At 38.6% G+C, this 139,055-nt stretch overlaps 1 protein-coding gene across 17 annotated transcripts; it reads right to left on the reverse strand.

Annotated features, from left to right (window-relative positions):
* Window positions 1–8,473: 8,473 nt before the first annotated feature.
* Mllt4 (myeloid/lymphoid or mixed-lineage leukemia; translocated to, 4) lies at window positions 8,474–112,410 on the reverse strand. Of its 17 annotated transcripts, none has more exons than XM_013517345.1 (33): window positions 112,219–112,410; window positions 106,197–106,309; window positions 103,380–103,543; window positions 100,667–100,827; window positions 95,111–95,268; window positions 81,426–81,537; window positions 79,969–80,136; window positions 77,450–77,494; window positions 73,760–73,854; window positions 71,786–72,048; window positions 68,088–68,157; window positions 63,969–64,087; window positions 59,725–59,786; window positions 59,411–59,616; window positions 57,446–57,466; window positions 56,568–56,713; window positions 56,076–56,170; window positions 55,399–55,664; window positions 53,782–53,925; window positions 52,064–52,262; window positions 48,285–48,388; window positions 46,800–46,886; window positions 33,208–33,273; window positions 32,970–33,043; window positions 32,358–32,476; window positions 30,518–30,712; window positions 29,812–29,903; window positions 29,277–29,462; window positions 26,298–27,296; window positions 17,851–17,985; window positions 14,655–14,937; window positions 11,275–11,377; window positions 8,474–10,510 (listed from the first exon to the last, which is right to left on the reverse strand). In XM_013517345.1, the coding sequence occupies exons 1-33, from the start codon at window positions 112,391–112,393 to the stop codon at window positions 10,357–10,359; spliced, it is 5,379 nt and encodes a 1,792-aa protein (XP_013372799.1). In that variant the 5' UTR covers window positions 112,394–112,410; the 3' UTR covers window positions 8,474–10,356. The 17 variants fall into 17 exon arrangements, with proteins under 17 accessions (XP_013372799.1, XP_013372788.1, XP_013372789.1 ...); XM_013517334.1 differs by having other exon boundaries at window positions 14,430–14,937; window positions 26,274–27,296; XM_013517335.1 differs by having other exon boundaries at window positions 14,430–14,937; window positions 26,274–27,296; window positions 103,380–103,540; window positions 106,197–106,312.
* Window positions 112,411–139,055: the final 26,645 nt, after the last annotated feature.

Here is a 139,055-nt window from a genome sequence, read left to right on the forward strand (position 1 = left end):
ATTCTCTTCACTTCAGGTGTGGATCTCTTCTGACAGATAGAAAATAAATACTTCACATTATTTTTCCCCTATACTAAAGATTGAACCCAGAGCCTTTACACAGGGTTTTATCCCCAACACTTTTCCAGACAGGGTCTTGCTAAGTCACCCAGGCTGTGGTCAAACTTGTGATCCTCTTGCTCCTGCCTCACAGACTATGGGGAACGCAGGTGTGTGCCAACATGCCTGGCTAGCTGCGCATAACCACGAGCTCACTAGTGAAAAACAATCTGGTGTGCAGCATGGTCGCATTTACCTGAATCAGGTGGCAGAGTTGCACCAGGGCTGGGAGAGCGCTGCTAGGCCAATGCTGCTGTCCACGGAGGAGAGCATAAAACCACGTGGCCTCACGGCAACTCCTCCCAACTCTTTCCTGGTACTGTTGTATAGAAAAAGAAAAGATAATTTAAAGTTTTAAACCCATGGAAGCACAGCAGGGAACTTTCTGCTGAGAATGAGGCTGCTGAAGGTTCACGAAGCTCTGCAGAGAAGGCACCAGGTGGAACTTAAACCACAGTGGGTAAAGTCAGGTGAGTAACTCTAGGCAGAATGAGCATGTGAAGAAGAGGCTGGCCCAGGGCTGCACATGGCTGGTACTAGCCAGGTGAGAGGAGACTCCAGGATGAAAGGAGCAGGGCTAGGGGCAAAGCCAAGGTTCAACTCCAGAAGGGAAAAGGACAGAGGATGGGAAGGCACAGGAGCATGGCACAGAGGCCCCCAGCCTGGGAACTGGGATCTTGATGGACACAAGGCCAAGCCTTATTGGATCTTCAGCAGCAGGACTTTGAAGACAGACACGCGTGAAAGCTTTCCTCTGGAATTTCATGGAGAATGGGGAGGTGAACAGAAAGAACCCGTGTGGCATGGGGTGACTGTCCAAGACTCAGAGCAGCAGAGTAAGGGTACAGATCCCAAAAACACTGAGGAGATAGATAGCTGGGACAGGACAGTGGGGTGCAGGCAGGGGGTGACGGAGCCCAGAGCAATCCTGGGTTCTAACATGAGTGACCACCACAGCTGAAAATGCCATCACTCAAGCAGCAAAGGAGCAGGAGCAAAGCAGAGCACTGCAGTAAGAGCCTCGTGCTGTCTGCTCCCTGCAGCGCTTGTCTGGGCATTTGCACGCTCCCACTGGCTTTACAAGCAGATCTGTGAACCTCAGTGGGTAGGACCTGGCCATGGAGCGGAGCTCATGTGCTGCGGAGCTCATGACTCCTGTGGCGAGGTTGTTCAGTAAACACAGAACCCTGGGCTCCTGAGGGATGTCTGTGCCCAACAGACTTCCAAGTCACTGGTGCAAAGACAGCAGCACTTCAAAGCAGGTTGGGGCAGCCCAGCACGAGAGAGATTGTCCCATAATCTGTTTCAAAGTTAATGGTTCAAAGAGGGAAGAGCCACTGGAGCAGCAGGATACCACTGAAGCTGGAGTAAAATACTGGAAGTGTACAGGAGCCAGAAGAAAACAGGAAGGGAGGCTCTGGAGGAGACTGGCCACAGCTGGTTTGCATAGTCTACTGTATCCTTAGACACCACCAATGCACCTCTGTGGGCTCCAGGCAAATGACAGATGTAGAAACTATTGGAGATTAACCACACCTCCCCATCTGACTAAAGAAACTGAAGCAAAACAAAGTCTCTAAACTATCAGGGCTCAGACTCGCTCTGAGGGCTAAGAAGGAGTAATAGATGAATAAGCCTTAAGAATTATATTCTAAAATGGGCATGGTGGTGTACGCCTGTAATCTCAGCATTATGGGAGGCTGAGGCAGCAAGATCACAAGTTTGAGCTGAGTCTGGGCAACTTAGTGACTTAGCAAGACTGTCTCAAATTAAAAAAGGGTTGGATATCTAGCTCAGTGTGAAGGTTTTGAGTTCAATTCCCAGTATCACTCACTCACACCCTGCCCCCACACAGAGTTGTATTCTAAAGTCTCCAACATTGATTATAAGTGAAATATTATTCCTTTTTATCCCTCAGAGAGAGCCTGAGCCTTGTTAGTCCAAGGCCTTTGTTTTGCTTCAGTTTTTAGCAAATGAGGCAGAAGAATGGTTAATCTTGCAATGTTCCTAAATCTCTAATGTGTCAGGTGGGGAGACATGGAAAACAGGAGGGCTCTTCATGGGTGGATAGTCTCTCTCGGAGAGAGAGGATAAACCAGCTGCAGCTACCAATAGCTTCATCTTCATCTGTGTAATACCTAGTACAGCAGCATGAAGAGGTGGGGCTGGGATGTCTACACTGCACAGCCTGTGACTGACAAGTATACTGCACTAATGAACACAGTCCATTTCCATCCACTTCTGAGGGACTGGGTGGGCCAGGCTGCGGGCAATGTTGAGACCCTGCTGCTGCGTGTCATGAGACAGTACTCAACTTTCTGTTTTGTAATTATCAAAAAGACGATCAGGAGCTTATAATACAAATGCCAGAAAACCGGTCTGAGCTGTCAGAGAGGGACTGGTTACGTATGTGATGAACAGATACGAGAAATAGGTGGATTCACTCAGAAGAATATCAGTCAACTTCCCACAAAAGTGGCCTCAGGGGACGCAGGGGTGCTAAAGGGTCTCACTGCAAAGGGACATGAGGTATTCTCTGGGAACTGCGGCTAGGCGTGCCAAGGGTGCCCACCATGGTTTGAATGGCCCCTCCAAAATTCATGCCCACTGTGGTGGCATTAAAAAGTGGAGCTCATGGGTGGGTAATGAAGACACCCAGAACTCATGCTTGACAAGAGAAGGGCTAGAGAGAGCCGGCTTCGATCTTTTGAGCTCTTCTCCTCTCCCATCATGCAAGGACACCAGAATAGGGCCATGTGGACGAACGAGCCTTGATGGTGGGCTCCCAGCCTTGAGAACAAGTGATAAATGTTCTTTACGCAGTACTCAGTCTCAGGTGCTTTGTAACAGCAACACAGAAGACTAAGACTTCCGCGCAACTATAAATTTACTAAACTTAGAACTGTACAATTTAAAATGGATGAATTTGTGGTACATAGGTTACACCTCAATAAAACTGCTACAAAAAGAAACAGCTTTGAGGTCCCTCCTTAATTTGTTACTCATTAAAGATGAGAGCGAACAGAAATGAAATAGGAACTTATTTCAGTAAGAAAAGACACTTTAAGACAGTTGAAGAGTTTTTATCACGATACTGCCTGGAAAAAAGGAAAGATCAATGGAGAGTCACCCTTGATTTACTTTTTTTACAAAGGGTAAAAACTGACTTCAATAGTAAATCATTGGGTAAAATTCACCAAATCTGAGAAATTTAAAAATGTTACCTCTACCACTTTCAGATGAAGAAGAGCATTTTCTGTTTCCAGCTCAACTATTCTTTCTTCTTTGACCTACAATGAAGAATCCAAAAAGGAAAACAATCATCACAGCACTTACTTGGCTGTACTGAAACAATGAGAACTGACAGAGTACACACAAAGATAGAAACACACCAGCAAAGGACACAGGGAATTCCACTGCTGGGTCCCAGCACTCACTGTGTGGCTTCATGGGACAAGGACTGTCTCAGCTGGCAGACCTGCTTGGCTTCACTGACACCTGCACCCATTGCCCATGAACCTTCCCTACCGAAGGGCACCCCAGACTAGGAGTGACCCTCACTCTGGTCCTGTACGAAATACAGGCCCCAGGCCCCTCCCACCCTCTAGTGGGAAAGGTGCTCAGACAGGCTTGCTGGGAGGGATGGTTTTTGATGAACCAGCCACAGAAACATAGAGAGAGCACTTCTAGGAGCTGGAGCTAAGGAATGACCCAGAGCTGGTGTGGTGCAGTCTGTAAGCCAAGGCAAAGAGGGAGTATGTGTGCAGGCCACATGGGCAGGAGGACACATTGGGTTGTAAATAGGGTTGTGAAGCTATAAACAGGTTGTAAATGCTGAATGACTAAGCCACTGGAGAACACAGGGCACAGGGAACTACAGTTTCTTAGGACGACAGATTTGGGGTCAGTCCCTCCTGCTGGGCACTCTTGCTCTGCAAGGCTCCTGACAGGCAGGTCATCATAAAGAACCTGTGATCATTTTAGGACACTCTCCCTTTCAACTCCAAACTTTTTCTGATTCACTATACAAACCTGGTACCCAGGAGCCATTTATCTTGCTATATGCATTCACTTTTGCCCACTATAAAAATCTCCAGAGTATTTCCACTCAATATTTAATTCCAGGATCCCAACACTTCTTACAATGCCATGGGATCTAAAGTTTTAAGTCTGTTATATCTTTGGTTAAATGTATTACAATATATTTTGATTTTTTGATGGTACTATACATCTGTTTCTTTCACTGATACAGTACAGAAATACAACACATTTCTACATATAGCTCTTGCATTCTTCAATCTTGCTGAATTCATTTTTTTAGTGCAAAACTTTTTTTGGTGGATTCCTTTGGACTCTCTGTCTACAATCTTATGTTATCTGCAAGTGGAGACTGGTTTACTTCTTACTTTCTGATATAGATGCCCTGTCCTATTAATTTGCTTGCCTAAAAGTCCTGAGTAGCTTCTCTAGGAAAATACTGGATAGCAGTGCTGAGAATGGATGTTTTTCTTATTCCTGATCTCAAAGAAGTTTCACTGTTAAGTGTGATACTAGCTGTAGGTTTCTCATAAATGTCCTGCCTCAACTGAGGAATTTCCCTTCTATTTCCACTTGGTTGAGTTTATAATGAAGGGGTGTTGAATTCTGGTGACTGCTTTATCTGGGCCTACTGAGATAATCAGGGATGCTTTGTCCTTTATTCTAGTGATAACGTATGTTACATTAACTGATTTTTAAATATTAAGCCAATCTTGCATTCTTGGGGTTAAACTCATTTGGTCACAACATAAAATCCTTTCTACAAATTTTTGAAATTAATTTACTAGTATTTTGTCAAAGGTTTTTGCATTTTTGCAGATTTCTGTATTCATTAGAGGTGCTACTCTAAAAGCCCCTCCCTGCTTATGCTGTTTTTGTGTGGTTTTGACATCAGGACAATACAGTACTGGCTTCATGAAATGGAAAATATTCTCTCCTATTCTTCAGACAAGTGTGGGGAAGACTGGTGTTAATTCTTTCTTGGCTTCAATCCAGTGAAGGGTTCTGGGCCCGGGCTTTTCCATGTCTTTGACTACTAATTGAACTTATTACAGTTTTTTTCAGATCTGTATACTTCTTCTTGAATCCGTTTTGGTAATACGTGTCTTTATAGAAATTTGACATTTTCTTTATTTAATGTTTTGGCAATGTTTATAGTACTTTCTTTTAATCTTTTTTTTATAGTAACAACCCCATCTGTTTGTCTTGATTTTAGTAATTTGAGTCTTTTCTTTTTAGTCAGCCACTCTAAAGATTTGTCAATTTTGTTATCTTTTCAAAGAGCCAATTTTTGGTTTTGATTTTTCTCTGTAGCTTTTGTGTCCTGTATTTCTGCCTGAACCTTCTTTCTTTGGTCTAAATTGCCATTTTATCTTGTCATAAGGTAGAAGGTTGTTGATATGAACCCAATATTCTTCTAAATATGTTTTTAAAGTTGTAAATTTCCCTCCAGGCACTGTTCTAGTTATATGCCATAAAGGTTTTATATAATATCCTCTTTATTCACCTCAAATTATCTCATTTCCTTTGTGATTTCCTTGTCACCCTGCCTTGGAGCCAGCCAATTATGAACTGAAACCTCTAAAAACTATGAACTACAATAAACCTTTCCTACTTTAATTTTGGTTGTTGGGTATTTTGTCTCAGTAAGAAAAGTAACTAAAACATAGGTTAACAAAAAGTGTGCCACTTTTTTGTTTTCTGTATGTCTTGTGTCTTTTCTGCTCTTTCATTACTTTGCATTGAATGGATATTTTCTGGTATTATATCAATTAGTAGTGATCCTTTTCACTAATTTTTGAGTTACTCTCTTAGTGTGTGTCCTAGGGTTGATGGTATACAGAATCTACTTCATATTCATAGGAATAACTCCAGTGAGATATAGGAACATTATTTCCAAATAGCTGTATTTTTCCTTCTCATTTTCATGTTGTATATAATAATCTGTTACAAATGCAACACTATACTGTTACAATTATCACTTCATATAATTTTTTTTTTTTTTTTTTTTTTTGGGTTTTCTCCGGTACCGGGAACCGAACTCACGACCTTGCGCTTACCAGGCAGGCGCTTTTGCCGCTGAGCTAAATCCCCAGCCCCAACACTTCATATAATTGAGGAAGCTGAGAAAAGAAAGAACAGCAAGTATGTATTTATAGGATTTGTTTACTTCTTCATTCACTATTTCCATTTTCCTTCATTTCATCCTGTGAATTCAAATTACCAAGGGGTTTCATCCTCTGACCTCATGAAAACTTTGCTCCCATCATTTCCTTTGTGTTCCTCTTTTACTCAAAGATACCTTTCTGTTTTGTACTGGTCCAACAATGTAATTATATACATACTGTGGTATACAATTGCTTTTAAACTTGAGAGGAAAGATGAAGAAATACACATTTATGCTGTCTTTTACAAATGCATAATTACCTTCATTCCTGTAAGATATGTACATTTCCATGTGAGGGTCTCTTGCTTTTGGCTGAGGTATTTCTTTTACTGTGTATTTTCTTGGAAGGTGTAAAAAAAAAAAAATTGTGTTTCTGAGAATGGTTTCATTTTTCTTAAATTTTGAGTTTTGCTGGATGCAACATTCTTTGAAGAAGCTTTTTATTCAGTACAATCTTAAGTGTAGTATACCCTTTGGGGTTACACATGAAGTAATGGAATTAAAAAAAAGAACTACCACTTTTTGGGCCTATTTCCCTTCTGCAAGTCATTCAATTTCACTTTTGCTTAATGCTATTTTAAATGTATAACTAAATCTTTGGAATCAGTTTTCCATCCAGCAAAGCACAGGGTAAATTTCTGTCCAATGGTACACCAGAAAATCACCAAGGGTTTTACTGCTATTTTATGTGGTCCAGACGCCAGGGCACCACTAGGTCAGAATCATTATGTCTGTAAACAGCCACAGAAACACAGGCTTTGAGATGGAGCTGAATCAGTATGAATTCTCAGAGTCTAAATTTCTCCCTCCTCAAACTGTGAAGTACATTTCTAGGCACTAAAACACAGTAAAAGTAAATGCCATAATTCCAATATATACACATCTGGTTCTACCAGACAGAACTCCCTAAGTTCCTCCAGCCCTCAGATAATTTCCTTCATGAAAATTTCTTTTCCATTTTTTACTTTACAGTGATTATTGACTATGATCACCTTGCTGTACAAGAGACCTCAAAACTTATTCTATCTGAAACTTTAATCTTCTAACCAACTCCCCATTCCTCCGTGCCCCCAGAAAAGTCCTCTAAGTTCTACAATACTGTCGCATCCTGGTACCCCTTGGATGACGATCACTAGGAAGCAGCACTGAGCAGGATTTATATTAACCAATTGGCTTCTCATGTTTACTCGCAAGTCTGCCCAAGACCTAGGCCCCTTGTCTGGAGATGGCAGCCTGCAATGGTGGGTGAAGCCTTGGCACATCAAAGGACAAAACAAGGCCATGGCTAAGAACGTGGCTCCAACCTCATTTAGCTAAAGACTGTAACTGCAGGCCTCTCATTCCTGGGGTGAAGGCCTTCCTGGAGATAACACAGTTCTCCTAAATTAACATCATGTATTACTTGGCAAAGTCCTTATAGGGATTCCCAAGGCTCTGCCCAGATTCCTGAATTTTCTTCAGTATTCTCCTCCTTTGCTTAGTAACAATAAATATGGGCTACCTAGAGAAGCTCTTCTTGGTCTTAGCCCCCAGAATCTAAAATACTGTGAGAAGGCTTGGAATTTCCCAGAGCCCTGAAATCATTTAATTTCTCTCATTTATTTAAGCCTTCGCTGTCCACTCATTTGGGAGATTGTGGGCCTGATCAATCTGCAGTAACTTGGGGATAACACTAACATAGTACTAGGAAGCACACACCCTAAGAAAAGCAGATTAGAGATAGGCAGTTTAGATGGAGCACCCCTCAGAGGCTGCACTGACCTGAGAGTGGGGCTGTCCTTTTTGGTCCATCTCCACAGGCCTGGCCTGGCCCTGGTGCTTGTTCTTGGCCAGTAAAAGTCCATTTCCTCATCATTGCACTTGTATTTTTACAATTAAACACACCCCTTTACACCAGCTATCCTGAGTGGGTACTGCTAAAAATACACCTTACCAGGACATCTAATTGGTACCGTTTACTTATTACTATGTATATTCAGGAATTTTAAAGTGGCCATGACAGGCAGCATAATGGGCTACTGGATACTAAGGTGTAACGTAGAAATCCTGAAGGCTTAGGTGGCCAACCTTCTGTGTGGCTCCAATGTGAAAGCCACTCTTGAGCATCAGTCAGCTATCACTGGGCAAATAATACATCCTCACAAATGGAAAACACTGCTTGACACGGAGTGATACTCAGCATTGTTTAATGAATGGGTGGAGAGATGGAAACAAGGGAGAGGAAGGCTGATATTACAAATATAAACTTTGTCAGCACTTTTAAAACAATAGCAAATACACTTAAATACACATACAAAGTTTATTAAAAATAGGTTGCAACCGAAATACAGTAGAAATGGCAAACTACAGCAGTTTGGAAGTTTTTCCCATAGTAATTAATGCACATTATGAAAAGCACTTTTACACATATTCACATTTGACTTCATTGTCCAGGGATGGCCAGATCCACTTCCTCATGGGTTTTATAACCACACAGAAATTACATGTACCTGTGTGTCTGCTCTTCTACATATAAACACAATGATCACGTGTGTCTCCTTCTCTAGGGAAAGCGTGAACTCGCCACCCTAAGGCCACCAGTGCTCTTGAGAAACCAGGAGGAGCTTGCTTTTCCTGAGGCAAGCGTGCAAATCCTTCATCAACTTTCAGGACCATTCGGTTCTCTTACAGAGGGAACAGTAAAAGCACACTTTCAAATAAGAACTGTGACAGACATAAAAAATATTTACACTTGCAATTTCAACGATTTATCATACAACTCATATTAAAAGTGGTTTCTAGGGCAGCAAATGCCTCTGTTCTTCATTTGAAAGTGTACGCATTTTCCTGACAACATACTTGTAAGAGAACAATAGGTACAGAAAGATCATCTGGACACTATCAGGCTTCGTCCAACAGGAGATGTGCTTGAAATCACAAAGTAATATACCATTTAACATCACACAATATAAGCAAATTGAGGTTCATCTCCCTAACATCTGCCACATACCCCCAGAAATGACAGGGGCAACTCATAATTCACAAATTAAAATTAAAATTAAATAACTCTAATATATTGTAAAAAAATAGCTTACACTGTCATGAGTTATTCTTGCAATACTTAAATTACAGATGGCATAACTGAATTCCTTGCTTTCCTGACAGAGTATCGATGTAAATTGTTTTTGTAAATTAAAAAATTCTGACTGACAGTAGTGTTTGAGTGTCACCTATGAATCTCCCATTCTTCGCTGATATTGTTGATGCTGGTCACGTGAACACTTCAGCTAAACAGATCTCCTTATAGAGCCCTTGATGTATCTGAAGTATTAGTAAACTTTCTAAAATAATTGTCTTCTTCAATTTCACCAATGATTTATTAGTCTAACAATAACTTGATACATATAAAAAATGAAATACCCTAATATTAAATACCTTAGATTTTCTTCTTTGAGAATTTATAAAATCAAATAGCTAATGTAATCACACATTTAAAATTGATCAGGAGGGCTCACTGTCAGGGAGAGATGGGCTGTGTATACCACGGCCAGCACCTTGGGGCAGGAATGCTCGGTAGTGCAGGAAGAGCAGCCTCCCATGCGCTCTACCACAAACAAGGCTGTGGCTACAAGTGAGCACAGTGGCCTACGTGGTTCAACTGCTCTGTCTGGTAGCCAAAGTGAAACTTTTGAGAAAGAACAGAAATAGAATTACTTAGTCTGCAGTCCTTACAAGGATTACAGGGGAAAAGAGGGGACAGAAAGCACGCTATTATCTCTACTGTCCTCCGCTCTGCCCTCTGTGCCTAAGACTCCAAAAAGAAACTAAACAAATGATATGTCAAATGAGTCAGGTCACTTAACAACCAGACGGCATTCATATTGTACAAATGCCAGTTTCATGGTAAAGTAAAATAAAAATTATTGGAACCACAACATCTCTAAATGGCAACAATTTTAGAAACAGGAATTAGAAATCACTTAGAAATACAACCTCCCCTCTCCTCTTCAGGCTTACATCTGTGCACCCATGCTGAGGGAACCCAGGCAACACAAAGTGGCCTTGGACTGTCCTCACTTTGTGTTTAGCTCATTCTCCAGTTCTGTTAATTTACGAGAAGCTTTCACTTTATCAGATACATCTTGACCTTGTGAAAAGAGGCGTTGGCGCTCTTTGAATGTCAGGTTTTCAGGGGCTCCAGAACTTCCAGGCACATCTGCATCTTGGCTGGGCAAGAGGGAAATGCAAAACATCACTCATCAATATAGAATTAATTTCCTCATAACTAGGTAGATTTGCGTAATGTGCAAGTGACTAAAATTTTCAGTGAGAAAGATTTATTCTTCATTAAATATTGCTATCATGTTTCCTATAATTAAATTAGGACTGTATAGAAATGGGCAAAATGTTCTCCTTACTAAAATGTGAACTTTCCCTAGTCATATCCAATTTTCAAAAACAAGTCAAATTTCAGTAACTATTTTTCACCAATTAAACAAGTTTAACTAAAGGGGTATCTTTTAAAAATATGGCATTGTAATGAATCTTTTAAGTATGTGAGAGGCATCTACAAATATACCTACTATTTACAGAATGGTATTGCTTAGTTCAACTTCTGTTTTAATAGCTGGTGCAATATCACTTCTATTTATTTTTTGTGCACCATCAAGGTTGGCTTTACATGGTTGAGCAAGGATCCTTGGCTATTACCCTTGAATTTTTAACCTTCTCTGTTGGAAATAAACAGCAATATGGCTACTACTAATGTCCTGGCCAGTAAGTCCAGTATCTGTATCACTGTCTAAAACAGAACTATATTAGCAACACAGACTTTAAAAAGCCTATATGCTCACATGACTTTGTATAATGGGAAACATCTGAGCTATGAATGAAGTCTCTGAAATTTCAACTAGCTTCACATGATTTAAAAATGCTGCAAGGTATGAGGACAGCCATCAATCACAGATGTAGCCCAGCACAACCTCAAGTACCTTCTAGCACGAGAGATCTTCTCTGAGATCTTCTCTCTCAGATCTCGAGCAGCATCATGGGAGCCAGTAACTGTCCCAGCAGACCCAGAGTAAGAGTGTGGTCCTTTTCCAAAAGAGAAAAAATACGAGTTAAAGTACTTGATTACCTTCAAAATTGTACTCACTGATAAAGATGCAGTGCCCAAGGAAACATAAGACACCTTCAATTATTGAGTGAATAAGCAAAAAGTTCTTCATATGAAAGATCCACCAATTTGAAAATTTGAATCTCTTAGTGGCCAAAGCAATTTACTCACTATATTCCATAGATGCTAGATCATTGAGCTTTTGCCTTCTATTAAAGTGGCAATGGTAATGGACATATATAAGGCAGCCAAAGTCAGACAAAATAGGCAAACCCACAGAAGATGTACTTAAATGGGGTCAGAAAATTTTTCTGACACTAAGAGAATTTTCTTACAAAATCACTCGGAGCAAATGAAGCTTCAAAGACTATGAAGCAAGCACGTGAATGAAGTTACTCTTTTCAGGATAACTAGTAAGTTTCTTTTTCAAGATAAACGACTACAATTATTAACAATAAAATAAATCTTTTTAAACAAATGAGCTACCAAAACACAAACCAAAACAACCCTTCTCCCCCAAAAACTCCACGTAGGACTCCACACTAGTGCTGCAGACATAAAATTGCTGACAAAATAAGAAACAAAGCTCTCTTAGCAGCAAGGAGGAAGAGTCTGGTGGGTGCCTGGCCGGGCCCAGCTCTGCGGTAGACTGGCTGAACAACCATAGCTGAGTGCAGCCTCTTCTTGTTCTATGTGGTTGTTGAAAATCAAGAGATGATGCAGAGAAAAATTTTCAATGTACCCAAGTATTTGATAATACTATACTAACACTAATATTATTAAAAGTTTAAGATATTAAATCAAAATTCATGTATTTCTATTAAGCTAATATTTAAAAAAAGAAAAAAGTGAAGTCATACTTGAAAAAATCTTTTGCTTATAATATAAACTGGATCAGTAAATGCTCAAAATATTCAGCAAACACTGACAACATTCAATATTGGATTAAACAGGCCACAAAATCATTATGGTACTTTCACACTAAAAACTATTTTTTTAGACAAGTTGCATGAAAATGAATTTTCAAGAAAAATGAATTTTCTTCCATATGAAAAAGCCTGTCCTGCAGAACCCAGGGGATGTAACACAGCACACTGCCTTTGCAGAGCACCCTGCTGGCCATGTGCTCAGGTGTCCAGGTTGCCACAGGGGGAGCCACCTTCAGCAAAGACTCAAAAGACACAGCAGAAAGACTTTCTATGTTAGGGCAATCCACAAGGAGCCTCTATGAAGTTCTTTGCATGGTAGGTTCTTTACAATTTGAATTCCAAACATTTTCTTCATTTCATCTGTTTTTAAAAAACACTGTGTTGTATCTTTTGAGCTTTGTTGAGAATGGTACTTGTTTCTTCCACTGGTAAACATCAATTTTTCAAAATTTCTAGAACTTTTACTCTTCAGTAGAACATCAGAAATTCTCAGCTGACTATACATGAATACTACCAATTGCAAATAATTTCCAAAGAACTTTGGTGATGCATCTTTTTAAAAAAATATGGTGCTATGTTGAAATCTGTATTCATTCCAATTATCTGAATTCTGTTCCTCACACAGGCAGTGGAAGAGATTAAGCACCACATGTAGTAGCTACCAGAGAGCTCAGAAGGGAAAAAGGGCTGAAACGGAGGTGTGGCATAGGGGTGAGATGAGAAGACAAGGCAAAATGCACTGTGTATGTGCTATAGACGTCACAGGAGAGCTTTGAAGAGGCTGGGCAACAGACAAAGGATATAACCTGCTCCTAAGTGGTACTTTAGGTGTGAAAGTAAGCATTAGTGGAATGACCGTGACACTTGTAAAACATATATAATTCAGCCTGTAAAGCTGATACATGACTAACAGCATCTTATTTCAAAATTGTTCTTCCATAATGTCTTTATAATGATCCAAATTCTAGATAACTATAGTAGTTATAGAGAAAACTTATAAAAAGATTTAATTTTGGCTTCAAGAGTGATTTAACTTAAATACTGTATACAGAGTCTTCAAGGCAGATTAAAGCTCTGATTCAGGTGGAAAAATGACAGGATCCTGGAAAGCTCATTTTCCTGTAAGAGGCAACCCTGAACCTGAGAATGGCCACATATTATCTGTATGGAATCATACAGAATTTAGAAGATTCACTTACTCATTAAAACACTACTGTTATAGGATGCTTGGTACCAGAATTCCAATTTCTTTGATGGCAAGGTTAATGGAAATATGGATCTGGATATAACTTAGCTGTATCCTGACAGTGATGTTCAGTGCTGTTGAAAGCTGGCTTGATAAATCTACATGGCAGCAGCTCTACCCTGGAAACAGGTAGGAGGACTCTAGCACTGGGCAGTTTGTGGAGAGGGATTTGCTTCACAGCAGTGGTAGGCCTTTAAGGTGTGGCTGCAGAGCTATGTGTCACTCAGAGTATGAGGTAAGAGGAAGCAGTGAATCCAGTTACGGGGGAGCGGGAGTGGGAGGTGCTTCAGGACCACAAGGGTCTCTGGCCCTCGAAGCCAAACTGTGCTTTTAGCTAGTTCAGCAGACACTTAATTGCCCCACCAAGCCACCATAATAGACATCAATCACTGCAAAGTCCACCTGATGCAGAACCCAAACTTCTACTCATATGCAATAACAGAAACATAAAATATAGTTCTAAAGCTGTGTGTTTAGAGACATTAAAATGTTTGAAAAGTAAGAATTAACCAAAAGTAAGAATTATTTGAAGAGGTAGAAAATGAAAGCCAAGACCAACAGTACTTCAAGTGATTTGGGGATTAATGAAGAGCTGATTGTTGTCAGCTGATCAACAAAATGTAACTTCTGAAAGTATCCAAGAAATCAGAACACTAAGACATCAAGAAAGCACTAGCACACACATCACCATTGGAGGTAGAGAGAGATCACCATGCTGAGAGTGATCAAGGAAGATTTAAATTCCAAAGCAGGTATGATCGCGTTGGACCATATCAGCGGCAAGTGCACAGATTCCAAAGTTTCAATCATCAAGGTAAGATAGGGTTTGATTTGAATTCTATGTTTTACCTCTACCTTTATAGTGGCCAGGATGGTAGAAGCTTGGTTTTTTTGGAGGGGGTGGGGGCTGGCCTGTTTTGTGAGCTGTACTGTTGGCTTTGGTGGTGGGTGGCTGGAATGAGTTGGAGAGAAAGATGCCATCGGAGGCTGGGCGTGGCTGGCAGGGGGGTTGCTGTGGCTTAAGGTTGGCAGGAAGAAGGTCCCCCTGAGACTTTCTTGTGCTAGCATACTTATCCTGACCTGCTAGGCTGCAGTCCTCCTCCTCCTCATTGTATGCAACAAACTTGGCCGTGAACAGCGAGTCTGGGGAGAGGACCTGAGTTTTGAGGTAGGAGGCGTTTCGCTGAGGTGGGGGAGGAGGGGCACTGGACACAGGGGACGGGACTGGGGGCTCGTAGTCCCGTGGAAGTGGAGGTCGGCATAGCCCAGGCTCCTCAGGTTCCAACAACCTGCGCGCAACCTCGTCGTGTTGTCTGCGCCTCTCAGCTTCCAGGCGGTTGTAATACCCTTCTTCCTGTCGCCTCTGCAGGCGGAATAGACAAAAGTGCAAAGGTCAGAGGTTAGAAGGGGAGTGATGGGCCCACCGGGCCTTTATAGGGAATGAAAGGTACACTGATCATCAGGCCCCATCATCACACTGACAACAGTTCCACAGTATGCCACATTTAACTGCCAAAATTAACTGTAACAGAAGTAGGTGAATTCAGAAATATTCTTCTCCTGAGACTTGTAAGTGCACTCATACTATTCCGGATTAATTTCATATGAAACTGCTCAAAAGCATGGAAGAAATCGATTCTGGAGCCCCTTTTGAATTATGCAACTAGACTTGCATTAAGAATCCTCTGAATTCTTTCCTGTCTTCTTCCTCTTTCTCTCTTCTTCTGTTTTGGTAGTATATTAACTTACCTGACACTGCTGTGTTTTATTAGGAAACCATACACTGTAAGTAAAATCACTCGTTTTTCCAAAGGAACAATCTACCAATGTGCTTTCCGTAATTCTTAATTTATATTTCAAATCTTAATAAACTCCCTGATGAACAGAAAACTAGAAAGCCAAGCATTAATAGCAACAGCAACAAGATACTGTATTCAAATATATTTTGACACATACTGTACATTTTTTCTGACATACATCTGCACAAACTACAGTTGACAGTGTTAAAATTCTTTTAACATTAGAAAAGATAACAGCACAGTTTTGTTAAAGATTGACAAGAGTTTCAGAGCGCAAGAAAAAAGCAAATATGAAAAGGGATGAAAGATCACACAGAATAAACTGCCTTGAGTAAATGTTTAACGCTACAAAATGGAGTACGGTAAATTTTAAACTCATTTAACCAAAGGGGACTAATTTTAGGACCTTGCTGTTACTAAGATCAGTTTTTTTAGGCCCTATTTTGGCTTTAATGCTGCATTTTTTTCCTATGCCTTCTACAGCCACACACATGCACAGTGAACGCATAATGGTCCCCCTTCGCCTTCTCAGACAGAAAATGAGAAGAGTAAGTGCCAGCCCAATCTGTACCCCAGACCCCATTTCTTTCTTTATCTTCTTGCTCTGTGTTGGGAAATCCTGAAGGAAAGACATTTTTAAAAAATCTTGTTTGTCTGCACAAAATATTCTTTTGATTTAGGCAATCAAACTAGAATGACTTCTGTGGCTTTAAACAGCACAGTCAAGAGTCTTGCAATCACACAAGGAACAGTTGCTTGGTAACACTGTAAGAAGAGACCGAAGTCCTCTCCAGTAAGCCAAGAGCAGATACAATTACATGACCAAGGAGACTTTACCCAGAAAATGAACACATATTTTTCCATAACAATGCAAATCCATGAATTCTGGACATTTTGTATTAAAAATAGACCTTTCAGCTTCTTTTTACAGTGACCATTTAGTTATAGAAGCAGTTACTAAAACACAAGTATATTTGACAACATGAGTTTTAAGAATGTATGTTGAAAAATGAACCCAAGAGTTTCTTACACAGAAAACACAGCCTGGTCTGTCTTTCAATGTGCATGGCTCTGAGATGATGCCCAGGCTGTCCCACCAAGGCTTGAGCAAGGCCAGGAGTGGCCCTAACTATAGCCATGAGCACCAGGCAGGATTGGGGCAGCCAGGCAGGCACTGACCCGGAGAAGGCATCCTTCCCACACTCAGAGGGGCTTTCAGGGAACAGTGAAACACCACCACCAACCACCATAAACTTCAAGACCAAGTGGCTTAAATCCTGGAAATTGATTTCCTGGAAAGATCATCACTTCTTACATTACACAAGTAAAAGACTCAGGGTAAGCTACCCTCAAAGCACAAACTCAATGGGTGACCTTCTTAAAACTGCTCAGTTATAGCAGGAGCAGCAGGACACACCTGCAGGAGGACTAAGGTGCACAGCACACCAAAATCAGCTTCTGGTGCAAGTATGCGTCCTCACAGTATCCATTCTGCTTTCCTGTAAGGAGCCACACCACATCTACCAATCTTACTCTGAGATTGTCCTGTAGCCGAATCAATTCCATCACTACAAAGTTTCTTAAGTTTTGGGCTTTTATTTTGTGGGGGCGGGTTCTATTAACAGAGTTCACTAGACTATCAAGGAAAGAATTATTAATAACTAAACTTCTCCCTGTCAGATATTTTGACAGTCAAAGCTTCTACCTTCATGGAAGGGAAGTAACCAAGAATAGCTTCTCTCAAGCCACATCACAACAAGCACCTGCTGGAGACAAGTGGAGTCTGCCCAGGCTCACAACACAGTCTCCTACCCAGGGAGAAGCCCCAGCCAGAACACACAGACTCAGAAGAGTTTCCAGCTCTCAGAATGTCAAAATCAGCTGTCGTTTTAAAATTCAACTAAAGAATCCTTGAATTAAATAAAATATACATGGAAATAAGTAACTTAAAATACTTATCAGAGTACGTACTGACTTGTCCTTGTATACTGTTTATATAAGCCACCTGTGCTCTTAACCACTGATCAGAATCCAGTAAATTTTTAGTGAATGACCTATTTGAAATGGTTATAAAGTTAACAGACTGTCTTACTATGTTATTACCTCTCACAGTTCACACTCAATCCAAATGATAACTGAACAAGTGTCAGCTTCACAAAATGAGCTGGACCCTGTCCAGTAAGGATCAGAGCCCCACGCAAATGGACCTTTTGTCCAGAGGCTGCTATGCAGACCTAGGAGTTCAGGAGTTTGAGGGAGACCAGCTCAGAAGGCAAGGGAGTCTGGAGACAGTCCAGAAGAGAGGTAGGCGGGCCAGACAGGGTTAGAGTTTTTGGTCCAGTAACAAAAGCTGGGGGTCCGGCCCTGCTCTGTTTTGTGCATCTTAGATACACATTTTCTAGCCCCCTTTGCCCCAGCCAATCAATAATGTTCAGGCTAATTTGGTAAAATTCTAGTTGCCCTTAGAGGACCATAACCTTTTCTTCAGCATCTCGCTTCACTCTCTCGTCCTCCTGACGCCGACGCTCTTCCTCTTGTCTTGCTCGATCTTCTGTTTCCCGCTTGCGCATCTCTTCCAACTGCTGCTGGCGCCTGCGCTCCTCATCCTGCAACTAACAATAAGTGGACTTTAACTTTCAGTCAGCAAGCCCACCGGCACAAGACATCAAAAGCATCTACAAAGACGACTAGACACACACAGACACACACACACACACACACACACACACACACAACACACAACACACAGAGAAAGTTAAATAGAAAATGCCAGGTTAAATCACTGTTGGAAAATGATACAATTTACATATTTAATAGTTCTATAACTTCAAAATAAATTACCTAAAACTTCATCTCCATAGTCCCAGATTTATTTTCCATTAATCGTGGCTCAAAGAAGCAAGTTATCATGTATGTTCATGCACTGAACATAATTTTTTCATTAGAATAAATGTTAGCCACCTCCTATAAATTCACAGACTTGTGTAACAGATTGCCCTCACTTTATCAAACTTCAGAAGGCTCAACCACTGTAGAGATCAGGAAGGTCCCCCACTCATAGGATATAGGTAAGACCTAATTTCTGCTGAGAGTCACTCCAAGCACTGCACCTTCTCCTGGAGAATGAGGATTTAGTGCTCATTCTCCTCTTTAACGTTAACTATATCCAGACTGCATCACGGACTTCAAGAATTCCTTCCCTTCCTGGGACAGCCCTAAATTTGCAGTCAGAGTCTAAACCTGAGGTTTGGAAGAACATCATTCTGGCTCACTTCTGTCTACTACTTCAAGTGCATGGCAACTACTGCCATCCCTTCTGCTCCCTTAGAGTATACTCTGTTTTAGGTGATGACTAATTAAAAAGTTATGCTGGTTCAAAATTCAGCTGACTGTTTTTCTACATCTAGTCATTGAATTCTTTTTAACAACACAGAAAATACCTTTCCTTCATACTATTTAAATACTTTAGGTTATCTTCAAATACCCCCATGTACAGACGAACCTTACTTGTTTTTTTAACTCCTTTCTTTTCCTGGTCACATTTCTTTAGGCACTGCAAGTTAAAAATACCTTGTCTAAGACTTCTGGATTATTAAACAGGACAGAAGTAAGACCCTCCCCCCCTTTTTATCATGGTGTATGGCTATTTCTGCGTGGTAGCCTGAGACAGCAGCAACTGACATCTCTGCATCCTTAGATATTTTTCACCAGGTATCTACCTGGACTATCGAATACCCACAGCTACACTACGACACCATTAAGAGGTAATGACTCAAAATCTCCAAACTTAAAATGGCAATCAAAGCCATCTGGTTCCTTCTCTAACCACTTCAAAGATTCCTTACGTAAAACTCCTATAAGATGCATTTCAATTTTAATAGAACCCAAAATGCCCACTTCTAGATTTAATGTGTTTGTTTTTTGTTGTTGAAACAACTCTCTTCCTTGATGTTTGTGGAATAAAATGCTGAACACAAAATGGGATCACAGTGAGGATTATCTTTTACTTTTTGAAATTTTTACAGAACACCCAACTCAAAGTCTGTTAAACCCTTTAACAATCCTTTTCCTCTATAAACGTTTTGGCTTATGCTCCTTCCCATGAAAAATGTACCCCTCAGCCCAAACTTAAGGCTAAAAAATGAAGAAATCCTTTACCCTACAACATTTATTACTATAGGCCATTGGTACCCTAAGACTTGGGCTTAGAGCCCAGCCTGCAAGGGACCAGCTGTTTATCCAAGAGAAAGATGCCCAAATTTAGAGTCAGATTTCATTAGAAAGCAAAGTCTTCTCTCACAGTGAATGTACTGAGTGATGGGGAGCATGAGCAATGCTTGGTCTTTCCCTTAGAATAGCCCACATAATTTTTTTTTTAAACTTAAGGACAACGACAGTTTTCTCAGAACTTACAAGATCTAGAGCTCAGCTGCTGAAATAGCCCAGTGGCAGATAAACAGAGTAACTCTCAAATAGTATAGAAGGCTTGAGGAAGTCCAGGACATACACAAAGCTGCTTTAGGGCAACTCTGATCTTGCAGCAGTGGGGGACTTTATATTCTACTCCACAATGTATACCTATGGGTCCTAACTCCTTCAGCAGTACTGCCCTCTGGGGAGAGATGTGTCCACCCTGGGCAGATTCATCTCCTTCCAGGGGTGCGTTGCTTGGTCCCAAAAGGCCACACAGAGTACTTCGTACCAATGCACTCTGGAGGTCAGATTTCCAATTTGGCTTCCTATCAATTCTTGATTGCAATGTCTATACAGTTTTTTTTGTTTTGTTTTGTTTTTTTTCCCTTCTAGTACCAGGAATTGAACTCACGACCTTGTTCTTGCCAGGCAGGCACTGTGCCGCTGAACTAAATCCCCAGCCTCACAGCTTTTGATTCAAACCTTTCTCTACTTGGAACACTCAAGATGGTTATACCTGATACCTACCACCCTACCTAAAGTCCAGGCAAAAGCACGACATACGAGGGGAGCTCCAGTTTGAGTTTTCAAGTAAGCAGGCAGGACTGCAATTTGAAAACCTCTTATTGGCATTACCCTAAGATGGAAGAACCTCTCCGTGAATTCTCATGTTATCCTAGTCAGCAGATGACCCACTGAAATGTGGAAGAAGGCAAAGTTGAAAGAGCCACTGAGATTGCCAGGCCCTATAACTATCTAGTTGACTGATGGGTTCCAGCAATACCACTTTATAAAAAGGAGGTACTTTTGCATAAAAGCAAAAGTACTTAATATGAGGCAGGAAACTGGTTGGAACACTGACTTATAACCAGTCCAATCCTTGTGATAAGAGAGTAAGACCCAAGTATTAGGTTTGGCACTTACATTCACCCACATAACAGTTCTGCTATGGAGAAATGAGAGCAATGTGAGTAATTATTTGGCATCTTAGAGTACTAAAGTGACCCAGAGTGTCAACTTAGAATGACATCCTATAATTTGGTAGAAGGACCTGGGGCCGCCCTTGAAACCTTAAGCCAAGTAAAAATTTAGCTTGGGTCAGCAGCTACCTGCCCCAGGGCCTAACTGAATAGGCTATAAAAGCTAGAGACAGGGGTTCTGGGGTGCAGCTCATTGGTAGAACACTTGCCTAACATGTGCCTGGCTCTGGGTTTGAACCTTAGCATGGTGGGGAAAAGTAAGAGATAAGCTCTAGGGACAAGAGTACCATGACTATAGAACATATGGGTCCACACACACTCCAGAGATTTCCTGGAGACAGATCTGCCCATGAAATCTAAGAAAAAGGACAATTAAAACTAGACTAGGGGCTGGGGATTTAGCTTAGCAGCATAGTGCGTGCCTGGCAAGTGCAAAGTCGTGAGTTCCATTCCCGGTACCAGAAGAAAAACAAAAAAACAAAACAAACAAAAGACTAGACTAATGTGCTGGCCTTGTGGATGCTTCCCCCAGCAGGAGATATTTGGATGAATAGGCTCATGTATCATCTTAGTAATTAAAAACAGAAGACTCTAATGACAGTTTTATTCTTGGACAACCATGAAGTCGACACACTTTCAGGAGCTTATGGGCTAGTTCAGGACCGTATTCCACTCCCTCAGTACTAGTGACTTTCAACATACCAGAACTGCTCCAGAAACATAGATAAAGGTCACTGCTCCCATGGAGGTGTGTGCTATCCAGAAGAGACAAATACACATCACGACAAGTCACATATGGGAGGGAATAAGAGGACAGTAAACGCTCAGGAAACAACCAGAGTATGAGAAGGATAATCAGGAGCTGAGGGAGGAGGGACATAAGTTACAGTGTCAAGCAGCACAAAAAGGGTACCCTCTCATTCAGATGGTGGCATCTCAGTAAGACTGGATGGTGCTGACGGAGGAAGCACTGCCAATTTCAGGGAAGGGCAATGACTTACAGGTAGGAGCTGGCCTGGCATGCTGGAGAGTAGCACAGACAGGGCCTGTATACACCAATAGTATCCGTAGGCCTGGGAAAACTTGGAATATCTACGTAGGTGAAGGAGCCTAACTCAGGAGGGCTATAGAGAGCTTCCTCCTGGGGTCACTGTAGTTGCTATGTCACAAATGCCTGTCAAGGAATCAGGGTTAGAACTGAGGGATCTAGCCACACTCCTGTAGTGACCAGGCAGGAAAGGATAGCAGGAGACTAGGGGAATGTAGGAGTATCCGATTCTGAGAAAGAGAAGGCAGTGGTTTTTGAATAGAGAGAAAAGGTATTATGGAAGACTGTCAGGTTTTTTGATGAAGCAATGGAAGTGTCCATTGGAACAGGAAGGTGAGGGCAGAGGGCTGCAGTCTGAGGACATGGGGAAGAAAAAGTATTCCATTCTGAACAGGCTGAACTTGAAAAGTTGTACCTGACCCCACAAGATGGTATACAGGTCAGTGGGTCTTCTGAATATTTAGGGCGCAAGAAGTTAGACTAGACGTATGAATGAGTCTCATTAGCATCATTATAATTCTGAAGTTGCAAGTTTGAGATGAGCAACCAAAGACAAGAGTCAGCCCTGGACTGACTGGGGTGGCAGGCTACATAGAGAGAAGAGCAAGAAAAGAGCAGGAACTGGCCTAGGCAGCCTTCCAGTCCTACGGATCTTGGCTGCTCCCAACAGGAACATGACCTGCCTCACTGACACGAGTCACCCCAAATCAGTGACAGCAAACCTTTTAGAGATTTCAGTGATACAAACAGCCTGCTGCAGTATGTGTGCGACAGCTTTGCCACCACTGCCCTAAATCCTGAGACATGCTGAGAATCTTCAGGTTGCAGGATAGCACCGCTCCCCACAGAACCACAGACTTGCCATTACAACTGATCCTTCAGGAAGGAGGCTCCCAGGGCAACCTTCTGATCCTGACATGGTAAGAATTCTATAGATAATGGTATGGTTATTAATAATATTAACACTTACTGAGGAATTGGGCTAAGAAATGCTCTTAGGTGTGGTATTTAAGATTGGTGTGTAATACTCAAAATACTCATTCTCTGAAATAAAAATCAGGCCTCTTTCTATAAAATGAAAAATCTCAGTGTGACTGTTATTCTTAAATACTGTTGTACCTATGTTATACATGTCTTCATGGAATAAAAAATTCGGACAAAAGTCAGTTCGTATCTTAGTGCACTGGGTCAGAGTGCTTGTCACAGAGTGGATTCTGACACATAGTGGATTGTTAAATGAGTATCTTATACTAGAAACAGTTCTGATCAGTGTTTTCCACTTACATCTTTTGATACCTTCATATACAAAGTGGGGAGAAAAATCTACAATTTTTACTATCTTTCTTTCATGTAAAACAAAACAAAGAAATGTGGAGCGCAGGATATATGCCTTTTGATCACCAAGAAGGGAGATGTTTATAAGAAAAGTTTCTCTTTGGACGCCATTGTCCTCATGCTATTTAAATTGAAACTATTACCTAGTAAAAAGGCCATTAAAGCAAACCTTGATTCTGAGATATTTTTACTGATACTGGCTTTCTATCACTGAGAAGCTGATCCAAAATAGGTACTTACTTAATATAAATATATTCGAATACAACTGTCCAGCAGGTGACATAGACATAAGGAAAAAGAGCACTAAATGAGCAACCAAAAATTTCCCCAAAGTTGATAATAAACACATTGAACTCATAACAGAGTTTGACCTCAACTACTTTTTAGCAGACTATAAACTGGGATGGCTGATAAACCACACAAAAATCTAACATGATATTAATAATGGAAACACAGAACACATGTTCACTGGAAAGCTTACTCTACCAATAGCTTTAAAACTGGCAACAATGTTAACATTTCACTTGGGTTTATAACCATTGAATATTTAAGATCGATTTCTAATATAAAAGAATGAAACATTACTTATGGCAAGTTATTTCATTTGCTTATGTACTTATGACTACATAAGAATACACAGAATTAAATTATGACTAAAACTGAGAAAAGTTTGAAACCATAAACAAACAGTAACACTTAAAATTAACAGAGAAAAGTAAAGAGAAACTAAATCTAGTAACATTCAAGGCATGCTTGTAGATAGTGACAGGGCTAGTCTCCTGATCTAGGAGACCCTAGGAGAACTGATCTACTGAGAACATAAAACAGCCACCACCAAAAGAGAAAAGAAAATCAAGACAGGAAAAGTACCAAAGGGAAAGAAACAAGAACATACCAAATCTAGAACAGAGATTGCTGGCATAGCAGTCTGCTGCAGGTAATAGAGAAGAAAAAAAAAAGAAAGAAAGAAAGATGAAGCGTGAAAAAAAAAAGTTAGGTTTAGACCTGTATTCTGCCATCAGCATACTCTGTTTCTATCTTGTTTTGGACAACTCTCTGAAAAACCTAAAGAACTACAGGTTAACTTCTAGTATTCAGAAATACAAAAATTTTCACATGGTATTAAATACTTGGATTTTGTCTTTAAGATTCATAGAAACTAAAACCCTAAGTTTAGATAAGGATAATCTCTTTAGGCTAAGATATTAACCTTAACATACTTTATCAACATAGAAGGCTTTGAAATCCTGTGTTTTAATTATTTAGAAAAACTGACAGCCCTTCAATATAAATTTCATCTTGTAAGTATAGTTATAGAAATATATACAACACAGTTGCTAATTTCTTCCTTTTACTGGAATATAGCTGTACCAGTAAGAACTGCTATTATTTACCCATTTGCTAATAAAACTATTGGATACTCAGAGTATGATCTATAGTAAATATAAAGCCATAGTTTCATTGTGTCTGGGGTATGGACAATACAGGATCATGAATATACTTTGCTGTGGGGTGAGTCCAGGTCACAGTATCTATTGGTGACTCTGGTCAGAGTAGAGTAGAAGGCATCAGCACCAGCAAGGCCAGACAACCACATACATAACAGTGCCACTGAATTCTGGTCATGCAGTAAATGAAGGCTAGCCAAAGAATCCTCATAGTAATACTTGCTGCTTATAAAATAGTTCCTCTTTAAAAAATAACAACAAAAAGAACAACAAAAAAGGTTAAAAAAAAAAACCCTAAAGAAACCCAAAAAACAACCCAACCCCCTCAAAAAACAAAACAAAACAAAACAAAACTCCAAAACCAGAACACTTCTTCTGGTAAATAAATATAGTCATTATTAAATAAGTCTTATTACCGATGACTTACAAATATACTAATAAAACAATGTAACAGTTAAAATTACAAGTTAGATTCTGGTTTCACTTAACAAAAAGGATATCGAGCTGAATTTTGAGGAAAATCATGAACATAGATCGGGGACAAATACTTATATATTCAGAAGTAGATGTAACAGAACTTTTCAGGAAAAATTCACAGAGCAAACTGAAAATGGATCCCACTACTAGGCTCCGTGTACTCACTAAAAATTACCTAAACCTGAATTTTATCTTGAGGAAGATGAATTAAAATATCAGACCTAGCAGCTATTGTTTTAGTTAAAACACAGTATTAAAAAGCAGCTGAAACTAGAAGCAAAACTCAAATAACAAAAAAGAACATACTTGGCTATCTTTTCTTGGAATACTGCATTGTACAGATTAAGAAAAAAAGTGTAACTAAAATGCATTAACATGTCATGGTCAACAACCTTTCTAATGCCCAAATTAATAACAATAATGCCCTTCTGATACCAATTCCCTTGAAAAGGTATCAAAGAATCAAACTTTCATCTAAAATTTGGCATTTTAATAATTGATTGCAATAAACTAAATTTTAGTTTAAGTAATTTGAAACAAAACAAGTTATTTTTATAACATGGAGATATATGAACAAGGCAGTTTTTAGTTGAAACTTTTTACTCTGTAAGTAAGTATCTAATTCATCAACAATATAATCCCTAATAATATTTTATTTCTGGTAATGACTTTAAATTTGATGTCCTGAATGGCTTCATTTGTTCACAATCAAGATCAGGGCCATGAGCCACCTGTCATGTGTTTTGGTGTAGCTTTGTGGGCACCAGCCAGTTACTGTTTGCATGACATCTGCGGGTGCTTTGCATCCTCATAGCAGAGCTGAGTGGCTGTCAGTCTACATATAACTAAACCTCTGGAGTTTACCATTTGACCCTATATGAAAAGACATCAATTCCTGATGGGGATTAGTGGTCATTAACAAGTACCCTTTTTCTCAACTAAATGGTTAATAAGGAGGATACTTTTGATACTAATTAAAAATAAAGCTTCATTTGAATTGTATCTAATTCTGGCAAAGGACGCATCTCAAAGAATTCCAGCCCTATAACCCTGGCTCATTTCTATAGGACATCAGCCAACAGTAGTACCTATAGTAAACAGGATATGCCTAGGGGCCTTTTTAGTCCTTCCTCAAGATCACAGGTTTAGCTGTCTCCGTAACAAACACACAAGTTAAAATAGAGAGCACAGATACGCACAACCAAGTCATTTTTCCCCTTTACCCTGGCTCTTCGCTCAGCCTCGAGACGCTGCATGATTAGCATGGTGTCCATGTCATCATCCTCCTCTTCCTCATCATCCTCATCCTTCTGCTTGGATTCCTGAAGTCTCTTCTGGAACTGCCACTCCAGCATGAGTTTCCGCAGGCGGTCGTTCTCCTCTGCGGTGCGGTCGGACTTGCTTTGCAGCTCATGGATCTCCTTGCTTAGCATGTCCACGATGTGCATCTGCTGCTGCTTCTCCAGCTTTTCCCTGGCATCTCGCTTCCATGGGTCTGGAGACAGGCTGTCACCTGAGGAGAGCTCCTCTTTGCTAATTGTGATGTACTGCAAATCTCTGCGTTCGATAGTGCGGGGCTGCTGTTGGGGTTGCAGCTCCCGAATGACCGTTTCCTGGGGCCTCTGGAGTGTGGAAGGCTTTTCGGGCTTTGCCTGCTGTGCAGCCAGGGGTGAGTAGGGAGCCGGGTTCAGGGACTGTGTGCGCATCTGCCCCAGCTTCCTCTCCTGTTCCCTGCGCTTCCTCTCCCGCTCCTCCTCTAGGCGGGCCTTCTCCTTCTCATACCACCGCTGATGCTCTTCTCTCTTCTTCCGCTCTGCAGCAGCCGCCTGAATAGACTGGGGTCCCACCTGGTTGGCAGGAGCGGGTGGAAGAGGCAAATCCATGGGAATCCCATCAAAATCACTGGCATAGTGGACAGGAGGTGGAGGTGGTGGCGGAGGCAGGTCTGTTCGAATGGGTTGGGAGATGGCCACTGGTGTGGGTGGTACCACAGCAGGGGTTTTCCAGCGGCCAGGACCACTTTTGGTCAGAGTAGAGGCAGGGGTGACTGACTTGGAGGAATGGTTCAGGTGCTCTTGGCTAGAGGTGCTAGATTCTACTGAGGAGCTCTGATTTATCCACATATCGCTGTCAGACTTCCGATCCATGACTGGCTCCATTCGAGGCCGCTCAAGTTGGTAAGCTTTGTCTTCCCGGAGCTCTTCTTGGGAACGGGTAACACGCTGGGTAACAAAAAAAGAACTGTTAAAACTTTAGTCCTACACACACAAAAAAAAAGACAGCATAAAAAAATTCACATACTCCTTTTCAGAGTGAATGGACCACAACAACTGTTGGATGTTTACTGACTAAAAATGCAGACTGCCCTATGAATCACTGGCAAAGTGTGACTGCAGTGAACTCAGCTGTGAAAAAAGAAGGAAAAGCCAGGCTTTCTCTCTGCAGCACTGGAAAAAACAGACCACAGGGCTGCTCAGGCACATCAACGCCACCTCCTCCCCTGGTTCCAAGGGCAGATGTGAGGGCCCCAGGAAGGACCCGCCACACAGCTGACTGCTGAGAATGGATGAAGCACATGTAGGGCAACCACAACTACTTTCCTGCAATGAAATTCTATTTATTACTAAGACTAATTATTCAGTCTTAGCCATTTCATCTATCCATGGATCCATTTCTGAGTGAGTCCTAAAGCTTAGGACTGGCTTTTTTAGCTCTTTGATGGAGTCATGCTCCAAGGACAAGTCCTATTCATCCAAGATGCATCTGCTCCAATTGTAAAGATGTAAAAAAGACAGGTATAAAATTCAATGGGTAGAATGTGTGCATGAAACAGAGTGAAATAAATAAGCTTTTTGCAGACAACACAAAAGATGAAATATCACTTTAGAAAACAATAGCCTAACAGAAAAATAGAACATTTTGGAACATTTACTCCCAAAATTTAGTGGCAACTTTACAAACAGAAAAATAGCTTCTTCATTATTGGCTACATAATTTACAGATTACCAAAAAAAGTATTAAATGACATGAAATCTGTAGAGCAAAGCCTCTGCATTTGCCCTGGCCCAGGTGCAAAATGTCTAACTCTGTACCTGTGGCCTGGCATCTTCCCCTACTTTCTACCAGAGTGTGTATGGTACCCTGACAGGGTGGAGAAGGTACCAGCACTCACAGGACCAGGATGCTACAGATCATCAGGCCCACCTAGCAAAGGCATGACGGACCAACTACAGGACCACTGTCTGTCTTCAGAACATACTCTTCTCACCTCAGTGCACACTGCTCCCTGGAATTACGACCTTCTCTCTCCTCTCTGCCTATCTGCTCTTCTCTCCCTTTGCGGCTTAGCTCAATTCCAAAGTCTTTTTTGGCACTCTACTGGGAGAATAATTATCTTCCAAATTCCCACATGTACTATCCAGGGTACACATTATTTACTCTAGACCAGAGGTGGTGAATCTATGGCATACATGCCATAGCAGGCTGCCTGTATCATTGAAAGCTCTAAAGATCTGCCATCATTTGTAAGTATACATTTAATTTCTTTTTTTTTCAGTCAAGTATGATAAGCTTAAGTACTGGGACTTACAGCACCTTCTCCACAGCCCTTCCAGCTAGTTCCACTTGCCTTGAGAGCCTCAGTCCTGCCACCTCCCTCACCCCACCTGGGTTCTTGATCAACTGTATGTCTCCATGCCTTTTCTCTCTGTCCTGAATGCTCATCCATGCAGGTGGCTGTGATGGAATTGAGACCTTTCAGGTTCTACTGAGACCAGGGCCTTGGAAGTCCATGCCTGACAGGACATGCATGATAGCTCTTCAGTAGCACAGACCACATCATATGTATTTGACCCACTTCTCCAGGCCCACTTAGCAAGGACAGAAGCAAAATATACACTGTATCATAGGTCCTTATTTCTCAATCCTGGAAGCAGTGAGACTTGCACTGAGAGTTGTAATTGAGACATTACACCACTAACATTTCATTAATCAAATATTAAACACATCCCTGTCCACTGCATCTTGCATTCTATCCTACTCCCTTCTCTCAGAGTTAACCATAAAGCCATGAAAAAAGACAACTCGCTCTTCCACAGAAAATATCAATTGTAACTAAAATCTTTCAAACTTCATCATGCCAAAGTGATCTACTCTATTGCTTTAAAGAATGAGGGAAATTTGTGAAACCCCTTATGTCTAACCTGAATTGTAATATTGGAATGATTACTATCTGTGTGCATATGTGGCTTATCCTCATAATTTGGCCACTGGTTCTGGGGAGGAGCCATCCGATCCTGGGATTTGGAAGCTGGGAAGGTAAAATACTCTCTGGTGTATGTCTGAGTGGGGATGGGGTAGGCTTCAGGTCTGGGTGGAGGGGTCTGCTCCTGTAAAATGTAAAGAACAAAGAAAAGTAAGTTGTTTACAATTATATAGTAGATTAATTTCTGGTATGTTTTAAAATCCAAAAATCAGCATAAATGCTAAATACTGAGTTAAAATGAAGTGCTTGATTCTACACTATGAATAATGAACATTTTATTTTGCCTATATTTATTAATTTAAAACTAATTTACCAAATTAGTATATTAAAAAATCAAAATAGTAAATACTGTAAAAATACAGGAATTATCAGTGATAACTTGTTCAGTAAGAATCATGTTAGACAACTCAGACATTCCAAGGGAAATCTCAGTATAATAGTGTGGTAAAAGCCCCACAGCTTATCGCTCAGACCTCAGTGCAGAGATTCCCAGTGGAGACAGATGTTATCTTCGCTGTTGTTCCAGAGGCATACGTGCTTTTCCCTCCAGGACTAGGAGGCTGATCTGTTGTAAACAAGGGGAAAAAAGTTTCGTATTAAACAAACAAGCTAGTATAGCATAAAATGTCTTTAAAGGCAGCCATTACGTCTTGTGCATCATCACACGGTGTTAATGGTGCCCAGCACTGACACAACACAAAACTGTAAGAAGTTGGGTCCCGTCACATCATCACTCTCCCTCATGCCATCAGAACCCAGAGCCAGAGCTTTTCTCAAGACCAGGTACTGGCCAATGCTTTTGTTAAGGGCCTAGAAAAATAAATTCTTCAGGCTTGGCAAGTCTTGTGTCTCTGTTGCACATCCTTCCATTATTTCTCTTTTTGTTGACCCCTTTAAATAAGTGTAAAAACCACTTTAGCTTCTTTGGTAATTTGCCAATCTTTCCAAAGACATTAACAATGTATTTTTGTCTATAGCAGCAATTGAATCAAAGGATTTTTAACTTTGTTTTCCTGTTAGAAGAATGCTAATTACTGTATCCATCATGAAAACTCTCTTCTAGTTAGCCAGTATGTGCAGACAGTAACTTTCCTTTAGTCACTAACAAAGCATAATGTGACCCTTCACTTCTCACTGTGGCCACACAAGCACTTAAAAAGAGGAACAGCTGCATCTTACTTGCCACATTGGGGCTGGAACGGTGGTCAGCCCGGTTCTTCATCAGTCTGTCATCACCAGGCAATTTCTTTGGTTCACTATACTCTGCCCAAGGCAGCTGAGGACTCTCTGGAGAGCCATTTTGAGCTGAATTATTATACAGTTCAAAGCCTTCGCTCTTTGGTCGGGGTTTACCTGAGCCACGACGATCTGAAACTGAAAACAAAGCATATTTAATACCTCTTCTTTTCACTGGTCTGAAGATATTATTTATTTAAGCACCTTGATTAGGTTTAAAAGGAAAATGAATCATTACGTTTAAAAGGAAAATGAATCTAAAAATTTTCATTTCATAAAACATTTCTTAGCATATGAAATAAATTTTCACATAAGGCAGATTTTTTGTTATAGAATCTTTAAAAAGCTATCAATTATCTTAATATACAAAACACTTATCTGGTTATTTACAAGAAAAATACACTTTCAAAGCTTATTTTTCTCATCAACTGGTTTACCTATTTTAATAATAATGATGTTTAAAGTCACCTCTAAAAATGTTACCTAAAAGATAAAGCTACTCTCATTTCTTAATATATATTAACATTTTCATCATTCAGAATTGTCATAATGACAGCCGCTAGTTGATGTGACCACCAGCTTCTGACTACTTTCAGTCCTCTTGCTGACTCTAATTTATTACGCACGCTGGGTGGTATGTGTGCTGGAGCTGGAACCCAGATGCTATGTACTTGAGGGGAGTATGCCACCACCAAGCTACACACACCAAGCTACACACTGTTATATACTCGTAATAGCTTTCCTCTTTAGTTTCTAACTCATGTTCTAGTTTGCCTATGTTAACTTTTACGTTATTAAAAAGTAAAAAACATGCTGAATCAAAGACTCTAATACAACAAAAGGTTTTGCCAAGATTCCTTTTCTGTTTGCTTTAGAGTAAGCAGATGGTCCAGGCTAGCAGAAACCTTTGATATTGCTGCTGCTTGTTACTATCAGCTACAGACTTAAGATTCTCAGCTGTGAAGTCCTCAGAATTTTCTTGCATGGAGAAGAGGGCTCTATCAACTATTTATCAAGGTACTTCACAGGCTATGTACACAATAAAGAAAGTGCATCATTAAGACTGACCAAGAAGGTATATGGTGACTTAAGAATATGAGTCATTATAAAAATAAAAGAATATGAGTCATAACAGTTTTCTCCTGTGGTTTTAAAAATCTTTGAAGTGCCCTAAATTTATATTTAGTTTATTCTGATTTTTTTGATATAGTACAAAAAACAATTCCCACAAATAATCAGGTTAAATAACTGAGTTAAATTACTTCAATAACCGAGTTTTAAATTTAAAGTAAATTAAATATACTCAAATAGTCCTGCCTCATTTCAGCACATGCAGGACTAAAATACTACTCACATACAAATGCAAGTATATTCTTTCAGTAGAGAGAAGGTGTCCTAAAGGGTTTATAGGTCCAGCACTTACTCTGTACCAACCTATGGAACCTCACCAGTAGCCAACCAGCCACACTGGTGGGGGTGGTGGGGTGTCACAGGGGTCTTGGGGACAAGGAGGGGAAATCTGCTGCATTACAGTGTGGGCTCCAAGGTCAGATGGCACCATCCAAATCCTGGCTCCCAGATGCCCGGTATCCCTAGGCATCTTGTTTTAAGTGGTCTCATTCTCAATTTCTTTATTTTTAGAACCAGTAGTAACACCTGCATTTATACCACAGGGTTTTTAGTGACTATGCAAGGGGTCATGACTGTTGAACTTGCAGCACCCTGTATGAGGCCAGTTAGACTTGGCCACCTTGGCAGAAGTGAGCACATCTTGGGTCCTTACCCCTCTGCATCATGGGGGATGGCTGGTTGAGGAGGGTGGCCAGGCCGTGATAGATAGCGCCTTGCTTTGCTACTTCGAGGGTGACCACAGAACTCGTTCTTGTCATGAGTTCTGCTGCCCTAGGAAGAGAACACCACAAGTGTGAGAAAAACAAAACCATGTTCAGGGTCCTATAGGAGGCTATGATCAGAACAACTGAGAATCATAATCCCCAGCCTCATCTGCCATTCTGGGCAATGGATGACTTTCGTCATCCATTTTGTGTAGTGTGCAGATTACCTTCTGCCCATTTCCTTCTTCTGAAAATTAACCACAAGAGCATGCAAACACACCCCCTTATCTTACTAATAGATATTAAAAAACTGCAAGAAGTACTAGGAGTATATATATATATTCTTTTAGTTTAAAAGAAACTACTCTATACTAAAATATAATATTGTAACAAATGAAATACCATGTACACTGAGTTTTACCCCTAAAAAGATAAAAAAAAATAATAATAAAAGCACAGAGGTTTTGTAGCATTCATTTTCCATCTCCCAATTTCAAAACTCAATGGAAAACATCATCCAGATATTTTAACACTATACTTTCAAAGTCAGTCCGTCATACCTTTCCTGAGAGAGTCCAACCAGACTTCGTCCATCCACACTGAGAAGCTGATCACCAGCAGCTAGTCGTCCATCCTGAGCCCATCCACAAGGTGTGTGCACGCATTAGGGTAAGAAGAAAAGGTGGTTAAGTATAGGCTTCTTCTAATAAAAATTGCACAGTACTGCATAGCTTGGGGCCTCAGTGAGACATCACACATTACTTGTTAAATATATGATACTTTAAATGTGATACTGACCACATCTGCAGCACCTCCTTTCACAACAGACTTGACGTAGATTCCTAGTTTATCCTGACCGGCACCCTACACAAAAACAAGGTAAAAACACCATACTGAGAAGAGATAGTCAAAGAAGACACCATGCAGGAAAGGGAAGCTAAAACAAAATCACCTCACATGTGCAGAGGTAACTGTGACAAAGCCCTGGATCTCATTTTTATATGAAAACTGAAAGGATAAAAAACATATCAAAGCAATTAACAGTCTATTTTGTAAAAAGTTAAAAAAAAAAAAAAAAAAAAAGAAATGCCTCTATTTTATGGTCCTAAAATTAGGAGAAAAAACACTGAAAAATCAGCTGTTTATTTGTAACTCAGCTGATTAGAAGACTGTAATAGATTTGGAATCCTGAAGTTATTTTCAGAATAGCTGGAATGGCCACAAGTGAAGTAAATTAAAAACTACTTGGATGATACATATAAAAATGTGTAAAAACTGCAATCTACTACAGTATTTTTACATTTCATTATGTACCCTTATACCCTTGTTCTTTTACTATAGTTTAAAATTTAAAACAAGGACAGAAATTCTTGTGGTAAGTAGTAAGATGGACTTACATGGTAGGGGAAAATTAGGCAGAAAATATTCTTTTCCAATTCATATATTTAACTCTTAAGTAAATATTAAAGTAATGTACACAGAATTGTTCTATCATGAAAGAATAATATGAGATTTAAGTGCCATATAATTACAAATATTCTAGTTAGCCTTCATAACTATAACTAAAAAAAAAAAAAATCAACATTGGATAATTTATTGTAACTATCAAAAAAAGTGCTCATACTCATGCAATCTTACTTAGGTGTTACAATATCCCACAATTGAGTATATATATTTTTAGGTCACAACAAAGAAAAATCCACAGTCATTCTAATAGTTATGAAGTTCTGGGTCATACAAGAAAAAAAATAGGTGTTGTAGAGAGAGATGAAGACAATAATTTCAACAAATGAGTTAATTAAAATAATTTTTTTACAGTATCTTGGAACTATGTAGTTTTCACTTGAAAATTACTAGTTAGCAATTCAATTCACAGATGTCAGTGCTTTTTCTGTTTGGTGGAAGTGAGGTGGGGATGTCATGCAGGCGGCATGCCAGTTTTGTGAATAAAACCAGTTTTGTGAATAAAACCAGTTTTGTGCATAAAACCATCTCCTGCATACCTTATTTTGAAGACTATGAAATTTCTTAATTAAAAAAACAACTCAGTTTTGGGAGGTAGTATGCTTAACATGGCTACATTATCTAGGAAATAAACTTGTAGAGTTCTATACAAGGTAAAATAAAGTATTTTCTCTTTCTCACAGCCTGGATCTTTTAACCAATGTTTTCCAGTCTGTTCACTGTATGCTCTTCCTGTACACATCTACACTCCCTCTGTGCCCACTACCAACCACTACCCCTGAGCTGCACCACCTTGAAGCCACTCAGCACTACTAACATTACATGACAGCCATAAAACTATCACTCAGATACTTGGCAAAGTCTGTACTTTTCAAGTAAATAAAATATGCATTAGGCATTCAATAAATGGTAACTTTTAAAAGAATACTGAGAATGTCTTTCATCTGAGTTCACTCATGTCAATACTAGCTTTCTTGAAGACCTAAAACGTACCTAAACACAGCCCTCTACAACCGCCGTATGTCAAAATCAGAGCTGTCACATTTCAAAATATTCCACAATCTATGAATAACTCTGCAATTTCACAACTCAGTTGCTCCAATGAGCATATAATTCATAGCCACTGTGTCCCTATGCTGCCCTAAGCCATGTTCTGTGGATGATGCAGCACAGCCTTGTCCCTGTGGAGTGGGTACCCCAGAGCAGAGCTGAGCTCGCAGCCAATAGAGCCCTGAAAAGCCCTGCACTTCTTCTCCGGCAGCCCTGCAAATCTATTCCCTTCCATTTAGTACCCTCAGCCTGATGTTTTTTTTTAAGTTCCCAAATCAAGAGTCATGTGTTGTTCTGCTTCTCACCGAACTACTGACAGGAAAGCAGGACTTAATGAGTGAAAGTCATAGTGGCACTGCTGGTGTGAGTGGGCACTTGCCCTTGTTTTCACAAGGTGCTGTCTTTTGGTTAAGGCGATGCTGACCTTGTAATTTAAAAAATGGAAAGCATCCTCTTAATAAGATAACCAATTATTATCATCTCTGGTAAGTAAAATGTTTAGCAGAAATACTAGTAATACAACATTTTCAGTAATACTGATATAAACAAGAAAACACCAAATATATATTTTAAAACAATAAATTAAGTCCCCTCCCCCTACTTGTGGTATGTTTTAGAAGATTACCATTAATGAAGAACAAAATAATTTTCAATTATGTATTTCAGCAAAATGTAAGAACACTTTTCAAAATTACAAAATGAGTTGGTCTAAAATATGGAGTGTAGTCCTGCCCTGCCCCTCCCAGACACTCATTTCTGGCACTTCCTGTGGGGGCTGTTGTAGGAAGGAACACTCAAATCCACTACTACCAGGAGTGGATGACGAGAAGAGATAGTACCTAAGAAGTGGTAAGAGTTGTTTTCTTGCACATCAGGAATTTATCCTATTTCTAGGTTATAATCACATCTTTTTAACTCTTAAGTAAACTGAATTTATATCTGCTTGTCACAAAGATATTTTCATTTGAGTAAATAAGCATTCATGACTAATTACTAGATACCTATATTCAAGTGTCTAGGTTGATTATAAATACCAATTTTGACTAAAGTCAGTGAAATATGTTTTTTGATTAAACAGTTTTACAGAGAGAAAGAGACAAGAAGACAAATATGAGATACCAGGAAAGGATCTAGAGTATTTTAAGAGGTATCCAAATGTTGGTTAGCATTTGGGTCCTCCAAATGTATCCCAAATCCATCTTACTTACCTGTTGAGTATTCTCTGTAAGGCAGAAAGCCCTTCCCGAACTTCTGTGAGCATGCTACCATCCATCAGTACCACAACTCCCTGTACATACGTGCCCTTCTCTCTAGAGGGCTCTATCCAGGCCCTTCCTCCCTTCCCCCACTGCTAATGTGAATTCTAGACACATTTCACCTGCAGCTCACTGTCATACAAAGGCAGTACAAATTGTAAATACAATGGCTATAAGAAATTATACGTCTACTGGTACTGTAATTATTTTAGAAAAAATGACAGGTGAGTACCTGGAGATGAAAGAACATTTATGGAATTTCTAGCCATACACATCAAATCTATACAGGTTGTTTCTTTAAACCTTAATCACTACAAGCTTTGCTTAACCATAAGGTGGCCACTTTATCAATCTGGCCATGGCAATCTTGAACTGACCAGGTGGACAGCAGAGTAAAGGCGCTCTGTCTCACCCCTAGCTGCCAGACATGCAGGTAGGTACCAGTAGGGGGACAGGTACCTAGGAAAATGTTTACCTGCTGATCTATAAAAGTCCTCAACATTATGGAGCTCTTTCACTACCTGCCCACTTTGGCAGGAAAAAAAAAAAAGCTAGCCTAGGATATAAAATTAATTTTAGAGGCATTATATCACTTAATTTATGTTCTCATTTCTAAACAATGCACAAGACAATCTAGCCTGGTAAGACTGAATTCAAAATCATTAACCACCTACTAGCTCCTATGTTACAAACATACACACAAAACTAAAACTCATTTCATGGCTGCTCCATTCCTTTCCCAGTTAAGAATGGAAAATAAGGCCTATAAGGTATATGTTGCATGTACATACTGATCACTAAATGTTGGACATATAAACTGAGCAAGAACTGATCAAACCCATCCACAGGAGCAGGCTGTGGGTGAAAGGGTGTGAGATGGCCTGCAACCATGTAGTCTGATAGAGCAGCCACTAGGCCATATGTGTACAAAGCACTAGAAATGTGGCTAGTCAAGATGAAATGTCTAGGTGTAAATCACCCAGATTTCAAACACACATTAGAGAAAGAGGGTATAAAACATCTTAGTAATTATTATATTTGCTACATGTTAAAGTAGCATTTGAGTATAGCAGGTGAAATACAGAATTAGTTGAAGTTTTAAAATGTAGCTAAAAAAAACTTTTAAATTACCTATGTGGCTCACATTACATTTCTACTGAACAGCACTGCTCGAAACAGAAGCATGTATAATATGTACTTTATTGGTAACCATAAGTACTAATAATAAATGTATGCAGATAACTGGGCCCAAACAAGATCTTACCATAATACCATATATATGCTAACACTACACAGGAAAAACAACAAAAGCTATTAAAACTAAGAACAAGTAAGTGACAAATACATAAGTCTAAACAAGTTTAAGAATTACTTGTCTAAAGGGACCTAACATGGTAATGGAAAATGTACTATATTGCATTTCGGTCTACTTACTAGTTGCAAAATTAAAAGCATACTTATAATCATTCAGGATTACTTATTCCTCATGTAACAAATCAGCTCTTGGAAACCGGCTACACATACCATTAAATATAGTTTTGGAAAAAACTTCAATACCAGAAATAAAATTTTCACTATCCTAATGCACATGTCCCCCTGAAGGCACCGAGAGCAATGTCCTAGCGCAGCACAGCAACCACATGGCTGTGCTCCGCCTTGTGCACCAGCATGACTCGGTACATGTACAAGGAGGCAGTGCCCAGCAAGGGCCAGAGACATGGACGATCTCAAAAATGTACCTCTTGCTCGGCAGAGGAGTAGGAGTATCATGAGGAATGAGAGAAGGCAGGGCAGAGTGAGATGAGGTAGAACAAAACTACACTTCAACTTCATCTATAGAAAATTATATGAAAGCATGAGAAAACAACTATAAAAGACAGAAACAGAAATAATTCTGCCAGTATACCTTATAATCCCTTAGACCTGAGACACACACACACCTCTGAGCTGCCCAGGCACTGGATGAGGGAAAGGTTGCTCCTCACGTCTTGGTATCTCTCTCTCTCCCTCCACAAGTCAGTAAAGGCACAGGTGTCTCCAACATGCACAGGCAGGCACAGGCACAATGAGCCTGTGCTCCGGACAGTCCCACAGCAAACTGAGTATGTGGGAGTATGTATGAGTAACAGTATAAAAACATTCAACACAGTCCAAAAGGAAAAAAAAACTAGGAGGAACAGGAAGAAAACAGCCTGCCAAGCAGCAGGGACCCAGGCCTATTGTTCTCAGGTACAGAGGCCCTGGACTGGAGCTAGAAACAGTGGGTGGGCTGGAGACTGTAAGTGCCAGGAACAGCTGAAACTCACCAGTAGGCAGGCACTGCTCTGTCCCCAGTGCTTTTTCTCATGTTTTCCATCTTTATCTCCAGACAAACTACAAAATCCAAAGTAGGTTTTCAAAATATTCTGAGGATGTCTCTTTTGGTAGGAATTATACCTTCATTTTTAAATAATCAGCTCTAAAATTTATTTTTTACATAAACTCTACCCATGGTAACTCTGAAAGTAAATAAACTACCCTAACAGACATGGCCTTGTAAACAAAGTAAGCTTGATTTCCAGGAGATAAACTCTATCCCAGTTCCGTTCTTTGTTTACCCTTTGTACTACATACAAAACAAAATTAAAAATCCACAACGTCACTTCCCTCTCCATGAAAGGACAGAAATGAGCTAAATACGAGATTCTGAAACTGGGTCTCACAGATATGCCACAGGAGGATCATGGCCCCACTAAACCACCGGCAACATTTGGGAGGAGGGTGTGGATTATATCAGGAGGAAGCATGTACCGCTCTTCCTACACTCTCAAAGTTGTGGGAGACCCCACAAGAGAATTCCACTTTCAGAAGAAGCTCACCAAGGTTGTGCTTGCCCCAGGAATGTAAAAGACAGAACAAGCCAGCTAGTCTCCACTTCACCCAGTATCATCATTACCCAAGTGTGCCACAACGCAGAAAGATGGTTCTTATAACATTAACAATTTATGTTCTTACTGTATTATTCTAATGTTGTAATAAGGGATGGGGATATAGCACAGTGGCACAAGCACCTGCCTGGCAAGCATGAGGTCCTGAGTTTGATTCCCAGTACCCACACAGATACAAAGTAATACTGTAATAGAAGTCAGTATTTTAGTTAGTCCAAGAAATAAGCCTTTATGTCATAATCATAAAATGAAAGATTTATTCTTTTACAAAATTTACAGTTTTGCTTTTGGCATAAAAATATTTTAAAACACTGTTTCCAAATTCATAAGCAAACCCACAAGGGATACTGTATCATTTCATAAAACTTAGAGAGCTTTCTGGTATTGTCATGGAAGATACTTTGCAATCACACTGGATGCTTTACAACTGATTTAAAAAGAAACCCAGAGCATCCTTCAGTCCTTTGAAGAGGTCTTTCCCACGCAGTGTAACGCCATTAAAGAACACAAGAGGGAAGGTCTCAAATCCTTCAAAGGACTAAATTATAGTTTATGTAAGGAACTTGCTCTTCAGTGAGAAGATAGCATATTAATAAACACTGTCTTTATTCTCATTTTTAAGACATGGGAACCTTGTGTTTTAAGATTTAAAAACGTAAAATATCAGTATTTCACCTAAAGTACAAACTATATGAACTTTAATTCACTAACCAGTCATTTTTAGATAAAATAGTAAAATATCCTAAGTACTTTTAAAATTGTCATTTTTATGATCACTTAAAAAAAAAAAACAGGCTTTAGAGAAAGCCTACAGCAAAACCATCTAATATAGCCAAAGAAGCTCTCGGCAAGTTATGCAGCAAGTTATTTAAAGCATTTTTCACCATACTGTAATCAGCGGCTTACTCTAACAGTTTTCTTGAATATAAGGCACAGAAGGGGTTTATGTTTTTATGAACCTTAAGAATCTGTAGAATAAAGAGAGCAACAACCATCTGGGTATGTGATTACAAGTTACTTTACATAATCCTTCACGAACAAATTAATGATTAGCAAGTTTAAACATGCTATGGTGGAAGGAGAAGCAGTCTTTAAAGATCATAGTTTGCACAAGCACATCAACGACACCACCCTAAAGAAACTCACCACTGATTCTGTCCTTCCAACAACAGAGAACCACATTTTCATCTATAGGATTACAGCATCAGAGTCTTGAGCTGAAAAAAATAACCGTCTACTTCTGAGTTTTCAACAGCAACCAACACTGCTGCCTTTTCAAACTGGGATCACCACAACAGCTGGATGCTGTGACACTACCGCATTTACCAATACGGGCTAAGACCTATGCAATACTCAGCCTCTTACGCAACCAGCCCGCTCTGATTCCCACTCACTCCATACTTTACTGAACTTTAAAAGGAGCTAGAAAAATAGAGGGAATTGTTTGTATTTTAAAAATCCAAATTAAACAGGAAGCATCATGTTCCTTGTCCCACAGATGAATAAAAATGTAGCATGCTGAACTACCCAAAAGCAGTGTCTCAAAAAAGTATGCTCAACTGCTTCCAAATCATTTGGATTTTATAAAACTTAACCACCATGTGGAAGACAAGGCAAAAGAACTTAACATTAAACATAGTTCAGGGTTATGGCAATTGAGACATCCACCAATTAAAAGGGAAAAAGGCCTGTGCAGAGCACAAATCCAGTTGGAGCAAGCAGTAGAAGCACTGAAACATGAAAGCATTTAAGGTCAAAAAGCTCTTCTACAATAAAAAATACAGAGCTGGACAGTGAGGAGACCCACATGAGTACAGAAGGTAGATGCTACTGTTGACCACGACCCAGGATCAAGCAGGAGTGCTCTGCAGGGCTTGGTACTCCAGCCAGGAGCTAACTACCACCAGGACCACTGTCATAAAGCAAGGAAATGGGCCTCTAGCTCTCACGCACACTGCCCTGCCCTGAACATAAAATATAGACCCTGAAGCCTGGAAAGTCAACTGAAGGCTCTAACCTACACAGACCCACACATCTGTCAACTACACCTGGTCACAATGTGCATACCCAAGATGACACTGGGCCTGCCTTTGAAGTGCCACAGACTCACAACTAACCTGGAGGAAAAGGGGTTGCAGGACGTAACTGAGTACACAGACAACTGCTATTCATGTTTTGCTTCAAGACAAGTTTCATTTCTGAAAATGGCAAGCTGTCTAGTTAACAGATGATTTTCCATGTGGACTCCAAAATTTTTTCTCTCCCTCCATTGGCTAGCAGGTTCTCATGTTCTCAGGCTCCCCAAACCTCAAGTGTTCAAAGCCAAGCTTTCACTCCCTGCCCCGCTTCCAGTCCCTAGCCCTCTGTAGGTTCCCTGCTTCAGCAAATGACATATTCGAGACGGAACTAGAATCTATCTCGCTATTTCCCTCTTTCAGCCGTTTCACCCACTCACTAATTTATCTGAACAGTGTCATCCAACAAGAATATATCAGCGCTCACTAAGACCCAGAAACTGCTAGCCCTTCAACAGGGGACAAGAGGAAACACCTGCCCTCACAGGGCCGCCTTCTGCTGCCTGGACTGCTAGACCTCTCAAGAGGGAAAGGAGTGTCAAAGGTCTCTATACCATGGCCCAAAGTAGTTAAGAATCAACTTTTACAAAGCACTCTGGGCCTATTATGTCTTCATTTAAACATTTCCAGAGACCCCTGTTTTATCTGCAATAAAACCCACAGCTCTGTTGAGACCCAGCTTCACAAGACTGCACCTGAAGGGGCAGTCAGCAACTCATACCTGTTCCTGCAGTTTCCTGGCACACAACTACACTCAGGTTTTCAGGAGCAGTCCCAGGCAGCTGCTCAGTATGACAGCACAACCATTCAGTGTGGCAGAGCCATGAGGGGCCTGTGACTTGGCCCTGGCTGAGGAAAGCTGGCCCACACTGCAGGACTCTGCTCAGCCTGGCCTCACAGTTTCCCCTACCCCTGAAGTGACATGGCCCTACTTCTGAAACTTCCCACCTGCCCTGCACTCTGGCAACCCTTACTGATCCTCCGAGTTTCTGTTTAAAAGCCATCTCTTCAGCTTCCTTCCCACAGCTCTCTCCATCACAGCCCAGACCCTCTCAGCAGGCACTCCGTATAAATAGCAATCTGTCGTGCTACTCCTCAGCTGTCATCTTCTCCTTGTCCCTCAAGTGTCAAAGGGTATGTGAAAACCGCTGCCTGTGATTCGGATGGGGGTGGCAGGAGAAGAAACTTGTACCAGGTAAAACAATCACTTTCATGAGAGTAAAACTGATATGTATTTTCACTAAATTTATTTTACAAGGTGTAGCCATCTTAGGACTAACTCTGGACTCTCTTTTTCAGAACTCTTTACTATTACTTTTCTTCCAGTTTTAAATTCATGTTCACTATTCACACTGGAAAGCATCTGCAAAGATCAGAAAGGAGACCAAAGTAAATACCATACCCGTGTTGGGGAGAAACCAGCTGGTCCCCAAACAGATGGAAGGAGATGGTGAGAAACAGGCAAAGCTGAGCCCTAGGGCTCTCTGCTTACAGGGTGCCCTGCTCAGAGTGGCAGCCGTCCTAGCCGCCTCAAAGGGGCGGGTGGCAGGGAGCAGGTGTCAATCCAGGGGCAGGGCTCAGTGGGTCCAGAGAAGACAGCCTCATTTGGTTGGCAGGAACTCTTCTCATGGATGTGTGTCCTTCTAGCCTGTGTTGTCACTAAGCTCCACAAAGCCCTATGTCTGTAATCCTGTATCACAAGTCAACACACATGATATTCCCAAGTCTTCTAAACAAAATCTTTTAAAATATCTTTCTTAGTATAGGAAATAAAAAAAAAAAATAGAAATTTAAAAGTCATACTGTGAAGAACTACACTCTATTTTTCACAAATAGGTATTCAATATTCTGGAATAAGTATTATCTGAACAATTAGTCACTGTTTTCTTATTAAGTTTATTCCAGTATTACTAAAATTAACACAGAACTTAATCTGAAAACTGCGTGGTTTCCCAGTCAAACCTTGCAGGTCCCTCAGTCATGTTAGTCTCCTGCAAGTCAGTAATGAGGCTACACAGCTGTTGTCTCCTCCTATCACAAAAGAGAAAGCTTTCTGCAATGGTAAGGATTCATTTCATTTCTATCTGAACACTGTCATCCAACAAGAATATATCAGTACTCACCAAGAAGACCCAGAAACTGCTAGCCCTTCAACAGGGGATGAGAGGAAACACCTGCCCTCACAGGGCCACCTTCTGCTGCCCTGGCTGCAGAAGGACAAAACTGTGATCTGCCACAAATGTAGAAGGAAGCCTGGGTTTTCCTCCGAGGCTTCTTTGCATGTGGGAAAATGGCCAAAGGATATAGCGGCTCAGAAGCTTTTGCCTCACAGGAGAGGAGTGGCCAACAAAGGCCAGGATGGAGGACCAGGTGCAGAACGATGAACTGGACACGAGTGCAGCTGTGCTGGCAGCATGGGTAAGGCAGGACAGAGGCTATGTGCAGCAATTCAAGCAGTACAACACCCCCGGGCCTTGTGCGACCAGCCCTTTCAGCCACAGGTCTGCCCCTCTGCCCACTGCTGGTCCACAGATAGGCAGAGACTTCCTCAGGGCTCCTCACACTGCCAGGCCTCCTGTCTGCCCATCACCTGACTCTGGCTGACCCATCTTGGAGAAAACACAACATGGGGCGGTGTCCTTTTCTTTGGCCTCTCGCCTGCACAACTGAACAAAGACTCAACTGTGACTTTCAGCTTGGCTCGTTGTTCTAACTCTCCACCTAACACCTGACAGTCCAAGACAGAGGCGAACCTCTAGACAAACAAACCAGAGGAGTGCCAGGTGGAGCCTAAGCCCTAATCCTCCCATCCTGCTAAAGGAAAGGCTGGCTCTTCTATGCCGGGACAGCAGACCAAAGAGCAGAAACCCTGAAATACTGCATGGCACATAAATCAGACTTGAGTAGTTTTAGATTAGAAAACCAGTAGTTTTAAACTGAGAGACTTTTTAAACTGGAAGAGACAGAGACTTTGATATAGGTAACTCATCTCACAACCTTCCCATCTCCAGGAAGTGACAGTACCTGAAATAAGAGTATGCACGTAACAGGCAGCGGGACTAGAATCCAGGCCTCACAAAGGTTTGATGAACATTCTACTACTAAGCTCATGTCCAGCCTAGCAATCTTCCCAGTGTAGTATCTGAGTGTGGGAGAGTAATTTTTGATTCTAATTTTTTATTTCCCTGAAAATGGACCCTGACTCAGCTGGTAAGCAAAGGGGAAAAGTAATTCTATGGCTGCTTCTTCCTTTTTCACATCTCCAAATACTGTAGACCTAGTCTGGAAATGTGGCTCATAAGCATGACTGCATTAGGAATGAGAGGAACTCTGGATGGTGAGATAGGCTCAGAGGCTCCAGATCCACCTTCTGCATGTCACAGGTGACCTCTGTGACTCAGCTGCACCTGAAAGAATACTGCCTGCAGCCTGGCCCTCACAGCACCCTGTACACCAAGCCCAGAAAAGTTCCTGAGGCATCAGTGCAGCAAGTCCTCCTCTGTCGAAACCTTCCTTTCTCTGTAATGGTGACAATAGACTATAGGCACCTCACCTATGCACACCAAGTTTCAACAATGTCTATACATGACCCTCTCCCACCTATTTCCTGGCCTACCAGCCTGAGGCTGTCAAAGCGCACACGCACCACACCTGTGTATGCTTTGAGGCTTCCATCAACACTCACACCCAGAAGACACATTTCTCCTAGTTATGACATTCCCAAGCCTGGATGTGACCCCACTTCTCCCATGATCCTCATGCTGTGTTAGCAGCCAGTAGCGACCTATCTCACTTCTCTTAAGATCTCATACATGAAGATTCATGGTATTCATAGTGGATTTTGGTATGATTAAGATTATGGATAACATTCTCCTCATATCTAACTCAGTGACTATTATTTGATACAGTTGGGAGTTTATTATAGTAAATTAATTTTCAGGATTAAAGATAGATGGCAGCAAATCAAATACTCACTCTTTAAAATAAAAAGAAAAGTTGTTCCTACTTACTCACCTTTTTAGAGAAATAGTTTTTGCCTACCAAATGTCAAGGACTGTGTTAGGGAGTGAGTACACTAGCGAGAAAATGCTCCAGAGTCAGCTAATCATGAGAAAGAGCAAAACCCTAAAGGATCTAATTCCAGTTGTGCAAAGTGCTTGAAGGAAAAGCACAGTGGGACATGTCCTGATACAGGGGACAGTGACAACAGGCAAGTTGCAAGGGCAATCCTATGAAAGTAGGACATGTGAGCCTTATTTTGAAAAGCAGCTGCAAGAGCAAAGATTCCTAGAAGAGGGAACAGTACAGGGTGTGTTAGTACACTCATCAGCTTACTACTTCCAGTTAAGAGCCAGGACCGCAAGATGTGCTTCATTCCTTTGCATGTCTTTGGTACAGTACTGATCACATGGCCTGCTCCACACCCTGTATGAATGGGGTTGGAATGTCTCCACTGAAAGGTTTCAGTGCAGCCTTTGAAACAGCTTAGGTTCCTGGGCAGTAGGAATTGCAGGTTTTAAATTAAATGACTCTATCTAATCTGTTTTTTTGAAACAGGGTTTCACTATGCAGTTCAGGCTGGCCTTGAACTCACTTTGTAGCCCAGGTTGGCCTTGAATAATCAGCTATCCTGACTCAGCCTCCCAAAGTGCTGAGATTATAGGCCTGTGCCACCATGCCAGCTCTTTATTTCTAATTAATACTAAGATGTTAAAATCCTGGTATAGAGAAAATAAATTGCAACCAAAAATTTTTTACTGTCATTACTAATACTAATTTTAAAACACTTTTCAGAATACACTAACAGCATGCAATTTAGACAGCTTTGTTATCATACTGCTACACAGTATCTGAAAGCTTCACATATTCCCTAGAGATAGGAACAGAGGCAACAATTTTAGTGTTAACATTTTATTTTAAGCAAAATATTGGCATAGATGACTCTAGCATTAGTTAAAACATTACAAGCTAAGGAATCTGACTGGCTTGTTTCACTGAAAATACCTGGTCATAACTCCAAAATGCAGTTCAGTATAAGCAAGTAAGAGGCTCATGAGATCCTGTTACTCCTAGAGTTCCAATGTTAACTCCCTATACCTCAGAGTAAAGATCTGTGTGGCTTGGAACATCCTGCCACAGATAAGAGGTGAAAGGACTCCAATCCCAAAGTTCTAGGAGCATGACTGGCAGTCAACACTCCTAGAAACAATCTAGGGCCACCTCCTAAGCTCCAGTTGACACTATGGGAAGAACAACTGAGATAAGAACCAGAACCCTTCCTGTGTCATGAGGTTTCCTGGACTCTCAGATCACTAAAAGCTGAGAAAAAGCTGGAGACCTGTTGTCCATTCTCCTGTAGCAACACTTTTTCCCCCTGCAGTGCTGATCAAGTGATACCTGTGCTTTTAAACTGCTTGTTCCCCAGGTACCACTTCCCCTGACACCTTCTCAGAGTTCATCTTTCTATTAACCCAGAAAGACAGTGGCTTCACCATCTAGCACATTTCTTGCCCCAGAAGCAGTGCTCCCCATTCCCCCACTGCAGCAGCCTTGATGGCAGCCAACTCAGTGCCCAAGGAACAGAAAGCCCAGGAGTCACTCCGCACACGCTACCCTACCTTTGCTGCAACAATGCTAAGGCCCATTCCATTCTGCTTTTTCAGGGTCACAGTGATGATTTCAGGTTCTTTCCTCAGAGGCTGGGCCTAAAGAATGAGAACAATGGCTTACTTTGCAGCTGGAATGAGAGTGCTTCCACAGGATTAGAAGTCCAGTCAATCAAGTATACTATCAAAAGCAAAGGGGAAGCATTAAAAAGACCTACTAACTCAGGGACACTTCACATAGCTGGAAAGCTCAGTATGAATACTCTTGATTAGTCTGGAAGACAAATCTGGCCATAAAAGCTGGCTTTTTAAACATTAAGAACTTGAGTTACAAAACAATATTAAACCTTTACAGGCTAGAAAAGCCATCATTAATTCAAAAATCCAATTTTTACCTTATTACTTTTCAAAATAAATTACCAGAATCCTTTGTTTCCCAAGAAGAAATTTAACACATTCATGACAGGGCCTTAACTTATATGTCTTGCTGCTGGGTAACTTGAACCAGCTGGTGGTACATGCATGCCTGTCTCACTGGCCAGTTTTTAAAAATAATTTTATTAATAAAAAAGACCAATAAAAGTGATCAGATCCATTTGCAGCATCAGTGGTACAAGTTTCCCATTTGGAGAGTCATGCGTGTACCACTGGTGCTTCAGGCTAGCAGAACCATGTTACAATGATTTCATACTGTCTCTGGGGAAGCTAACAAAAAAGGGGAAAAAGTAGCAAAGCAAGCTGTAACACAAGTGATCCGACATCTATGTCTTTTGGAAAAATGCAACAGTTATTTAAATGACAAAAACATAGCAGCTACAGGACACACACAGCTGAGCTCAAAGTATTCTGCCAAGGAAAACCTCCCTGGCTGGGTAACCAATGGGAGGACTAAGTTACAGTCCCCAGAGGCAGGTCAGATGTAAAGAAAGAAACAGTATACGGAAGTTACATGTTACACTATGTCATACCTCATTCCAACAGTCAAAGAAAATTATAAAATAAAACCAACAATACATACACACTAAAGGGAACTTAACAAAATACATGAACATGAAGGCATAAGTAGTGGAAATTACATACATGGTGTTTTAATTTAGAAAAAAAATAACCAAAGCCTGTGACAGAATATTCTGGGAGAAAATAAAATTAGATGATATCAGAATTTTAAAAAAATCAAAGTCTGAAATCAGAATAAATTAGAAAAAGGAAAAATCAGTGATTGTTCTAGGAAGGTACTTCCTTTCCTTCAAAATCTAGCTATTACAAGTTGCTGCTGTTTATAGACAGAACTGTAGACAGTGCCCAGAAGGGAAGTATGTATCTGTGCAAATCACAGTGTAAGATGTTTGCATCAAACTGGTACTAAAAATGATTTTAAAAAATATTCACAAAAACATTCAGTGTAAGCAAAGAACAAGTTTGTATTAAATCCTCATGTCACCAGGAATATATTTTGAATATATGTCACAGCTCATCTAACAATCTCAGAATACTTGCCAGTTCTGTGTTCTCACGCATAAGGTGACTTTCATAATCTGCACCTTCAAAATATATCGTCCAGGTACCTGGTGAACGTGTGTGAGGAATTAATCTGCAAAATCCTAAGGAGGAAATAAGCAAATTATAAAATGGAAAAAGCACACCACTCAAGACACATCTTCACCAAGAGAAGCAAGACAAATTATTAAGTGCTTACTATCTAATGATATTTTTCTTATACATATTCACTCTAAAAATTGAATTACCACTTAAAATCACGTATTTGTTTTGATTCAATAGAACTTCAGCACCCAAGTGAAAAATAAAATCTGGTCTCTTCCTCCTATGTCCGAAAAGAATTTTTTTCTTACTTCTCTAAAAAATTATTGAACTGCTCTGTAATTACATCTTTCCAGAACTGTTTACCCCAATGGACTATGAAGGGCCCTCACGACACCCTGAATGTCTATTTAGCCATAAAAAGGCACGCTGAGGGAAATCAGAAAATGACACAGATAGAAATGTCTGCCTGCCTCATCTGACACTGTGTTAAGGAGCTTACATTCAAGACATTACTTAACTTGTACAATTCTGTGGTCAGACATGTCTCTTCTCACTACTCTTTGTCCAAATTTCTTGTGAGTTCACAAATAATTTATGCTCTTTACAATAAAGTTTAGTATCATTTTATGCTTTAAATAATATTTTTGTTATTTTAATTAGGAACAAATGACATTTTAATTCAAAACACATTACCCTTCATTTAATCAAACCTTATTTTGTATGTCTCAGTAACTTTCTAAGAAGTTACAGCACACAGACCCTGAGTGAACCTAAAGCTGCCTCCAAAGCTGCTCTCATCCTCTTGCAGAGGGCAGCCTATGCTGATGGGGAAATGTCTGTGCTGTGTGTGACACTGCCTCCACCTCACCTACACTACTAGAGAGGCCCCGTCAACCCTAGTATTTCATCAGTCGGGTATGTGGACAGCTACTTTTGGTTACTTATGGCAAGTTTGTGGTAGAGGAAAAAGGAGACAGCAAAAATATATTTAGTTAAAATAAGGATATAAAGTAATGTTTACTCTTTTTTTGAAACAAAATTCACTGTTTCAATCCAATTTCATTAAACTATAACTATAATTTGCTTTCCCTACATTTTAGGATACCATGAATTTATCAAGATTTTGAAATATCAACTATTAAAAATTATGTTCTTAATTTTTCAAATGTCAGGGTCCTTACAAGTTCTGGACCATGGTGCCAATGGAGACTTGATTTTATGAAAGCTTAAGGAATGCCTCTCAGCCCAGGTGCAAGTCCAAGCTGGTTCTATAGTCTTCTCTCACAGCACTTCATTGTATAAAGACACAAAAGGAACTGTGGAGTACATAGTAGTTCTTTAATCAGCTTACAAAGAACAGAGAGCGAAGAATTAAGAACACTGATGTCATAAAACACCCAACTCTTTATAAGTCTTTTAAAGGCATCTGTGCACTAGGCTGTGTGTATTATAATCATCTAACACATATGAAGTCATGTAGTGATGCCAAGATCATGATGAAATTACCACCTCTGTCCTAAAATTATTCATGCAAGACAACCTGAGGGGAAGTTATGAAGAAAACTTAATCAAGACCTCATTATTTCCACATTTGCAAGTTTTGCTCCATAGTACATATGACAAAAGTGGCACTTGGTGCACATTATAAATGATATACATTTGCAAAGTATTAGTAAAGTAAGTCTCCCTGCTTGCTTACTGAAAGGCCTTAAAGAGTTACTGAGCATTTAGCAACACAGATGTGGAGAGGGTGAGGAGGTCCAACCAAGCACACTCTGGAAGCACACCCTCAACTACGAGAAGGGAGAGCTCAGCCTACCTGCACACCAGCAGCCTGAGGACTACCTTCATGCTTAGTTCTGCAGGGAGAGACTCTGGAAGCTTGACCCCTTTCAAGTGCAGGCCAACAGTTCAACAACAGAGGTAAACAACACCGAGAACACCTCACAGGAAAAGCATGCCATGCATCAGGATTGGGACTAAAGTTTTCCAGATGAGTGGTGGGGGGGTCTGGTCAGAATTTAAGAAAACACTAATGGGGAGGGGGCAGCTCCATAGCAGCAGCTAAGAGCGGACATGGGTGCAGCAGAGATACAGAATCACAGCTCCTCACTGACAAACAGCACCTTCATTCTAGGTTGGGGAAGGGGTGGCAGCATGCTCAACAGTTTATTTCCATACTACAAGTCACAGAAAGAGTTCTTAGCAGGGCACAGAGCCATAAATAACCCTAATGAGCCGATGGCAGTAGAGGCACAAAGCAGTCGGGTGAGGGGACTGTCAGGAGATGGTGGCGGGGCTGAGTGGGGTAAATCTGGGAAGTAGAAGAGCTGGATGTGGTATCTGCAGTGCTGCTATGTGGGACACATAGAAAGGTACCTCTAAGCAGTCTATGGCAGCTGAGTACCTGCCACTGAAGAACCAGTGTTCACAGGCTGCTGGCAGTACACTCCAGCAAGGTCACACTGCAGTCTACCCCACCTTCCTTTCTACCTGGGTGCAGTCTCCTTTACTGGTATCTACTTCCCTTTCTTAATCCTTCATATCCTAAAGGGCATCACCTCTGCTGCTCCCACCCTTTTTTCTCTGAGGATGGTCCAGAAAGCTGAGCAACATGTTTCAAGAGAAGTCACCTCTCTAAGATGAATTTTTAAAAAACTGTCAAAAACCTTGAGATACTTTTGAAGATATAAAAATGTATTTATTGTGGTAAGTGAAATACTGACTGAAGATGAAAATCATACTCATTAAATTCAACTGCCTATGGACAGAACAACTTAACTTCACTCTTATTTAAACAGAACCCTACATTTTGAATCTATTCTTCTATTCAGTTGAGATAGCCCCGCAGTATAAAAAAATACCAAAGCAGAATTAAAATGTGGTCTAATTCAAGAGCTTATACATTAGGAATAATGGTGGTATTTTCAATCCAGATACACCAGGAAGACTATGCAGCAAAAGTCACAGTGGTAGATAAATGTCTGAGGTGCATGCTACCTTAGTTGCGCTGTTAGCCCTTCCATAAAAAAGGGCAGTGCATGAGAGCACGCCAGCCAGGCAGCTCAGCAATAGCAGCAGCAGCAGCAGCAGCACCAGCAGCACACTGGATACTCAGAGCTCCTGTCCCATGGGCAGCCCTTCCAATCCTCAGCAATCTCTTGGCCCATTTCAAAGATGAGAAATTGAGGCAAGAAGTAATCTGCTCATGCAGCTTATCTAGCAGGGCTGGTTGGAAACTCAGTCTATGCCATTTTCCATTGGTCTGCTGGCTTGCCACATGCACACAAAGGTCCCAGCTTGGTCTTAGGGGGTAATAAGATTTACTAGGCTCATGGAATGCCAGGAAAGAGGAGTAGCAGTTAAAAGCCGAGGTAGGGCCGGGGATAAAGCTCAGCGGCACAGTGCCCTGCTTGGCAAGGGTAAGGTCCTGAGTTTGATTCCTGGTACCAGAAAAGAAAAAAAAGCCTAAAAAAAGAGTCCAGGCAGAAGATTCCACCAGGACACCCAGTAGGCAAAGCAGGTACTTACCACAGGGCCCCAACACACCCAAAGGCTGTGTCTAGACCTGTCTGAACCTACGTAATAGGGAAATGCTTCTCAAGTCATGGGAACAGACTATCGAAAAGACACATGTGCACTCCCATTGAGTGGGCTGCTAGAGAGACAGCAATTGAAAGGCTGACTTCAACCTGGGCCACAGCTTAGATTCAGGTGTGGTCAAAAGCACTTACCTCTCTGGCACAGAGGGTCTAAAAACTCTTGTAAACCATTTGGAATGTTTCTGACGACATCACAGGAATAGCCATCTTCTGGCAAAAGGAAAGGCAGCTGCAGGTCAGGATCTTCCTCCAGCTGCACATCCCTCCCATCACTGCGGGCTAGCTCATCAGCTGTGTTTTCAGCAACAGCCACCACATTTTCTATAAGATCCTGTTGAAACATAAGCACTAAGTCATGAAGATGCGCTTGACTGGAGCATGTATTCAGCACTATTCAAACTATTCTACATCACTATAGCATACCTAAGACTTGCAAAGATGCAGACTTGCCTCCACTGTGGTGGAGGCAAACTGATCAAGACACTCAGAACACACATGCAAGGTGAACATGTTTTAAATATGAACCAAGACAGTAATTATTAATTCCCAATTACTTATAGCTTCACATAAAAACTGTTTAATCATGAGCAATGTGGAAATTTTTCCCTTTTCCAAAATAGTCATTTCTTTGTATAATTCTTTAACATTTTTATGGTTCAGTTATTAATCATTATATTTTTGTTTTAGTTGACAAAGGGAAAAATATAAAAAACTATGACAAAATATCTGCAGAATGTTTCTTCCACTTTGGAAACATATTAACAGGCAGAAGGTATTTCTGATTATGGGCTTATGGGTGATTTCTACTTGAAAACACATTACTGATATGTGCTACCTATATAGAAAAGTTCAAAATCCTAACTCAGTGAAATGAAGATACCAGCTCAACCCACACGTCCACCTCAGTCCATGAATGGAACACACTGGCCACCAGAAGCATCCCCCATTCCACACTACCACTCTTACTTTCCATGAAGAGAGCAGTATCTGGGATTCTAACACCACAGCCTATTCTATCTGATCTTAAAATTCATACAGACATACATACTTTGGATATGGCTTCTCTTGTGCTAATTATGTCATAATACTCATCAAACTATATAACTACAATCCATTCTTTTTGACTGTAGTTTAGTATTCCTTTATATGACTGACATGATTTATGGACCTACTGTACTGCTGACAAGATGACTTCCAGTTGAGGAAATCTGTGCCTGTCAGCTTATGTAGACCTCAGGACGTATGCCTGGCTCTTATGGTAGATACCTGCAGCATGTCTCACAGCACAAACGGCCAATGGCAGCAGATACTACGGAATCAGTTTCTCACCCTCCATTCCTGTCAGTGTGCAGGAGACACACTCAAACTCTAGGCTCTCTTCTGGCTAAGACTGGATTTTAACTATCAGATACCTCTGTACAACATTTGTGGCCATACAGTGGAGGCTCACGTGTTGCTGCTTTGGATGGTAAAGTGCAGACAGGGCAGTGCTGTAGGAAAAGCTTTGTGGCTGTGGCAGCAGCTTTGATCCTGTGGTACTTACAGGTGGCAGACACCTGAACTCAATAGTTCACGGACAACCTCCTAATCTCCTGCCCTCTGGTTCTTTCACTGATTTCTCGAAAAGCAACTACTTAGTTTAAATCATTTGCTAATTAAAATTGTTTGTGTAGTTTCTGTCCCTCTCACTGAACTCCATCTCAGATATTAACAGCAAAATGATCTCATGATTTTAAATAAGTTAACCTACTAAAACAAGTTGTTAAATAAGTTTTCCTTTTTTTAATAAATCAACATGTTCCTGTCCAAACACGCCTGCACTCTGTCGTAATATAGTAACATCCACTTACTGTTGGGATAAAAGGCTCATCAGGTGCACAGTGATAATTTTGCAATAAGGCTTGAAGTTGCAAAGAATTTAACTTGAAACAGGTGCTGTTTATATTTGGAATGTCTTCAGGTGCATACTTATCCATGGTAAGCAGAGTGGTTGCCTTTTAAAATAATAAACGATACAAAATATTTAAAAGTACAGTACTGCACAAATATCCTTTGGGCTAGGGTTGTAACTCAGTGGTACAGCACATGCTTAGCATGCACAATGCCAAAAAAGTCCTTTATATAATATGTTTAAAGCTAACAACTTGCTAATTGTATGTGGACATGAAGGATATTTATAAAGACACACACTTCCGGCCAGGGATACAGCTCAGTGGCACAGTGCCTGCCTGGCAAGCTCAAGGCCCTGAGTTCAATTCCCGGTGCACACACACTTCTATTAGTATTAACATTAAACTAAATATTGATCTACAAAAGCTTTTACATATCTTTTAATTTCACTACTTAATTAGATTAACTATTAATGTTCATAATGCATTTTAAAAATTCCCTTTGAAAGTTTACACACTTACATATCATGATAACCAATTACAGGAATATAATAACTTCTTTATAATGACATTTTCTAACTACCGATCCAGCCTATGTACCAAATCTCTTCAAAAGAAATAAAGAAATCAAAAACAGGGGATGGGGATTTAGCCTAGCAGCACAGCGCCTGCCTGGCAAGCACAACCTCGAGTTTGATCCCTGGTACCAAAAAAAAACCAAAAAAAAAAAAGCAATCAAGAACAAATTTTAAATAAATTAAAATAACAAAAAAAATTGTCCTAGGGTTTGAAGCTACAAATAACTCATTTCCTGAATTCAGAACATAATCTCCTAGTCTTGGTTATCTCAAAAATTCTCTCAGAACTGGTTAAGACATCAGGATATGATTTGGCTTGTATTCATTGTTCATCTTTAAACTGGTATTTACCTTTTAGTATGGAGCTTTCTGAAATATGCCTTACTGATCGCAATAAAAAAAAGGACCCTTTAAGGATATTTATACGCTACTGGTTACCTACCTATTAAGGTTGAACTGTGTCCTTCAAAATTCATATGTTGGAGGATTAACTGCCAGGACCTCAGAAAGTACCTCATTTAGATGTGGTCTTTACAGAGGTAGTCAGGTTGAGATGAGCTTAGTCAAGTATTGCGAGTATGCTTACACAAGGTGGACACTGGGATAGACATGACAAAGAGACTGACATGGAAAGATGAAGGCAGAGACCAGGATAATGTGTCTACAGGCCAAGAAATGCAGAAGTCTATCTGTGAGCTCCCAGAAGCTGGGGGTAGAGACTTGGAACAAATTTTCCTTCATGGTCCTCAGAAAGAACCAGCTCTTCCAACACCTTGATTTCAACGGCTGGCCTCCAGAACTGGGAGAATAAGCCACTGAGTTTGCAGTGCTATTATGGTGGCCCGGGTACTAACACATCATGCTTTCACTATCTGCACATGGGAAAATCCCTAAAAGAGGATCCTGAGGCTTTGTTGTATCAAAATTCATGTCCGTCATAAAATCTGATACATTCACCATAAAGTACATTACCAGTAGAGTACGAATCATGTACACAAACCTGTACGATTCTGCTCAGGTGACAATCAGCTGCCAGCTCTAGCCCTTGCTTCTCTGCCCAAGCTTCAATATGTCCCAACTGCTGGCGGATAATTGCTCCCCAGTAGTGGGAACACAGCCCCGAATCTGGGTCAGTCACCAATCTGTTGAACAGCCACATATTGATAAAGTGGAACAGCTGTGAGAAAAGCTGGATGGTCAAAGCAGCATTGACTCTGCAGCGCCGCAGCAAAGACATGGCTCCCGTGAGTGTGTGCAGCACATCATCTGTCAGGACACAGACGGAAAGACAGGGGCCACATATCATCCAAGAACCTTCTGTGTTATATCAAATTTGATAATGGAAATTATGGTAATAACTGCTATGCAATCACTTCAAAATGTCAATGTCTTTCAGACAGGAATCAGTGACATGGTCTTAAACTATAAAGAGTCATTAACTAGCCACATTTTCATAAGTTCATCCAAAAGACTTTTTTAAAAGTATGATATGTATGACATACCAAAACTGAGAACTGTTTATAAACAGATAGAAGGCAGCTAAAAATTACTATTTTTAAGACTACCAAATCCAACAAGACTTATTTCTTTAAAAAATACATACCTTATATATATTAAACATTAAGATGAAGTTAAATATGAAGGAAAAGAAGGGAGGGGAACAAAGAATATCCTAACCTATTTTCGGTCTTTGCAGACTGTTCTCTTCAGGGTCATCCAGAAAGGCTGGCATATAATTATTAAGCTCTGATTGAAGACAATGAACCAAGTATCTGAAAAAAATGTAAACAATTTTAACAATTTCGGCACAACACATTGCTATTATAGACATGTTATCATGTCAAACAATCTGTATTCTTTAGAAATATTTCTTATTTGTAAAAAAGTTGTCATCTCAGGATCTTTAAAACATAGCTCACTGAATTCAATACTCTTAAAACACATTTTACTTATGGTTCTTGGTATATCTTCAGTTAAGGTAAGTAAAAGTTTAGGGCTGGGGATATAGTTCAGCGGCACAAGCGCCTGCCTGGCAAGTGCAAGGTCCTGAGTTTGATTCCTGGTACCAAAAATACATAAATAAATACTTAATTAGTTTTGAAAACTATCCAAGAAAATGTATGATTTAACTCTACAGAACAGTGTCATCTTTAAACATGTGTTCCTTACTTAAACGCCATCTGAACTAAATGAGCTAAGACATCTTGGGCATCTAAAGTGATCCGACTTAGGTCTCGATCTTGCTTGATGAAGTTGAGAAGTTCAGATGCATTTGCCATCCAGAAGGCCAGGGCCCCTGCAATATTCTTTTGTTTCTGTGGACAGAACACATTTCCATAAGCAACAAAAGATGAATTAAAATAATAAAAACAAACAGGAATGCTCCTGAAAAGCTGCCAAAGATAAACCAGTACATTCCCATCTTCACCCAGGTATTTACCACAGATACCAGATACTTGCAAAGGAATTTGAGCAAGCACAGCGCAGTGGGAAGCAACAACCACTGCAGCTGCTTTGGAGGTTTTACAGACAGGTGGATCTAATTTGCTCCAATTAATGGAATGAGTGGGAAAATGGAGAGTTCAAATAATACCGAATTGCAGATTATGCATTATCTGGTAATCTGTGCAGTATACACACATGTATTCATGGTTACCCACAGCCACCCTGATACTTGTAGTCACTGGCTAGGACACCATGCAACTCAGTATCAAATACTGATCTATTGTGTCCTCTCCCGACCACATGTGCAGGCCAGGCAACCTCAGATGAGATCCAAAGAATAGGAACCAAGGATAAATAATAAAGAGAAGAAACAGAACTTTTGTCATTTCATATCCACACTGAAGTGCATTAAGCAGAAATTATGAAATGCTGATAAAAGTTGCACAGTCAAAAAGGATTTTAGTACTGCATGTTTCAGTTGCTGAATGAGTGTTATGAACTGTTCAGTCCAGTTGTTGTAGTACCGTATTTGACATGAAAGCAGCATGAGAAACTCAGCTAAGCCAACACAGCTAGGATCAGCTCCCAGCAGTATGTCCTACCTGATCAACCTGGTCTACTTCCTGGAGAAAAACAGACGAGGGGAAATCAAGCAGAACGAGAGAAAGAAACTTGTAAACAATCATGATAGTTTAAAAAAAATCAAAACACTAATATGAAGGTACGACATGAAGGTACAACACTTAGTTATGCTATTCCTATATTATATTTTCATTTACTGGTTCTGAAGCAGCTTTGGAAGTACATGACATAAAGGTTTATTTTTACGCTCTTAACATTGGCACAAGTGAATTTTATAGAATTTATAAAGATGTCACAATAAAACACACATGAACATACTGATCTTAAAGTATATGCAAAGGAAGGACTTCTAAATGTCTTTTTAATGATACCAAGTGCTTACTACTTAAAGGTACGCAAGGTAGGAGTCCATTCCCCTGAGTTAATTAGAATGAGAAAGAAGACCAGTAAAAACCTCAAAATAAAAGCTGAAAATTTACAAATATATAAGGAACTCACACCTAAAGAGAATAACTTAGTTTTTTGAAACTAGAATTTAAATTATTTGCTGCCACAGTTTTTTGAGACTTCTCTAGTTACATAAAAACCCTAAATTTCAAGTTTAAAGGACTTGTCCTAGTGGTGGTGACTGCCCTGATCAGCAGACACCAGCAAGGAAAGTCTCAAGGCAGTGTGGTGGTGGGAATTTCCCAGTCTGAAGATGGGCTTACAAGTGCAAATGTGATGGGAGACAGACAATGGCTGTGGAGTGACAACTGAAAGGAAATTCATGCTTGTTCATAAAACAATGATACCAGACTAACAAAAAGGTATTCAAATAAAATGCCTTGGGGCTGGGGATCTAGCTCAGCGGCACAGCGCCTGACTGGCAAGCAAGAGGTCGTGAGTTCGATTCCCGGTACCAGAAAAAAAAACATCAAATAAAATGCCTTTCCTTTTCTTACTTTGAGTAAAGCAGTCATAACCCCACCAAACTCTTATAATGTGACTCACTCAAATGTGAAAATAAGCATGTTTTGAAAATGTTGACTTTTTAAACAATTGTGAGGGAATTAAAAAAAAACTTTAGCTTCCCTCAAATGATCCTGGAAGGTGAAACACAACCAAGCCATTTAATCGTATTATAACATTACTAGAGTTTTATAGATGAGTAAGAGCACTCGCAAAAGTACTAGGAAAACTTTAAAACACTTGTAAATTTAGTTTTAAGGACGTTAAAGACTTATCTTCATATACAAAAAACTGCTATGTCAACTTTATCAAATGTAGATCAACAGAGTACTTAAAGGAATGAAATCACTCCACCAAAACAATACTATTTCCCCAAATTTTCAAAATAGGCTTAGAAAAGATTTATTCCTAAGTGAGAAATTCATCATGATGTCCATCATTCCTATAGACAGACAGACAGATACTGTCAAGAGAAAAACAATTACTACTGACATCACAGTGGGCTCATTAGAAAGGAGCAAGTGTTTTCTACAACTATGAAAAAATTCTAAGAGAGTGGTTTATCAGGAACTGAGTGAAGGGAAGATGAGTTTTACTTCAGAGCAATGAAAATGTTTTTGGAGGTAGTGGTTGTGCAACATTGTGAATGCACTGAACCCTGTTCACATCAAAAATCCAGAATGTTACATGAATTTAACTTCAATAAGTTATTATGTAAATTCTAAGAAAATTCACAACAGTCTCAACACTTTCTCAAAACTACTACTATATTTTCTTCTCATGATCATTATGCCAGCAAATATAGTTTATTTTTACTTACTCTAAAGTTTATAACAAAGAAAAAGATTAACTTCCAACTTCACAGCTATATATTTTTAAAAAATTCTTTATATATACAACTTTTTACTTTAGGGGAAAAAAAAAATCTTAAAACAGTCAAACATGTAACCAGGTCAGCTGTGCTGCAGCATCCCCTTCACCGCTCTAAACTAATGATAAACATAGGCCTGATGGGATTCTAGGCTGGAGCTTACCTGAATGACCCCTTCCATCATGCTCACCATCTTGTTGACAACAGCAATGACCTTGTGTGTGCGCTCTGTAGGACTGAGGTCAGGTCTGTGCTGGCTGGACAATACATACCGACATGCCATGTATAACACATATGTAGGGGACAACTTAAAATGAACTGTAGAGCTATTTGTGTAATTGATAATGGCAGATAAAAATGAATCTTCAGCTGTAAAAAGATTTTAGAAAAGAAAAAAAAAAAAAACCACATTGAAGTCATACGGAGAAAAATGGAACAAGAAATAATTCAGTTACAACAGATTCTGAAATTACTTACAACTTTCCCTGAATTCAATGCTTGCAGGCAGTATCAGCTCAGGCCCGGCAGCATCCTGAGTTCTAAAGAAAGAAAGTTGACATTGCGTATAATAAGGTCATGCAGCTAACAATATCACTGCCAAGCTGTGTAGAGCTCTGCAACAATTTTTTAATTTCTCCACACAGAGTTTTCAAATATAAACAGTAAGTACCAAATCCCTTGCCTCATATGTTACCCAGTGAAACATCTAGATGAATGAACCGGGATTACTCTTTTCATAACTCCCACAGAAGGTTAGATCCTTAAAGTACAGGCCTCCATCCTGAGAGCAGAACTGATGCACAATTCTGGATACTAATGAGTATCTTGTGTCTAGGACAGGTATCAAGCTGTCCTGCAGCTGCTACAGCCATGGCTCAGGTAACAGTGAAAGACACACCACTGATACACACCAAGAAAAGCTAAGCCATGGTGCATTGGAAACTGAGTCCTTATACTGAGAAAAAAAGCATTTTTCAAGGAGCTGGACAGCATCTCTCTTTGTCTACTGACACAAAGTTGGACAAGATGCCCCCTAAGATTTCCTTCAGTCATTTAGTATTATCCTTTTCCAATGCTCAGTGATGCATGTCTTAAAAAAGAGATTCTACTCACTTGTTTATTGGCCTGGTCATATCAATTCCAAGTATCTTTCATCATTTATCCTAACACTACAAAAATAAGAAAGTGGCAAAAAGTACAAATCAAAAGGAACTATAATTTGGGTCATTTCTAAGAACTAGCATTGTGCTAATGTTTATATATATCTAGGTACTCAGCATCAAATGAGTTCAAAAGTTAGGGATATTTCTGTTTCTCAAGAAAGTTCTTAAAATAGTGGATCCTCACCCAATGGCAAGGTATAAGGATGAGCACTGTTTTGTGAAGTTTCTCTTCCAGTTATAAAAGTGTACATTTGTACATGTGTGTCCACCCAGATGAAAACAATCTTGTGTTGTAACAATAGTCAAAAATTTAAAAGCCACTGCTAAACACCAACCTTTTAAAAACATGTAAGATAAAGAATTAAAAATCCAGTTTAGATTGCCTTAATGGATTTATACTTTTCTCAATGGATACTGTTCTGTTTAAATACCTTTCCACTTAGAGAAGATGAGAGCCATTGAAGAATTACTCTACATTAGTTTGCTACTAGCTATATTTTATGTATAATGTTTACCAAAAGCAAAGCAATTAGCTTCATTAATATTTCAATATCTTTATCATTTTAAACTTTAAAACAAGATGATCAGAAAAAATTCTCAAAAACTGTTTTTCAAAAAATAAAAACAAAAGAAACGTGTTCTGCCCTTTTGCAAACTTGACTGAACACTTAGTGGAGATTACAACAACTTACACTGAAATGAAAATATCCACTAAGTTAAATACTGATCTAAAAACCAAACTCAGGTTAGTAGGTGTTCAAACATCATTTGTATCTGTTGAGATGGAAGGTCAACAGACTTGTCAGAAGCAAAATTACTAGTGATTGAAAGCCAGTCAATCGTTACAGTGATGCTTCAGTTGAGAAACTGTAAAAAGGTGGAAATGATCTGCCAGATATAAATACCTGCAATCACTGGTTCACTCACTGAACATGGTACTAGAACTAATGAGAGACTTTCTCCATAAGCGAGAAAGAATGATTCAGGGTAGACTGTTAGTAGTTTACAGACTGGCTAGTTGACATAATTCTTGTCCAATAGCAAACAATATTCCTCCCTCCATCCTCATATTCTCCAAGCATCAAAAGATGAGTAAAGAAAAAGAATATAATCTGAGTTCATACAAATTATTATGATCATCAAAACAAAACAAAAATATTCCTTTTGTCAAATTACGGCCTTCAAAATTTATTTTTCATTTACGATTTAATGATTTGTATTTAATTCGTTTACAAAAATAAAGATGCTCTTATAAATGATAGTTTAAATGTTCAATTATTTTAATATATCTCTTATTGTTATATTTTTAGATACCTAAAGTAACAGCTAAGAAGTTATCTTCAATTAAATGTCCTATAAAGTGAATCTGGATAACTTTAACCAATTATTTGCTTAATTGTTTTAATAAGTCTGGCAAAAATAAGGGACTTAAACTGTAATTGGTAAAAGAAAAAAAACACAATGACCATTTATAGTCACTCCAATCATTCAAAAAGAATTTTTCATATATAATTAGTATCTTGTATTTACTAAAGTGGCTCAAATTTTATGACTATTCAATTACAGCACTGTTTGGTCCACATCCCACATGTGAAAATGGGAAGAAAAGTTCATATACTTCATCCTGTCTTAACAACAATGTCGCATATTTATAGCTCAAGCAAAACCTGTGCCAAGTCTTTGTAAAACAAACTATTCTTACTTTACAAAACATTTAACTAAAATGTTTTGTATAGAAAAAAAATCACTTTCTGGCATAAGTATATTACAACCCTTTTCCCTTTCCCATTTGGATTCATGCACTCCTTTAAATATCTGAGCTGAGAACTATGACAGTATTTCTCAATCACTTTATAAACAGGGGTACTTGTTATAACAGTGATTTTCCATTCTGGAAATCTCACGCTATACCACCAAAACCAAGTACAAAGTAAACTGCTTTTTATGACACCTAATAAAATTCACATAGCCAACAAAATATTGCATAACAGCCAAAAATTTGTAATAAAAATTAAAACCTGGCATTCCCTGATGAATCTATGTATTTAGTAACAGTGAGAAGATAGTAAAAGCTTGCAGTATACAGTGCCCTCTGCTGGATGAGGAGAAATTACAACTGCCTCTCCATGGCCTGTAGCTGAACAAACAGGTAACACTAGGCATGTCACCTGCATCCCCAGTTATGGGATGTCTCACAGGTAACAGCCTGAAAGGCATCTTCCAACACCTGAAGTGGACATACAGGGTAATATTCCCAGTTCCACACTAATTACATTTTTTAAGTCTCCCCTTACTCCACTGCACTCCCTTCTTCCTTTTTAAATACTAAGGACTGAACCTGGAACTTTATACTGAGCTACATCCCCAGCCCTTTTTTTATTTTGAGACAGGGTTTCATTTAGCTGTGAACTTGTGATCCTCTTGCTTCAGCCTCCCAGAGTGCTGACATTATAGAACAGCAACTATAGGTCCGGCTGTGACATAGTGCTTCTCTACTTCTGTCTGAGTCCATTTAGGGCTCCAGAACAGAAGCACCTGGAACCCATCACCTGCTGCTGAACTACCATGTTTAAAGCACTAAACTACTTTTTAACACTGAAACAATCTGAGGTCTCAAGAACATACAAAATGCTAATTTATTATGGTAATACATATTAACGAAATAAAAAGGGAACTATTTTGCCCTAAAAAACTATCCAAGAACAATGCCAGAAGACAAAAACAGATGTTCAGCCTTCACTTGTCTTAAAAGAGAGACAGGAGATACTACATCAGGGCATGATGTCAAAATGCAGCCCACCAAAATGCTGAGAAACTCCAGTGCGGAGTCATTTTGGCTGTATTTTTAAATATGTAAGAATTTCTTCTAAAAACTGGTGAAGTAACTTCTTTTTTTGTAAATATAAATCAAATATTAAGATTCCATAAAAACCCCCTTTTTCAGGTGTTGTTACAAAGTAGCCAGTTTGGAAGGACAATATTGTAACTCCGTGTGTCACTTTCATCAACCTGGTAACAAACACTGTGACAAACAAGTGAGGGGCATAATTACTTTTTTTTTTTTTTTTAAATTTTAGAAATAAAAGGAGGAAAATACTAACAGACAGACAACATTTTACAAAATAGCAAAGGATAAGTACAGACATTACAGAGTTACAAACAGAGTGGTAGGGAATTAACAATGCTTGTTGTATTACATATTGATATCTTCAAAGTAGTTTCTCATGAAAACAGATACAGACATACAAAGCTGATCAACCAAGGACTCATTGACAGTTTTTTTCAGCAAGGAAATACACGACAGTAGAACAGCCGTGTTAACTATCCTGCATATACATACATACAAACTTTCTCCTTCTTTCCCTTCTCTTTTGAGGGGCATAATTACTGATAAAGCATTTGTTTTTTATTTAACTCAGTCACATGGAAAGGAAATACTCTTAAAGATATTATTATGAACATTCCAAAAATGCCAGCTAAACCTCTACAAATTTAGTAATCTTGGCAACAAAGCCCTCTTTGGAATCCTCTCACATTTACATCTGAAACATTCTCTACCTGCTTTCTTGCCTGCGATAGTCCTGCTGCTGATCCACACGGATCATTGGCTTCACCATCCCTCGCTCAGCCGTGCTGGAGGCAGATGACACCCTATCGCTGTCCAGTCTAGTGGTACTCTGTGTGGGGGAAACAATACATTAGGATGCCAAACAAACTTATACTGGTGCGGCAGACAGACATCTGACGCGGGCCGCCACACAGGGAAGGTGAGAGCAAGACCAGACACAGCTGCAGCCCTACTGAAGATGCTGTGTCCATAGCAACATGTGCAAAACCACATGGCATTAACAAAAATAACATAAAATACAGTCACTCTTATTCTCAAAAAACTACGAGTTGGCTATAAAACACAGGCAAACAAAAATAATACAAGCACAATGATTTTTCAAAAAGTAGAATACAATAGCGATTTTACTCCCAAAAGTTGTTCTAAAGTCAAGTGTCTTGAAGTCAGAAGTCAGGAGAGTATGTACAATGAAGATTTGGGGGTCTTTTATTTAATCAGTCTTAGGAATCCCACTTTTGATAGTTTATTAACCTAATAAATTCAGTCCACAAACTGGTTTACTGGCTGGCCATTATCAACAAAAACGAAAAACAAATACATAGTGACCCAACAGAATATATTTAGTACTTCTAAAGTACACATTCTAAATAATTTATTATACAGGCAAAAAGGATATTACCTATATTAAGAAAACCATTAAAACATATTAAAATTTTCTATGTATTAAAATTCTCCTAGCAAAATTTTGTCTAAGAAACTAAATAAAAGCCATCTATATTGCTTACCCAAAAATTAACAATGAGTTTTATGTGTTTTTTTCTCATACATTCCATACATGAGGTTATACAACTAATTTTCAATGAATATTCTTTTGCATGTTATAAGTATCATACGTTACTTATTATATTATAGAATTTTAGAAGGCATTACATTTTATTGATTATTCATGACAGTTCATCAAGCCAATGCTTTATTATGCTATTTAAAATGTTATCGGCGTAGAGTGCTGTGACGTCAATTCTTAACATATACATATATATACACACGTATATATTCATGTGCAACAATTAGATAAAATACACTCAGACATATAAAACTGTATGGTCAATGGGCAGCATTACTATTTAGACTACTAGAAACACTTATGGCTAGACAGTGCAATGAATAAATCAGGTATGTTTATATGCTTGTATATTATAAAATATTTCACTTTTAAGTGACTTTTAAAAAGTGAGAAAATGCTCACAAAATAACAATTAAAAGAAGGAGGACAGACATGTAAAGAGATCTGTCCAGCTACATGGACAAACTGAATGTCAATGAATACGAGTCCAAACGTGTGTGCAGCAACACAGCTGTGTGAACATATGTCAGTGAACAGCATGATAGAAAGTTGTATATGGACCGAGAGACTGATCCAGTTGTGTGGGTAAGTGTAAGTGATCAAAAGCCTGACAGAAACAAGTCGACAGAAAATAAAGAGATCTAGGCAGCTATGTGACGTGCCAGTGAAGAGAATCAGGACAGAAATGGTGCACAAAGAGAGATCTATCTAGGATGTGGACATCTTGTGCACAGGATCAGAAGAGATGGGTGGCAGACGGTCTATCTAGTTGTGTGGACATGTGTAAGAGCAGGAGCAGGACAGAAAATTGTGTATGGAGAGAAAGCTATCCAGCTCTATGGGCATTTGTCAGGGATCAGAAGCAAGACAGAAAAGTGTTTGCAGAGATATCTATCCAGCTGTGTAGACAAGTGTGAATGAACAAGAGCAGGACAAAAAGGTGTGCACACAGAGATCTATCCCGCCATGCAAACATATGTCAGTGAACAAACACAAGACATGGCTCAAGGAAGGGTTTAACAAATGTTAACAGAGGTTAACTATTGCTTATCATAAATGACTTTCAGTTTATATTTTTACTTCTATTTAACAAGCCTTTTATGTTGGCTTTTTTTTCTGAGAAACGGCTGCTGAGATTAAGAGCCAGGTACTTTTCTAAATGCCAGGGGCAAAGCAATTATCTGCAAAATAAGATCCTTGAGTCTAGAGCTCACATTCCGGTCAGTCAATAAATAGGACAGACATCAGATGGTAGTGAATGCTACACCAAGAGCTTAACACAGTAGTGTGACTGGACACTTGAAGATGACTTCTTCAGAAGGGCTGGCTTGGATAAGGATCGGTTGTGTGAAAACAAAGGGCAAAAGGAAGCACACAATACAAAAGGGGCTGCAGGGAGAAGTGGGTGTGGGCAGGGACAGAAGGCCCTGAGGTCTGAGTCCAACAGAGGTGGTGCTGGGTGTAACACACCAGGTAGGAAAACCTGTGAACCTAGGAGGAAAACTGCTATCTGTGGTACAAGGCACTAAAGGATTCAAACACACATTTTTAAAATGTAAGAAAACAGAGCAAAGCATCACGGTGTACACCTCTAATCCTAGCTAATTTGGGAGGTTGAGGATATAGCTCAGCCGAGAGTACTTGCTAAGCACACACATGGTTGATTCATTCCCCAGCACCACATGGGGGGAAGGGTAAACGTTAGAGGACAAAGAGCAGGAAGAGGGGCTACTGTTCAGGAGGCTGTGTGTCACCCATGACACAAAAGCTGTGCTGAACCCAGCAAGGCATTCATGTATGGACCTTCAGAGGCAGAGAAACTAAAATTGAGGCTGAGCAAAGAAAAGGAATTAAGGGAAACTCCAGACAGGTTCGTGTGGAGCAAGGCTGTGGAGGAAGCATCCTTCTAAAAAGGAGAGAGATCAGGGAAGAAGTTAGTTTTAGAAAGAAAATCTATTCTTGCCTTAGCCTGTTAAATATGAAGTATGTATCAGACACCCAAGTGGTTTGATGCTGATGAAAATCCTTAAGATTTTGCCGCCTCATAGATTCCAATGAACTACATCTTCAGTGGTCCTCTTCCCCTTGAATCTGGGTGAGCTGAGATTGCTTCAACCAAGGCAAGGCAAAGGAACTGATGCTACACTAGCCCAAACCTTAGGAAGCCCAGAGGCTCAAGGTTCTTGTGAGATATCACACAACTAAGGCTTCTGGCTGACTATGGTGTGGAAGGGCCGTGGAGGGAACCTGAGATGACAAGAGGCAGCTGTATTATGCCAGTACAGTCTGGACACTGAGGGACTGTCTAGCTGAATGCAGCCACAAAAGTGACCACCAGAGACAAGCAAATCAACTGCCCCAGGAAGCTCAAACCAGACCACACTCTTGTATACAAATAAGATGGCTGTTGTTTTAGTCCACTATGTTTTGGAGGCAGCAGTAGAAATCCAAGTGAGAAAAGAAATGAATTGGTTACCCCAGAACTAAGGATAACTGCGACAGCGTCTGAGGCCACCCAGCAGGCAAGTTAGCACTGATGCTGAGGACAACAGCACACCTGTTTTATCTTTAGGTGAAATCTGGCCCAGCAGGGCTGTTATGGCGTTATCTAGATGTGCCCCCAAAGCCTCATGTGGTCATAGGTGGGGCTTTACAGAGATGGCTGGATCTAGGGTGTGTGATGCTGAGATTAAGGGTGTGATGCTGGTATTACGGGAGCCCCACACTGGGGGCACCACCAATCAATAAATTTACAGCCTGGATAGAATATAAAGGGAAAAGGGAATGGTGCTTCTGCTGTTTCCCTGATGCTGCTGATTGCGGCTTGTTGCTTTCTGCCTGCCACGCCATGAACTGTTTCTCTTCTGTGGTGCTCCTCTGTTATGCTGTGAGCCAGAAGGACTACAGCCTAAGAGCCAGGTGACTATGGATTGAGCCCTCTACAAATATGAGCTAAAATAAACCTTTTCTCCTTTTAACTTTGGTTGTTGGGCATTTTGTCTCAGTAATGACAAAAGTAACTAAGACAAGGACTAACTTCACACCAGTGAAGTCTAGGAAACATGTGCTTCATGTGGAGGAGAAAGCACAGTGTTCTGGTTGCAGGAAAAAAGAGCGAACAGCCTCAAACCTCTCCTTCACACATCTCCATGAGGTACACAACATATATAAGAGAGTCATGAGTATTTTACCAATGTATCTGTCCATGATGTTCTACAATATTAAACACACGGGTCAATCAGTTCATAAATACATAATTGCTTACCCTGCTTGTTGGCAATGCTGTTCCACTGTGAACATCTCCTCCCAAGTCAAAGGTTGTCTCCTGAACAGTTCTGTAAAGATTAAAAACAACAACAACAAAAACACCAGATAATTAACTTTCAACAAACAGGACAAAGTCTCTTCTGCATAAAACACAGGAAACAGTTTAGCTAAATACACCAGTGTTCAAAGATCATCCAGAAATTGTTTTACAACTGGGTACACTGGCACATGCCTATAGTCCTAACTACCAGGGACAGGAGGATCACAAGTTTGAGGCCAGCCTGGAAAATTTAGCAAGACCCTGTCTCAATACAAAAAAAGCTGGTCATATAGCTCAATAGTAGAGGTGCTTGCCTGCCTAGCATGCGCATGCCTAGCAGTTTTGGGTTCAATCTCCAGCATCACATTAAAAAATTTTTCAAACTTTAAAACAATTGCTTTATTTTCACCACAGAAACTTACAGCATTAAAAATCAAAGCAACTGTAAATTTAAGAAAGTTTCTTATTGGTGTACATGGAACACTTTAAGAATTGTATTTTTTTAAAACCATCTGTGGACAGGGTAAAGGTAAAGGGGACCACAGAGATGAAGAATCACCTTTCTGCTGATGGTATATCACTATTTAGACTACAATAAGGAAAAGGGAAGCTTTTGACAATGTTAATAGTCAAATCCAGAGCTATCTTAGTTTGAACAATTTTTTAAAGTATCTCAAAAACTTCTAAATGAAATAAAACTACATCATTAGAAAAACAACTCGGAATATAAACAAAATCTCATTTTGAAGAGTAAAAAAGCTGAGGCAAGTTACATTCTTTAGCACAAATGAAGGCTGAATGCAAACCACTCATCTCAAAGAAGGGAGAAAAAAGACAACTAAAGCCACCTAGAAACCAACCAAGATGAATCACTGGTTAAATTTCCTGGACCACTATGCAGGACAGTAAAAAAGAATGACGTATCTTTTGTTCTGATATTTCAAAAATACATGGTCTAATTTTTTTTCATGGTCTAATTTTTAAAACACCCTGGTACTTTCTTAACCTCAGTCTACAGAATGAAACAAGGAATGATACAGAAGTTCAATTTGTCACATCAGAAAAGCAGATACAAATTCTTCTTACCCCATCACTAAGCAAATAAAACTATCTTACAATGAAAAACAATACTATGCTTAAATAGTAACCTCTGCAAAGTAAAAGCTTTCATTAAAGACTAATCAACTTTCTGCACACAATTTTATGCATTATATGAAGTTTTAATAATTAAAATACTTGTCAAGATATTCACAAAAATATGGAAATACCCTGCCAGCTCCTATTAATTTAAATGAGAGATTCAGTTCAGCTGTCTGCTCTCAGACAGTGGACATAAAAAAATGCGACAGCTCACCTTCTGTCAAAGACACACATAGGTTACCATCCCTAACTTTTTCTTAGGGATAGTACACAAGTATAACCAAAGCCTTCTCAATTCTTTTTTGTAATTAACATGCTAGAGTAAAAAATTTACACCACTGCACAAAGCTCCTTAAGTTTTCTTTACCCAGTGCTGCCTCTTTTATGCTTTAATATGGGCTTACTTGTACTGTACTCTGGCTGTGTGAACAGGTCTAAAGTGACTCTGTATATTGCTTCAGTGTTACTGAATCAGGACCTTTGACTATAAGAAGCATCTCCCTTTCTTCAGCATTCAGAGCATGGTAATACCACATGGTATGGGTGTTCAACGGACACAGAAGAGATGCACAAATATGAGTCTCAGGGTATCATCTGAGGTCCCTAAAATTCCCAAATTAAAAATTAGCATTAAACATAGCTACCTATTGGTAACCAAGCCCAGGAGCTTAAGGTAGATTTTGAAATCTGCACTTTAGAGTATGCAGAATTTACCCAGAAATTGTTTGAGGATCTGACAGTAGACAAAATGGTTGTTAGAAAAGATTTTTTTCTAATTTATGGATGATACATTCAAGCATTACATTGTGTTCAGCAGCTCTGCCAGAAAAACATGTGAACAGTACAGTTTCACAACATTCTCCTGACTGAAATCTAAGCCATAATCTTATATTCTGGCTAGGAATATGGTAAGAAGAAACAACACTTGATTTCCAAACAGGAACCATGTGGCAAAAGTACAGTGAGAGACTAACAACTCAGATACAGAAAAACGTCACAAAGTAAAGATGAAAGGCTGATCACGTATGGAACAAATTGTGCCTACAATTCCATATATACCCAGTAGCAGACATAGTCAGAAATATGGTAAAGTACAAAGATGAAAACAGATTTAAGTGCAGAAATAAAATGCAACTGTAACCATGAAGCCATAACTGCAAAGATCAAAACAGACTTAAGTGCAGAAATAAAATGCAACTGTAACCATGAAGCCATAACTGCAGGCATTGCTGAGAAACAACACACAATACACCAGAAGGAAACATTCCACACAAGAGGTTCTTTGGTCAGACCTGAGCAGCACAGGGGCAAGCAGGAGGGAAGGCTGTGATGTGGGTATGCTTTATCCTACCCAGGTGTCAGGTGTAAAGGGAAGACAGGTGTAAGAAAGGCTGACAATTCAAACAGAACATTTGAACCTGACTCCATGTGAAAACAGAGCTAATTAAACTAATGGCAGGGACAGCAAATAGAAGAATAAAAAACAAAACTTTAAGAAAGGAATACTTTAAAACTGGCTGTCCCACACATGTACTGCAAGAATGAATGTACAGTCAGTTTAAAGATGAAACAAAGAGAAATGAATGGGTTTTCCAATGTAGACAGTAAAGATGCTTGCTGGTTTTCTTTGGGAAGTTATGAGGTAGGATCATGTCCTGTAGCTCAAGGTGACAGGCTTAGCCCATGAACACTGCAAACACCCCTTTGCCTAAAGGACTATATATGATACACCAACTGTTTATCCTAGAGAAACATGTTAGTTCTAAATAGTAACTAACACCTGGCTCAAAGTGTAAGCTCTGGGTAACAAAGGTTAAGTCATAGAAAAAATAACAGGAAAAGTCATGTGGAAAAGTCCAGTAACATACTGATTTGTGACAGAAAGCTTATACTTCAGTGGAGTTATTAGGTCATTTTAAATACCATGAAGAAGGGCTGGGGATTTAGCTCAGTGGCACAGCGCCTGCCTGGCAAGCACAAGGTCCTGAGTTCAATTCCTGGTACCAGAAAAAAACAAAAAATGCCATGAAGAAAGAGTACTGCAGCTATCTTTTCAAGATCATTGCCCTATCAACCTGTGAAACAGATAATAAAGTGGCTAATAACCCTTGTTTTTAAAATTATCATTATCAAAAGAGAAGTCATTCCTCCCCACAAACGTCCCAGGAAGTGGCCACACTGCAAGTCCTCACCAGAGCACTAGGTGGAGCTAAGTTATTCTAAAGTCCTCGAGACTGGTGTATTTTGTGATCGGTTATAAGAAAAAAACCAAAAAACTTCAATAAAACTTCAATAAAATTAGTATTTAAACTTTCAATTTCAAGATGAAAATAGGATCCTTCTTTTTCCCTATAAAAGTCATACAAATAAACAAGGATAAAAGTCAGTCATGAACACTACTTTGACTTTTAAAGAACTGAAACAAAAAGAGCCAAGACATCTACAGCTAATTCAAACTACTCTAAGTATACTCAACACACTCTAAAATCGTTAAGGCTGCTCTACATCATATTCACCCAGGTTTGTGTCGTGGGCCCTTGACCATCAGTCCTCCATCCACAGATCTCTTTGTGAGGCTGTGGTCCTGGCTGGGGTCCACAAACTTGAACACATGCGATGCCCCAAACTGCACTTTCATGCCACTCTGCAGCATGGTTGTTTCCGAGATGCGCTGGCCATCCACATAGGTCTCTGCATCCATACTTCTTGGCGTCACAGTGACCACTCCATCCATATTGGTGAGGTCACAGTGATGGGGCTGAATTCCTGGGCCAAACAACTGAAAACAGAAGGAAATTAAAGACATTCCCATTATGCAGTGCATAGTATTTAAAAACAGAAATTAAAAATTCTGAGTCTCCCTTTTGTAATAAATATAATTTAACAAACTCTGGATTTTTGGAGCTTTAAGTGGACCGCCCCCATCCAACAGGATACAAAAAAAATACAATGAATATTTAAATTTTAAAAAAACTTATTGCAGGAAAAGATACATTGCTACGAATGATGGGGTAAGAGTGTTTGAAACAAGGTGGAATATTTTGAGGGAAATTAACATGCTCACAATGGGGACATAATTTATGTGTCTTACTGCCAGGTGGCTTGAACTACTAATGGCACATGCATGACTGTCCTATTCAGCTGGTTTTTAAAATTAATTTTATTACTAAAAAGACCAATAAAAGTGATGAGATCCGTATGTACCACAGTGGTATAAGATGCCTGATGGGACAGTCATGCATATATCACCATTGGTTCAAGCAGGCAGAAATGTGTTAATAGCAGTATGCCTTTTCCTACAAAATGTTTTCTTAAAAGTTTAAACATTCAGTGTATTTTTGTCACACCTTAAAAAATAATTAAGCACTATCAAAATAATGTTAAAATATTTAGACATTGTTTCTAGCATCCAGTAATAACTTGATTTAAGGCATATTCCAACTTTATTAAAAAGCATATGATTATGCCTGCACACACTTCTCATCCCAGCACTTGGGAGGGTAAGGCAGGAAAACTGCCAGGGATACAGACCAGCCTAGGGTACACATTGAGTTCAAGGCTGGCCTGAATTACATAGCAAGACTCTGTCGAAGGAAGGGAGGAGGAAAGGATGGGGTGGAGGGAGAGTTGGAGAGGGGAGGGGAGGAGAGCTGGGGAAGGGAAGGGGAATGGAAGAGAGGGGAGGGGAGGGGAGGGGAGGGAAAGGGAGAAAAAGGGCGAGCAGGCAAGCAATAGAGCAAGCAAACAAGAGAAAAGCACATAATCAAGGTAAGAAGAACAAGAACAAGAAAAAGGCATATGATCAAAGTAGGTGTGTAGTGTAGTAGTAAAGCACTTGTCCACCATGAATGAGGCCCTGAGTTCATCCCCAGCACCTAAATGTAAAAAGTACATGTTCATGATGATCTTAAACATTTACTACATAATTACTAAAACAATCTACACAGATCTTTGATTAAAACATCTCTATTTAATCTGTTCTATTGCTGTGCTAGCAATTAAGGAATCAGAGAATTAAAAACCCTATAGTTTTACAACTGAGAAACAAGTAAAGAGCAAAGATGATTTACCTGAGTTCAAACTGACAAATACTGATTTCACATATTCAAAACAAGTGTCAAGCTCTGTTTCAAACACTTGAGAATTTTATTTAGCTAGTTCTTATCAAAGACCTACTGCTGTGTGTCAGACTCACCAAAAGAACTTCCCCATGTTAAAGCAGACCTATGAGCTGCTATCACCTTCTTGGAGAGAAAAGGTAGAGCCTGAAGGAGTGTCACAGCCAACCCAAGCTTCTGGAGGGTGAGCTCACCCTGTTCTTTTCACACTAAAGCAAAGTGATCCAGAGTAAATGAACTATTTAAAGTTAAATGCAAGGCCTGTAATTTTGATTTATTAATTTGTCCCTTGTGGCAGGTCCTCTACTTTGTGCTGCCTACTGAACATGTAGAACTACAGCAAGAGGTTCACACGGCAGCCTGATAACGCACCTGGATAGAGTTGTCATCAAACTTTTCTGTCCCAACTTCAGTCACACTCAACTGAAGGCGGTAAAGCTTTGGTTTGTCTCTGGAGTCAGAGCCATCTGCGAGGAGAGAAGGAAGAGAGCTCCATTTGCAGTCTAATATCCCTGTCACGTTACTCAAAATAAACAAAACTTTATTAAAAATGATGCTACCAGTCTCACTTCTCAAGATTTCTTTTAGGGAACATGCCAACTTACATCATACAGTTCAACAAACTGCATACACAGTCTTCAAAGAGATATATATATCAGCTTCTGTTTAATAAGGTGCTGAGACTGTTACTAATTCCAACATTTTCTTACTACATAAAAGTACACTTTCTCTACATGCTGCTCTGGATCTTTGTTGATGATTCTGAGGTGCAAACATATTAGTAATATGAGCACCATGAAGGACACGTTCACCTTCACAGCACAAAACAGCTGGTGGGACATGGTGAAATCAAAAGTGGAAGTTCCTAACTGTGGAGTTCTCACAGCACCCTGGACCTCCTGGATCACCATTCAAAGAGGACTAGGCAGATTTTTTCTGAACGCTTCCCCCAATGACTGACGGTTGAAGAAAAAACTGCTGTCCAAGTCCTCAGCTCCCTGGGATAGCAGCGGGATTAAAAAAAGGAAGACTGTGTTTGTTGGGGTGTCTGGCACTTTAAACCTTTCTGAACTGTTGGAACTTTTCATTTTCAGGAGAATGACTTTCTATGAAGGAGAAGAGGCAGGAGGAAAAGAAGAGGAAACATCACTGCCTGGCCTCTGACTATAATGATACTGAACATGCTCACTGACTTCTCAGCCACAGTACCCACGTAGTACAACAGGGTGTCCAGTAATGACTTCTCTGATTTTGGACTTGATCTCGCCTGACAGAACCCAAGAATTCTGATACAATTTCAGACTTTAACTGTACCACAGTAAATACAGTTTCCTTAAAAGGCAATTGAAAGTCTCCCTAACCTATTTCACGAGTGCCCACGTAACTTTCAGAGTCACTTATCGAAATCAGTAGTCAATGGCATTAGGTACGTAAGCTATGAGAACCTCAGAGGTTAAACATTTTGAGAGCCTTAAGCATGTGCACAGAGTCTGCCAAGTTCTCTCAGTCCTGGTGTGTCTGAACTCTAAAGACAAAACACACCATAACTCACAATTTGTTACAACTGATGTTAGTTTTTAGAGTAATACAATGTAGTATTCTAATGACAAAGATTTCTATTTCTGAATTATTTCAGGAATCTGTGACATCTGGGGAAAGGAAGAGATGACACTGAAGTATTTCAGACACCAACGGCTACCATCACCAAAAAACTGATTCACTGTCCATGTTGCTTCTGTTGGAACATTCATTTTCCATGCTGTTATAAAGTCCTGATACAAATGAGACATCAGAATCATCTGGGGCTTTTTGTGAACATGGGCAGTTCCCCCCTCCTCTTGGAATGTCCACTATTTTATTTGTTTTACATACCATGGCAGTTCTAATCAACTACCCTCTTCTATCTCTCAGAGTGCCATATTTACTGTATCACAGCAACATGGACTACATTTTTCGAAGACTATACATTCTCTCCCTCACCTTGGAGCTCCACGTGACTAGGCTTTCCCTGATCACAGCTTTCAATGTGTGGTCCACACAATAAAAACTTAATATGCTAATAGGGACTAATTACAGTGAAAATGAAGAAAATCAAGTAATACAATAGAGTTACACAGAAACTACACAAGTTATAAAGAAACAAAAGGAGCAAATAAGTAACCATGTCTGTAACAAGATAAAATTATTTCAATGTAAAGTTAAAAATATAAGAACATGAAGGAAAGATATGTTTGTTTGTGGGTGAAAGAAAATTTCACATTAGTATTTCTCTGATATCTGAATGCCACTGAAAAATCTGCCGGGAACTAGTACAGGGCTGTTAAAACAGAGAAATATGAGAAAAACGAGGGTCACATGCCACTTTCCCAGTCTCCCTCCCTCACCACTACACTGTGATAGAAAATCTGAGATAAAGTGCGTAGACTGCAGACCTAGCGGGGAAGTGCCAGCATCAGCAGGAAAAAAGTATTTGGTCTGTTAAGAGTGGGAGAGGCAGCAGTGCCTGGTGCCTCCTGCCCCTTCTTGTGGCAGGCCAGCCCCTCACCCCAACTAACAGCAGTTGATCATCCACAGGCACAAGCAGTAAAACCCCCTAAACACACTTTCCCAGTGTTTTCCTTTCCTCAACAAGGCTTCTGCCCAAGTACCTAAGCATTTTTCTTCCAATACAGAACTACAACACATCTGGAGCAACTTTACAAGAGACAGTTTAGAGTAACCCTACCACTGACACAGTGCTTCTGCCAAAGTGGTGCCTTTAACAGAGTCTCCTGCCTGAGAAGTTTGGAACCAGAACTAGGTAAGACTTCAAATTTTTAATTTCTTACAGCTATAGACACATTGCCATTATTTCCCCCTCAAAATAAGAATCCCCTCTTTGAACATATCCTATCATGCCTGCCACTTTCTGAAGCAGTTCTGGAAATCCTCACTAGTGGGTGGTTTTAGTTACACTGTTGTGGTCGCCTTGATGTACTCAATTCAAAATGTTTACCTTTCACAGTCATTTTGACTTCAGGGATGAGCCAGAATGGTGCTCGATCCAGTGAAAAGGTGGATAAAAGCACACTGTAATGTTCTTTTATGTCTGCTTTTCACTACTTGAGGGTAGTGCTTGGCAGCAGCATTCACTATATTTTTAATCACACCTCATAAAGACACTTACAAAAGGGGATTCCAGAACTGCTTCAGAAAGTGGCAAGAGGGCTGGGGATGCAGCTCAGTGGTACAATGCTTGCCTAGCATGCACAAGGGCCTGAGTTCAATCCCCAGTGGCAACGAAACAAAACAAAACAAAATAGAACAACCCCAGAAAGTGGCAAGAACAATGCAATAGGTGTGCTTAAACTGAGGGAGAGTACTCTGAGGGGGATTAATGGCAATGTATCTTTTAATATAATGAATTTTAAAATGTGAAGGCTGAGGCAGGAGGATCGCTGCAAGTTTGAGGCCAGCCTAGGCTACATAGTGAGTTCAAGGCCAGCCTGAACTACATAGTGACACCTTGTCTCAAAAAAAAACAAAACAAATAATTAAATAAAAATGTAGACATTCATCTATGTACCTTGATCTTATCTCACACACCTTACACACACAGCCTTCAGGCAGTTTCCTACATACATGAACTGTGCCTGTGTTCCAACCACAATCTATTACATGGGGTCAGGTGTGGAACTTTCCACTTCTGCTGTCTTGTTAGTGCTCAAAGGTTTCAGATTTTCAGATGAGCGATGCTCTGCCTGTATTCTCAGGAGGAAAGGGAAATACAAAGCTTCAACAAAGGTAGGACACCTTTAAGGCACTTTGTTCTCACTCTACAACAATTTTGTCACCCACTCTTTTCTGTGTACAGCTGCTTCCCAGGGTAAACAGAAAGTCAGAGCAGCAAAATAAGCCTACAGTAACTGAAATGAATACTGGACATGAAACTCTTCATAGATACGTATAAAGTAACAGTACACTGAATTTTTCATAAATCCATTATCTGGTCAATCAACATCCTTTTTCTCAGGAGGTCTGCTAGCACCCCAGTTACAAAAGTAGTATTAAGCATAGCATTACCTTCATAAGTGTGATAGCTGTAGTAGGCAAAGTGACTCCTTCTCCCTGGGGTTAAGACACATGCCAGGACCCAGGTGAAGGCAGCATCAGCAGGACAGAGACCATGCAGAACACGTGGGACAGGGAAGGAGGAGAAGAGACGCAGAGGGTGAGCTTCAGTGAGACATGTCTCAAAGGAAGAAAAGGTACATTTTACCCGTCAGCTTTCAGAGCTGTGCGGACAAGGCTACAGTAGTGCCCCAGTCAGTGTTTTAGAAACCAGTGCAGACTGTTAAGGAAAACAGCAGGACAATAGGTGAGTTGCCAAGCAATAGGACAGCAAGAGGGAGTTAACCATATAGAAGGTTACCAACCCACCTGGCTGACTTCTGCTTAAAGAACACATTCAGATCCAATGCAAAGAACAAAGCAGCATCCTGCTCCCATTCCTCTAAAAGACAGTGTAAGCACACACTCACGTCTCAGAAACCTCCTATCCCACCTGGGCAGGACCTCAACACTAAGAAAAGGTACCTGGCTGACAATGTGTCCAATGAAAATACTGCACAATTAGATTCACAATACATCAAATGCAGAAATATTTTCTCATAAATGGAAAATAGATGGATTTCATTCAGCACGCTTATTCTGCGTGGTTAATAAAAACATCTTAGTGAAAGGACAAGGCTTTGGTGCTAGAAAGCGTGCTGCTGCCATCTAGCATCTTCCCACACCTACCTAGAAGTCTACGTACTGATTATCTGAGAGACTACAATTACAGAATGAAGAGCCAAAACAGAAATTCTCAATACAGTGTGAGATCAGAGGGTTAATCTGCTTTGTCAGTGCTCCATCTGTAAGGCCTAGAACAATGTCTGACACAAAGTAAATACTAAGTATGTGCTGAATGAATGAATGTTCAGCCTGTTTCTACTAGCCATCAAAATCAACTTTCAATTATTCATTTCAAGATCAAATGCTGCTATTTATCAATCTGCTTAAGAACTATACCCTTTAATCTTAAAAATTTGGATTTGAAGAAAACAATCATTAGTTTCCAGCATTTAATACAAAATTTTAAACGACAGATCCAATGTCCAAAAAAGCTCCTAAATTTAAGTTCAAAAACAATGGCTGTATTACTGTTGCAGTTCTTTTCCTCAAACAAAACCCCTTTCCACACTGTACAGATACACCACACTACTGAGACATGCTTTCCAACTGCAGTCAGAAACTGAAACTTCACATGAACTCCCAGTCAGAGGACTGAGGGGCAACACAGGACTCCTATCACTCAGAGCTACTACCCAGGGCTACTCTGGCAGCACTGTTCATCACAGTAGCATTAAACGTAACTATGCCATTCTATATTAATGTAACCCAACTGTGTCATAAGACTGTTGGAAACTATCGAATTCTTAATTCTAATACTCAGCTGTAAGAAACTAAATCAATCTTGGAAACAGAAAAACAACACTGAGGAGTCAAAGAAGAGAAAAATAGCTCCTGTTCAAGGAACAACATATCCATACAACTGGCTTATCTTTAGACTAGTTTTTCTGTAATTACAAATTGGGCCTTATTTTAAATGTAGTTTGGAGTGGGAAAGATGGCATATTATTTTCGTATCAGGTCACATAAATATTTTAAAAAAGAAATAATGTGATTTTGCTGAATGATAAAGAAATATGCAATAGATAACAAAATGTAAATATACATTATCCAAGGATATATGTGTGTATAAAGACACTTCTCTAAGAATATCAATGTATTTCTCTACCTGATTGCCAACTTATGATATCAACTTAAAAGAGTTCTCCAAAAGATATATGTACAGGCCTAATACAAAAATAAATTTAGTCTTATTATTTAAAAGATCAAATCGCCTTCCACTTACTGTGAGGGATTTCTTAGATGTATTGTTAAATTTAAAGGCATTTCTTCTGGACATTTTCATCAATTATAAACAATAATACAACCCTTCCCACACATGCATGCTTCTATTAAATCTGCCTTAGAAGAATAAATTTTAGTTTTTTGTTTTTAGTAGGTTGATTATTTTGCTGAAGTTATTTTATTTTGCTTTTTTTGAGACAGGGTCTCGCTATGCAGTTCAGGCTGTCCTTGAACTCACTATGTAGCCCAGGCTGGCCTCGAACTCATGGTGATCCTCCTGCCTCAGCCTCCCAAGTGGTGGGATTACAGACGTGTGCTACCATGCCTGTTGTTACAGTTATTTTGGAAATGTTTTCTTAAAAGGAAATAGATCACTTAAATCTCTCTTAAAACACTCTATACATCATCTTAATTTTTTTCAATGCAATTTTGCCCTTGAGAATCTTATTCTTAAGCATGAATACACGTATTACATGACCATAAGTTTTTTTAAGTACATGTCATCTTATGAAAGTTCCTTTAAAAAATAGTCTAAAACTATTAAGTCAGCCAACAGGACAATTCTAAGATGTATTTAACAAGAGAAACATTAAAAGCTAAAAGTGTACTCTAATAATATTTGCTGGTATGACTAGCTTTCTCACCTGGGCTTAACTCTACTAAGTAGGGCAGTTTCTCAGGAGGAAGAGCAGAGCCGTAGCCAGACCCATCAGCTCTCTCCTTCCCCTTCAGTGGCTTTCCTTCACTGTGTTTCTTCGTTTTCTTTGGGATGTAGTCCAGCGGCCTCCTCTTCAACTGAAAGACTAAAATCCCTAGAACGGTAACATTGGGAATCATCAACCAGATAGGCAGGTATGGATGGCAATCCATCCTGACTGGCAATCAACTGCTCACACATAACCAACATGGAATTTATTAGCATCTGCTGAGAAATAAATGAGTAAAAGCTCACCCAATTTATACTTTCACTCAATGAAGGAGTGCTCTAAAAACTTCAGCAAAGTATTTGCAAATATTATTTTTAATTAACAGTGAGCTACCAAAGGACATCATGTGCTTGAAAACAACATCAGGTTAGGAACAAATGAATCTTACCTTTCTAGATAACCCTATGATCAATGCACATATTTACACACATATATATAATGCACTCTCACAAATATATATATATAATATATATAATATATATTATATATTATATATTATATATATTATATATATTTTTTATATAATATATATATATACATAAACACATCTTATTTGACCTGATTTTTATTTAATTCAATTAACTCAGAATTCAAGGCAACACAAACTGAAAATTAAAAAACTATTTCATCAGTTTTAAACCTCTACTGCTTTGAAATAGAGGAAATTGTTTGAATAGTGCCAAGTATGACTTCATTGTAAGTTTAGCATCCTTAATCCACAAATATGCAATGTGATATGCCATAAATTCCAAAACTTTTGAATGGCAACATGTTACAGATGGAAAAATGACCTCATGTGATAGATATCAGGCATAATATTGGCACAGTACAAGTAAACTACGAGCTAAATGCATAAGGTGTGCATGAAACATAAATGAATTTCATTTTTGGACTTAGATTTCATCTCCAAGATATCTTACTATGTATATGCAAATATTCCAAAATCTAAATCCAGAATCTGAAACACTTCTATTACAGATAAAGAACACTCAACCTGTATCTGAAATGCCTAAATTACTGGAAATCTTTAGGGTATTACTTCCCCACCATAACAAATCTGTCCAAATTTTACAACAGTTCTGGCCAGCATCACTGCTGAGAGACAATAACCTTTCACTGTTGGTGTGGCTCCTTTGTGAGATGTGATTTCTACCTCCAGTGTTATTATCTGAGCAAAGTCTGTGCACAAGAGTCAGGGAGCTGAGTGTGGCCCTACAGAGAGTCACTGAAGAGACACCCCAGCAAGTCTACGTAGGGGGAAACAGTACAGCAAAGAGCTATCAGGAAATATCAATGCTCAACATCTCTTACACGATCTGATAAAAACTGGCATATCATATAGAAATTAGACATACTACCTATGTAATCCTTTAACAAGTACATGTACTCTTTACCTTTGTCACTTGGCCATTCCCTAAAGATTTGTAAAGGACACTCATCATCATCCAGAATAATTTCTTTAGCACCTCTTTCATCAGAGTGTTGGGCTCCAGGAGGAAGCATAACCTAAATGAAAAATAGTCAACAGTGAGTAAACCTAAAAATTAAATTAGCAAGTATCTAAAGAACTTATGGTTTTTGAATGAATAAATAAGACTCTGTAGAATTAAAATGATGAATCACTATAAAAAATTCCCACTAGTCATCAAAACAAAAATCAGTAAAATTGAGGCAACAGTTTCAAACAAAAAGCTCAGCTAGCTCTTTTCAAAGGTTTTATTCATTTGACCCTTAAGAAGAACTAGTCTATTTTTATTTACTTACAACCAATTTGTACATGGAATGACTATAATGATCAACTCTTAAGTAATTTCTTAAGGATACGTCTTTATTGTTAATGTTAATTTCTCTAAAGTGCTTTCATATTTTATTTCAGCAAAATAAAATAACTTCAGCTTTTCAGGTCTTAATACACTTACTACAAAACAAAGAGCATGGTTCTCCTTGTAGATAATCTATCTTTATGATTAAATTTTAAGTAGACCTTTTATATGCACTATATGACCATTCAAAAACTTTTTAAGCAACTGCTTTAACAATTTTCACTGCACTTTTAATTAATGACACTACGCTGCTTTTCTCTGTGTTTTTATTGTAGCCAAACATTTTGCGCAATCACTTAAAAAAGCCAGAAAAAGACTGCATTAGAGAAGTGGACAAAAACACGTGCACTCTGCAGAGTGTGCACTATCCCCTCCTCATTCTAATCCAGTGCCAGCACAAACCGCAGCACGGTTACAGAAAACATGAGAAACCAAGTCATTGTTTCCAGCCTGCAGTGAACATAAAAGTGTTATCTTAATAGACCTTGCAAGCAAAACCTGTTGTCAGGCACAAAGGCCAAACGGACTGGATGGTTCTGTAGAACCCAGCTATTCCTCTTGACAGTGTATTAAATACTCTAAAAAGACCAAGTTGGGGCTGGGGATTTAGCTCAGCGGCAAAGAGCTTGCCTGGCAAGCGCAAGGTCGTGAGTTTGGTTCCTGGTACCGGAAAAAAAAAAACCAAAAACCAAAACAAAACAAACAAAAAAAAAAAATAAAAAGACCAAGTTATTATACCACACTTTGTGCTAACTTAATCTTTCTTCATTAATGCTTTGTATTAAATTCAATCTTCTTGCTTAGAACACATATTACATCAGGATCTGACCTCAGTTCATCTCTTTCATCTCAATCTTTGTCATATATCTTCAGAGCCATAACATATGGAAGTACTCAGGATCCACAGAGCAGGCACACAACTTTCTACTTCCAAGATCCTTCTGGCTACCTCTCGCGCCAAACTAGTGTCCATGCGTTCTGCAGCTCAAAAACAACTTCTCCATCAGCCTTCATTGACCTCTCTTCCAGTTTACACGTCCTTGTTTGTGTTCTACTTCTTAGTTTTTATGTCTCCCTTTATCATAAGCTCTTTTCAAGGCAACTCTTATTTTTGTATTTCAGCACAGTAACTTACAAATGGGAAGACTTTGAGTATTTATGGAATAATTAACTGAACATATAAAATAAAAAGTGAGTGAAGAATGTGAAGCAGCCTCATTTCACGAGGCAGCAAACTAAGAAAATACAGCATTTCTAACGCAGGGTAAATGTACCAAATAGCTCTCAATCTCCACTGTCTAGGCTTGTCGAGGCTTGCAAAAAAAATTGCTCACAAAATAACAACAGCAGAGAATCAAAATTCCTAAAAGTGTTTTAAGGAGACTCCTAAAAGAAATCAGTACATATTGTAGCCTCAAAACAGACTGTTAGTAAAAGCCCCAGGTAGGTTTTTATAACTTCAAAATCCTGATCAAGGCCCTTTACTTTTTTATTTTCATTAATAAAAATCAGCTACAAATTACTGAAAAGAAAAAAAAATTGTTAGAAAGTTCATTATCACATACCAAAAGATATGCAATCTTAGCAAACTGATTGTTATCTGATAGCTTTATACACTGAAACAGAAACATTCCTCTGGCAAACACTTAAAACTGCAGATATTGTCAAAGATTCCCCTCCAGGTTCATAACTCAATGTAGAACACAACTGGGAGAGGATTGGGCCTCTGTCTGTGGACCTAATTATTCTATACATAGTATTTCATAAAGCCCAGCATTAAAACAGGAGTCTCTGCTGGGTATGCTGGCACATGTCTGTAATCCCAGCAGTTGGGAGGCTGAGGCAGGAGGATCACTGAGAGTTCAAGGGCAGCCTGGGCTACAAAGTAAATTCAAGGCCACCCTGTCTGTCAGTCTCTCTATATAAATAAAATAAGACTCTCCTCTACTTCCCACTTATTTGCCGAGAGGAAAATGTACCAGAATGTCTTCCACCTTGAGTATTTTTCTTCGCAGAAAAAAATATAATATGCTATGTCTGATACCTTCCAGTTAATACCAACCTGCACCTCAGTCGGTATTCCTCTAGCTGGTTAATAACACTATTGTCAGAAAGGAAAAGGGGTCCACTATCTCTTAACAAAAACTTGCATTTTGTATTTTTTTTTCTCCTTCCAATCAATTCATCAGCAAGTACTACAACTTTCCACTCCTGAGTCTTCCTGTTCTGGGATCACACACAATACAGCTTCATCCTGATGCCTGTACTATAGCCACTTCTAGTTTGTCAATTAGGAGATCACTTACAATACTGCACAGTCTCACTGGCACTCTGCTCCACTGTCATCACTTTTCCTATACTCTGTTCATGTGCATTTAAACAATTTTGTATCCTTTATTACAACTTTAATGTGAGGAAAACATCTTTTCTGTCTTTTTCAGCTGAAAATTGGGCTGTATTCAAAAAATTATGGATCTATTAGTTTTTCAAAATGAATGCAATTTCTTAGTTTTTCAGGAACAGATAAAATCCATAAAACGATTGCAAATTTCTTTATTTAATACCACCAGAGGCCACGCCTGGGGAGGCAGGCTGCAGGCGCCCGCTCCGGGAGGCTGTGTGGCTGGGGAGCGCAGGCCCCTCGGGGCCTGGCCCACCCAGCTGCGCAGGCACCCAGGGAGGCAGGCAGGCCACAGGCGCCCGCTCCGGGAGTCCATACAGGTGCTCAGAAAGGCAGGCAACAGGCACATGGGAAGCGGCATGGAGACCTCCACCAGCCCTCAGGCTAGCTGCTGCCACCGAGTCAAGAAACGCCACGCCACAGATAAGCACTGACATGATAGGCCCGCCCAGAGACATGCACGAACCATCCCAACATGGAGAAACCTCTGGGAAAACATGCCACATGGCAGGTCGCTCTTGGCCCTGCCCTTGAGAGCCAGAAAGGTCTGGAGTCAGTGGAGAAGCAGCTGACGAACAAGGACTCGGGGAACATGAGAGTAACGACGTCTGATGACTCAGGTTGAGCTGACTGGGGACCTGGGAGCCATTTGGGAGCTGGAAACCAGGAGGACCTTGTGCAATACCTGGGGAGACCCCCTGGAGGCCATTCTTACCCTAACTGTACAGGCCGCAGTGGAAGAGTGAGTGGAGCTCTGGAGAGGTCTAGACCGAGACTTCATGGATTACATGGGTGCCCAATATTCAAATTTTGAAGAACCGCCTTCACAGAGAAGGTATGTTCGCTGCCTGGGACACTTTGCACCTGATGGTGCTGAGACTGACTAGCGAGCCAAGGACTTTATCCACATGCTCCTGCTGCCAGTGTTGACAGTTGCGGAGAGGACACTAAATGGTTGTGGGGTCCCAATGCACTGGAACACTGGAGAGAACACCTCTCTGCTTTCTTAGACAAGAGGCACTGATAAAGCATACTTCCCTGGATCCCAGTTTAGTAGAGTGACAAACTATTCTTACAGATAAGTTTATTACTCAGTCAGCCCCAAGTAGTAGAAAAAAGCTACAAAAAATGGCTTTTGCACCAGATAGCTCGTTTGAGATGTTAGTTAAGAATTGCCTCCTCAGTATTTTATAGCCATGAGGAGGAGGAGGCCAAGGAGAGAAAACAAAGAAACCAAGAAAAAACAGCTGCCTTTGTTGCAGCACTAAGAGAAACAGACCCTAAGTCTGATTCTTGGGGCCCCAAGAAGAACTCGTCGACTACATTCATCTGCTACCGCTGTCAAAAGCCAGGCCACCTCAAAAAGGACTGCCCTAAGAAGCTCCCTGGGCCATGCCTTGACTGTAAAGGTAACCACTAGAGGTCAGACTGCCCTTTGAAGTGAAGGCCCCAGAGCTCAGACCCCTCCTACCAGCTGGTCCAACAGGAATGAAGGGGCCCAGGGCATACTCTGCCTTCTCCCTCTGGCCAGACCATTATCCTCAAGGAGGAGGCCCGTGTAATCATGACTACAGAGGAGAAAGTAAACGGCCTATTGCTGGACACTGGTGCTGGTCTCTCAGTCCTTCTTTTCAATCCTGGCCTTCCTTCCAGCCGTCACACCTCAGTGAAAGGAGTCACTGATGAGGAGGTTATCCACTATTTTTCACAATCCTTAGGCTATAACTACTTGTTAGATCTTTCTTGCATATCTTTTGTTTTCCTGAGAAACCAATTTGAAGATACCAACATGTATTATAGCAGCCACTGATAATTTCCTACCAATCTGTCCATAACTCTGTAATGCTTCTATTGTTCCTATGCTATTTTGTAAATGGATGTATGTTTATCACTATGTGTTTTCCATAACAACCATTGAGAATGATTATTTAACTGATCACTCATGTATAGCTCTATCTGTTTTCCCTAGAAACCACTTTGAAGAAACTATAGTACAACAACCATTGATAATTTCCTACCTTTTTTGTCTGTAACTCACTATTATTTGTCTATTTGTTTTCCTGAGAAACTATCTTGAAGATATTAATAGGTAAAATAACAACCATTGATAATGTCCTACCACTTTGTCTGTAATTCAGTAAATCCCCCTATTACTATGTTATCCTTCTTTTACTCTTTTAAATTAAAAAAAAAAAAAATACCACCTGTAGTTAACAAGAGATACAAGGACATTTACACTGAACTCTCTGAAACACTGTGGAGACAACTCAAAGAACAGTGTCAATGAAGACATGCCTCTGCTCACATGCTGGCAGTTTGGACAGTACAGATGGCAAATGTCCACATTCATCCACAGATGCAAGGTAAAACCAACCAAGTCCCAGCAGGTTTTGGGAAGTAACTGAGAAACTGACACTAAAATTTACACAAATCAATAGGATACCCTATTGTACTTTTCTCCCTTCCTTATCTTCCATTAATTTTTCAAATTTTACTTTTTTCATTCTCTGGTTCCCACTCCCCTGACCATTACTAAAATAACTGCTAAGCTTTATGAATCTTTGGATTGCTACGTTATGCTATTACTGTTGAAAATTGTACTTTCAGTTGAGGTAAAGTTGTTTCACTTAAGATAGTGACTATAGGTCAACATATGGTTTGTCTTCAAGTTCACACTGTAATTACAGATCTCTTCAATGGAGAAAAGTGGTACATTATTGGTTCAAAGTGTATGTCAATTTTTGGTTTATATCTGACACTATTATTGTTGCTGATTTTATTACTGTAGCCAAGTGACACAGTTGTTGCTATTAACTGGTTTTCTCTGGATACCAAGGGATCTAGATTGCCTTTGTGTCATTAACAATTCTGTGGTTCAGAACTGGGTGCTGGGCCAAACACACTGCAGCCTCCAAATAACTGAAGGTGGCTAGATTATGGGACAGAGGCAAAGGCCAATAGTTAGCCATGCTCAGAAAGCCTGGCTGAAAACCAGACATTAACTAAAGGACTCTCCATACTAGCAGTAAGCTTTCTCACTAAAATCAAGCCATAAGCACAAAAATCAATCAATCAACCAATCAAACAGAAACATAAGACAAGGCAACAAAATGCCTCCCCAGATCCCCAACTTCCCCAAAACTCATCATCATGGGGCATGGAAGGGGAGAAAATCAAAAGCCACACAACTGAATTATTCAAGAGGATAACAGCTGAGGTAACAAAACAGATCAGTAAGTTGTTTGGTGAGCTCCAATAAGATACAATATGACTAAACAGATAAGGGGCCTAACAAACAATCAGCAAGTCTACAGAAGACACTAAAAAAAGTTGGTTGAGATAAACAAAGTAAGACAAAACATGACTGATAAGCACAGAAAGGAATTAAGAGTCCATAAAAAGGTTCAAACAGAAATTTAGGGGATTAAAAATTCTATCTCAAGTATAAGCAGTACAAGTGACCAACGTGAGGACAGTGTCAGAACTTGAAGACAGGGCTACTGTCGGCGACCAATTAATCAGAGATAATTTGAATAAGAAAAGAACATAAAAATTTGATCTAACAGCTTCTAGATGATGCAAAGAACACTAATCTAAGATTAACTGGAATTGGTGAAAAATCAGAAGACAACACAAAGACATAAAAATACCTGTTTACAGAATAGCAGCAAAAATCCTTCCAAATACTGTATGGGAAAAGAATCTAACATACAGATCAATGAGGCATGTAGGACCCCAAGCAATCATAATCAGAAAAGAAGCTCTCCTTTACATATCACAGATAAAATCCCAGAAGCACAAGAAGAAAATCTTGTTAGAGAAAATCAACAAATCACTTATGAAGGTAAACCCATTAGAATTACAGCAGACTTTCAACACAGACCTTTAAAGCCAAGAAAGCCCTAAAAGAAAACAAAATCCAATCCAGACATATACCCTGCAAAACTACCTTTCAAAATTCATGAAGCAATAAGATACTTTCATGATAAAGATCATTTAAAGAAATTCATGCCCACTAAACCAGGCATTCAAAAAAATTCTCAAGGATATCCTAGAAGGAGACAAGGAAGCTAACAATGCCAAAAGGTCTAATAAAATGAATGCAATAGGCAGACTCACCAGTTAAAGAAAAAGGAAACGAAGGGAATCAGCAACAGGAAAACAATGGAATGACAAGAGTAAGTTAACACCCATCAGTAATAACTTTCAATGTGAATAGTCTCATTCCCCAATCAAATGACACAGATAGGGAGAACAGATGAAAAAATAAACTCCAACAGTATTCTGTACACAAGAAACACATTTAACCCAAAAGGAAATTCAAAGACTAAAAATCAAAGGATGGAAAACAATATTCCATGCAACAGTAACCTTAAAAGAGCAAATGGAGCTATCTTATTTTCAGACAAAGTGGATTTCAAACACAAAATGATCAGAAGAGGTAAACAAGGTCACTACATACTGGTTAAGAGAACTCAACAGAAACAGAAACTAATTCTTAACATATATGCATTGGCCAGGCATGGCGGCGCATGCCTGTAATCTCAGTGCTCAAGAGGCTGAGGCAGGAAGATTGTTACGAGTTCAAGACCAGCCTGGGTTACAAAGTGAGCTCTAGGTCAGCCTGAACTGCATAGGGAGACCCTGTCTCAAAAAAAAAAAGAGAAAAAAAAAAGACACACACACACACACACAAAATATGCATTGAACAATGTCACATCAAACTTCATAAAGTAAGTACTACTAGACATATAAGATCAGATACATACAAATGAAATTTTAATAGGGGACCTCAATATAGCACTGTCACAGAGCAACCAACCAACCAACCAAAAATTAAAGGAATACCAGAATTGAAAAATACCTTTTAAACAAATGGACTTAATACACTGAAAACTACAGTGTTATATCTAACAACAGAATACACATTCTTTTCAGCAGTACGTGGGAATGTTCTTCTAAACAGATCATATAATAGATAATAAAGCATGCTTAATTAAACGCAAAATAATATAAATTACACAATGCATATTATCAGATCATAGTGCAGTGAAACTACAAATCAGTAACAAAAGAAAACAGACAATACACAAACACATGAAAATTAAATTCAGTCATGAATAATCAATGGGTAATAGAAAAAAAAAATTCAGGGAGAAATAACACTGTTCTTAGAACTAAACAATAGTGCCTGTGTAACATACCAGAATTTATGGGACACAGGGGCTGGGGATTTAGCTCAGCGGCAAAGCGCCTGCCTGGCAAGCGCAAGGTCGTGAGTTCGGTTCCCGGTACCGGAGAAAAACCAAAAAAAAAAAAAAAAACATAACAGAATTTATGGGACACAATGAAAGCAGTCCTAGCTGTGAACACCCACATCATAAAACAAAGTGAACCCAAACAATGATGTACCTCAAGGTTCTAGAAAAACAAGAACAATCCAAACCCAAAGACAGTGCAAGGAAATTATAAAGATTATAGCAGAAATCTATGATGTTGAGTCAAAAACAAAAACAAACAAAAAACCCCCAAAGAATCAACAAATTGAGTTAGTTTTTCAAAAAAATAAACAAAATACTCTTAGCCAATCTTACAAAAAAAGGGCAAGAAAAAACCCAAATCAATGTTAAGTAGAAATAAAAAAGGTAACATCACAACAGACACTGCTGAAGTAAAAAAAGACTATTAACAACTGTTTCACAAACCTGTACACCGATAAATTGGAGAATTCAGAAAAAATGACTAGGTCTCTACATACGTGTATGAATTACCAAAATTGAACCAAAAAGATTTAAAAACTTTGAATAATCCAAAAACAGGCAATGAAATTGAAGCGGTAATAAAAAAAAAAAAAACCCTACCAACTAAGAAAAGCCTAGGTCTGGATGAATTCACTGCTATATTCCACAAGAACTTTAGGGAAGATATAACACCAATACTTCTCAAGCTCTTTGGAAAGGAAGGAGTACTCCAAAAGTAATTCCTGGATGCTAGCATTACACTGATTCCAAAACCAGACAGAAATCCAACCAAAAAAGAGAACTACAGGCCAATCTAAGGAAAATAGATACAAAAATCTTCAACAAGATACTGGCAAACAGAATGCAACAAATCATCAAAAAGATTATACATCATGAAGTAGGCTTTCATCCTAGGATGTAAGGACAATGCAACATACATAAATCAATAAATGTAATTCATTACATAAACAGAAGCTAGGAGAAAAAAAAACACATCATCTCAATAGATGAACAAAAAGCATTTAACAAAACCCAACATCCTTTCATGATAAAAAATACTGAAGAAACAGATATAGAAAGATCTTATCTCAATTTGATAAAAGCCATTTATAACAAACCTACTACCAATGTCATATTAAATGGGGAAAACAGCTTTCTCTCTAAAATCAGGAAAAAGATAAGGATGTTCACTATCACCACGCCTATTTAACATGGTACCTGATATATTAGCAAGAGGAATTAGCCAAGGAAAAGAAATGAAAGGGATATGTATGAGAAAGGAAGAAATCAAATTGCCATTATTTGCAGATCTCATGATCCTCTACATAGAAGAATCAAAAAATTCCACTTAAAGACTCCTAGAATTAATAACCAAATTTAGGGGCAAGGCATATAGCTCAGCAGCACAAGCACCTGCCTGGCAAGCATAAGATCCTGAGTTTAATTCCTGATACCAAAAAATAAAAATAAAAAAACCCAAAAAACAAATTCAGCAACATGGCAGGAAATAAAAATCAATAGTTCTTATACACCAATAATGACCTCACTGAGAACAAAATTAGGAAAACAATACTGTCAACAATAGCACGAAGAAAAATTACTTAGGAATTAACCTAAACAAGGAAGTAAAAGATCTTTACAACAAAAACTGCAGCATTCTGAAAAAGCAGATCAAAGAGGACATAAGAGAATACAAAGATATTTCTTGCTCCTGAATAGGCAAAATCAATACATTCAAAAATGGCCATACTTCCAAACTAATACACAGATTTAACACTATCCCAATCAAAACACCCACAGCATTCTTCACAGGACAGGAGAAAACAATCCTAAAATTCATAAGAAACTAGAAGAGACTCATAACAATAAACTGGGTAACAAAGTAAAGTGGAAAGCATTACCAGCCTGGATATGAAGTTATAATACAAAGCTATAGTGATCAAAACAGCATGGTACTGGCACAAAACAGATGTGGCTCAATGGAAAAGAATAGAGGATGCAGAAACAACCATAAATACATTCAACTATTTGATCTTTGACAAAGGGACTAAAAACAAACACTGGAGAAAAGATAGCCTTTTTAATAAATGGTGCTGGGAAAACTGGCTATCTATATGCAGCATATTGAATCTAGACCCATATATCCCACTATGTATCAGTTAAAATAAAAATGGATCAAATATCTAAATGTTGTAATAGAAACACAATCTACTGGAAGATAAAATACATGTAAGTCTTAAAAGTAATAGGTATAGGCAAAGATTTTGTGAACAGAACCCTGGTAGCACAGGGAAGAGTATCAAGTCAAATTAGAAAGCTTCTGCACAGCAAAAGAAACAACCAACAGAGTAAAAAGAAAACCTATAGAATGGGAAAAGAAAAACTGCTTGCTATTCCTCAGAGAAAAAACTAACATCTAAAATATACAGAGCACTAAAAAAAAATTAGCCTCCCTCCCCAATAAAAAAACAGACAAGTGAAATGAATAGACACTTCTCAGAAGAAGTATAAATGGCCAATAAATACACGAAGAACTGTCCAACACCTCTAGCCATTAAAGAAATGCAAATTAAAACAACATTGAGATTCTATCTTACCCCCAAATCATACCAAATGCGGGTGTGACTATGTGGAAAAAGGAATTCTTCTACGTTGGAAGTGGGAATGTAAACTAGTGCAATCACTGTGGAAAGTAGTATGAAGATTTCTCGAAAAACTAAAACTAGAAATTCCATTCAGCTATTCCTCTTCTAGGTATCTTCCACCAAAAGTTAAAGGCATTACAGTGATACATGCATACCTGTGTTTATAGCATTACAATTCATAGTAACTAAATATTAGAAGCAGTCTATATGCCCATTAACAGACGAATGGATAAAGAAAATGTATTTGCACACAATGGAACACTACTCTGCCATTTAGGAGATAAACCTGACTCATTTGTAGGAAAATGGATGCATCATGAGACCATGTTAACCGGAATAAATCAGATGCACAAGCTTATGTATCAAATGATTTCCCTTATACAAGAAAGCCAAAATATAAATAAAGATCAAAACAAAAGACAGATAATAGGAAGTAGGAAAGTAAATCTTAAATGGGAAGAAGTTCAAGAAGTAGAGGGAGGTAGGAGAAAGGGAGGGGGAGGGAGATGAAGAAGAATCAGGATGTGTTGGTACATGTACCAGATCCCCGAAAAGAATGTGATCATTTTGTACTGAAAAACATGCACATATAAAAAATAAGAACAAAAAAATTTATACAAATAACAACCTAAAATAAAGCAATTTTTAAAAATAAAAACAGGGGCCAGGGATACAGCTCAGTGGCACAGCACCTGCCTGGCAAGCACCAAGTCATGAGCTTGACTTCAGTACCAAAAAAACCCAAAAGCAAACAAAAAGGGAAAAAGGCACTTCTTCTACATGATTTTAAAACATTATAAATCTATACTAGCAGGGCGTGGTGGCTTATAACCCCAGCACTTCCAAGGCAGGAGGATCACTGGGAGTTCAAGGCCTGGCTGGGCTACATAGTAAGTTCAAGGCTAACTAGCCTCGACTACAAAGCGAGATCCTGTCACAAAACAGAACAGAACACAATACAACCTATACTAATGAAGACAGTTTCTTACTGGGAAAAAGATACACCTAGGTGAATGAGTCCAGAAACTGAATCACATATATGTGGTCATTTGATTTTTGACAAAAGTGCCAAAGAAATCTATGGAAAAAATCCCTTCAACAAATGATGCTGAATCAGCTGTGTGTCTGTACAGAAAAAATGAACATTGACCTTTATCTCACACCGAATACAAATATTAACTTGAAATGAAAACACAATTCAAAAGTAAAAGCTAAAACTATGAAATGTAAGGGCAGGAGATAAACAGAGGACAATGCCTGCAATCTTGCAGGAGCCAAATTCTTATGTAGCATATAAAAACCATGGAACATAAATGAAAAAAAAAAAAAAACAAAAAACACAATGCTAGACTTCAACAAAAGTAAAAATTCTTTAAAAAATATTAAGAAATAAAAGGTAAGCCACAGACTTGGAAAAAATTCACAAACATGTATGTTACACAGAGAACTTGATTTCAGAGTATAAACTATAAATCACAATGGGATACCTACCACAAAACACCTATCAGAATGGCTAACAATGAAAACAGACAATGATTTTAAGGGTGAGAAAAAAGAACACTGAAACTATGACATAAGAAAGTACTTTTAGTAGGGGTATGCTATGGTATCCACTTTGGAAACCAGTTTTATATTTTCTTAAAGTGACATACATATCTCTACCATGAGTAAACCATTACAGTCCTAGATAATCATTCAGGAGAAAAAGTATCCATACACATATTTGCAGCAACTTTAAGAGTTAAAAACTGAAAAGTGGAACCGCCCAAATGTCTATCAACAGGTACACATTTCACAAACTGTGATATATTCATACTAGTCAATAACAAAAAGGACACAACTCTGGATGGTACACACAACTTGGTTATGTCTCAAAGTCATCAAGCAGAGTTAAAGAAACCAAACCAAAAAGAATACTTACCATATGGTGCTATTCATACAAAAAATTCTATATAATACAAGTAGCCCATAATGATAGAAGGCCTTCAAGGGAATGGAGGTCAGAAGGATGGGTTACAAAGAGGCATGAGGAAATGTCTGAAGGTGAAGGAAATGCTCAAGTGCTGACATGTCAAAACTTATGAACTGGAGAACTTAAATATGTGTGATCTGTTGTATTTTAATTATTCTACAATAATTTTGTGGGGATGCCAGGCATGGTGGTGCATGCCTATAATCCCAGTACTCAGGAGGCTGAGGCAGAAAGATTGTTGCAAGTTTGAGACCAGCCTGGGATACAAAGTGAGCTCAAGTCCAGCCTGAACTGCACAGTGGTATGCTGTCTCAAAAAGACCAAAAAAAAAATTTTTGCAGGAAAAAATTTAAAACAAGTGGCCATCCTATTGTATCATTTAACAATTACACGCTAAGATGAACGCAAGGGGGGTACCTGTGTTTTAAAATCTACTGTCAATTGCAGTTTTAGAGAAATATTATAGTAAAGAAATTAGCAAGCTATTGTGATTTACAAGTTAAAAATTTTCCAGGTAATCTGTTACTTAGAATAAAAAACTTGCTGGATTTTACTTAATGTTACCAAATAACTCTGAGGACTAAAACTTCACTGTACTTCTTGAATATCTGAGTCAAAATATATTCTTTGTCTCTAAGAAATTACAGTTATTAAAGCAATGCAAATAAAATTAACTGTGCAAAACAAAAATTTAAAAGATGTATATCAAAATGTTAGTAGTATGGTTATCCTTTGGTACTAGAATTTTGTGCTGTTTTTATTTTCAACTTACCTTTTTATACTTTTTAACTTGGTAACTGGACCTTAAGTTACTTTTATAATAGAGGGAGACTGCTATTTTTAGAAAATACAACATGCGGTTTCAGTTCATCAGACTCTTAAATAATACAGGGGGGAGAAAATCAAGTTTCACCAATTCAAGAGATACTTTTCCCTTCAAATGCAGTGTCCCAGCATGAATGATACCGGTAAGAACCACTGCTTCAATAGTTACGTACCCGGGCAATGCAGTAGTCCTTAGGATTTTCTTTTTCCAGGCCGTACTTCTCTAAGGCTTCAGCCACAGCAAAGTCTGCAGTGTCTGTAGTAGATAGCAGGATTGTCTTGTACGGAATGTTTGGTTTTAAACTATCTGCATAAATTCTCAATGTTCCACCTGAAAAAATATTTTGACATATTTGAGCACAACTTCACATCTGTAACAGGGATAGTTACCATTCACAAAGCTTAAGAAAAGGACAATGGAGTACCAGGTGCAATGAGTGCCCGCTGCATCAGCAGGAACCTGATGACCTAGTGACACTCTGTACCACTGAACAGTCTTCTGTAATGAAGACTATCCCTGTCTTCTCTGCACACAAATGAATATCCAAAGTGATGAGCTGATTCTCAGCACAGAAAGAAAAAGAAGGTGGGGCTGGGGATTTAGCTCAGCGGCAAAAGCGCCTGCCTGGCAAGCGCAAGGTCGTGAGTTCGGTTCCTGGTACCGGAGAAAAACCAAAAAAAAAAAAAAAAAAAAAAAAAAAAAAAGAAAGAAAAAGAAGGACTGAGAGGTCTCTGTGGTGCAGTTGTCCTCCACATCTGTCCTCCACACATACCTATTTCCTCCACTTCTCCCATTTCCTCAACCTCCACCTCAAGCAAACAGAAAGCCAAATGAAGTTAAATACCAGTCTCACTGAACAAATCTACTTTTAGAAAGTGACCTAGAAATCATGACATCCCATGTGCTCAAGTCCAAAGAAATTTCTTAAGGGATCTGTCACTAGAGTGGGGCTGCCTTCACTTACAGGTACTACCATCGAGAAAGTCATTTTTAGCTATGAATTCATTTGAGGGAGTGGGGAATCAGCCAGTTAAGAAGCTGGAGATCCTGAAGTTTTCCTCAGATTTTTTTATGTTTCTTCTTAATGGAAACCAACACATACTATTTTCACTTTTAGTGTCACAATCTGCTTTCTACATATAGTCTTTGGCCAGTAAATCTTGAAATCTTAAACAAAAACTTAAAACATAATACTTTTAATTTCCTTAATATTAACTATAAGTAGCTGCTTTGCTCATAATATTTAGTTGCTTAAGCATTTCCTAGGACTCTCTATATAGACAAATGTTCCTTCTTTCCTCAATCAACCCTTTAATAGACAAGCTCTGCTTTGATATTCTGCTATTTCTGTAATTCTTTAGGGTCTTTTTTGTTTTGCTGGCTCCTCAGTTATTGTTTTTCCTGTAAATTTTCTGTTACCTGTATACTCTACCCAACAAATGTCATCCTTACTCAGTGATGCTGCCTCACAACACACAGATTGTTTCCAATGACTAATCCCACCTGAAACTGGTGAGCAGGGGTCCAGATAGGGCCCTGAGTCACCAACCCATACATCCCTTGGAACCCTGCCAGCACCTCCCCCCCCCAATGAAACAAACCCATCTTCTACTCCTTTCATTCCACAGTCCATAAACATCTACCAGTTTTATCTCGAGTAAAACCCAGTCTCTTATAGTCTTGATACTCTATCCCTTCAACATTCTTTACTCCTCTCTGTCTGGTCCCTCTGTCCTACATGGGCAGTGCAATGCTTTTGTGGGGATGCCACCTCTGACCACAGCACTGCTTCCATCGTAATTTATCTAGATCTGCAGCTGAGGATAAATTGAAAGTCTTTTAGATCTCCATCTTAAAACTCTTCAGCAGCTTATTAATAAAGCATAATCAAATTTTGCATCAAAGTATGCCCAACTGAGATCAAAAATAAATATGGGTATCTGGAGACACAGGCTAAGTCACATGCAAAATGTTTCCTATTTTTTAAAAAACATACATAAATGTTGCATTCTTATCTGCATTAAAACGTATTTTATAATCCTAGCTACTTGGGAGACCGATATAAGAGAATCCCAAGTTTGAGGCCACCCTGGGCAACTTAGCCAGACTGTGCAAAATGGAAAATTTTTAAATGGGTTGGACTGCAGTTCAATGGTCAAGCACTTGGCTAACACATGTGAGGTGCTGGGTTCAGACTCAGCAACCATCCAGAATTTTTAAAATATAACAATATTTTAAACCTTTTTTTCCTATAACACATACAAAATCATTTGAGTATCAAAGGGGCAGATGTTATTTGCCTACACACACACACACACACACACACACACACACACACCCTAACAGGTCTGTTGTACACTATTAGCCATATACATATATATATAGAGAGAGAGATAGAAAAATGTATATATTTTATAATTAAAAATATTAAGTGACACAAAAACAGGATACTGTAAGCTAGCTATAGTTATGACTCACACACCCCTGAGCACATACTTTAACCTCAAGGGGTCATGGCCTTATCTTCAGAAACTCCTTTCAGGAACAATGTCAAACTGCAATAGCCACCTCTGCAAATCTCTATGTGGTTAGTTAGCACCATAGTTCTCTGCAAATCTGCTATGTGGTTAGTTAGCACCATAGATATTCTGACTGTTCCTCTTGTCCTCTAAAAATTTTTTGTTTTTGTCTTTTTGAGACAGGGTCTTGTTATGCAGTTCAGGCTGGCCTTGAACTCACTTTGTAGCCCAGGCTGGTTTTGAACTTGCAGCAATCCTCCTGCCTCAGCCTTCTGAGTGCTGGAATTACAAGCATGTACCACCACACAAGGCCTTTTAAAAATTTTTGGTACTTTTCTTCTTTACATTTTCTCTGCCTCTCCTAATTTTCTTTTTTTCCAGTGCATATATTTATAAATCATTTCAAATCCCTGACAGAATACATTTGAAAAAATATTCTTTAAGGTCTCAAAAATACCCATATTAGATTATTTATGGAATCAAGAAGTCCCTCACTCTTCTAGCTTTTCTTAAATCACCAATAAAATTCCTGTGAAATGCCTAATTTTAGGGCAGCAAGAGAACTGGAGGACAAACCTCCACCCAGCTCAAGGATACTACTCTGCGCTGAAATGAACTACAGAGCTCTGAATCCTCACAGGCTGTGACCAGGAACTTTAGAAGAGTCTATGGAACCTAACTCCTGAATGGAGACCAAAATGGAGACGCCTATGGAAACACATAAACATACTTTCCCTCAGATAAGTGCCAGCATGTACATGGCCTCCTCTTCAGACATAAAGTGCTGTCACATGCAACATTAGATGACAGTTATAAACACAAACTGCACAGGTAGTAAAACCCTCTGGTTCAAACTTTGATTCAAGAGAAAAAAAGTTCTAGAATTTAGCAGTCCTTCCCACTAAAACTGTTATAAATAAGATTTTAAAGAAATCCTGTCAATTCTCACACCCAAAATCTTGTAACTATCAAATGAGCTATCAGGTGTATAAAACATAATATTAAAATATCCAACTCTGAAGCACCCAAATGCAACATTTTATGAAAAATACAGAGCTGATGGCAAAAATCTAAACTTTTTTAGGAAGGCTAGATCAACACAATGATTTTTTTTAAAAACTTATGCTATTTTTTTAACCAATAAAACTGTAACTCAACCACCTTTTAGCAAGTATTTTCTTTGCTGAATAAAATTACAAGTAAAATAAAAATTTTATGTCAAATAGCTAAAATATCCTGTACAAAACCAGGCCAGGTGTGATGTCACATGCCTGTAACCTCAGCACTCAGGAGGCTAAGGCAGGACTGCCACAAGTTCAAGACTAGCCTACGCTACATAATGAGTTCCAGACTAGCCTGAACTACATAGTGAGACCCTGTCCCAAAAAACCAAAACAAACAAAAAACTAAAAACCACAAACACCCAAACCAAAAAGCAAAAACCACTTTATAACTGCAACAGTAAACTCACTGGTTATTATTCTCTATAATCTCTATTTCCCTAAAATATAAGGTGTAAATTCCAGGATATAATGGCAAAGAGAAAAACAAGGCAGAATAAAAGTATGCAAATACACTGCCACTTATGGGTGGAAAAACTGGACCTCTTTAACTGTATCTTATTTTGTAGATTTCCCTTTGAAACTATTAAACAAATTTAAATTTTAAAGACGCAAACCTCTAGTGTAAAAAACAACGAAGCCCTAAATATGGGAACAAGTCATAAAAAAGAAATTAATTATGCTAAAACACATCACTTCAACACCATGTCTATAGAAGATATACCTGAAATGTATTTCACAAAAATCTTAAAATGTTTCAGTATCATACTGTTTATACATTATTTTTATTTTGACACTTTTAATTACTTATTTCAGACAAAAAAATAATTTTGTTAAGTAGTAAGAATGTTACTATAAAAAACACCCACATTTTCTAAAATCAAAATAGGTTTAAGAAATGAAAACTTAAAGAGAAGCAGCTGTCTCAAAGCCTAGGCACTATGTGCACACATGACAGATAGCCTGCCATGAAAGAAAGTCACAGAGGACCAATTCAGGAGTCAGAATAGAAAATGTACCAGATCAAAAACATTAGAGTTTTAAATCCAGAAGTATACTAAAAAGTCTTAAAGATCATTGGAGGATACTAATATAATTGTTCTTACCCCATTTCTATATCTATTCCTATACCTATATCTACATCTAATCAAGGAAACAGAGAAAATAGAGGAAAAATTGGTAAATACCACCAACAGTTAGCAAAATCTCTAAGACAAATGCCCTTGGTTCAACAAAACAAGGAAGTAAAGTAAAAGAAGAGGGGCTGGGGATTTAGCTCAGCGGCAAAGCGCCTGCCTGGCAAGCGCAAGGTCGTGAGTTCGGTTCCCGGTACCGGAGAAAAACCAAAAAAAAAAAAAAAAAAAAGCAAAAGAAAGGGAGTTTTAGAAGACAACAGTAAAAGACATAATAATCAATGTTAATGTGGAAATCTTATTCAAATTCCCATTCCAACAATGGAATTAGGAGATGCAATTAGAAAAACAATGTATATTTGATGACAGTAAGAAATTATTGTCAATTCTTTTGTATGTGATAATGGTATTGAGGTTACACTTTTTGTTGTTTTAAGAATCTTCATCTTGCAGGAAAATACATCCAAATATTTACAGATGAAATAACGATAAATCTGTAATTTACTTAAAAATAGTATTTTGGCAATGTCAGCAAAGTATACTGGAGTAGAGAAGAGACATAAATTATTTATCAAAACTTTACGATAGGCACAGGAAAGTTTATTACATCTTCCCTTTTTATTTTATATGTATTTGAAAATTTCCAGTTTTTTTTAAGCTATGCTGGGCAGGCGTGCTGGCACTTGTAATCCACTCCGGAGGCTCAGGCAGGAGGATCACTGAGTTCGAGGCCAGCCTGGGCTACTTAGTGAGTTCAAGGCCAGCCTGAACTACACAGTGAAACCCTGTCTCAAAAACAAAACAAAGCAAAACAAAACAGCTATGGAGGGAAAAATATGCACCTAAGCCTATCTGTGAACAGAACTCTTCTATGTAAAAGATATATAGGATGCATTTATTATTACAAAGCTAACTCATCCACTGCTTTAGTTAGGAAAGCCTCATGCATATAGAAAAAGCATAATACAGTAAATATTCTTTATAACAAGTATGCCGAGAAACATGTTCTGTTTACCTGAATCAGGCCGCCCATCTGAGCTACGGAACTCCTGCATTCTCTTTTCCAATTTCTGTTGCCTCCGTCTTTTCATAACCACCTCAGGATTAGAAATTGTTCGCGTAAAGCTGGTTTCAGGCATGTCTTTGTAAACCTCAGCAGCTAGTCGAGAATTCTCACTTTGTAGGAGGAAAAAAAACCACCAGTAGTATACTGTCTACTTTTTCTACTCCAAATACAAAATCATACAAATATCAAAATGGTAGGTGTTATCTGACTAAACTGATATCATAACAGGTCTGATGTATATTATTTACAATGCACTAATTACTATGTAACAGAACATATAATTTCTCTCAGTACACTCTAATATACTAAACTGGGCAGAAATCTACAATTAAAACTTTATTATGAGATTATACAACTGAATTGTTGTATTAAAAAAGCTTCAACAGGGGGCCAGGGATATGGCTCAATGGTGCAGCACCTGCCTTCCAAGTACAAGATCCTGAGTTCGATACCCTGTACCAAAAAAAGAAAGGGCTAAAACAAAAATGTATAAATTACATATTTCAGTCATGTTCACCAGTTTTTCCTACAATAAACCAAATAGTGATAATTACACAACATTTCAACCACAAATAAAAATAAGAGTTGAATGTGCTTTAGTAAGAACTTTATTTAAAATTACAGTAAATCTTGAAGAAAGCAAATTAAACAACATGATATTTTTAATGCCTAAAACATTTACCAACATTCATTTTCTTAAAGTTAAATACTCAAAAAGAAATTGTTACAGTAGTCTCTGTGGAAGAAATCAACTGTACAGAATGATAAGCAGAAAATGAAATATTAAGGTTAAGACAGAAAAAGTTTAATAAACATTTTATTAAAATAAATAAAATTTTAATAAATATAATTTAATCATAAAAATTTAAAAGCATTAAAATTTTAATCAAGTTGAATAACTTAACTCATTTTAAGTAGCTCACTTTCTAAATCAAAGAATGTATCACCACAGAAATTGAACTGATAGAACAAACTATAAAGCATTAGTGTTTACACTCCTTTTGACATTTTACATATGAACAATGTATCTATACAAGTATTTTTGTATTACTGTTAAATAAAGCTTGTGTAGTACTATGCCCAGTAATCAGACACCAATGCCTAACAGATTAACATCTAAACTCACACAATCTAAAATGGACTCAAGTTCTTGTCTAAACTTAACAGCATTTACAGACAAATGGCTGATATGCTCAATACTAAGAAAACATCAGCAATTGGGAAAAGCCTCAAAGAGGACATTGCACCAGAAGAATATAAACAGTTAATGAAAACATGGAATATTACTTTATTAATAATAAATTCAATTTGTTGAGAATATTAAATACTACTTTATAGAGGTAATACACTGTCCTATAACATTCAAGAACTTTAAGAGTATGAGGAAATGAGAGGGCTTACAGGCCATATGTGAGGAAGGGCTCGTCTGCCAATGGGTTGAGAGTATCCAGACCTGTCACCTAGCTGTTCTACAGTATCTTTCAAGGAAGTGATCAGGTAAGTTCCCAAAATTCCAGAACAATGACACTGACTGGATTATAATGTATAATACCAAAACAATGTAAATAACTAACAAATGCGCCAAAAAGGGGCCAGGTATATAAATTATAGATCTGTATGACAGAATATACCACATAATCATTTAAAACTTTTTGTGAGAAAATACATACATATATATATATATATATATATATATATATACACACACACACACAGTGTGTACACACACACTTGTCTCAGTGGAAAAGACTGATATATTTGCTTAAATCCGATATATTTGCTTAAATCCTATATAAGTATGGAAAGTGTATACATTTATTTAGAGAAAACAAACTAGATTAAGGTTCTTTGAGTTCATGTGAAAACAGGTGAGTTCTTTATTTTTTCTTGCTAATCTATGTATTTTGACTTTCTAAAACAAATGTATATTAATTACTTCAGCAACAAAAAAAGGATTATTTAGAATATGATGCAGTCAAGACCAAGGCAACAGCAAGCTACCTAAAAGTAAGCAAATGATGGTCAAATGTTCTGAACTAAATTAATGAAAACTGTGACAGGCAAGCTGGGAACTAAAAAGTCTATCCAAGGAGAAAAGTCTAGGTTATATAATGCCTGATTTTCCTTCTGCCCTCAGCTCTGAGGTCAAAAGCTCAAACAGTTTGGGACAGGTAAAGTATATCTATGATAAGACTGGTGTGACAGGATAGGAAATGGAGGGAACTAGAGATGGCACATATGAATGTTGAATAGATGCCAACTTCTGATCAGATATTAAGCACATCTGAGGTATGTAAGAACCCACTGCTGCCTCAGGGATCAAAACCACAGAAGCAAGAGGAAAGGATCAGATGAAAATGAAGACCACTGGCAGGAGCACTTGCTTAGGAAAAAACCCCATCATTGAGCAGGGTTTGCCTAGGATGAGCAAGACAGTAGAGCAGACTCTTTCCACCCTCAGAAAACAGCCGCTGGACAGCCAACAATCCTGTTTAGTTAAGACCTTCTGGTCAACCCTGACATGGAAAGACACATGCTTGGTCAATAAACCTGATAGATCTCCATCCTTCCGTAACTTACTGGGTAAATTAACAAGTTTACTGCAGTAAAAACATCTGGACTAGAGCACAAAGCAATAGGAATACTTCCAAAACTAACTTACCTGTCATCCCCTTGGGAAGGTCTGTCTTCTTTCTCAGATGACTGTCTCAAGGCCTCTTTTTCTCTCTTCTTTTTTTCCTTTTTTTCTTTCTTTGAGAGAGTTCTCTTGAAGTTCTGGATAACACCTTCTTTTTCCTGTTTTTCTGGTCCATTACTTTGAACCTTCTGATGAAAGAAACATAATTACTACACTGGTCACTACCCAAGAATCTCATAAAACTCCTTATGGGTTGGCTACTTTTGCCTCATAAGCTACAGTGAAAACCTAAGCTAAGAACAGAAGTGTAGGGTCGTGGAAATGTTCTTTACCAAAGGGCTGGGGATTTAGCCCCCTGGCAACAGCAAGGTCGTGAGTTCGATTTCCGGTACTGGAAAAAAAAAAGAAAAAAAAAAAAGAAAAAAAAAGAAATGTTCTTTACCATGATTGGGCTGATAATCGTATGGGTGTTTTTGTCAAAACCAAGTGAACTGTACACTGAAGATTTAGTTCACCATATATAAATTTTACTTCACTAATAAGTAAACAAACAAAAACTCAAAACCAGCAAGAAAATTTGGGTAGGAATCATGAGATCTGAATTTTAATAAATAAAACTCCAAATAAATTACCATAAAGTAACCTAAGTAAAAGGAACCTAATGAATATATGGGAATAGGCCAGGAATATAGCAAGCAGCACAGAGCCTGCCTGGCAAATACAAGGTCTAGTTTAATTCCTGGTACTGGAAAAAAAACCAGAGGGGAACAAGGAGTCTACATTATCATTTACCTACTACGTAGTTTTCTTTAACTTCAGAAGAAATGTTAAGAGTATCCCTAAGTTGGCTTTTGTGAGCCGAAGTTCTCTATAGTGTGTTTGTGCAAAACTGTCCTCTTACCCAGATCTTGTTCCTCTCGTTTGCTTATCCTTAATTTACATTTCAACCTAAAAACATGGCCTGCTAGCAGATTAAGCCACCTTATTTTTGTATAGAAACTTAATAGGTTTTTTACTCACTGTTTTTTACTTTATCAGATAAAGGAAAAAAGAATGTTAATAATCTCATTTCTATTCAGATACTTAGAGCACCATACTTGTCCTAAAAAGAGCAAAGATACGCAGTGCCAGTCTGGGGTCCACAGTAAAGCACACAGAAGAGAATGCCACTAGCTGAAATCATGGAGCAAAATGAAATAAAACATGGGTAGCCTAATGTTTGAAATCCATTCTTATGTTATAAGCATTTGCTGCAAATATAAGTCATTAGACTGCAAAAATAAAAATGGTCAAGAATACAATTGTACAGATATCTAGGATTCAACAGGCAACACTAACATCTCAGAAAAGGAAATTTTTCTGCTACTCTAAGTGAATAATGACAGTCTTTTCCCAAGTGGTGGTGGGAGGGGGGAGGAATTAAAGACAAGATTTCCCCAAAATATTCTTAACCTTTGCATTTGCTATTGCTTATTAATACTGAATTCTTGTGTAAAATGCCACGATTTAACATCAAATGATATAGTTATTTTCAAATTATACAAATATGTCATATTTGTGATGGATTGACAACTGGTGGTCAGCTTGTAACACCCAGCTGCACTGAATGAGTATAGTAGCGCTATGGAAGGCCCACCTGAGGACTGCTGGAAATAACATAAAAAGGAAGAAGTGGGGCTGCTGATTCTCTCCGGGGGAGCCTGTCATGCTGGCTTTCCTGATATGAAATCTGCTGTTCTCACACTGGAGGAGCTTGGGACCTCACTGTTGCTGAGGATGGCTGTGGTATTCTTCGGGGGAGCTCTGGTCCAGAGTTGCCTCCTGGCTCCAGTGCAGATCCCTCAGCCTGCTGACACAGATCCTTCATCGAGATGGCACAGACTTTCTAGCTTCCATTTCTGACCCTGGGGCCTTCTCAGTGCAGAGCCTTGAAACAGACTTCCATGGCACATTGTCATGGGCTCTTGGCTTCCAATTGGACTCATGGAGAACACTGCCATAGGCTCTAGGTCTTCAACTGGACTTAGGCAGGACATTGCCATGCGATCCAGGCCCTCAGTTGGATTCTTTGGGTCTTTAGTACGTGCACAGCTTTCCTACATTCTTTTGTACTTTACTCTTTGGGTGACTACTATGAAATAATCTTGTAAATCATTTGTCCTATATTAAATTGTTTCCCTTGTAAACCCCAACTACAACAGTACTATACACAAAAAGGAACAATAGTATGGAATTCCAATTATTTTACCACCTGAGAAAATTTCAGAATCCTTCTATTACATCATCCAAAGAAATTCAAGAAAGTTTACTTATTCCTATTGTGTATATCATATAAAAAGGTCCGTTGCATCTAAAAGTTCATACATAAATAGGCCACAGAAGTTTTCTTTTCCCTTTTGATTCTTATTAGAACATTTTAATTTTACAGCTATGGGGAAAAAAATGGAAGACAACTTGATCATTAATATTCTGGTCACAAAAGCTACGTAACTCTTCTTTAAAGTGAGAAGCCAGGTATGGTGGTACACACCTATAATCCCAGCACTTGTGAGGCTGATGCAGGAGGATGGCCACAAGTTCAAGGTCAACCTGAACTATTATATAGTGAGACTCCATCTTACAACACGAATAAATAATTTAATTAATTAAACAAATGAACAGATATATGTATGCATGTATGTATACATATGAGAAAAGCAAGGTTTGGGATTACTAGGTGAAGTAAGTAATATAGGAGTTACTTTCTAGGAGGAGGGCAAAGCAGTATCTGTGACACAACATCTGTCTTCTGTTTATTCCACCAGATTTGGCCCTGGACTACAGTATAATACAAGGCCTCACCTTGGCAGGAACGGCATCGTTCTCATTCTTAAGGACAAATCTGCCCTCCCGATCGTCTTTGTTCCAATTCAACTGCACAACTAGAGGTTTCTCATCAATGTCCAATCTTCTTTCTTCTTCAAAACATGAAATAGAAGAAAGAATAAAGTGTGGTTATTTCATGGCATTAGTGCAGTCATCAGCTTTGTAATATACTCATAATTTTATACAGGTAGTAAGCCAGGTGTGGTGGTGCACACCTGTAATCCCAGCACTCGGGAGGCTGAGGCAGGAGGATCATTGTGAGTTCAAGACCAGCCAGGGCTACGAAGTGAGCTCAGGGCCAGCCTGAACTGAATACTGAGACCTTGTCTCAAAAAGAAAAAAAAAACAACAAAAAAATCCATAATTTTATAGATGTAAAGTATGTCTTCATGTATGTACTAATAAAATGACATGCACTGTTCAGAATATCCTGTCTTGGTTAAATAGGCACTTAGTGCTCCCTTCGTGTCACACAATGAACAGGTTTCTCTAAGGGACCAGGAGAGTTCCTGGGGAAGGTCATCTCACACATGTGTGGGCTCCAGCTCCCTTAGTCTTCTGAGCCCTGGAATAGGTATCTCAGCTAGTAGGAGCATTTAAATCCTTCAGTGCCTTTTCCACCAAGCTTCAGCCAATTGGAGGTCTCTGGTGTGTGGCTAGGGCTTCTCAGGTGACGCTGACCAGAGGCATTTCCCTTATTTAGATCATGCTGAGAAATAAGAGAAAATACATCAACTGGGAAAGACTGCAAATGGTTTAGCTATAATCCTATCTCTGTAAAGAAACTATCTCATGTACAACTAGAAAACTAGGAAATAATGTTAAGATAACACAGAAGTCCAACTGATTCCTGTCAGATTTTTCTTATCACATTAAAGTTATACCCAATCAAGAAAAGACAGTAGCCTGCCTTTAATTTTAGCAGTGATTACTGAAAACTATTATTAAACTATTCTTCCTGTCTGTGCATCTGACCCTTTTCTCCAAAACTTGCCAAACTACACCCTCAAATTTCCTCTTCCATAAAGCTGCCATCATTTTTCTCTTTGTTACAGTAAAGTGCTACGCTCGGGAGACTGTGGCTTTTGTTTTTAGAACCAAGTAAGTCCCCTAGACACACTGATCAGGACAAGGTACCCTACCAAGGGACCCGTGAGAAGCCCTAGCCACACACCAGAGACCTCCAACTGGCTGGTAGCTTTGTGGAGAAGGCTATAGAACGGAAAGCTCTCACTAGCTGAGACACCTGTTCTGGGGCACAGGGATTTAAGGGAGCTGGAGCCCACTCATCTGAGACTATCTTCCCCAGGAACCCTTCTGGTTCCTTGGAGAAACCCACTCATTGTGTTTTCATTTTTCTCTTTTGTTCTAATCAAACTTAAAAAGTTTTTGAGAGACCTGCCCAAATCTTTCACTCTCTCAAAGTCATTGCCATTTAGGATACATTTGGCAGAAGAGACTTTTCAGAAATGCTTATTTCAAGAACACTTGCAACAAAGTTTGCTCACAATTTGGTGCTTCATAACTTGAACATCAGTAACACCAGACCCAGCATTTTTAGGCTTGAGTGAAAAAGTAAAATTCGACACATAGTAAAACTATTTGGTGACATGAGAAACTGGCTAGTGCTGAAATCAATTCCCACTCTTACCATTATTCTCCAGCACCCAACCTACCCTATTTACCACACAGCATGGTCACCCCATGTCCCAGAAGGCACAGGCTGTGCACATGCAATGCAAAATAACTGCCAAGTGAAACTTTCAGTCTTGCAGAAAGAGTAGAGACTCCGATGAAAGCGATATTAAAAACAGCACCAAACATCAATTTGGCCAGTGAAGCACAAGGATAAGACAGTAGTTAAAAAAAAAAAAAAAAAAAAGACAGTAGTTAATAACTAGAGACAACTGACAGCACTGCTCCTTGTAGGAGCTGATCTGATATTCCAAGGAAGGGAAGAGGTCTAGGAGTACAAGTTCCAGTCCTGAGTAGCTCTTCCTGATTGCGATCCACAGCAGCACAGAATTCAAGTAAGCTATAACTGAGCCTCTGTTCTGTGAACTGGCCTGCATAGATATTTCTTGTTTAATGAATGAGTTACATTCCTGCAACTAAGTCATTAAGTGAACTGGTCGCTGACGAATTGTATATAGTATGTATATTACAATATTCAGAACAAAGAAATGGTCAAAGGAAACTCTCATATGCAATAGTGCAATGCATAACAGGACATAAAACTGCAGTACTATATTGTGCAGTACAATCAGCAAAAATTACAATTCTGTATAAATAAGGTACAGTGTACAAAAAAAGACACTGAGGCTCTATAAACAAGATGTATGGAACTGTACCAAAAAAAAAAAAAATAGTCTGAGTGATGGGGTATAAGCCGAAGCAGTTGTTAATCAGGTAGGCTATTAAACAAGGAATATCTGTACTTGAAACTAAAACTGTTACATATGAGACAGACTTTATTTTCCAAACTAAAGTCTGTTAAATATTTTGTTTCAGTATTTACCATAAAATGTGTTTCTAGTTTTTAAGTAGGATTATTTTTAAGAGATCTTTTACAGGTAATAAGTAGATCAGATTAATGAATCTGTGGTACATAATAATATACTACAATAAAAAAACACAAAATGAGACAGTACAAAGAACAGTCACTTTGTAGTTTGGTTACTGAATGAACAGACTGCCTACAGTATAGGGCTAGGCCAGGATTTGAAGGGAAGGATGAGTAGGCATCATTCCAGAAAGGGTGAGAAAGATATAGAAGAAGAAAAAGCATGTCCCAGGGCACAAAGAGGTTTTTTAATTACAGCCTCAAACAGGGACTGGAAGTACTGCATTTTATCAAGCACTTCTAATGCTATGCACAAAATTTAAATTTTAAATGAGCAATAGCTTTCTGTAGACAAAGTATGACAACATAATGACTAATGATGATAATGATACTATTAGAGCTGACAAAGATGATCCAGGTCATTATACAGTGGCACCTCGGTTCACGAACTTAATTTCTTTCCACAATGTGAGTCACAAACGGCACTGGATGAGAACCAAATCAAATTTCCCCATAAGGTCAACCCTGAACCTAACTACTGACTTTGACTTTTTGTCCAATTTGGTTTATAACCAGAACAGAAGACATAAGTTCATGAACCAAGGTATCACTGTACCAGGTTTAGTGCAAAGAGGCCAGTAAAAACAGGAAGTAGTGGGTCCAGCTAAGTATTCATTGTGCTAAAAGGATCAAAGTTATAGAGAATTCAAGCACTTATTAAATATTATATAAAAATAGTAATGCTATTATCAGAACACAAGAATAACAAAATCTATGAATTATTATATTATCAACTAACAATATAAAAAATAAAAGCATGAAAACCAAGGATGGAATCAACAAATCTGAATTTGTGCCATAAACCAAAATTACTAATTGTTTTTGTGACAAAATGTATACTAGGTCAAAATCCTTCATGATGTAATAGTGTGGCTTTTAAAGAACATTAAGAGTAATCATAAAAGTAAAACAAAAGGTTATTATTCCTAATGCATGCACAGAGATGGGTCACTGACTGTGAACTCAAGGTGCTCTGGGTCCACAACTTTACACATTAAAGAGACTTTCTGCCGTAGTGTGTGTGTGTGTTAGACACAGGGTCTCACTGTGTAGGTCCAGGGTGTGTGTGTGTGTGTGTGTGTGTGTGTGTGTTAGACACAGGGTCTCACTGTGTAGGTGTGTGTGTGTGTGTTAGACACAGGGTCTCACTGTGTAGGTCCAGGCTGGCCTCGAACTCATGGCAATCTGTATGCCTCATCCTTCCAAGCGCTGGGATTATAGGCATATGCTGCCATGCCCAGCTGGTCTCATATATTTTAAAAAGTAGTATAATCTTCTGCTTTCCTGGTGGCTGAAGTACAAGTCTGGCCCCTACTTTTACTCAGGAAGGTTGGCAGGCAGACATGCTGTGTCAACCAGTGACTACACGCTCTGCCGACGCACATGGAAATACAATTCATGAGTGCATCTGCCAGATGTAGTGGGAATTTGACTCTAGGGGACTCCTGGCCCTCAGTGGACAGTACAGCATTCCTTCTGTCCATATTACATGGCCCTGTTACAGAAAAAGCACTGTGTGACAACCAACATGGATGAGATGTGAGCACCTGGGCTCTGAGGAGCATGGCAGGGCCAAGAGGCACACCTGCAACAATAGCAGTCTTGATCAGAAATGAAAAAGTTTTAATTTCCTTTCACTTTATGCATAGCATTTTTGTCAAACATCTACACCAGATTGTTAGTCATTAAATATTCACCAATTTTCTGAATTTAACTACATATTTCCTTTGGCATGATGTGATGCCACTTAAAAATCACTGAGACACTGAGGTCAGTGAAGCAGCTCTAGAGAGGGCTGAGAGCCTATGTGCTCAGACTGCTGTGTCTAAGCATGGGTGGGGACATCACTGCGCTATACACAGAGGCGAGCAAGGGTACCTGAGGGGACACCACTGCCTTTTTCTCTAAATAGTTCTGCTTTGTTTAACCCTTACAAATAATATGTTTTACTTTTTAGTTTAAAAAAAATCTAGTAAAGACAGTTTAATGGAAAGTTCCTTTAAAAATCAGTCATTCAATTATTAGATCTCAAATATCAATCTTACATGCTAGTATTCCAATGACTTCACTTGGTAGTATTCAACTAATCAAACAGCAACAGATTAAAAAAGGGCCAGAATCCAGAGGGAAAATTGGTGTGGTGGTAGGGGTGGGGGGTGTGATTATTCCACATTGAAAATGCCTTCTGTTGTCAAATTTAGTTTGGGAATTCATGCTGGGAATGCTCCTGTATCCTTGAAAGTGTAATAAAAAAAACCTGCCTTATGTATCACTGAAAACAAGGGTTTATTACATCTGAAAATCCTATACATTATACACAAATTTCAAACGCAAAGAGAAAGCTGTGTATCTGTAGTCCAAAGATAAGTGTGTATAAAATTTCAGAGGTATTCAGACTTGGTCTGTTGTGCCTTACAGAATCCTTTATTTGCTACACTACTATAATTTGTACTTTTTACACAGGTTATTCAACATTTCCAAAGAACCTATACAAATTTATATAAAGTTCTAAATTTCTATTCAGTCCAACTTGAGTTATCATTTTATACAACCATACAAGGTACTTTCAGAAATTCCCAATGTTAAAAGAAGAAGATATTACTAAGTATATAAGAAGGATTTTCCTTAAGAGGTCCTAATTATTCCTGAAGAATAAAAGTGTGGCTGGGCCTGGTGGCGCATGCCTATAATCCCAGCACTTGGAAGGCTGAGGCAGGAGGATGCTGTGAGTTTGAGACCAGCCTGGGCTACAAAGTGAGCTCAAGGCCAGCCTGAACTGCATAGTGAGACCTTGTCTCAAAACAAACAAACAAACAAAGAATAAAAGTGTGTTATTTCAGAAAGCAAAAACACAACAGCAAGATCATTGGCATATACCCATACAACATTTAACCGGGTTACTATTACTTACAATATTACTTACATAAAATATTCTAAAAGCAGTTAGTGTAGCACTGACTTATGTGACACTCTGATATGTTAGATAAAATTTTTTTTGAGACAGTCTTGCTATGTAGCCTGAGATGGACTTGAACTTGTGGCAATCCTCCGGCCTCAACCTCCCAAGTGTTGAGATTACACGTGTGCCATGCCTGGCAGATAATTTTAATTATAAAATGTCATGCTTCTTACTTTGGTGAAAGCAGCATATATTACATTTATTGAATCAATCTAGCTTCCAATAAACACATGTGCTAGGAATTTATACAAACACGGTTCCCAGATATAAAAGTTCTGCCAACCTGCCAACCACTACCCCGCTTGTGTAAAAGACACAGAGAGATGGGAATTAAACCAGCGCTGTGCCTAAAATGCCCCTGGACAGTTTATCTACTCCAGGACACACTCCAGCAAACCCCACCTGTATACACTAACCTCCACTGACGTGTACTTCATAGAGTGAATATTTGGGAGAAGACAGCATGCGCATATCAGGGCGGAATTTCTCTGCCAGAGTTTCAATCACATCCTGAGTGGTTGCAGTACTAGACACCCGGATACATTTTGTTGCAAAGTTTCCAGCAGCTTTATCTTGAAAATAAAATCTCATCACTCCATGGAACTCCAGATCCTGAAAGAAAACAAAGAGATTCATTTCTGACAGCCATAGTAAATGGAAAAAAAATGTTATCCATCATTTTAAAATGTTTCTTTATATAAACATCTCAGAAACTAAGATTCTTGCAGTTTAATTATCTGACTTTGTACAAGCTGTTTACAATTTCTTTTTGCCTGACTTGTCTCATGTATAAAACAGTGCGTGTAGATAGAGTAGCCAATGTCAAAACAGTTAACATTTACTGAGTCTGCATCAAAAGCTGTGGATACCATGATGTACATTACGTGATCTGTCTTTTTGTCTTTTTTCTTTGGTACCGGGAATCAACTCAGGACTTTGTACTTGCCAGGTAGGCGTTGTGCCACTGAGCTCTATCCCCAGCCCTTGATCTGTCTTTATGACCTAGGAGTTAAGTAGTTACTATCACTGAACCCTACTTCAAGATACTGTCATTGAAATCATAACATCTGAGTACCTGTTCAAGGAGGTATATGGCAGACGCAGAATTAAAACTCACAACCACTAGGCTCTAAAGCACACATCTACACTCCCACAAGGTCAACCAGCTCTGAGTTTCTGATGCCTACATAAAAAAAATTCTTTTAAAAGTAAGGGGGAAATGTTAACCTCTAATCCTATGAAACATGAAAGCATAAGTTTCTCTGCAAATTGTCAACAAATAATCCCAAACTACCAGATAATCAAGGAGCCAAAAGCTGGCACATCAACTGTGCGTAGGAAAGGTGGAAGGAATGCCCTTTACCATCCAAAGAAAAAATTACATGGATCACAGCACACAGGATCAGGTGGAGGTAATCTACTCAACTGTCCCCACAAAGATTCCCTGCATACAGATTACTATCCTTTACAGCGAAATAGGAAACTGCAAATATAAATCTCTTACTAATATGGTTTAGCTATTCACCTTGTATAATATACTAAAAGGGGTAAGAGAGAGTCAGGCAAACCCAAGAGGAATAAGGTGTATCCTTACTCATAGCACCATTCATGTGTCCAGAAAGTGCTAATGTTTCTGTGAAACATTCTCCAGGTCCTATCGAGTGTAAAGTATCCTATAAAACTACTTTGATTTCATTTGTGCTACAAAAATATTACTAAATATTTAGACATCACACAGAAATAACTAAATATGTAAGTAGAAAATCCTCTTAATAAGGTAACATTCTGTGTAGTTATTCACCTAAATCATAAATTTGGCTGTTAGGAATATGTCTACAGAATCCTAGCAAACCTGAAAGACTAATAAAATCAAGTTCCTAAACCTGAAAATTGGGTACATACCTTAATAAGCAAACTAACAAACTATTTTTATAATTGACACATATTAATGCTTACTACTGCATGTCAGGTATTAATAATTTTGCATTTAATTCTCCTAAATAAGAACTGGGTACTTTCATCATCACCACTAAATGGGGAAAAAAGACCGTCTGGAAGGGTTAATTACACTGTCTGCAAATGAGAGTGTACTGTTAATGATTTTTCTTTGACCCCACAACAGGCAGGATAAACAGCAGTTCAAAAAGAAAGAAGTGGATAAATGGGGGAAAGAAATCTGAGGCCCAGAGGTTAGCACCCTGTGGCAACTGCTTACCGAGACACAACGGACATTCAAATACAAGGACTCAGGCTCCAGTGGAACCAGAGGCCAAGCTCACTCCTCCTCACCCACTGCTGGCCCACATGCCTATCCACCTGGGGGTTTGCAGGGGAAAAAAACAGGATCCAGGTTAACACCACAGCTGTGCCCTTGACTGAGTTATTTAGTAAGTAGGTGAACTCAAACATTCTCAATTATAAAATAAAAGCAAGCTTATTTTGAGGATTAAAGATTACAGTAACTAGCGTGCAACATGGCACACAGTTAAGTACTCAGCAATCACATGTCTCCTTCCCTTACAGTCTCTCCCAGAAGAATACGGCTTTGCTGAAGTAAGGCTAAAGGGTCCCTCTAAACCCATGATAATGCTTTGTAGAGATCTACAAAAAGAAATTTGAGTCAAAACCCCAACAAGTGTATTTCTCTGAAAATAAGACTGGGCCAGGGATATAGTTCAGTGGTATAAGTGCCTGCCTGGTAAGTTAGAGGTCATTAGTTTGATTCCCAGTACCGAAACAAAAACAAAACAAACAAAAAAATGAAAATAAGACCAAGTCTTATATTAATTTTCACTCCAAAAATCAAAATAGGCTTCTTTTCAGAGGCTGTCTTATGTTTTCACGTACGACATGTATTCATGAACAATAATCTACATTTATTTGTGTACAAAAATCGACATTTATTCAAATACAGTCATTTTACCTTCTTCCGGAACAGCATCCTAATTAACTCAAATCCCCAATCTTGGTCTGAATTTCCTATGACTCCATTTCCTATAGAACCACTGGCCCTAATCTCTCATGTTGAACAGAGTTCACCTTAAATGAGTACACTGGCAACACAGCTGTCAGTGATCTTATCTCATGAATTCTTCACCCAAATCACAACGGACTGCAGGCTAAGCTTCACAAAGTTTCTATCTGTACTCCAATTGGTCATTTAGCAGTAAGTCTCAAGCTTATCTGTTTACACAGGTTATCATTTATGTTAAGCAGTAATGCTAGCAATATTTATATTTAATTATGCATTAATATTATTTTATAACAATATGTTGCACTGGAGGTACTAAATAAATCCATCTGGTTGATGATCTTAACTGGGGCTTATTTTGGGGGTCAGGTTATATTATGAGCATCTTGAAAAATCATCCTAGGGCTTATTTTCCAGTTAGGTTTTATTTCGGGGAAATGAGGAAGAGCCAATTCTCTGAGCTGTGATTGTTCATTCTCAATTGATAACAACCCTGGAAAACAAATCTTTTAATTTGTAATAAACAGCCATAAAGTATCAAGAGCAGGGCTAATATTTGGGTATGAGAAAAGAGGGGTCATTGCTATGATGCTACCCTGGCAATGTGGCTCAAATTTGGAAAGGTCTAAAGATGCCTGCTGGAGAAGCAGCCATAGAATGCTGTGAACAGAACTTGACAGGAGATTCTGGTTGGAGCGCAGAAGACCACAATGGTGACAGAAATCTAGCCAGTAACAGGCTCAGGACACTGCAGTTAGAAACAGAGATTGCACTGGCAGGTGGATTCCAAGCCATGTGTGTTATGCTTTAGCAGAAAACGTATCTGTATTTTGCTTGTTCAGTTTTGCAGGAGACTGAGATTAAGTGTGAGAGTAATTAATTGGTCAAAGAAATTTCAAGGCGGTCTAATATTGAGGCAGTAGTATGGCTACTGGGGTTTTCAGCCAGATCTATGTTGTGAATAAACAACTGAGCAGAATGATTTTAAAAATTTTTGAATTTGACCTTAAAGGAAGCTCAGGTAAAGCTGCAGCCTGCAAAGATAGAGAAGAGGAAAATTAGACTGCTGAAAAGACTGGCATTTAAACGTCAAGTACTTTGGTAGTGGACAATAGATAACCTTGAGAGTATCACAAGAACCAGCACGACTCTATCCCTCACAGCCTCAAAATTGCAAAAGTGGTAGACTTTGCCTTGAGAATACAGCCCCAAGACACCATGTTCCAGAATGGCAGTGACCTAGGGAATGTTCCTCAGAATTATGTTCACAGCACTCAGCAAGCCAGGCACTACAACCGAAAGAGAAGTACTGCTCTAGCTGGCAGCAAACTTTGGCAGCATCCCTGTGGTGCTGGTTTTAGAAGCATGTAGAATGCAAGAGTTGTGGGGTCAAGGATTCAGAAGAAAGGTTGGGAGGCCATGCAGTGTGCTCCTGAGAGGGCAGTGTGTTAGGCTTTAAATGTAAAGCTGAAGGTACAGGAGAGATCCCAAAAGGTCAGAGAAGCCAGGAACGTGGATGGTCTGAGGAAAGCTGCAAGAAGTAAGCAAAACTGGTCTAAGAGAGAAGCTGTGAGTGCTACAACTACTGGAAGTGCTGCAGTGGCAGAGCTACCCAAGCCCTTTAGAGTTTACATCTTGTCACTGACTGCACCAGATGCTGGACATGGAACTACTGACTTAATGTTTGCCTGGCTGAATTTTGGTCTTGTTTTGGTCCCATTCCTTTGTAGTCCCCTATTTCTACCTTTTTGAATGGGAATGTTTATATTCTGCAATTGTGTGCTGCACGTGTTTAACTTTCATTTTTTTAGTGGTTCACAGCCAAGAGTTTGCCTTAAATCTCATGGGAAACTGAACTTTTCTGCAATGATCACACTGTTAGGATTTTGGCAACTCATAGAGATGGTGGATGGAGTGATGTATTCTGCATTAAGGGATGTGCTTGAGACTTTTTGGATCCAAAGCAGAATGTTATGGCTTGTATCTGGATATCTCCCCAAAGCCTCATGCACTTACAGGTGGGCCTTTTGAGTGTGACTAGATCATGGGTGTGTGATACCAGATCATGAATGTACTGGATTACTCCATTGACTGGTTTAGCGCTCCTGGGTTTGGGTAGTAGACTTACAGAAGAGAGAAGACTCAACCTGAGTGTAGGTGGCACCAACAACAGACTTGTAGCCTGGATGGACATTGTGCTGCCTCCTGCCTGCCATGCCATGAACTGTTTCTCCTCTGCCAGGTCCCTCTTCCATGCTGCCCTGCCTTAAGCCAGCCAACTGGACTGCAATCTACAAACTGTGAGCTAACATAAACCTTTTATCCTTTAACTTGTGGATGTTGGGTGTTTTGTCCTGGCAGCAAGAAAGTAATTACGCTAATATCCTAATAACATTGTAACCAACTCAGTTATAATTTTAAAAGATAAAGTTCTCCTTAAAGAGGGGAGGGGCCCTCACTTCTACATTACTGTCAAGAATATTATAGTAAAAAACATGGCTGCAGGTTCTCCACTATCTAAACAAGGCACTTACTTGTTAGCAGCATATTTTCAAAAACAATTTCTGTTGGAAACAGGTAAGATAACTGCCTGTGGTCAATGACTCCAGCAGTAGAGTCAGGGTATTATTCTCTTTTTTTTTTTGCAGGGGTGGGTGGTTTCCGGTACGAGGAACCGAACTCATGACCTTGCGCTTGCCAGGCAGGCGCTGTGCCCGCTGAGCTAAATCCCCAGCCCCCAGGGTACTATTCTCAATTATTTAATTCGAAGGGAAGGAAAAGAATACAATTACTTGTTCCCTTTCTTATCGGTTATTGCTCCTGATAGGCAATCCAGTTTCTCTGTTACAGATTTGCCTTTATCCAGTATAAACTTCCCTGAGAGATATTTTCTCTACAAATGGAAAAACTGTTTACAGGAAATTTAATGACAACTATAAAATAAATTTTTTATTAGAAAGAATACAATGCTTAAAACAAAGTTACACTCTGAAATCACTAAAGAGCAAATGTAAAGATCAAATAATTAAAGATGGAGATCTTTGAAATATATTTATCAATAACTCATTAATTAATTAAATTGTAATCAACTGGGCTTCTTTTCCACATCAGTAAAAACCTTTCGACGAAACTAAGTAGAACCATTAATTTTAAAACTTAGATCAAAAACAAAAAGGGACAGAAGGTCCTGGAGATACAGCACAGTGTGAAAAAAAACAGGAATAACATTAAAGTGTAATGTTAAGTTTTATGTAGAGGAAGTATTCATAATTGTCTGAATAATTTTTAAATGTTAGCACATTAAATATACTTTAAAATTATATGCATTTCATCACACTTTTACAGGACAAGTAATACTTCTGAAAGCATAAAATAAGAGGCTCAACTAAGGCAATCCTTCCTATTCCCACGGAATTCATTCACAGGAACCTCTTCCTTACCTGTTTCTCCCACTCCCATTCTGTGAGTCACAAGTACCACAAACCCTGTGCTTACATGACCTTACAATTGTCTTCCCCAACTACAAAAGCATTTTCTGTAAAAATTCAATGAATGAGCTTCACATTGAACAATCTCTTCAGATAATGACAGTATACTGATTAAGAGTTTAATCTTTTGATTTATCCCTGAACTAAAACCTCAGTTCTACTATGATTTTGCTTAATTTTTATTTCAGTTTCCTCATCTGTAAAGTAGGAATAGTGTTTGGGCAGACTTCCTATGGGGGAGCAGGTGTGAATTGGCATACCACCAAATGAGAGCAACTAACAAAGTATATACACCCTCTGATCCCACAGTCCAAACAGGAAAAGCTTTTACTCTGTACCTGCATCTATGCAGTTGGTCTTTATAATAAAATATCTTTATTAAATTCTGTCTGAAAATAGGAGCATAAACTCTAATACACACCAATGCACATTTGTGCAATGTGAACCAAACACTGAATTTCCAACACTTGTTCACTAAACCAAGTTCACTGAGCATGGGCATGGGGGGAAAGCTCATCTTTCAGATAAAGATCAAAAGTTTCCTGGACTGAAAAATGTGGTTAAAAAGGATGTACACATGAGCAGATGTCCCTTTCTATGAACTGTTACAGGAATTCATCCAGTACCCAGCCACAAATAAAAAATATTCTATCGGAAAACAGCACATCATATAAAAACTGACACACCATTTTTTAAATGCCTCAGTTATAAATGCCAATATTATCTATCTAACAATTATCTGCTGACAGCAGCTAAACATTCATGGATCACACAATCCTGTCAACTTTCAAAGCAAGCTGAATCAGTGCTTAGATGCTAAATGTCTCTGGAATTAGAAACCTATCTCAAATCCTTAGCCAGCATTATGGGGGCCTCCAAAAAGTGGAGGTTTTCCCCTAAAGTACTCTTAAACTCCACTTTGGAACAATTACCCATACATACAGTTAAGAGGTTTGAAAATGAACAATTAAAGAATACATTAAACCCACATGACAAGAAATCAATTATCATATTTGTGATTAAAAATTATGTTTAAACTTCAATTATAATCTTTAAATATAAGTGTACACATGTACAGATATGCAGAAATAACTCCCAAAGCAAGTCCATGAGTTATAATGAATTTTGCCACATACTCTTTGGAGGTCTGGCAAAGCTTATGAATCTCTTCTCAGAATAAAAATTTGACATGCATAAAATAAAAGATTAAAACACGATTATTTAAATATTTTAAAGCCTGTGATGTACAAATACAAGTGCTTAACATATTAAATAAGATCTAGATTTCTAGAATAAGTTTATACATCTCTTATTTTGAAGTAGATATGAGTATAAACTTGTGAGGGAAATCCTAAATGTTACTTAGACGTCAACAAAACTTTATTGAAAATAAAGAATAATTATTTTCCCACTCAAGTTCAGAGATGCTGATTCCTGTTCATAGACCTCAAGTTAAGAACCTGAAACAACTCCAGTGATGCGGAATTCACAAACTACGAAAGTAATATTTATTCTCAGTACACCTTGTTAGCTAGAAAATACTGCTCTAAATAAAGGCAAAATTCATCTCACATAGTTTTACAAACTGAGTTTAATTTTACTCATGAGTATTATTCAGACCTACATTCAAACCAAGTCTTATAAATGATCACTTTTTCCCAGTTATTAATTACTGAAATGAACCATGATAGACAATATCTACTAGAAACAATCTACTCAGGGTACAAAAACAAGCAAATACTACTGCCCCATGAAATTTCCATTTCAGTGATTCCTATGCATCCCCAGAGCTACAAAAGAAAATGTCATTCTTTCCTTACTATGAGTCACAAGCCAGTATAAGCTGAGAAGGGATTTCACAACCTCAGCACTATTGGTATTTGAGACTGGGTAATTCTTCTAGTGGGACTACACAATGCTCTGTGAGATGTTTAGAGCATGACTGACCTCTATGCATTAGATGCCAGCAGTACCCCACACCCAGTTACGACTGAAACTATCTCCAGGTGTTTACATATGGCTCAAATTTTCAGTACAACGAAAATTCTTGAGTCATTTTCATGTTAATCTACCAAATAACATATCTGTAGTTGGTGCTCACCTAATATACCAATAGCTTTTAAGCGCAAATAATCAAATTGGTTTCTAATTCATTTAATTGACTTAAAGAATATCATTAATGACACTGTTGAATTCCCTGATAAAGCCAATACACTGTGGACAATGGTCTCCTTTACCTACAAACCTGGTGGGAAGTCTCTGTCTGCCTGTCTCTCAATATATAAAGTGCTGCCAGGTATGGTGGCATACATCTGTAATCCCAGTACTCAGGAGGTCGAGCTAGGAGGATAGCCATGAGTGTGACGCCAGCCTGGGCTACGCAGTGAGTTCAAGGTCAGCCTGCACTACGTACAAAGCAAGACCCTGTCTCAGAAAACAACAACAACAAATATATATATTATGTATATGAAAATAAAAGTATATAAAAGTTATATAAAATAAGACATAGAAGCTCAGATATAGTTAACATAAAATAAACAATACATTTGACCAATTGAACTAGTACTTAACACGTAAGACATCAGACTCCTTTTTTACAAATTAACTAAATGTCTTTGTATTTTGGCATTGTTTGGTGTTCAGCTTGCTATCTCTTCTGTAAAAATGAAGATAACATTTCCCCTTCCTTGTCACTGTGTGAAATGAATGAGACAGGACGCATAAAAGTATTTCACACAGTACAACAGACAGGACAAATTTAATCAGTACCCCTTTCTTTGTTCAAAGATGGCCATGTAGTGACTTCTGTAGAGTCCTTTCTACAAAAGTAATGGATGAACTGTGTAATCTGTAGACAAATGCTATACTAGACATAGATCAAGACATAGGTAATTACCAATGTAGTATTACCTGAGTATGTGCAAATGGATAATGAATGAATTATACTTAACTTTTCTAGTTCAAAAAATACTCTGAACACAAGTATACTATGACTATTTCTCAGAAACATAAAGCACCCCAACTAAACACAATGGAACACACTTCTAAGACTGAACAAATGTTTAAAGCAGAAGTTGACTCTGAAAGTTTTACACTACCCACTACAATTCTGAGAAGACCTCAGACGCAGATTTAAGTAAAATGTTACTGGCCCTTGTCTAACTCTGAAGGTGACTATTTGGTGTAGTTGGAGATTTGAGTCTGAAATTCTAGGTGCTATTACAATTTGGGAAAAACCTAATCATAACTATAGAACTTATACTCTGTCTTTCTAGGGTCTACAAGAAAGTATGAACTGGACTGTTCTTGCTCTCTCAAAGTCAATGCATACTAGTTAAGATAAAAGTTTAAAAGTTTCAAATTATATAAGAAAATAAAGTGGATCTAATTAAACTGCAAGCATAAGTTCAATTTATAAAGATTTAAATTTAAGGCAAGATTGGGTCCTGTAACTCACACTGCTTTACTAAGAACTATGCTCAAACTTATCACCTAGTTCTGTAAGATCTTTTGTTTTGATAAATTATCTTAAGAAGGAATTATTACAACATTCATTACTTATTACTTCTGAAAGTGGGTTCATTTTAAAAAGCAGTTTGTCCAATTAACTAGATCACTGATTGACAGACCCAGAACATGAAAAACAATTTATCATAACTTTATTTTTATGGCAGTACAAAAAATTAATTTATAACGTCCATGTCACTTCAGGTACTTAAGTAAACTCAGCTAACTACCTTGAAAAACCTAAACTGTATCGACTACTCAATTTCAACATAAAATCAGAGTTATCAAGGACATGAAAACACATATGAAGAAAAAGTACAAAATGTCACTAAACAATTTGTTTTCAGAAAATGATTTTGCTTGTGACATACACAAAATCTTTTGTTTAAATTTATAAGTACCAAGATAAAAAAAAAGAACAAAACTGTCCTCCCCTCACCCCTAGAAATAAACATCTTAAGGTTTTATTTTCTATGGGAAAAATAAGCAAGAAATTCAGAGCAATCCAGGAAAAAAATAGCTATAAATGTGGAAGGCCAACCTACTAGATTTTTAAAAATTATAAAATCTCTACTTCACAAGACCCCTAGGTTTAAAAGGAGGAAAACTTTCAGAAATAGACCTTTACGTGTTGTCTCAAATCAGTGTTTAAAAAAGACTTCTTCCTAAGTGATGTTGACAAAATGAGATGCACAATCAAGATAAAATTGGCTCTACACATATTATACTGAGATCCATTCCACAGGGTTAAGAGACACAAAAACCAAACTGTACAATAAAACAAAAATTCTACTAAGTTTAGGAATAAGGAGAAAGCTCATAACTATGATTCAAAACTCTAAAGCAACTGAAAGAATGTTAATAAATCTGACTATATGACTCATGTCACAAACAAAAACAAAAACTCACACACAATATGTGCAATAATAAGTAGCACACTGGAAAAAATGTATCTAACTTCTATCACAGAAAGAAACACCGTATCTCCATAAAAGGCTTCTAAAATTTGAAGAAAAAGACTGATAACCCAACAAAAAGACGGGCAAAAACAAAACAAAGCAAAACAACCTCAAGCAATTCCCCAAACAGTGAATGTTCCCATACACACACAAATGGATGAACCTCTTGACTCATAACAAAATCACCTCAAAATAAGAACAGTAAGAAGCCATCGCTCAACAACCTGACTGGCAAAAAACCCAAAGCTCTCACAGCATGTTCTTATTTGTGTGGCTAGCAAAAGGGGAAAAATGAAGCATACTGAAGGAGACTTTGGCATATTTGGCAAAATTTCATATATATACATGTTTTGACACAGTGGCCCTATTTTATGGGTCTACTCCAAAAATACACTACCAAAAAATGTGAAATACTAATAAAAATGTTATTCACTGTGGGACAGACTACAAAAGGAAATGTTTGGACCAAGTTAACAGACTGATTTACATAATGTGATGAAACACAATTATTAAAGCAATGAGAAGTGAGAGCAAAAGCAATTCTGGGCAACAAAAGCAAACCATGAGGAATCACAATCTCTGATTTGAAATTACACTACAAAGCTACTGTGATAAAAACAGCATGGTACTGGCAAAAAAACCAAGACCCCAGGATCAGTGGAAGAGATTACAAGATGCTGAAATAACTCCAAATATACTCAGCTGCCTTATCTTTGGCAAAGGGGCCAAACATGTTCACTGGAAGAAAGATCACCTCTTTAATAAATGGTGCTGGAAAACTTGGCTATCCACATACCAAAGATTAAAAAAACTATAAACTCGTATCTTTCACCTTGCACTAAACTAAAACTGAAATGGATTAAAGATCTAAATACTAAAAGAGAAGCACTAATCTGCTCTGCTGTAAGATAGAATAGGTAGAACTCTTGAAGACATTGGTGAGGCAAAAATTTTTATGAACAGAACTATGACCACATAGGAAATACCTTAAAAGAGAATCAACTAGGATCTCATTATCGAAAAGCTTTTGCACAGCAAAAGAAACCACCAACACAGTGAAGACACAACTCACAGTGTGGGAAAAAAATTTTGTCAGCTGTTCCTCACACAAAAGACTTAATATCTGGACTATATAAAGAGCTCAAAAAAAATCAGACTCCCACAAATTTCAAGACCACTCCAAAAATGGGCATCTGAAATGAATAGACACTTCTTAGATCAAGAAGTAGAAACAGCAAATAAATATATGAAAAAACATTCAACATCACTAGTCATGTTAGAGATGCAAATTAAAACAATGCTGATATTCCACCTCAATCCAGAAAAAAATGGCTATAATCAAGAAAACAGCCAATAACAAATGGTGGAGGGGCTATGGGGAAAAAGGAACCCTCTTCATTGTTGGTGGGAGTACAGAGTGGTGCAACCACTATGGAAATCAATGTGAAGAATCCTCAAGAAACTAAAACTAGAGGTTCCATTCAACCCAGCGAGTGCCCTTCTTGGTATCCTTCTGAAAGAATTAAAAGCATACCACAGTAATGTATGTACAACTATGTTTACAGAAGCAAAATTTGTAACAGCTAAATCTTGGGAAAAGCCTAAATGCCCATCAACCAATGAATGGATAAACAAGATGTGGGTTTTTTATACAATGGAGTAGTACTCTGCCACAATGAATGATAAACTGGAGACATTTCTAGTGAAATGGATACACGTTGAGACCATATTCAAACAAATCAGACACATATGTTTAAATACCACTTTATTTCTCTGTTGTGAGAAACAAAGTATAAATGAAGACCAAAATATATAACAGATATTGGGAAATGGGAACACAATGTTTAAATGAGAAGGGGAACAAGAGTGGGAGGAGGGGGAAAGGAAAGAAGGGATAAGAAAAAAAGAGAGGGGCTGGGGATATAGCTCAGTGGCACAAGCGCTTGCCTGGCAAGCACAAGGTCCTGAGTTCAATTCTGGGTACCAAAACAAACAAAAACAAAAACAAAAACTTGGTGGGTAACTAAACTAGGGCACCAATATCTTATTCTGAAAATAAGCAACTAAAGTAAAGAAGTGCATTTTTCTTTCCTACAGGTTGGATATGGAAAACTTATTTCTCTATTTGTTTAAAGAATTCCAACCAAGTAAGTCAAGACTTCACTGATAACACCTTAGGGGAAGGCTAACAAGGAACCTTACACAGGGGCTGCTAAAGGATCATCACATCATCACAAGATGATGTGATGTGAAATGCATAGTACTGCTTATGAAGCATGCCAAGCAGCTAGGCTGGGCCCACACTACCACCACTCTGAAAAAGAAAAAGGCAGATGCAGAACGCGGATATCCTACAAGAAAACGAACTCAATATTCCTCAAAAGTCAAAAAATAAAATGTAGAAAACATATTCTTGAACTACAAGAAAATCTGAGTACAGACCAGGTTTTCAGTAACATCAGGGAATTATAGCTAAGTTTGGTGATAAAATTATTGCCTTATGGTTAAATTTCTTGAGATGCACAGTTAAGTAGGGTAATATGATGGCTTTTAGAATTTGCTTTAAAATAGTTCAGCTAAAAAAATACCAGAGTAATGAACTAAGAATGACACAACTGAAAAAATTATAGTCTAAGGGATGAATTTTATCTGTTAAGATTTTCATATTAAAAATGTTTTATATGAAAAGTTATAACTGCAAGCTAAGTAACATTAAATATAAAACAAAATAAATCTTCTTTCATAAAATTGCAGATAATTTAGAAAAAGGTCAAGGACTTTGATTCTGTACGTAGATAATGAATTATGGAACATCAGAAGCCAAATGTCTCTTGCTTATGAACAGCAAGCAGCAAAGAGGTGGTGGAAAAAGTGAGAAAATGAGACAGAGTCTTGGAAATGGCCAAAGTCCCAGTACTTTCACTTGATATGCATGCATCTTTGTCAAGAAACTTGAACTCTCTAAAGTTTCCTCATTTATAAAGTGGAGGAGGTATTACTGCACATAGTTTTGTGCTTACCAAATGATTTATGGTATGTAATGCCATCTACTACAAGTAAAGCACACTTCATGATAAATGTCATTTCCTGTTTGAAAATTCTCAAGTGCTCCTACACAAGAACTAGGTTGAAAGGTGTGAAATATACATGTACATAAAAATACATACATGCATATAAAACCCTACCTAGCAAAACAAAGCACAAAAGCAAAAAATAATGAAACATTTACTAAAGCTCTCCACATAGGTAAAAAATGAAAAGTGGTGAGCTTTGTAGAAAAGTAAAATGATACTATATACATTTGTAATCAATTACGGTTTAAAAATGAAGTGTTCTCCAAAATTCATGCATTGAGGGCTGCTCTGAGTTGGAGCACAAAGAGGGAACTACATCATGGGTGTGTTGAGTTCATCAAGGAGCTCACAGGAGACTGAGATACTAGGAGGCAGAGCCCAGATGAAGGCCGTAGATCAAGGCAGGCACTTCCTTGAAGGGTGTATCTGACCCCAGTCCCTTCCTCTCTGGCTCTTTCCCTTTCCCTTTGCTTCCCAGGTGCCAAGAGGTGAGCAGCTCTTCTCTGCCACACCCTCTCACCATGACTTTTCTGACTTGGACCCAGCCAACTGTGGAGGGAAACCTGAGAGTATGAGCCCAAACAAGGGCTCCTTTACCTTGTGTATGTCAGGTGTTTTGTCTCAGCAACAAAGGTGACTAAAACACAATCTTACTGTTGAAGTACAATCTCTCAAAGATTCAAATTACTTCCAATAATTTAAATGATTTGACTTAAATCAACATATGTAAAATTACATTCAAAGAAAACGTGGCAAAGAAAATATGGAACTCAGCCTCCATACTATAATATCCAAAACAAAATCTTAAGCATGAAAAATGAGACAACTTGTTTTTATAACATGCACTAAGATTCTTCTGCATGTATACGAAATATTATAAAAAAGTTTTTAAATTTGAATGACAAGGATAATCCACCATATAAATTATATACACAAACATTGATAGCTTATCATTTACTTGTATTTACAGTAACTTTCACATCAAAGCAACATACTCAAACTATAGCAACTTCAATTAAAGATGTTTCCTACAATCAAAATGCTTCCATCTACACCTCAATATACTACAAACTGAATTTGTAGTACTCAAGGTCTTTCAATTAAAAAACCTTCAAGCCAAGTACATAAATCAAAAATATCTTTAAGTCTCATTTTAAAGTACCACAATAGCAAATAAACACATTTTTAAATTCAGGTATTTTTTTCAGTCTCTATCTTAAGGCCTTTTACATCTGACCAAGGACAAGCACATGACAGAGGATTAGGACAGAGGTGGAAAGAACAATGAGGAACAAAGTAATTCTTGCAATTTAGTATGAAAATTGTTGCTTTCTAGTTGGAATTTTACAAACTAAAACAAAAATTTGTGTCTTTGGTTCACACTGCCATTCTCTCCTCGGGTATCACTAGCAATCCTGAACTGTGAACTGAGTATCTGGTGCCAACTAGTACCTCCTACCCGCCCTTCCTGTTTTACTGTTTGCATTACCAAATGACTAGAGCAGACTGGAATGTCACTTGGTACCAGGCATGAGAAAAACAAAAAGGTAAGCTGCATAAATCAGCACGGGGACTTTGGAAAGGTCAAACTGAAGAAGAGGACTGTTAACAGCAGTAATTTACAAAAGAACACAAACACTCTACCTAAGGGCAAAGAGAAAGAGATGAAAATAGCAGACCGTTCATCTGAGCAGTTTTCTTGACAAAACTTGCCGAAAGAATTACTGTGAAAAGAACCAATCATTGAAGTACAGTCTCATTCACTGTTATGGAAACTTAGTCACTAGAACAGTGTCTTAGCTCCCATGCTCAAGAATCTTCCACAGAGCTAAACAAATATCCCAGAGGTTAATACATATAAATAAAGACCAAAAACCAGTAAACTCGGGAATAAGGTCTCTAGATAATTAATGGCATACATATGGTAAGCATTAGGTTCCATGACACAAAAATGTCAAAGTCAGGGATTCAATTTTTATATGTAAAGTTGTTCTATTCACAAAATCACCTTTAAGGATACTTTTAAAGCAAAAGTATCTACCATTTCTAGATATAACTGCACTCAAAATAAGAAAACACAACAAATTATGCTTTTTGCTCACTTTAAGAAACAAATGCAGAGTTAACCTAAAACATACAGTACCAAACCTCTGTATGTTGTTAGAAATTGCCCCTTCCCACAAGTAATAGCAAACACTACAAAGTTAAGTACATAAACAAGAAAGATGTTCTTCTAGATCAAAGCAAAACAAAACCAGGAAAGAAAAGAAATAATAATGATCACAATACAATGTACATAATGAATATCTAACATGTGTTAAGTACCCTATTTGTACAAAATGTGTTAAGGGCTTCTTATGTGTTACCTACTGCAATTTTTACAACCCAGTACTGTTCCTATTTTTCAGAAGAAACTGGCACTTAAAAATATCAAGTATCTTGGCCCAGGGATACAGCTCAGCAGCACAGCGCCTGCCTGGCAAGCGTGAGGTCATGAGTTCGATTCCCGACACCAAAAAAAGGAAAAAAAAAAAGAATAGTAGAAATATCAAATATCTTGACCAGGACCACACACTAACACTAGTGGATCAGAACCCATATTGAGGCAATTCTAAAATAGGAAGCTATACTTTTAACACCCTGCTACACTATCTTACCTTGCTGTATAAAATAAGGCTGTAACAACCCTAGTTCCAACAAATACATTTAAAAACTTAATAATCATTCTACTATATGGTAGATAATACAAAATAGACATTCTGCTAAACACATGGCTGAGTTCATAAAAACCAAAGAGAAATCCATGTAAAAGAAGTAAAGGCTGGAAAAATAAGATATGGGATGACTCAATAAATGGCAGTGAACAATCAGACAAACTGGGGAGAGGAAGAGTCTCCCTACTATAACTTCAAGGGATTCCAGCTGTATTGACTATGTAAAAGTTGAACTGTCAAACTTTTAGAATAAAGTAGAATATATTCATCAAACAAGAGGGGCAAAAGCATGAACAACATTAAGATAAACCCAACTATGTTTTTTAAGGTTTTAAATTTAAAGAACAAAAAGAAAAATCATAAATAAAAATATATTTGCAAGACATCTAATGTAAACAAGGCAATTATTCAAAATATATAAAGGCCCCCTGCAAATAATTAGAGACAAATAGCTTACTGGAAAAATATAGATAAAATGTATTAATGGACATGTCAAAGAAAAAAAAAACCAGAATAACAATAAACTTAAAAAAATGCTCACTCACTGAAATAAAACAACATATATTTAAATCACAATTATTATTTCATATACTTCAGCTTGTTAAAAATTTGAAAATACTTAGTACGCTACAAACAAGTTTGAAATGCAAACTTGTATAACCATCTTAAAGATCTATCTGACAGTACTCAGAGAATTAAAATCTAGAAATTCTACTTCTAGGTATCCATTCTCAAATAGTTTCATGAGTACAAAGATGCTCATTAAATCCGTATTTATAATATTTGAAAAGTAAAAAAGAATTTAATCATCCCTAGATAGGTACGAAGATAAATAAACTATGCCTTAGAAAATAGAATATTATAAAATAATTAAAATAAATGCTCTGTACCTACTAATGTGAAATTCCAGCTTTGCAGGTACTGAAAGAAGCAGGAAGAGAGAAGGAAATGGACAGAAAGAAACCCTTTGATCCTGTCATTATTAAGTCCTTAAACTTTCTGGATTTTATTCAAGTGAAAGAAACACACATAATAACAATACATTGCTAAAAAAAAAAAAATACATTGCTGGTTGACATGGGAATCAAATGAAGTAACAGACCAGTTGTATGCTTAAGTCATTGGTTGGCATGCAAAACAACAAAGCAATGTGACAAGGATGATCACTAAAACACTCAAGGAAGGAGGCACTGAGGCCACTGGACCAGGAGGAACCCCCAATATAAGAAGTCTCCAGGGAGAACCACAAGTCTAGTAGGAGTTAATTACAGTTTTTAGAACAAAGATTCTCTATGTTGCTCTAGTAAAAATTATCAAGGAAGGGAAAGGGGGAAATATGGAATTGCTGGTAAAGGAAGAAACAAAAACCAATACTACTGGTCAGAACTTGGAGTTAGGGCACAAATCAATTCAAGGATAAAAAGCTCATTTCACAATAATGTTCTGAAATCATATTAAGCATTTTAGTATCTATTAAAATGGTAATGACAAAGCATAATAAATGTTCGAAAAGACAACTAGTAGTTAAAGAATACTCAAAATAGATATAAAGCCTACGCAACAGAATACTTTTGTTTCCAGTTAAGCAACATAGACTTGTCTAATGAAGGGGCACTTGAACAAAACCTAATTATATGAAAACAGCATTCTAAGCCAAGGGACAAGCACAGAGACACCCAAGTAGAAGCCCAGTTAGTATGTCTAAAAACAGCTAACTGGACCTTGTTGCTGCAGCAGAATGAAAAAGAAAGAAACCACATGATTTACTGGGAAAGGGACTTTATTGGGCTTCTCAAACTAAGCTACTCTTGAGTGACAAAAAAACCACTGGACAACTTGATTGGAAAACTATGTGATTTAATTTAAGGTTCAGATGTGTATGTCTGGATGGGAAATGGGATGAGAAGCAAGGGTAAAGAATGGAAATAGCTACCATACTATACCACAATTGACATGATATATAACATATGATATGATATAAGCTAACAGTTTACTTGAAGAGTCCCAGTGAGAAGTGAAAACAGCTTGGACTAGGATCAGCAGTAATAAGGCAGGTAAGCTAGCTGGACAACTGGGCATAACCTGCCAATTGTGGACAGCTGTCAAATCACTGCACAGCAGCAATTTCGAGGGCCTAAATTTGATGTTAAAATAAATAAGGACATAAAAGATGATGACTGTTGGACCTTGTGGCCACTGTCTTCTTATTCTTCCAGTGACCTATTCTGCATATTTACTCTTCTTTTTATTTCTACTTCTTTTCTTTTTCACTTCTCCTTGTTTCTTTTACCTTTAATAAATGAAACTTCTGCATTCATTGGCTGTCTCCACCCAACTCTTCAAATGGGAAAAGAGCCTGTAACCACTGGATATACTCCAGCATCAACAAAGTAAGAAGTACACATTTACAAGTGACTGAATTATTAAACAATAATGTGAAGGTTGAGCTGGTAGAATCTGCCAAAAGATTAGATACAAAGTATGAAAGAAAGAAAGCAATCAAGAATTAACACCAAGCTATCAACATGAGCAAGTGGTATATCAAGTCTCTCTTTACTAAAACAAAATGATCTGGAGAAGGAGTGGGTTGATCAGGAGATCAGGTTAACTCTGCAATGCCTGGAATGCACCTAGACAGAGAGTGACTAGCTATATGGAGCTGAATTTCAGGGCAATGACCAAGCTTAGAAATATAAAACATACTTGAATACGAAACATACTTGGCACTTAGGAGGACGAAAGATTTCCCCTAGGGAGAAGAGAGGAAGTATGGGGATAGAGCCCCATATTTCTACAATTACACAGGGCAAAAAGCCAGTGCTGGAAGCCATAGGAAGAGACTGTCATGGAGGATGATGATCTGCTCAGGTAATCAGGTAACAGAGGGCTGCAGAATGACAACTGCCAGGCAGCATGAAGCACTGGTGACCCTGCCCAGAGTGGGTCTGGGGAAGTCAAGGGCTGACTTCCTTTGGTGATAAATGCAAGGAAAAAAATTCTAGCATGTAACTTTCATCTTTAGAATAAAACAATTTAAAGTGATAGAAAAGCAGAGACATATTTCACTATTTTCTTCTTTTCTAGGTGGAGAGGTCCACTTCAGTAACTGAACTGGCAAAGCAATACTACAGCTACTGACTGTCTTAATACAGAATTTTTTGTCAATGTTAAACAATGCTTGGTTTATACTATCTCAGTTTTAATTATTTCTTTTGTAATCTGTAATTCTTCCAAAAAATATCTCTTACCAACTTATAAAACTCTATACCCCCCCCAATCACACAGGTTCTGTAAGACACACTAGAAAACAAACTCCTTTATAAAAAATAGTTGAGTATCTTTTTTCAATCTATTATTTTCTTTGCTGTCATGTTTATGGAAATAAACTAAAAAAAAAAAAAGAAAGAAAGAAAGAAAGAAAGAAAAACCCAGCATACGTATAAACCACACCAACAGTGAATTAAAAATAAGTGGCCAGGGGCTGGGGATTTAGCTCAGCGGCAAAGTGCCTGCCTGGCAAGCGCAAGGTCGTGAGTTCGGTTCCCGGTACCGGAGAAAAACCAAAAAAAAAAAAAAAAAAATAATAATAAAAATAAGTGGCCAAGCATGGTGGTACATACCTATAAGCCCAGGACTATGGGAGGATGACCAAATTTGAGCCCAGCCTAGGCAAGTCTCACTAATAGAGAATATAGGTCTCACTATTAGAGAATACAGCTTAGTGCCAATGCCCTGAGTACTATCAGAGGGAAAGAATGAGGAAGGGAAAAAGAAGTAAGTAATTGTAATCAAATAACCGTAACTACAGTCATGAGCCGCTTGACAGACCACAGATATTATGGTAGTCCCATAAAATAAAAATGGAGCTGAAACATTCCTATTGCTTAATGATGTCATAGCTTTTGTTACTTCAGAGTACCAAAGCATTCATAAATTTGTAGTGATGCTGGTAAAAATAAACCTACTCCACTATCAGTAGTATAAAAGTAGAGTATATACAATTACATATAACATGTCAAACTTGATAATGATAATAAATGACTAAGTTAAATGCCTTATGTATTTACTACACCTTTTATTATTATTGTAGAGTACTTTTTATTGGTACAGGGAATTGAACTCAGGACCTCATGCTTGCCAAGCAGGCGTTGTGTCACTGGGCTATATCCCCAGCCCCTGCAGAATATTCTTCCTTCTAAAAAAGTTTTCTGAAAAACTCAGTGCCAGTGGCAGCTTTATACATCTCATTTGGCACACTTCTTGATTAAAACATTTTCTACTGTGCTTGGTGTAGTGTTGTTTTGTTAGTTCATGTTCCTAATACCATACATACAGTATAGCCTAAGTATGTAGGGAGTTGGCTGTCCCATGTGGGTCTCTGTGAATATACTGTATGACATTCACACAATGATGAAGCCATCCTCAACAATGCACTTCTTAGAACAGTATCAATAGGCAGCATATGACTGTAACTACAATTTTCAATAAGGTTAATTTCTATAAAGCTTAAAGGTTATTTTTCAGCTTCTAAAAGTTCATGCTATGATTTTAGGAAAGATTTTAAGCTCATTTATTTAAAAAATATATGAACACATATACACATACATATACGTACTCCTGTAAGTTCACTTTAAGAAACTTAATAATGAAAAAATTAAAGTAAAATAACTTAGTATTTCCTGAAAACCAGGAACTTATTAAAATAAAATTAATTTGTCATTTTGGCAGTCACATTAAAAATCAGGAATTTAAAAGCAAACCATTCAAATCAGCCAGAAACATACCTCTCTATATCTAAAATTCTTCTTATAGTCCAGGGCCTGGGGATTTAGCTCAGCGGCACAGCACCTGCCTGGCAAGTGCAAGGTCATGAGTTCAATCCCCTGTACCGGGGGAAAAAAAAAAAAAAACTAAAAACATAGTCCAATGATAAGAGTTTAATAGATCTGAGCCTGATTTAAGAAAACCACGACTATCCAGTCCCTAATAAACATGATACTTGTTAAATGTGAAAGAAATGAAGAGGTTAAAAAAAAAAGAAATGAAAAGAAATAAGCCAGTGATGGTGGACCTTTTAGAGCTTTCAATAATATAAACAGCCCATTGTGGTACACACACCATAGGTTTGCCACAAATGGATCAAAGATCACCTGTACTACCAGCTACTTAGGATTTTAAAAAATAAAATCCAGTTCCACTACGAAGTACCTTTACAAAGGTAATAAATGAATCAACAAAAACAAAATCATTAATGGCATGCATACTATAAAATCAGAGGATCAAAATGACCAGGAAAAAGTACTGTAAACAGAGAGCAAGGTATCAGTGTTTTATAAAAAAGCAGTTTCACAAATTTGTAAGAATGAAACAAATACCCCGTCAGAAAAATAAGCACTTCATATAGAAAAGCAACACAGGTGGCGAGGAACACACGAGATGATACTCAGCATTAACAAGGAGCAAGGAACTGTGAAATATGGTAGCAGTAATAATTACGTTTTATCTCAGACTGAAAAGTGTAAGTCATAATTCCTGTTTTTGGGTAAGAGGGTCATATTCTCAGCTGTGGAAGTATAAAGTGGAACAGTCTCTTTACATAACTACAAAATTCTAACAAGAATAGCCCTTGGACTCAAATTCCACTTCTAGGAATCTATTTTATTGAAGTACACAACTGCAAGAAGGTGTGTGTGAAGATATTCACCAGCACATTATTGAAACTGTACCCTGGAGATAGTCAAAATACTTGTGAATGTTTAAGGAAATGGCTTGGCATATAAAATATTAAGTAGTTATTAAAAAACAAGGCAGAATTATATATAGTTTTATTATACATATTGAGTCAACTAATGCATACTGCATTATATATTGTATGATCTCATTTGAAAATAAAAATACACACGAGTGAATGTACAAAATAAAACGGAGAAAGACAGATTCTAAAAATTCTTAACAGTGCATACTTTTCATATTTACTCCATAGACCCCATTCAATAATCATGAACTAATTTTAACCCACATAAATTTTAAGTATAGGCTCTCCACACCACTTTTTATAAAACATGCCTGTAGTTTCCTTTGCAGAAAAATAGGTCAGTTACTACTGCCTGGAAAAGCTTACATTATTCTTCAATAGCCACTCTGACAAGGTTTTCTCCTTACGCTGCTGAAATAGTAAATATTAGTAGAACCATGTGCAAGGCAGCAGATTACTCCTAGGACAAATCTGTTATTTCCTATGATGTACTACCAAGTCATTAATATCTGCAATGAACCATATGCATTTATTAATTTTTACTGTAAGATGAATTACCAATTTCTAAGGAAATCTACACAAGCCCAAAAGACTAAGGCCAAACTTCTTAAGCTTCAAATTTACCCTATTTGGTTTATGATGATTAATTTCTTAATGTACACATTCTTCAGTTATCTATTGTGTGCATCACATCCTCCCTCTCAATGTCTTAAAAAAGTACATCTGAGGAACACACAGCCTGGTCCCTGTCCTTAGAGAACTCAATACAAACCGCACAGGTGCATAACAAGATATTTGGGTACTAATGCCCTATTCTTTAATCTTGGGAATAAAATGGCTCTCTTTTACTTTGTATCTAATGTAGCAACTAAAACTGTTATGATCTTGAATTTATGTATATCTTTCCCATAGTACCTCTGACTTCCTAAAATATAGGTAAAAACCAGGAACTGTTAGGACAATTTAGCAGCCTGGAGTCTTGGGGTTGGGGGAGTGCTTGGAAAATCAAGGATACATTTGAATACAGAATAGACTGAAAGCAAAGAGACTGATCAAGTTTATGATGAGGAGGCCATGTATTTTCACACAGGCTAATCTGAGCTAGAGTGCTTGAGCTCTTAAAATAAATTTCAACCCTAAGCCAGCTGCCCATGTACATGGGCAGCTGCAGGATACCCATGAGTTTTCCTCTCCTATGTACTACCCACCCCAAATTCCTCTCCTCCAAGATTGACCACCAAAATAAAACATGATTTTAATTTAGTTTTGTTTTTCTGGTCATTGTTTGTAGATAGTGACAGAGGATATAAGTTCCTGTGAGGGAACTTTACTGGATGTAGCTGAACACAAAGCAGAATCCTGAGGAACAGTCTCAATTGACTGCCAGCCTAAAACTGAAAATCAAGATTGGATTTTGGCATTGGTGAACCATCACCTAGATTACATGATCCAGAAAACATTCAGTCCAGACTCTGTGATGAAAACAGTAAAACATGAACATAGAGAAATGAATCCAAGTAACTGAAATCCAGAGAGGACATACTGGTGAAGGTGAAGAAGCAGGACGATGGGACAGGAAAAACTGGCTACAAGAGTCAGGTTCACCACCAACTCCTCCTCAAAGCATCATAGCACCCAAGAAAGCCAGCAAAGTTTTAAACACATAGGTAAGCATACGTAGAAGGCAACAAATGTTAAGTATACTACGCCAGCTACACTCAGTATCAATTTGCCTCCTTAATTTCAGGATAATGGTGCCACAGTTAACAATAAACCTTTTCATTGATAAGATGAGCAAAAGATAAGAATTGTAACACACGACTAGAGAGAAGAAAAGGGATTCTCTAAGGAGAAAAAAATCTCTAGAGAAAGACTAGCACCACAATGGAAAAGAGGACAGGGGCTGGGGATATAGCTCAGCACAAGGTCCTGAGTTCAATTTCCAGTACCAGAAAAAGAGGGCAGTAATAAAGTCTCCTGTACAGCCATAATAGGCAACTGGCTTTGGCAATGAGGACATCAAGGATCTCAGCAAAAGCAGTTTTAGTAGTGAGGTAGAACTGGAAACAAGACAGGTATCAAATGAGTCCAGAGCTAATAGAAAAGGGATACTTCTTTTAAAAGGCTGCAATAGAAATGTTTGTTGAATGAATGATGACACAAAATATAGTGGGTGACACAAATTGAGCAAAGGTATTTAAAACCAAAAGCAAAACAAACTTGAATGCCTCTTAAAAGAACAGAAAAGTTCAAAGATGAATACAAAAAAGAAAGGATGGATAGGAATATAAGTAGGGAAGGAATGAAAGATGGCAGAAAAGTTCCAGGGAAAAAAGATTTCAAAAAGAAAAGCACTGGCGGGAATGCTGTTGAGTAATAAAATATGTAAGACCATAAAGATGTTTTCTGCAGTACAAAAAAAGAAGGCTGGCAATTCATTACAACACATATATGATATGTACTATATAGATGGTCATGAGCAAGAACTTTAGTATGCTAGAAAGGGGGCCCATCAGAGATACTGAAGAAATTTCAAAGCAGGATCAGGCAGGAAAACAAACTAAACTCAAAACAACTTAAAGCAAGAGCACAAAGCAGAAAGTTCAGCAGGAGACACTCTTGGCCTGGACAGCATTATACTTTCTGTCTTGGTTTTTGTGGCCACTCCTTTTCAAACCTGATGAGCTCCTCTTCTCCACCCCGAGATTTGGTATTCTCAGGTTTTTTGTCCTAGGGTTCTTACCCTCCTTCATACCACTCTTTCCCAGCAGCTTTACCTATATCTTGGCTCCCTCTTCTCTATCAAAATCCCACTAAATCCTGCTCCCATTTCCCTTACCTGCCTGTGTACCAAGCTCAAATATGATACAGTGCTAAGAGAACTGCTAATTTGATCATCCAAATCTAATCTATCACTGTTTTTTTTTTTAAATACTGGTTAGTGGTACCACCATCCACCTAGGTAGCCAAACCAAAAATCTAGGATTTCCCTGGCTTGCTTTCCTTTCTTAAGCAATCTCATCACTCTCCAAATAAGAACTTATTTCTTTAACTTTCATTTTCTCCTTCCATGTTGCCTGTATTGCCTCAGTTGAGGCCCTCATCTCAGAGATAGCTGTATCATGGCCCAGGTCAGGTCTCCTGCTTCCACTCTGCAGACTGCTGCCAGGAAGGAGGTCTTGCTGGGCTACAAGCCTTCTGGTGTTCTTTGTACGTAGAAGGTTATGACCTTCACTTACATAGTCTATAAGTACTGGCCCTAGTTTACATGTCTACAATCATAGCTGGCACCTGGTTCCCTGGCCCCAGACTGTAACTATCATGTACACAGTACTTACAGTCACTAAGTTCTACTGTAAAAACAAATGATCCAAGACCATAGCAGCTTACAGCAATAAAGTTGTACTTCTTTCTCATAACACACCACTATGTGGTTGCTAGGACCTATGGCATGGGTTAGCTATAGGAAAAATATAACTTCCAACCTGTTAGATGTCAGATGTGCCAAGTTTGGGTCCCCTGAAATTAAATGAATGAATTCCGGGGCTGGGAATTTAGCTCAGCGGCACAGCACCTGCCTGGCAAGCACGAGGCCATGAGTTCAATTCCTGGTACTGGAAAAAAACCAAAAACTTTAAAAAATAAATAAATAAATAAACTACTACCATGGCACAGAGAAACAATGACACAATTGGCCCACCATGCACCAGCTGCGGAGGCCCACCCACAGACAGACATGTGTGAATCATTCCAACACGGAGAAACCCCTGGGAATACATGTGACACAACATGTCACTCTTGCTCCTGCTGTTGAGAACCAGAAAGATCCAGAGTCAGCAGAGGAGCAGCTGCTGAACAAGGACTCGGAGAACATGAGAATACAGACTAAGCCCGAAGAGTCAGAGGTACTGTGGACTGGGGTCACAAGAGCCGTTCGGAAGCTGTAAACCAGGAGGACCTTGCGCAATACCTGGGAAGAGCCCCTGGAAGCCATTCTTCCCTTGACAGTACAGGCTGTGGTGGAGGAGCACACGGAGCTCCACAGAGATCTGTAGCAAGATTCCTGCTGCCCGTGCTGACTGTTGGGGAAAGGACACTAACTGGTTGTGGGGTCCCACTGCAATGAGAGGCTGGAGAGAAAAAGCTACGAAGAATGGCTTTTGCCTCAGATGGCTCACTTGAGATGTTAGTAAGAATTGCCTCCTCAGTATTCTATAGCCACGACGAGGAGGCCAAGGAGAGAAAACAAAGAGACTGAGAAAAAGCAGCTGCTTTTGCTGCAGCACTAAAAGAAACAGACCCCAAGTCCGATTCTTGGAGCCCCAAGAAGAACTCGATGACTGCATTCATCTACTACCACTGTTAATAGCCAGGCCACCTCAAAAGGAACTGCCCTGAGGCCCCCTGGGCCATGCCCTGAATGCAAAGGTGACCACTGGAGATCAGTCTGCCCTCTGAAGCGGAGGCCCCAGAGCTCAGACCCATCCTACCAGTTAGTCCAATAGGAATGAGGGGGCCCGGGGCATACTCTGCCTTCTCCCTCTGGCCAGACTGTCATCTCCATGCATGAGCCCAGGTAATCATAACTATGGAGGAAGAAGAAAACAGCCTGTTGTTAGACACAGGTGCAAGTCTCTCGGTCCTTCTTTTCAATCCTGGCCTTCCTTCCAGCTGTCACACTCGGTGACAGGAGTCACTGGTGAGGAGGTAATATGCTATTTTTGACAACCCTTAGGCTGTAACTACTTGTTAGATCCTTCTTGCGTATCTCTGTCTTCCTGAGAA

Source organism: Chinchilla lanigera, unplaced genomic scaffold (genome assembly GCF_000276665.1).
Source record: "Chinchilla lanigera isolate Chin_1 unplaced genomic scaffold, ChiLan1.0 scaffold00038, whole genome shotgun sequence".
NCBI classification, from domain to species: domain Eukaryota; kingdom Metazoa; phylum Chordata; class Mammalia; order Rodentia; family Chinchillidae; genus Chinchilla; species Chinchilla lanigera.

Bases quoted from the DNA above. Each gene is read 5' to 3' on its own strand.
- Mllt4 (XM_013517333.1), bottom strand. From the start codon at position 112,393: ATGAGATTTTATTTTCAAGATAAAGCTGCTGGAAACTTTGCAACAAAA. The intron at 27,297-29,276 runs GTTAGACATAAG...TTTGTTACCCAG, and splicing joins ATTCCAATATTACAATTCAG to CGTGTTACCCGTTCCCAAGA. The intron at 17,986-26,273 runs GTGCGTATCTGT...ACTTATTGTTAG, and splicing joins AGGGGAAAAATGACTTGGTT to TTGCAGGATGAGGAGCGCAG.